The sequence below is a fragment of the Hypanus sabinus genome, chromosome 6, assembly GCF_030144855.1.
Source record: "Hypanus sabinus isolate sHypSab1 chromosome 6, sHypSab1.hap1, whole genome shotgun sequence".
In the NCBI taxonomy this organism is placed as follows: Eukaryota; Metazoa; Chordata; class Chondrichthyes; order Myliobatiformes; family Dasyatidae; genus Hypanus; species Hypanus sabinus.
This window is the reverse complement of record NC_082711.1, coordinates 159,719,242-159,863,420: the sequence shown is the minus strand read 5'-3', so window position 1 is coordinate 159,863,420 and position 144,179 is coordinate 159,719,242. Positions and strand designations below refer to the sequence as shown.

Here is a 144,179-nt window from a genome sequence, read left to right as displayed (position 1 = left end):
AAGTATGGCTTGAAGACTGGAGACAGCTTATAGTAGTCGAGACTTAGAAACAAGCATCAGAATAAAAGAATGGATGTTGTTGTTCAGTTCTAACCAACATCTGGCAATGACTACACGCAGGGCTGTTTAATGGACTGTGAAATTCTTAGTGCAGGTTAAGACAGTGTAAGTAAGGAAATTAGTTTAATCAAAGGAATAAATCTCCAGGAATGATTGATCAAGGGATTCTAAATGAGGAACTGTTTTAAGAAATCATCAGTGGGAATTCAGACTTTGTGAAATAAACATGATTATAGACTGGAACCAGGCTGGCATACCCTAAAGGTCAATACACCACTGTAACAGTCTGCCAACTTCGCTGAGCAGTAGCGATAAACTGGGAGATCAGCTCACTTCACTAAGACCCAAGGTCTTGGAGGCCTAATGACTTGGAAAGTGACCCGCTGGTTGTAGTGAGGAAAGAAACAGTGGGTCCTCTCTAAGACATCTCCAATGGCATCTCGAACCTTAAGGACAGGCAGATGAGCAGGATTACAAGCTCAAGAAAATCTGCAAATGCTGGAAATCCAAGCAACACACACAAAATGCTGGAGGAACTGAGCAGGCCAGGCAAAGAGTAAACAGTCAAAGTTTCAGGCCGAGGCCCTTCATCAAGAGCAGGGTGTTGCCGAGGTAACAAGAGGCCTGAATTAAGTCAGAGAATTAAATGATAAATAACACATAGAGTGAGGTTCTTGTACAAACTGTGAGGAGCAATGAATTCTAACTTCCTCTATAGCTGATTGACTCATTCCCAATAAAGGCGATGCCCCACAACTAGTGAAGTGGGAAATGGAGGTGATATTGTGGCAAATAGTAGCGCATTTGAGAGGAGATGAAGAAGTTCTATAGTGGACAATCAGTGTGGTATCTTCCCATTGAAGGAAAACAAAATGAGTCGGAGGGAGGCGAGTCTTGGAAATTAAATATTAGGTGTAGATAGGTTAAATGCAAGCAGGCTTTTTCTACTGAGGTTTGGAGAATCTACAACTGGAGGTCATAGGTTAAGGGTGAAAGGTGGGAAGTTTAAGGGGAATGTGAGGGGAAACTTCTTCACTCAGAGGATTATGAGAGTACGGAACAAGCTGCCAGTGCAAGTGGTGCATGTGAGCTCAATTTCAACATTTAAGAGAAGTTTGGATAGAGACATGGATGGCAGTGGTATGGAGGGCTGTGGTCCCAGTGCAGGCCAATGTGAGTAGACAGTTTAAATGGCTCAGCATGGACTAGATGGGCCAAAGGGCCTGTTTCTGTTCTGTACTTTTCTATGACTCTGTTTACTGAACCTGGGAACAGCTCATGAACCTAACGTTGCAGAGAGACCTCAGGACCAACCTTCACAATGAACGATTCTGAGTCTGGAACTCAGAGAACAAAGGAAAAGCCACAAGCCTTACCTCTTGGTGATATTCTGCAGAAGGTGTGAGTGCCTATACTTTGTCTATGTCATTAAGTGTTTGATTCAAGTTGAGTAAATCTTTTACCATTTGTTGGTATGATTTTAAGGTAACTGTGAATTTAGCAGATCAGCCTCCGTTGGACAGCTTGATGACTCTCCTAATCACAATCTGCTAGTTGATTTTTGATCAGATTTCTACTATTGCCAGTTCCAGTTACAGAATGCCAAGTTTTATTTAGGAAAAGGAAAGGAGAGGGAAGTGTTTACAAAGATGATAAGTAAGCTTATATTGACAGAAATATTATTTGTACTGGTACAAATGAGGTGAAGAAGAAAACCAATAAGTATGTTTAGATTTATAACCTTTCCCAAAATATTCTGTAGTGGTCAATGAAGGGCAAAGTTTTATCGCCGAGAAATGAGAACAAGAGATTGGGAGACTGGTTTCTATCTAATCGTTAGGATTTGTGATACCTACTCCGAGCATTACTGTCCATAACCTTAATCCATAATAACTCATAACATGGGATACAGTTAAATGAAAGCCAAAAAGGAGATCAAATGGAATGATCATTTTAAAAAATGGGAGTGAACTAAGTGGTGAGTTTTTCCAAATGACCTCTTTCTGCACTGTAAATTTTTAATTTAACGGAACCAAGATCCAACTGAAGCAGAAGACTTATTAGCAAATATCCAGTTTTAAACTCAGTTATAAATTCTTCACTTGGTTGGATTTTAAAAAACAGGGAGAACCTCAATCTCTCTGTAAATGTCACAATGTGACAGTGGTGTATGTGACCATTAAGAGACGCTTATTTCTTCACGGGGTCAACACAGCTATTTCTCTTTCAGTGTCCAAGGCAGCGGCATCTGTGAACCAGATGGAAGCGAGTAATATTGCCATTGCTGTGTTTATCCCCATGATAGTTGTGGCTCTGATCACTTGTGGGATCTACTTCTACTTCACAAAGTAAGTAGTTATAGGAAAGGCAGACGGTAGACAATGGGGTTTGATGCTACCATTGCTGTTCTTCTTTGCGAGGGAGGGGGTTGTGGGTTTGATGTTATTGTCGCTGGGTTTTTCTTGCAAGGGAGGGAGTTGGGGGTTTGGGTTTGTTGTTCCAGCTGCCATTTTCCGCGTGGGCGACTGTTCGCTTTTTGTGTGAGGAAGGGGGTGTTTGGGGTCTGTGAGTTTTGATTCTTTTTCTTTATCATGTGGGAAGGGGAGGGGTCGATGTCTGTATTTCATGGCTATCTGGACAAGGTGAATATCAGAGTTGTAGTGCACATGCATACTTTGACAATAAAATGAGCCTTTGAACCTTTGAAGACTTCCCAGGCTGCTTGGAAGCTTAAATGAAAGCTAGAAAAAATAAAGGTTATAGATAGTATGTAAATAATAGATAACTAATGTGAATAGTAAAAAGATTTTAAATAGTGTGGGTGGGTGGGAGCAAGGAAAATGACTTGTTTAGCTGTTCTTGTTTGTGTTCACTGGTGCACTGCCAGCCCTCGTGGGCATGCTATGTTGCCATCTGAATGTGTGGCAATGCCTGTGGTATTGCCCCCAGCCCATCTCTAGATCGTTTGCTATAAATGCAAATGACACACTTCACTGATTATTTTGATGTTCGTGATAAATAAATCTGAACTTGAATCTGTAATTCTGTTGAAAGATTGTTTGAAGACAACTTCCAGATTTTCCTGATTGGATGCAATTTGCTTAATGCTAAGCCCATTCATTATTTTTATATTCATACGGCAAAATATTTTCTGGATGGATAGAGTTCATACTCATCAGTCTAACATGCTTCTCTTAACTTCATGAAAGGTTTGATGAGGAGTATTCTTTAAATTCATTAACAATGAGATATCTTCACCTGGAGAAGATGCTTCTAACTGAGCAAGCCACATGGAATTCACTCATCCATGTTGAATGAACTTCAGCTTCATTTTGGTAGTAACATCTGAGCTTTAATTAAGAACAATGGGCCAAATGGCCTGGACCCAGCCTACCATTCACATTCAGCACTCATGGGATGGCACTGTCTATACTCAGTGACTAGGACTCAGGCGACAGAAACTTAGGATCTGTCCCTGATTTGCCCCAATGTCCATTTGACAACTTGTGCTGATCACAAGCATTTAGGAACAGTTGAAATATACCTAACTATATTATAAAGTAATGATGAAAATCTTAAAAGTTTGTTTAAAACTACAGTACTTATGTAAATTTTTAAAATTACTGATATTAATTAAAGTAACAAAATAAAGCAAGTTACTTTCACTGGGTGACCCATTCCAATGAATGAGCTGACACTAGATGCACCTGCAACTATAAAGATGGGGCCAGATACAAAGTGAATCCATCTCTTCAGGTCAATAGATTAAATATTAGCTTTATTTGTCACATGTATATTGAAACATTGGAATATGCAGTGAAATGCATCAATTTTTCTGCATCTAAAAACCAACACAACCCGAGGATTGTGCTGGGGGGGGGGGGGCAGCCAGCAAGTGTCAGCATAACTTGCCCACAGCTCACCAGCCCTAACCCGTATATTTCTGGAACGTGGGAGGAAACCAGAGCACCCGGAGAAAACCCACACGGTCATGGGGAGAAATCAGAGACAACAACGGGAAGCAATTGCGCTAACTGCTATGCATTCGACAGGCAAGTCGAGTTGAGTTTATTGCCATGTGCACAAGTACATTGAGGTATAGGTACTGGTAAATGCAGCAACATTATAGACATGTAAGTACAGACAATACACAGAATGTAAATCATACAAGACTGTAATAAGTTCTGCAGGCCTGTGTGGGGCGCCAGAGAGCATTAGGCGCCAAGGTTTTTAGAACACCTGAGTTGGTTAATTGTTGTTTCATAAGAGACATGAATCATTTAGAATTCCTTCTGTCTTTCTCAACTGACTCACTCTTTGTACTGCACTCTCCTGGTACTTTCTGTTTAAGCTTGCGGAGTTTATTTTGATAGTCTCAGGGATTCTGTGTTACTTGCATTATTTAAGCAGGACGCAACATATTGATGCAGCTAAAAAAGAAGGCAAGACAACTGCAATATTTCATTTGGAGTTTGAGAAGATTTGGTCTGTCAACTAAAACACTCAAACCTCTACAGCTGTACTGTGGAGAGCATTCTGACTGGCTGCATCTCTGTCTGGAATGGGGTGGGGGGGTCGCTACTGCATAAGGTCGAAGTAAGATGAGGAAACTTGTAAAATTAGTCAGCTCCATCATGGGTACTAGCCTCCTCATTACCCAAGACATCTTCAAGGAGCGGTGCCTTAGGACGGCATTAAGGACCCCCACCACCCAGGACATTCCGTCTTCTCATTGTTACCGTCAGGAAGGAGGTACAGAAGCCTGAAGGCTCACACTCAGCCATTGAAGAACAGCTTCTTCCCCTCTGCCATCTAATTCCTAAATGGACATTGAACCCATGAACACTACCTCACTACTTTTTTTTATTTCTGTTTTTTGCACTACTTATTTTAACTTAACTTTAAAATAAATGTATTTATCATGTATTTCATTGCTGCTGCTGTAAATTTAACAAATTTCACGATTATATGCTGACGATATTACACCTGATCCAGACTCTAAAGATGAGCCAACATTTGCTCTGTATGACGGCTGACTCTTCAGCCTGACTTGTCTTAGTTTTTTCTATGAAAAGATTTGACCGAACCCGAGGCAACTTGATCTAAAATTCATTTTTCTTCCCAGGTTCCAGGGAAAGTCCACCTTCAGGCTGCCGCTGGCTGGCCCTCATCCCTACAACCACATCACTGTGGAATCAGCCTTTGACAATCCTATCTATGAGACTGGAGTAAGTAACGAGCCCCTCCAGCTGAGGGACCTGGACCGTGAAAGTGCGCCTGCCCTAACCTGATCTGCTTTCATCACGTCACTGCCGTCTTCTCACTGACTGCATGCCTTTGGGATGCAACCATACTGACACCACTCCCCGTCATCTCCCAAGTGTGTTGCATTATGTATTTAAGGATCATCTCCATTCTAATTTATTTTCACTCCCAAGTTTTGTTCTGGTTTTCTATGATATATTTGATGTCCATCTTCCTTTTAAATTTGTTTGAAAGTATGAAATTTTATTAGAATACTGCAAAAAAAGAAAGAATTCTGTATAAGTTAGCATGTTTGTATTTATATTCTTGTCAGCATCTCTGGGCATTTATTGTTTCAGGACTGATGAAAGTGTTAATATGGAGCTGAGTCTCTGACTGTTGGGATTGTGAAGGGGTGGGTAAGAGTTCACATTGAAAGCACAATGGGTGATTCAAACACCCATCACTCTCAGTCTTTGAAAGATCTGAAATGGAAATCCAATGTTTATTGGGCCATACGACAGAGTCGACAGGACTCTTGGCTTTCTCCGAATCCAGTTTTAAAAAAATCGCAGCTTCAGAGGCAGATGAGTCATTGGCAATCTTGTCAGTTCAGCAGTTGACATCAGTAAGTAATAAAAAACTTGTGTCCAAAACTACTCAAATCAATTCGGACTATTTCCAAGAAGAGGGCAGACATAGTTTCCAAAATTTTTATATTTCCGGAGTATCTACTGATTACTGAATGTCCAATTATCATGTTTAGCCTTGTAGTAAACATCCTAAAAACCAATTGAACTTGGTGCTTTATAACAGATGTCAGGGAATTGTCACCAAACAAGAACAGGCTTTGAAAGCACCAGGCTGCGATCGCCTATTCAATACTGTATGATTTAGCTCATACTGTTCTCTGCTGCTTGGGCCTGAGGGCTTTGCCCTGTTCACTTCAGTTGAAGAAGTGTTTGATGCTCAATCTCAGTATTTTTCCCTGTTAAAATACTCATACAATACATCCTGTTGTCCAGGACTTCAGAGTGCTGTGGAATATTTAACAGTGAAAAAGGCCAATACTTGCTTGTGGGCCTGGCTTTCATCTGTTCACTAATCTGGGCAGGGAGGCTGAAGTAAAAAGCACCTTGAATTCATACCAATTCTTTTGCCACACCTGGTGAATGGAGGGGGAAACCTATTTTAAATTTATAGAGCGTGTAAAATGCCTAACATAGTGTAACCATTACACAAAGATTGGATGTTTTACACACTCTTTAATGTGCAAATTGTTTTTGCATTAGTAGACATTTCCATTGAGAAAGCTTTCTCGGAGTGTCCCAGTGTCTTCATCTTCCATACTTTCGTATTTCCATACAATACAGAAAGAGATAGTTTGGCTCATCAAGTATTTGTTTGTTCTTAGAACATCCCTACTAATCTCAGTCCTGCATTTATTTCCCTTCATGCACCCGTTAATTCCTCAACCATCCAGCTGCTTAGGGAAAAGTTACAGTGACTAATCGATCTAGCAACCACCACGTCTCTGGATATAGAACCAATAGTAAGGCATTTTAGGAGGTCTGGCCTCTTTATTCACACAAAGGAGAAGACAAGTTTCTCATCTTGCAGATTGCCGAACAAATTTATAGTCTGGGGATGACCATTTCCAGCCCTTGTCATGTACAAACCAACCCCTCCTCTCCTCACTGCCAAAATCACGTTAGTATAACTGTGCTGGGCATTATAGTTTAAAGTAACCACACTTCCACAGGAGACTTTTAACCACTTTTCACCATAAATGAGGCACAGCACAACAAAAGGCAATCACTGCTGCTTTGCCACTCAAGTCTGAGATGGAGTTCCACCTGCCAACTGGAATTCTCTCCACAACAAGACAGAGTCTTATTACTCTGTTTAAGTGCAGGCCCAGTAACCAAGGTAAGTGCCCACAGCCATTAGAGCCTTTCACAGGGTCAAAGGGCATTCAACCAGCAGCTCTAAGGGCGTTGGCAGAAGTTACTTGAAGCACACTTAGAACCAGATCATTGCCCCTGGTTTGATCAGATGTTCCTGCCCTAACATGATTACAGAGGGCTTGGCTCCACAGTAGAGGAAATAGGCCTTGGTAGCCAGCAAGTACTTCCAAGTTAGAGTGCACTAAAGGCAATGGATCTAGCTTCCAGAAGCGAGTACATTACACAGTCTCTGCTACATTACACAGTACTCCCCTTTGTTATTACTATGACTGTTATTACTGCCAGTCATAATGTACTGGCATTACAAACTGAACCTACATTCTATCAATGTTAGGCAGGCAGTATAATCCAACCAATCTGATTCATTTATTTATTTATTATTAGTTCTTTTTATGTATTTGCACAGTTTGTCTTTTTTTCACATTCCTTGTTTGTGTGTAGTTTCTCATTGATTCTATTGCATTTCTTTGTTCTACTGTGAATGCCCACAAGAAAATGCATCTCAGGGTAGTATATGGTGACATATACATACTTTGATAATAAATTTACTTTGAACTGCATCCAAAACAAAATCAACCCCATCTTTCAGATGTCACGTAGGAGCAACCGCATTTAGTATGTTTATTTCAAATCCCTCTTCTATGGACTCTTCAACATGTTGAAAGTAATCAGTCCCTGCCTCAGTTAATAATTAAACAAATTACATTTCATTCAAGCACATTAATCATTTAATTGTTGGCATTGTCCAGAATCATTTATCCTATTCATCTCTGTGTACTCTAAAGCTCCAGTGAATCGGATGAGTAATCATCAGGCTTCTTAAGCCTGCCCTATTATTCAACAGTGGATCTATGCTGGCTTCAACTCTATTAGGCCATTCATTACCTATAGCTCAATTCCCTGATCTTTCAAAGATTCATCTGCCTCCTCTTTACCTTCAGTGATCTGGCATTCACAAGAGAATTTCAGCAAGCAACCACTGTCTGCGAGAGGTTCACACAAACCTCAATTTACAATGACCACCCAATTCATTTGTACCTATTAGATACCTGCTGTATTTCTGTAAGTTCGTGGTTTTCTGCTGCTGTAGCCCACCCACTTCAAGGTTTGATGTGTTGTCCTTTCAGTTACGCTCTTCTGCACACCACCATTGTAACACATCACCTTCCTGCCAGTTTGAACCGGTCTGGCCATTCTCCTCTGACCTCTCGCATTAACAAGGTGCTTTCACCTACAGAACTGCCACTCACTGGATTTTTTTTTGTTTGTTTTTCACACCATTCTCTGTAAACTCTAGAGACTGCTGTGTGTGAAAATCCCAGGAAATCAGCAGTTTCTGAGATTCTGAAGCCAACCCATCTTGGACCAACAATCATTCCACAGTAAAAGCCACTTAGGATCTTATTCCTTCCCCATTCTGATGTTTGGGCTGAACAACATCTGAGCCTCTTGACCTTGTCTGCATGATTTTATGCATTGAATTTCTGCAACATGATTGGCTGATTGGTTATTAGCATTAACGAGCATGTGTACAGATGTACCTAATAAAGTGACATTGAGTGTATATACCCTCGTTGAGACTCTTCCACCAGTGGAACGATATTGACAACTAATCTATCATACTTTCTTCAGATAGTATAAGTTTCATTAAGCTCACCCAACATCTTCTAAACTCCATATGCATATAGAGGGCTGGTCCAGGACAGAATACATCAAATGGACTGGGGCTACAGCTCATTAATACCTTCCAAAAGGAAAGAGGGAACCACATGGTGAGCAAACAGCCTTGCCATCTGGTTATAGGGAGTAAGCAATATTATTCCTCAGTGCCACTGGCACCCTTAAAACTGGGCAGAAAATCATATCTTATGGAAGAAAAGTTTCCAAGAGACCATTGGTATTGGTTTATTATTGCCACATGAAACAAGATACAGTGAAAAGCTTGTCTTGCATTACTCCAATAGATTTAATAGACTAACACTCGTGTCCCCAGCAATTTTGAATAAGCCCGTCACTGTGTTCAAAGTCCCAGTGGAGGTCTTGAAAAGGATTGACCTGATAGCCAGTGCAGGGTCAAGGAATAAAAAGAGCGTCACTATCTTAATTAGTCCGGAATCAAAATATTAAATCAGTGACTCCTGCACATGTCTGAACCCCAGTTAAAGATAAAATATTTTATAGTTTTAGACCTCCACTTATTTGCAAATAGAATTGATATTGAATCTTTATTTATAGTACCATGCACAATCAGATTCTGTGGAAGCGAACACTATATTTTGAATCCATTCCCCACTTATTCAAAATGTCAGTTATTTCTCAAACCAGAATGGCCAATGAAGCTCTCAGATATAAATAATATTGACCAGAAGACGTCGATGATATTACTGCTTAATCCATATATTCTATTTACATATTTGACATTATTTATGAGGCACAGTTAACAGCAGATGGAGTATCTTTATATTCAGTCCAAAAACTTTAATTGCAATGATGATGCCAGTTTGAATATTAAATGCATCAATATTATAAACATTTAATGGCATTGGTATTCAAGGATTATGCAGCATTAACAGTATAAAGAAAATTACAATCAAGTTAGATCGTGTGGTTGCTGATCAATATTATCTCTCATAACTGTCACTGAATACTAATTTATCATTAAAGTGTGTAGCATCAGTTCATTTTGTTTACTGTTTCTTACTTCTTCGTCATCTTCAATTTTTTGTGATGGAGTAGCAGGAGACAGGTTGTGAAATACCCTTGGCATTGTTTTCTGGTGCAGCAGCCAAGCAGAAGTTAAAAAGCCACTGATGCCCAGAATTAATACACATTTCCTTTTGGGTTTCTGTCAGCTTCCCTCGTGCAGGCAGCAATTGCCATTCAAACTATGAGAGATCACAAGACAAGTATAATTTTTTGTTATCATCTTATTTTGTTGTGAAGTCTGATTCGATAGGACAACAATAAGAGTTAAATAGATTGACACGGGCTATACTGGGCTCAGACTCCTGACTGGACAGGAATTTGGCTCAAACTGCAGCAAAATTCTTGATCGAATGTCAATTTCACTTACATCAGTCAAAAAGCAACAAATTGGTGTTTCTGGCCTTAGCCAACTCAGATTTCTTTTCGTTTCAGTCACACATTTCAGCTATTAGTTGTGGTTGTCATCTGTAAACAGCTTAATGCTGCTACTGCTCCGTTGCCTTGTCAGAGTTTGATGTTCATGTTTCTGAAGTTGTCACAACTGTCCCTTAGCGGAGGTTGCGAAAATGTCTCCACTTTGACTGATCTGAATGAAAACATTGCCAAGCTGTCAATAACATAAGCGGCACCACTTCAGGAGGAAGTCACAGGGTCTCTGTCATTCAGTGCAATCACTTCTGTTCCATGGTCATTGCCTCTGTGATGGTCACTGGAAAACACCTTCAGATATTGACATTATATGAAAAAATAAACTGACAAAACACATTTGAGTGATTCCACGAGTGCTCCTTCACTCTTAACAATTGTGGTCCCACTCTGCAATGGAATTAGCTTCTACTGGCTTTAGCAAAGAGCTGGCATAAAAATAACGGGCCAAATGGCCTCCTTCCACATTGTTAGGTTTCCGTGGTCCTAATCAATTTTTATACACAAGAATGTCCCAAGGACAATGTTGCTTTATGTTAAACTCCTGTCAAGTTGATTTTCCATTGACAATTTTATCTGCCTCTTACAATATTGGCAACCAGCTCACGTTTTTATGCTCATCAAAACAGGTAAGTCCTAGATGGATTTACAATGAAACAGCAATATCAGGCCATGTCGTCTCCGTTGTCCCTCAGTTCACCGACACAATTCTTCAGTGCGTTTTTTTTTCAGGAGTCATGTTGCTGTTCAGGGCATTTAATCATCACTTCTTCTCCACTTTGAAACAGATAGTGAAGAAGCAAGCAGTCACTTTTAGATCCAAGTGCCAGAAACCAGCTTCAAGATCATGATACTAACAGCCCAAACCACACTCCAAGGTTAAGGTTAAAAGCAAAAGATCACAGTACCATTATGTTTTAGACTTGCAGCGAACGATGACACCTACCGGCATCCGGTATCAGGTGATGGGTTGTCCTGATAACCTACTTACCATCAGATTCCATCCATTGCAAAAAGGATTTTAACACATGAACCCCAAACATCGTGGTGCTGTGGTACTGCACGTGCAAGTTTCAACATTACTCTCAGAACATTGGAAACATTCCCCACACTCTATGCACCAACAAATGTGCTATTCAACTATTATCTTATGGATCTCTTCTTTGGATTTGCTTTACATTGTCCCTTTGTAATGGCTCAAAAACATTATTTGTGCCCTTGGCTTCCATCTCAATTTCTCACTAGGTGGCCCCCACCTCAACATTCGTTAATTTTTCCCCCTCAGCATAAGATGTTTTCATCTGCACATCAGTAAAGGTGTGTGAGAGTGGCAAAATCTGTGGTCCTAGAGCTCGAAGTACACGTTTAGACAGTTGGGCTTGGCAGCAGATAAATAAATATATAACAATGTGATGCGCTTTCGCAGATGGCAAGCTTTGACACAGACGACCGACGAGCAGTTCTGCATTTCCACAAGTGAGAAAATAAATCGACCTTCAGACTAGCCAAAAAGGCCTCAGTTGAATTTCCAATACATGCTAGAATCACAAAAGTTAAAAGTAAATATATTACCAAAGTATGTACACGTCACTGTATGCTACCCTGAAATTCATTTCCATGCAGGCAAAAAACCCTTGAGTTAAAAGCTTTGTGATGGTCCTTCCAATGTAAGGCACATGTAGCCACTTCTCATACCGGTAATGCAACACACAGGTGTGTGATTATTCTTAGTCTTAGGCTTAAACAATAGTGTGAGTGTTCTTGGGTAATGGGAAAAATATGGAGGATTTCAGGGAAGCATTTTGCTTTCGACTGAAAGTCAACATGATGATTAAGCTGATTAAAATCAGGAAGCTCTGTCATAACCCACTTGTGCCTTTCCTTTCTCCCTGCTCATTTTTCATGCTATCATTTTGGTAAGACGATGGAAGAAAAGCAGTGAAATTTTAAGCTGCGTTTGTGAATTTCAGTGAGTAGTGTCAGGGAATGGTGTTTTTAAATTCCCTTTATTGTCCAGCAAAGAAAAGCTATTTTAGCAGTGAAGTCCACAATTAGCAACTATCCCCTCCTCACTTGCTTAAATAGCATGACCACAGGCCCAGAACTCAGATAGCATGGTTCTTTGTACCAGTGTGCTGAGCTGCTTTCTCACAGCTGCAGTGACCCAGTCTCAATTCTGACCTCTGTTGCTCACTGTGTGGAGTTTGCATGCTCTCACTGTAACTGCGCTTGTCTCCTCCCACAACACTGAGGTGTGAAGGTTGATAAGATTGCTGCGAATTGCCCCAAGTGAGTAAATGAGTGGCAGAATCTGGAGGAAGTCGATGGAAACGAGAGAAGAATAAAATGGGGTTAGTGTAGGACGCAAAGGACCAAGAGGCCTGGCTGTATCACTCTATGATTCTAATGCCCTACAGGCTGAAGTTCTAAGAAGCAGGTCAGCATACAGGCGGGCTTTGGTTCTCATGTGAAGAAAGTACTTTAGTGAGGTAAAACTGAAAGGAGGCATTACTTGTGTCATCTGGACAACCCTGATTCCCATCCTCTCACAATCATTCCCTCTGTTCTCTTCAATTTCTCTCTCTCTCTCTCCTCTCTCTCCCCCCCCCCCCCCTCTATCTATCTATTATGAAGCACAATGGTTTTCTCAAGGTTCCAGTCCTGCTGAAAGGTCATTGATCTGAACGCTGTTCATCCGATGCTACCAGGCCTTAACAACTGTTTCTAGCTTTCTGTTTTTATTACAGTATAACTAAAAGCAGCTTGAGTTTGAAAATCAAAACTCTGTAGGTTTTAAGCTAGCATTTGGTTGTTTATTTATAAAGATGTGAAGTGCGGGGATGGAGAATTCATTGAGGTCTTCCTGACCACTGCCTTTCAGCTGTTGTGTCCTGGTACTGCTCATATCAATCTCTATTTTGACTGCAGTGTCACTTCCCATGAGGTAGTGACATGAAATGCATGCTGTACTCGATTACTGGCCTCACTAGTATGGTATAGATTCTAGCATGATCTCCCTACTCCTGATCTCCAAGCCTCATACAATAAAGAAAAGTATCCCATGTGCTTTCGTACATATCTATTGACCTGAATTCTTTAACAATCTGGGGATAGATACTCCAAGGTCCCTTTGATTTTTCACACCACTAAAAGGGGCTGGTTCCTTAAGGTTGTCAAAGCCAGGGGAGGTAATGGGGATAAGCTCCCAGCAGCATGCATCTCAAATTATCTCTGACAACCAAGTCCAGCTCCTGGCCTTCGTATGTAGCTTAGCTACTAAGCCCAGTGGAACCATTTCTACTGACATCAGAAGAGGTAATGGCGGGTTACTGGAGCACTAAAACCAGTCGCTTTGGCAGACGGGTCTCGTCAGCCATGGCTGGCAGCTCATAGAAGGGAAGAAAAGCTCTGATCTCAAACCTCCGCTGCCTTATGGCTATGCCCACTCATGGGGAAGGCTTCAGGAGTAAAGCCCGAGGAAAAATCAGAAGCTGGAGTCCCTTAGGCAGTTCTGTGTTGAGTTCTACACTGACTGGCGATTCCTGCGACGCCGCTGGTGCCAAACTGGATCAGTCTCTGCTGTTCCTTTGGGTTCGTCAGCTGTGTGGTGAGGGGGAGCCTGCTACATGGGCAACAGCTCGCTCCCCATATCGTACTGCCCTGTCCAGCATATCAACTTAGACAGCTAGGGCGCGATACCTACAGTCAACCACGACCAATGGAGGGCCCCAGAAGGGGCCCCCAAAGCAAAGTGATGACAGTACGTGTGGAAAAGTGACTCTATGCGTGTGAACTTTGCACAGATAGCCGTGTGACTGAGGGACTGATAACTGGGAGGCCATGGATAAATCCGGGATGTCCCTGAGAACCTCTTAGCCTCAGAGCGCATGCTGGAGTTCGCTGAAGTATTTGCTTCTTCATCTCAGCACTGCGCTGGAGAGCCAGCCAAGTTTTTAAAACTTACATCCTTTGGACTCAGGCTAACTAGGCTACAGCTGCCACCTAATAAATAAAGAAGTGTCTCCCAGCTTCCTAATCATGTTCCCTGATACCCCTTTAGGCCATGATTATGTGATCCAACAGTCCCAGTAAACATCAGTACTACAATACTTCAGATATGGTCCACTTAGCATGAGTCCAGAATCACCTTTGGATGAGACTTTCTTTAACAAATTTGTACTGCCACTTCTTACTCCGTATACCAAATTCCCATTGTAAATAGATAACTATAAATACCACTCACGCCTGATCAAGTTGTCATTTGGTGCAAAATACAACTTAAACACATAATGATCAAATTGACATTTTTTTCTTAATCGTGCAACAGGAGTTAAATCCTTTGCAATGTAAATAAGGAATTTGTTTCAAACCACCTATGGGAAGGAGGACTATTCTGAACGTAGATGTCATTGGGCCAATACACTCTGGAAATCCAGGTATATTGGCCATACGTCTATTGAGCATGATTGACAGCTGTCATAAAGATAATAACTTCATACAATCGCACCTTCCCTGTTGTCAGATTTTAGCTCATCATATTATGTGGCATGGTAATAGAATGGCTAAGCCACTGGTGAGGGAGTGATAGGTCAGACCCATTTATCCAGAGACGTGAATATGAATGTCACCATAATAGGAAGGATTTGAAGTTGAAGAACTAACTAAGTGTGGATGTACAAAGGAAAACCTCTTATCTCAGTAACAGTAACTGTGAAGCAACCAAATAATTGTAAAACTCACCAATTTTCCTGATATCCTTGATGGAAGGAGATCTGGTCTGGCCTCCAAACCCATCAACGTGGATGGCTTAATTACTTCCTGAGCTCAGGGGACATAAAGGATGGACATGGTGCTTGCATTGCCAGCCAAGTCATAATCCATTACCAAATAAATCATTAATCCCTTGATGGCTTGCCAATGACTGCTGGCAACACAGCCTCAAATTCCAAGCTTCCACTGGCAGGTTGCCCGGGGGAAATTTTCTGACAAGTATTTGCAGAGTACTAGTAGGCCTTAAGCTCAATATCGGGCCTACACTTTCAGCTATGGGGTCAGCAAAGAAATTCTCCATGTCACTGTATTTAATGTTCACTGTTTCCAGCAACCAAATTGACAAAAGCAAGTAGTCACACTGCGTTGTCAAGACAGTATCAATTGTACACGTGCCTTTATGTACCAGAGTTGATGTCAAATGGGGACAACAACCCTAGATGACTCTAGTAGAAATATAAGATTCTCAATAATTGGATAAGCACTACATAAGCAGTGACTTACAATTTTCGAAGCTTTTGTTGTCCAGACAAGCCAAATTCAAGACATTTTGGAGAAGAGGTATGTCATTCTTCTTTGTGAGCGTTCTGCATGTGAACACCACATAATTTTACATTTCCATTAGTTCCTTCATGCATGTTGGTCTTTTGCAATATTTCTTCTGGATTGTTTGTTCTACCTATGTCGGTGTTGCATGAGGTGAATATGCATTAAATCGAGTGTCTGTTCGCAGGTGCATAACTGTGTCGTACAATGGATCACTGATTGTCGCCATGGAGATCTCAGCAGACAATCAGGGATGATGGGGAGTGGGGATGGCACATTTGTGCTAATCAATACTGTATTCAATGATTTCATTAATACTGCCTATCATTAGTGCTTTTGTCATGGAAACACCACTATACCCTGCTGTATGTTATTTGATTTTTCAGGAGGCACGGGAATATGAGGTTTCAATTTAAAGATGGACGTTTCTCGCTACAGAAAAGCCCCTTGCCTTCTAGACACTTTCTCATCACTTCTTGTTCTTCTGTCCCTCACCACTGTTTGAAATCAGCTTTGCTTTCTGAAACCTATTATTGAACACAACCTTTCTGAAGCCTAGTTCTGAGAACAATTTTTCTCTCCAACAAAGAACAAAGACTAAGCGCACTTGCGTCTGTCAATCTGCTTGTCCAGTGAGTTCAAGTTAAGTAATAGGTGTATTTGTACATTTTTGTGTGCATTGTAGACACAGCACATAATTGTTCTTCAGTGTTAAAGAATGCCATTCTAGTAGATAAGATCAACCTAAATTATGAAGCTTTTACTATGTATTTATTCACTTGTTTTAAAATGTAAAATGTTTTAAGAATGTAAAATGGTGGTATTGATGCATTTTTATCTTTCTTCCCATGGTGCATTGCAAGACATGTACCTGAGGGACGAAAATAGGAACAGCCAGGGGAAATAAAACTTTTTCTCTTTTCTCAGTAGAATCTGTGTTGGTGAAAAATAGAACATTATAATGGATAAAAGTTTTGGAACAACATTCAAAAACTCAGCATCATTTGGTGGCCCACTAATTCTCATTGTTAAAATGCTCCAATTTCCCTATTACCACGAGCTGTCATATCCAGAAACATTCAAATAATATTGAAAGGCATTGAAATACATTATTGTCTTCTATTGAACCTGCATTAAGGAAGGGGATAATGCTTTGTTCAGATATATTGCATGAATATGTTTTAAAATAATGTTAGTTATCACAAACCTAATATGTCATGCAATTACAATGTACTTAGTTATGCAACTATTGTTTACAGATTATGACATGCATCTTATCCCAACAATATACTCTACTCACATACTCTTTTATCACATATATCACTTTTGCTGATTAGTCTGTGAGTTTGTCTGTATATTTTCTTTTTTTTCCCATCTCCTCTCTTGCCAATTACCCTTGTATCTCTTTGGGTCTTGTAGCTTATCTGTAGAAACACAAACAAAACTATGCCATCTTGGTACAGAGTGTAATGGGATCCCTCTAGCCAGTTACCTTTTCTTCCTTTCGCTTCACTGAAACTGAACCATCACTAGCCTGCAACATTGCCTACCCTCAATCCACCCAAGAGCCAAATAAGTGTGAGCTAATTTGTAGTCAACCATGATGTCAATCATCTGTCCATTAAGATTCCTTCCCAAGTAGAAATAGGAGTCATAGAACAAAACAGCACAGAGTAGGCCCTTCAACCCATCTAGACCATGCTGAATTATTAATACGCCTAGTCCCATCAACCAGCTCCAGGACCACAACTCTACATATTCCTTGCTTCCATGTACCTACCCAAATTTCTTTTAAGTGTTAAAATCAAACCCATATCCACCATTTCTGCTGGAAGCTTGTTCTACCCTTCGAACACCCTCCAAGTGAAGAAATTGCCCCTCTTGTTCCCCTTAAACATTTCATCTTTCGCCCTTTACCCTTGACCTCTAAATCTAGTCTCAACCAACATCAGTGAATAAAACCCTACTTGCATTTCCCCTACCTATACCCATATAAAATGTTTGCAATCCCGCCACACTTATCACCATCTCACATCCCACACCCAAAGAATACTGAAAACAAAAAAAACCAGATCAATGGTTTTATCCAACCATTCCCGTGAGCAAAATACTTCAACATAAATAGGATTAAAACGTAATGAGCCAGCTCTCTGTCATGCAAATAAATTGTATGAGCTAAGCCACCAAAACACACACAAACACTGCAGACATGTCTTCTTTTTATAAAAGAGTATCATTGGTGCAATAAACAATTTTTGCTGAAACTATATGATGTGCCTCTTGTACAACTGTGGTCATGATTTGATGAACTGTATTGCACTCACAACAGGCATGTGCTCATTTTACAAAACAACGATGTTTCTTATTTCCTAGTTCCTCTTTGACTACAAGCTTGAGAAAATGAATATAGTAATTACAAGCTTTAATAGGCTGAGTGACTTCTTTGGAATAATAAAATGTAAATCAGTAACAATTTGCAATTTATAAGAAAGAAGACTAACATTTAAATGGCATGAACTAGTTATTCTGCTGTAAGTAATTGAAAGCTTCTCCTTCATAAATATTATGGGACTGTTCAAAAAAAAATCTCAGCTGTCGTCAACTTGTATCACCTTCAACGAATGAAAGTTGATACATAAGGTGGTTAACAGAGTTGAAGGTGGAAATTCCTGATCAGGGAACAGAAGGAGATAGGCTCAAAGTTTAAAATAAATTTATTATCAGAGTACATATAAGTCAGCATAAACACATATACTACCCTGAGATTCATTTTCTTGTTAGTATTCACAGTAGATACAAAGAAACTTTAAGTTGGCCGGAGATGGGAACTGGGACTGTAGGGCTTAGGATATAGTAGATGGTATACAGATCGATGCAGTGTGTGGCAAGACTGATGATAGGGCAGAGTTGCAGTCGAAGTGTAAACTGGGGGAAAAGTTGAAAAGGGGGATGAATACAGGACTGAAGATGTTATATTTGAATGCACAGAGTACATGGAATAAGGTAGATGACCATGTAGCACACTTAGAGATTGGCAGGTATGACGTTGTGAGCATCACTGAGTGGTGGTTGAAAGGTGATCATAATTGGGAGCTTAACATTTAAGGATACGCATTGTATCAGAAGGACAGGCAGGTAGACAGAGGGGGTGGGTTGGCTAAGTTGGTAAAAAAATGAAATCAACTTTTTCAACAGAGGCTACTTATGATCAGAAGATGTAGAATCCTTGTGGGTAAAGTTAAAGAAAGTGCAAAGATAAGAAGACCCTGATGGAGGTTATATATAGGCCTCCAAACAGTAGCTGTGATGTGGTGTACAGGTTACAATGGAACATAGAAAATGCGTGTAAGGAAGACAATGTTACAATAGTCATAGGAGATTTCAATATGGAGGTAGATTGAGAAAATCAGGTTGTGTACTGGATCCCAAGAGAGGGAATTTGTAGAACGCCTACAAGATTGCTGTTTACAGCAGCTTGTGGTTGAGCCCACAAGGGGAAAGGCAATTCTAGATTGGGTGTTATGTAATGACCTAGGTAAAAGCATATGGTATTACAAGATTGTTGCATGGATAGATGAGCAGCTGACTAGCAGGAGGCAAAGAGTTGTAATAAAGGAGGCCTATTCTAGTTGACTGCCATGCCCAGCGGTGTTTCACTGGGGTCAGTATTGGGACACTCCTTTTCATGGTATATGCCAACAATTTGGATATCAGAATTTATGGCTATGTGACCAAGTTTGCAGATGATACAAAGAAAGGTGGAGAGGCAGGTAGTGCTGAGGAAGCAGGGAATCTGCAATAGGGCTTGGACATATTGGGAGCATGGGCCAAGAAGTGGCAAATGGAATATAGTGTAGGGAAGTATGTGATAACTATAAAATTTAAAAAGAGTTTGAGTGGTTCTCAGTTAGTTATGTGTCAAAGGTTACAGGACGAAGGCAAGAGAATGTGGTTGAGAGGGATAATAAATCAGCAAAGATGGAATGGCGGAGCAGACTAGATGGGCTGAATGGCCTAATTCTGCTCCTATATCATATGGTTTTATGATCTAACACAATAGAATTAATGAAAAACTATACACAAAGACAGACAAATAACCAATGTGCAAAAGACAACAAACTGCAAGTACGAAAAGAAAATCTAAAATATGAATAAATAATATTGAGGACAAAATTTGTAGATTCCTTGAAAACGAGACTACAGTTGTGGAATCAGTTCAGTCGTAGGGTGAGTGGAGTGGTAAATTGCTATGTGTGTGTTGGTGAATGTAGAATCTTTGGAAAAGGGTTTGGATATAGGGAGAATAAAAAGGAATTAATGTAGGGTTAGTGTAAATCAGGGGTCTCCAACCTGGAATCCTGCTATTGGTTAATAGAACATAGAAAACCTACAGCACAATACAGGCCCTTCGGCCCACAAAGCTGTGCCGAATATGTACTTACTTTAGAAATTACCTTGGGTTACCCATAGCCCTCCATTTTTCTAAGCTCCATGTACCTATACAGGAGTCTCTTAAAAGACCCTATCTTTGGGTGCATCCTGCAGCTCGTATTCCTGCAGCCTAGAACATGTCAGTTGGAACAATTCAGATTCAGATTTATTTATGACACACACATGAGCTCATACAGTGAAAAGTATTCTTCGTGTCAGCGACCTACATGCCTAAGTATGTGTTCGGGGCAGTCTGTAAGTGTCACGTACATTCTGGTGCCAGTAGAGCTGCCCACAATACTTGGCAGAACAACACAGAGCATGATAAACCCTGTTCAACCCTCCCACCCATCCACACACACAGAATGTCCACCCACTCCTAGAGGCTTTTCCATTCCTGGGGATTGGTGTTTCCATACCACACTGTAACACAACCAGTCAGGATACTCTCCACTGTGCATCTACGGAAGTTTGTCGAAGTTTTAGATGATCACAAGATCACAAGACAAAGGAGCAGAAGCAGGCCGTTCAGCCCATCGAGTCCGCTCCGCCACTCCACCATGAGCTAAACTATTCTCCCGTCTAGTTCCAATTTCCGGCTTTTTTCCCATATCCCTTGATACCCTGACTAATTAGATACCTGTTAATCACTTCCTTAGAAACCCTCAATGATTGGGCCTCCACAGCTGCATGTGGCAACAAATTCCATAAATCCATGACCCTCTGGCTAAAAAATTTCTCCTAATCTCTGTGTTAAATGGGTACCCTCTAATTCTAAGACTGTGACCTCTTGTCCTGGACTCACCCACCAAGGGAAACAGCCTTTCCACCTCTACTCTGTCCAACCCTTTCAACATTCAAAATGTTTCTATGGGATCCCCTCTCATTCTTCTATACTCTAATGAATACAATCCACGAGCCGACAAACGCTCCTCATATGTTAGTCCCTGCATTCCAGGAATCATCCTCGTGAATCTTCTCTGAATTCCAACATCAGCACATCCTTTCTAAGATAGGGGGCCCAAAACTGCACACAGTATTCCAAATGGGGTCTCGCCAGTGCCCCATAGAGCCTCATCAACACCTCCTTACTCTTATACACTATTCCTCTTGAAATGAATGCCAACATAGCATTCGCTTTCCTTACTGCCGATCCAACCTGGTGGTTAACCTTTAGGGTATCTGCACTAGGACCCCCAAGTCCCTTTACACTTCTGATTTTTGAATTTTCTACCCATCTAAATAATAATCTGCCCGATTGTTTCTTCTTCCAAAATGTACAACTGTACATTTCTCAACATTGTATCTCATCTGCCATTTTTTTGCCCACTCTCCTAAACTGACCAAGTCTCTCTGCAACCTTTCCGTTTCTTCAACACTTCCTGCTCTTCCACCTATCTTGATGTCATCCACAAATTTAGCCATTTAATCCATAATTTAAATCATCGATATACAGTGTAAAAAGAAGAGGCCCCAACACCAACCCCTGCCGAACACCACTAGTAACCGGCAACCAACCAGAATAGGATCCCTGTATTCCCTCTCTTTGCTTTCTGCCTATCAGCCAATGCTCCACCCATTCCAATATCCTTCCTGGAATTCCATGGGCCCTCATCTTATTAAGCAGCCTCTTATGCGGCACCTTATCAAAGGCCTTTTGAAAATCTAAATGCACAACATCCACAGCCTCTCCCTTGTCAATCTTATTCGAGGTTACCTCAAAAAATTCCAATAGGTTGGTGAGGCAGGATCTTCCCTTCATGAAACCATGCTGGCTTGGGCCTATCTTGTCATGCACCTCAGGTTAATTCATAATCTCATCCTGATATGCCAAATGCGATTACAGTGTTGGGGCAATTGAAAAGACATGATCAATAAACCCAGCAGGAGTGGGTTTTGAATAGTTCTGGATACAAGATATAGAGAAAAGATAGATAAGAGATGAGAGAAGAGGGAGTGACAGTCTCAATCAGGAGGACATGATCTGTCTTGCAGAATCATAGAATCATAGAAATCTACATCTATTTTTCTAAAGCTCTATCTGCCTCCACTACCATTGCAGGCAGCCCATCCCACGCACTCACCACTTTCTGCTTAAAAACTTACCCCTGACATTTCCTCTGTACTTTCTTCCAGGTACCTTAAAACTGTGCCCTCTCATGTTAGCCTTTTCAGCCCTGGGAAAAAGCCTCTGACTATCTACACGATCAATGCTACTCATCATCTTATACACCTCTACCAGGTCACCTCTCATCCTCCATCGCTCCAAGGAGAAAAGACCAAGTTCACTCAACCTATTCTCATAAGACATGCTCCCCAATCCAGGCAACATCCTTGTAAGTCTCCTCTGCACCCTTTCTATAGTTTCCACATCCTTCCTGTAGTGAGGTGACTAGATTGAGCACAGTACTCCAAGTGGGGTCCGACCAGGGTCCTATATCACTGCAACATTAACTCTAGGCTCTTATATTCAATTCCACAATTGATGAAGGCCAATGCACCATTTGCCTTCTTAACCACAGAGTCAACCTGCGCAGTAACTTTGAGTGTCCTATGGACTCAGACCCCAAGATCCCTCTGATTCTCCACACTGTCAAGAGTCTTACCATTAATACTATATTCTGCCATCATATTTGACCTTCCAAAATGAACCACCTAACACTTACCTGGGTTGAACTCCGTCTGCCACTTCTCAGCCCAGTTTTGCATCCTATCAATGTCCCACTGTAACCTCTGACAGCCCTCCATACTATCCATAATACCCCACTTTTTTGTGTTGGCATAAAAAAGTTTGGGAACTCCTGATGCCAATGGTGCTTGATGGTCAGGCAAAGGGGCAGATTCCTTGTTGTGTGACGCTCCGAATCTCAGATGTTCATGCAAAATCCTAATCTTGCTGCACAGTTCCTGTAGAATGCCAATATTGCAGAAGCAAAGAGGCACCTCGGACAACACACATTAGATGTCAACACGAGGAAATCTGCAGATGCTGGAAATTCAAGCTGCAAACACAAAATGCTGGTGGAACGCAGCAGGCCAGGCAGCATCTACAGGAAGCAAAGCGGTCGACGTTTCTGGCCGAGACCCTTCATCAGGACTCACAAAGGGTCTCGGCCCGAAACGTCGAGTGTACTTCTTCCTATAGATGCTGCCTGGCCTGCTGCGTTCCACCAGCATTTTGTGTGTGTTGCACACATTAGATGTCATTCAGTTAAAATTTATCTGCAAATGACACAAGCTACTCATTCAGAAGTTACCCATCATGAGATATCTGAACTCTGCTTCTGCGCTAGTTGTTGGGTTGTTAGAATATCTGGTCTATCTCTGTGGAATTAAACACCTTGATCCTGCCACAGGTAAGTCCTTTTAGCATTGAGCTAATCCACACATTCCACTCCAATCATTCTGCACCTCCTTCAGAAGCCAATGGCATCACAACCTGGTCCAATAATGTTCCAGTGTCTCACCCAACCTCCAGAGCAGCCAATCACAAATCTGTTCACCATGCCCTATTTTCCAAAAGTTCCATAAATTGTAGTATGCACTTTAGAGCTGCTAAACCTGACTCTTAACGACACAGTCATAGAGCCATACAGCAAAGAAACAGGACTTTCAGCGTAACTGTTCATGTTGACCAAGACGACCATCTAATCTAGTCACTTGCTTGTGTTTGGACTGTATCCCACTCCTGGCTAGCTCCTCTCTTCTCTTCACATTGTAAACTTCAGATCATCGTATACTTTGTAGTTATGGTACAATGCATCTATTACCCATCTATTACCCACAAGCTCAATGATCAATATTTGGTCCTGCTTGGGCAAAGCCTTAATTTTAATTTTTATATTCTGCATTGTCATAGTTTTTTCATGAGCATGTCAGTCCTCGCCAGCAGAATTTTGGTTAAATAAATATTCTCAATTTTATTTACCTTACTGAACTCTGCCAAATCCTCTACCTTATCCTCTCCACCTCTCTCCCCATTCCTTTTTAAGATACTCTGTGCAAATATTATTGTTGTGGTTCAGTGTCAAACTTCAATTGATACTGCTCTTATGAAGCATCTTGGAATGCTAAACATAATCAGGTTTCTGTTGCCGTTGCATTTATTAAACGTTTGAACTTTCCGAAATATCCTAAAAAACCTGATGTGAACTGCCTTGAAGTGCCATTTGTCATACAGAAAGGTCAGTGTTGTAATGAGCAATCCTTCAACCTCATAATGATACTGCTCATTTTCACCAGAACACTGGAAGAACCTGTTGCTGTTCTCTGAATGAATAATTTTAACTGAAACTGTTATAAGATCTACAGATGAGAATAATTTCTCCAATATCACATCATTCTCTCTATAGTGGAAGAGCACCATTAATTACATGCTTAAACCCTGAGGTGAGGCTTAAGAGCATAAACTGACTCAAGTAAAAATAGTGCCAAAAACACCAAGTGCTCTAAATCGAATTAATGACAGAATCACGGAGTAATATGGCCTGCAAAACAGGCCCTTTGGTCTAAGCCAACTATGGTATGCAACAATCTATTCTAATTTGCCTACACTAGACCATAAAACATAGGAACACAAATTAGGCCATTTGGCCCATCAAGTCTGTTCCACCATTCGATCTTGGCTAATCCTTTTTTCTCCTCCTCAGCCCCACGCCCCAGCCTTCCATGTCAAATCAAGAACCAATCAAGCTCTGCATTAAATACACCCAACAACTTGGCCTTCACAGCGCACTGTGGTAATAAATTTCAGAAATTCACTATCCTCTCGATAAATAAATTTCTCCACATCTCTGTTTAAAATGGACGCCCCTCTATCCTGAGGCTGTGCCCTCTCATCCTAGACTCCCCCACCATGGGAAACATCCTTTCCACTTCTACTCTGCCTGGGCCTTTCAACATTCGAAAGATTTCAATGAGATTCCCCCCCCCCTTCTAAATTCCAGGGAGTATTAGGGTCATGTCCTTCTAATCCTCTCCTAATCACGTGCATATCCAAATATCTTTTGAATGTTGTTGCTGTTCCTGCCTTGACAACTTTCTATGGCAGCTCATTCCATTTCTGCACCACCCACTGAGTGAAGAAGTTGCCCTTGGGATCCCTTTTAAATCTTTCACCTCTCAACTTACACCTCAGCCCTCTCATTTTCAGTTCCCTGTCACTGGGTAAAAGACAATGCTATCCTTGCCCCTCATGATGTTATAAGCCTCTGTGAGGTCACCCCTTAATCTCCTATCTCCAAGGAACAAAGTCCCAGCCCGCCCAACCACTTTGTATAATAATGTCCCCGATTCCTGACAGCATCCTTGTAAATCTTCTTTGCACTCTCTCCGGTTTAACATCTGACGTCATTCCCATCAACATCATCGATCACCCACCATACCTTGATCCATTTAACACCTGCTAGCTCCTGCTCTATCCCTGCCTTCCTTCTTTTTATGCTGTCTGAACCACCTTTCCCCCCGGCCCAGATGAAGGGTTTCGACCAGAAACGTAAACTGTGCAGTTCCCAGCACAGATGCTGCCCTACCTGCTGAGTTCCTCCAGAGCCTTTTGTGTTGCTCCAGATTCCATCATCTGCAGTCTCTTGAGCCTCCAATTTAATGGTGCCTTTCCTCTAACAGGGTGACTAAAACTGCATTTTTTCATGCAACACTGAAATGAATATTTTCATTTCTAGCTACATGCTTGAATAATATGTCAATATTCTATATTTGGTTTATAAAGAGAAAAACCTATGCAGGTCCAGATATCACAATCATTTAAAACATATTGTCCCAGTAAAGAATTTGGCTTTGAAGAGAACACCAACAGGCAGATTATTTCTTATTACTGCTGTATTCCCATTGGGAAGATATTCAGTGCTATCTCATCCAGTCAGTTAAATCATCTTTTTGGCTCTATGAGGTAGGTAGGTATTCACAGTCAACTGGCTGCTGTTAGACGTGGAGATATCTTTTTTGGCCAGCAGGGGAAGCTGTTCTGAAGTTAATGTTGGCTGGGCAGTGTAGATGAAAACAGCTGCTTCTGACATTAAAGTGTTTGATGCTGGAAGGTAAATTTAGATGGAAACAATGCTCCATTCCCCATCAGATATTTGCAGAAATCAAATTAAGGTACAGCAGAAGGGACATACTCGAACCTTCCATTTACTTCTGATAGAATTATTTTAAGCAGATTACTTATACTTACGCCGTAGGAAAAGAGCATCCATCATGAAAGATCCTCACCACCCAGGCCATCCTCTTTTCTCGCTGCTGCCATCAGGTCGAAGATACAAGAGCCTCAGGACCCACACCTCCAGGTTCAAGAACACTTACAACCCCTCAGCCATCAGGCTCCTGAACAAAAGAGGCTAACTATGCTCATTCTGTTTCTGGTGTTCCCACAACTGATAGTCTCACTTTAAGGAATCTTTATCTCGTTATTTCATGCTCTCGTTGTTGATTGCTATTTATTTATATTCACATTTGCACAATTTGTTGTTCACTGATCCTGATTATAGTTACTATTCTACAGATTTGCTAAGTATGCCCGCAGGAAAAAAAGAATCTCAGGGTTGTGTGTGGTGACATGTGTGTACTCTGATAATAAATTTTACTTTGAACTTTGAACCTTGAACTTTGATTCAGACTGTGGCAAAGCTGTGCTAACTAAGTTATTGTCCTTTCAGGCTGATATTCTTCATCAATTCTGATGAAGAGTCTCAGCCCAAAACACCAACTATTTGTTCCTTTCCATTGATGCTGCCTGACCTGCTGAGTTCCTCCAGCATTTTGTGTGCATGTTGCTCAAGATTTCCAGTATCTGCAGAACCTCCTGCGCTTTGATAAGACATTGTCCTGCAGCAAATGCCTTGCTTACATGCATGCAACATCGCATTATTAAACCAAAATTTATTTCAATAGAAGTAAAAATGGGTGCAATGTGAAGTGAGATGCCAAAGACAGCCCTCCCCCAGGGTCAATACCTACACCACAAAGCTAAGATTTCTTCTTTGTTAATTAAAAACCTTTCAAATATACCAGTGGTAAACAGTGCTCTGTCTTCCTGCAGCTTTGCTGCAGTTTTAACTTACCAGCTATGTCATAAATTAAAACCAGGCAAATGATGCATAACTTTCCAATCTAGGGAGGTACATTATGGCTTCATTCTCAAGCTCATTGTTCAATTTATTTGAGATTGTAAGATTTCCTATTGACTATTAACTCAACCATATCTACCCTTAGCCAATAGTTCTGTAGGGAAACATTAGGTATCTGCCACAACCTGTTCACCACACTCGCATCTGATCACCAGGCACACCTGAATTCATCACTGATCCCAGCAACAGAGCACAGAAGTGCTTGACATCCATCCCCCTCCCCAGCTTTGCTTAGCTGAATCCACTTGAATGGTGTCAGTGACTTGAGTGAAAAGGTAAGATTAAGGAATTAATTTAATTGTTTCCTTAATTTTGCATTAGATTAAAGTTTTTAATTAGTTTGTAGGACTTTATGTTGGTAATTAAATTTAGATTTTGCACTTCTTAAAATGATTTAAAAGCGTATTTTTTTTTCATACCTGAATAACAAAGACGTTAAAGGCAGTTCCAAAGCCGTCGCTGCAGGTGAGCTGATAACAGAGCATCCTGAGGTGGGACCTCAGGATCCACTGCCTGGGGTCAACTCACCACACGGAGTTTACTCCACCCCTCGAATGATGAAGAATCATGTTCGCCTGCTTTCTGCATCCTAATCAGTTTGATCGGACAGGCATTACGAGTGATGAGTTAGGCAGCAGCCAGAAGCATTACAATCCAGGCTGTTGACAAGATCCCACATGGCAGGCTACCAATACAGTAAAGTCCCTTTGGATCCAAAGGAGAGTAGTAACTTGGATCCAAAATGGCCTCAACGGCAGGAAACAAAGTCTATTGGTCGGTGGTGATCATATGACTGGACACTCTTTACCAGCGGAAATCCATAGGGATTAGTGCTTGGAAAATGGAAAACAATCCATAGAAATGCAAGGCAATGCAACAGGGGAGTACCAGAGAACATACGGTAAGTAGCTGAGTATTTAATAGCATGCAGGGATATTGGAGTAAGTGTCCATAGGTCCTAAAAAGACAAGAAGATCATTAAAATCACATAGAGATGAATCAGAACCAGGTGTATGGTCACAGATACATCTATCGTATAAATGTTTTGGTCATGATAGACATATCAGTACAGTGCAAGACATTAAAATTCAAATAAGTTACAAAATAAATAGTGCAAAACGTGAATAACAATCATTTATTTTATTTAACATGGCATAGAAGCAGGGAGTTATACTAGAAATGTATACAACTCTATTTGTGCCATGACTTTTCTAGTAGATAGAGTTCTCATCACTACACTACAGGAAAAATGTAATCGCTTTAGAGATGTGCTGAGATTTACAAGGTTGGTGCTAGGGCTGGAAAATGAAGAAGATTACAGAAGGTGGGGTCCCTTCCTTTAGAACAATAGAGGCTGACCTGAGACTTGATGTTTTCAAAAGCGAGAGAACTTACCTAAAGTTAATAGGAAGGTCAGAGTCCCGTCAGCAGATGCTTCAAAGCCCAAAGAGCATAAAGTTAAGTAAACTGGTAGAAAGATGAAAGGGAGATTAGAAAAAGCTGTTTTCCACCCAGGGTGCAGTAGAAGATCTGGAACTCTCTGCCCAAATGGGTAATGTGGGCAGAAACTTTCTTGACATGAACAGTATGTGAACAGGGTTATGGGCATGGGGTTGGAAGGTAGGATTAATCTAATGCTCTGCTTTATCTGTGGCACAGACCAGATGGGGGACAGGCCAAATTTCGTGTCCATTTGATTCCATTCAAATTGTTCTCAGAGAAGGGAGGAGAAAAAACAGATTTTCAGTTAAGTTACCTTGCCATGGGATATAGCCCCTTTAAAGTAGAAACATGAATTTACTGTAACAGTATAATCATTGCACTTGTATTCAAGTCAGAGTAAGTCCATGTAATGCTCGACGTGGCTACACAACAGCTTAGTACTTTATTCTTAAAAAGCTTTGATATCCAGAGGTTATTCTTAAATATCTTACCAGCTCCACTGCTACCTAATGAATTCAAGCATTCTCATTTGGTGCTATGTAGAAAAAATATAATTCTTTTTACTCTGCCCAGGTGATATGCATGAAAATCTATTGGTATTGTGGAATGTCTAACATACATTATGTTATACAAAGGCTTCTCTCTCCATTCTCTGCTTGACTTCTCTGCCACATTTCTATTCACTTTCTTCTGAAATCTCCTGCCTCCATGTTGCACCCATAAAATAATTGACTCCAAACATTGTCAGCCTAATACCTGAGTGTGATAACAGCACAGTAGGGTTACTGACTCCATTAATACAGCTTGATTTAGGAGAGGATCAGATAGTTTCTTCACCGGTTCTCCCAGTTTCACCCTCATAGCAACCCTGGGTGTACAATACATAGAACATTACAGCACAGAAACAGGCCTTTTGGCCCTTCTTGGCTGTGCCGAACCATTTTTCTACCTAGTCCCACCGACCTGCACCTGGCTCATATCCCTCCATACACCTCTCATCCATGTACCTGTCCAAGTTTTTCTAAAATGTTAAAAGTGGGCCCGCATTTACCACTTCATCTGGCAGCTCATTCCACACTCCCACCACTCTCTGTGTGAAGAAGCCCCAGCTGGGGGGGGGGGGGGGGGGCTAAGGCTTTTGAACAGTACTGCAGTGATCTTATGTATTGCACTGTACTACTGCTGAAAAAAACTAACTTCATGACATGCAGTATACAAGTGATGATAAACCTGATTCTAATATGGGTCTCGATTGTGGACTGGGAGTGGGAAAGAGACCGGGGGCGGAGAGAAGAAGAGGGGGAATGGGGAGCAGGAGGCACCAGAGAGACACTCTATATGATCAATAAACTAATTGGAATCAAATGTCTTTTCCTGGTGACTCAGGGTCAGCTGTGCCTGCACCTACACCGCCCCCCACCCTGGCACTCCTTCTCTGCCACCTCTAGCACACTCTCACTATTCCCTGCATCCTTTACTCCAGCCCGACTTACTCGCTTTTTGCTCCACATTGACAGTACAGTACTGTGCAAAAGACTTGGGCACCTTTTCTATACGTAGGTGCTTAAGATTCAGTCCTGTAGCTGGCATCCAACTTGTCGGCTGGAAGAGAGGCAGAAGTCCAGTAAATGCATCCTTCTCTAATTTAAGCACCATGTGTCAAATAAACTAAATTTGAACTTCCACCCATCTATCAGAAACTTTTCCCTGAGCAACTTCCTTGGGTGACAATGAACTCCAAATTAATTACATGATCAGTGTTCCTCTGCAGGACCATTCTACTTCAGGTATTTGATCTCTGATTTCAGTCTGCAGCTTAACCGGCTCAAGGGACAAGTAAAGATAGGGCAATGGTTAATTTTACAAGCCCAAATCCAATCTGCTAGAGCACTGGCTCCTGTTCTTAATCATGGCAATACCATTATGTACAGGCTCCCCCTCCCATCCACCCCCCAAGTCACATAAGTCAGATTCCTACTCAGGACAGTTTGTCATGAGAGACCAATGGGTACAGCCTACAAACGTTCTTGTAGAGAACATCAAAAAGTGGCTGCTTTGGTTTGGACTGAGGAACAGCCAATATCTACTACAGCGAGAACATACTGCAGAAGAGATGCAGAGAGAATTGAATTTGCAAGTAACATTAACGTGTTGATAAGGTTTATTGATATCAGTTACCTCAGAAGGGCAATTAGAATATAGAACATAGAACAGAGAATGGTAAGCAGAGAAGCAGGTCGTTTGGTCCACAATGTCTGTTCCAACCACGATGCCAATCCAAGCTAACCCCATTTACCTGAACATGAGCTATATAACTATAGATAAGTTCATGTGCTTGTCTACATGCTTCTTAAGCATTGTTATCATTTCTGCTTCCACTCTGCCCCTGGCAGCATAATCCAGGCACCTCCACTCTCTGTGAATCTCCTTTAAATCTCCTTGAAGCTTGACCTTCCCTCTCCCCACCGTTCCCTTCTTAAAGTTTTGCCTTCTAACATTTGACTTTTACACCCCAGAGAAAAATACCTGACCATCTAACTTATCTATGCCCCTCATAATCTTATATTCTTCTGTCAGATTGCACCTCAGCCCCCAATGCTCTAACAATCCAAGTTTGTCCTATTTCTCCTTACAGCCAATACTCTCTAATCCAAGCAACGTCCTGGTGGACCACATCTGCATTATCTCCAAAGCCTTCACGTCCTTCCTTTAAAACAGCAACCAGAAGTGCAATCAATACTGAAAATGCAGCCTAAATAAAGTTTTATAGAGCTGTGACCTGAGCTCTACACTTTTATATGCAGCAGTGACAAGCACTGAAGGTACATATGCCTTACAACTTCTTTCAAAGGTTAAGGTTATTACAGTAGGACGGTGGAGATGTGTGCAACTTTCCAAATGAGGACCTGCTGAAACTGATAGGCATACTTTGCCAACTTTACCAATCTTCTCTCTTGAACGTTAGCTCTGATTTTATGATTACACCCAGTTGTCCTTGAGTCTCTGTGCATTCACTCAACTGAACCCTTTCAAAATCTTAAGTGATAATCAAATCACCCACAGTTTTATTGCTCTAAAAATTACAAATCAAATGTCTGTAATCACTCCTTGTAATCTACGGCTGAGAGCCTTGGTAGCATTCTAATAAAAATTAGCTATGTTCTTTCAAGGTCAATCTTTCCTTTCTCGTGTACTGCTAGTACTCCAGATACCATCTTAGCCAGAGGAAAAATTCTCCTTTCTATTGCTCTCATTATAAAGGCTAATGTTCCATCAGCCTATTTAAATATTTTTAATACCTGACAAGTGATCTCATTATATCTCTGGATTTCGAAAGTTCTTTGGTGTTTGAGAAATATCTTAACTTCGTTTGGTTCAGTATGGATTAAACCATAAAACATAGGAAAAAAATTAAGCCATTTGTCCCAACAACTCTGCCCCACCATTAGATCATTACTGACTTATTTTTTTTTCTCAACACCCTTCCCCTGCCTTTGATGCCCTCACTAATCAAGAGCATATCGACATTCATTTTAAATGTACCAAATGACTTGGCCTGCACAGCCATCTGTGGCAATAAATTCCACAGATTCGCCACCCTCTGGCTATAGAAATTCCTCCTCATCTCAGTTATAAAAGGATTTCCTTTTATTCTGAAGCTGTGCCCTCTGGTCCCACTACCAGAAACCTCCACTCAATTTTCACTCCATCCAGGCCTTTCAATAGTCAGTAGGTTTCAATGACATCTCTCCTCATCTGTCCAAACTCCAGAGAGTACAAACCCAGCACCATCAAACACTCCCCATATGTTGACTCTTTCATCCTTGGCATCATTCTCCTAATCCCCCTGTAGATCCCCTCAAATAGCAGCATATCCTCTTGCTAAGAAATGGGGCTCACAATACTCCATCTATGCTCTGACAAATGCTTTATAAAGCCTCCTTACTTTTACATCCCAGTCCTCCTGAAATGAATGTACACATTGCATTTTCCATCCTTACTACCGACTCAACCTGTAAATTGGTCTTTAGAGAATGGCTCAGTTTGCACCACCAATATTGGAATTCTCTCCCTGTTTAGAAAATAGTCTACACCTCCATTCCTTCTGCCAAAGTATATGACCATCAATTTCCCTACACTAGATTCTTTCTGCCACTTCTTTGGCCATTCTCTGAGCCTGTCCAAGTCCTCCCGCAGATTCCCTGCTTCCTCCGGTCCTTCAATCTATCTTTGTTTCATTCACAGATTTGGCTACAAAGCCATCAATTCCATCATCCAGATCATTAGCATATAACATGAAAAGTCATGGACCTAACACCAACCCTTAGGAAGCACTTCCAATCACCATCAGCAAACCAGAAAAGGCCCTCTTTATCGCCACTCTTTGCATCCTGTTAGTCAGCCAGTCTTCTGCCCATATCAGTACCTTTCCTAAAACACCATGAAATCCTATCTTGTTTAGCAGCCTTGTGCAGAACCTTCTCAAAGGCCTTCTGAAACCCAAGTAAAGAGCATCCACTGACTCTCTGCCATCTATCCTACTTGTAACTTCCTCAAAGAATTCCACCAGATTTGGCAGTCATGATCTCCCCTTAAGGAAACCATGCTGACTTCAGCCTGCATTATCATATGCTTCCTGATGCCCAAAACCTCATCTTGAATAATGGACTCTAAAATCTTACCAACCTCTGAAGTTAGGCTAACCAACTAATAATTTCCTGCCTTTTGCCTCCCTCCCTTCTTAAATATGGAGTGATATTTCTGATTTTCAAGTCCTCTGGAATCATTGCTGACTCTAGTGATTCTTGAAAGATCATGAATGTACCCTCCACAACCTCTTCAGCTACCTCTTTCAGAACCCTGGGGCCTATTCCATCTGGTCAGTTTCCCAAGTACCTTTTCCTCATTAATTGCAACTACACTCACTTCTGTCCACTCTCTCAAATTTCTGGTATGTTTAGTTCAGGCTTACTTATCATTCACCAGATGTGAATACCTATGAATACAGCCAAACGAAACAGCATTCCCCAGGGGCCAAGGTGTGAAACACATTACCAATAGTCACACACAGCACAGGGTTTGTGTCGCACATATAAGATAACAAGTAGACATACTGTCACAAAAATATATATTTTGTCCAAGCTCCTGAGTGACATGCCCCGTAAGTTAATGGTGTATGGGTTTTATTGGCAAGAAAAAGAACTGTTCTCAGCAGTCTGCAGAAGATCGGAAGCATCCAGCTTGTCATTAAATGGATCGTGCACTAGAGGGCAGCACCGACAATATTGCTGGTGTCTTCCACAGTGAAAACTGTGCAAAATATTTATTCAATATGTCCATTAGTTCCTGTTCCCTATTACTATTTCTTCAGCATTATTGCCTAGCGATCTGTTGTTCACCATTGCCTCTGTTTTACTCTTTATGTATCTGAAAAATCTTTTGGTACCTTCTTTTATATTATTAGCTACCTTTCTTTCACGTTTCATCCTTTCTCCTCCGGTTGCATTTTTAGTTGTTTTCTGTTGGTCTTTAAAATTTTCTCAATTTTATTGTTTCCCACTTATTCTTTCAATCTCCTCTTTTGCTTTTATATTGTCTTTGACCACCCTTGATAGCAACAGTTGCCTCATCCTTCCTTTAGAATGCAGCTTCTTCTTTGGGGTAAAAATGATCCTACATGTTAAAAGTTACTCCCAGAATCTCCTGCCCTTGCTGCTCTACTGTATTCCCTGCTAGATTCCTTTTCCAATGAACTTTGGCCAGCTCTTCTCTTATGCCTCTGTAGTTACATTTACCCACCAAGATATCCACATCCAATTTTACTTCCTCCCTCTCAAAATGCAGGGTGAATCCTATAACATTATGAACACTTTCTCCCAAGGATTCCTTTTCCTTAAGCTCCCGAATCAAATCTGGTTCGTTAGACAACACCCAATTCAGAATTGTCTTTTCCCCTGCGGAATCCACCACAAGCTGTTCTAAAAAGCCACCTCACTGGCATTCTACAAATTCCATCACTTGGGATATTTCACCAACCTGGTTTTCCAAGTCTGCATGAATATTGAAGTTTCCCATGATCACTAAAACATCGGCGTTCTTACATGCCTTTTTATCTCCAGTTTTTTTACCTTTCCTTAACTCTGCCCACAAGGGTTTTCCATCTTTTAATACTGTGTCACTTCTTGCTATAGATTTGATTTCATTTTTTACCAACAGAGTCACCCCACCCTCTCTGCCCACCTGCCTGTCTTTCTGATAGGATGTGTATCCCACAGTGTCTTAACTGACAATTTCTAACTGTGTTATAGCCTCTTCTATCTTGTTCAGTACACCGTGTGCATTCAAACATAACACCTTCAGCTGTGTTTTCACCAATCCCCCTTCTCAAATATGTCCCATGTTGTCTGAAATTAAATTATTATCCCTTTCTAATCTTTCCATCTTATTTTTTTTATTTTGGAAACTTCAGTAACCTCTCCTGTGCACTCCTTCCCTTTTACTTATTCCATATTTTTCCAAAATGTTGTATTTGCCCCCTACTATTCAATTCGAAGGTTTATGCATAGCCCAAGTTTAGGATTCGCCAGGATTCTGGTTCAGATTCGGCATGGTTCAACTGGAGCTCCATAGGAACAGCTCTTTCCTTCCGTAGTTCCAGTGGCAGTATCCCATGATTTCAACTCTACTTCTCCCACATCAATCTTTGAGTCACACATTTAACTCTGTTTTTATAGACCCTGTACCAATTTGCATGTGGCTCAGAGTCTGTTACCTTTTTTGGCTCTCACTTTCAATCACTCACGTAATCTATCAATGTCTCTCTATAATTTTATGCTGACATTTACACTAATTACTATATCATTTATCTCTGAGTCATTGGCAAGCTTGAATGTTTGGCTCTCCATTGTACTCCCTTGTGCATTAATAACTTCAGTGAATAGTTAAGATCCTCATAGGACAGCACATTGTCACTTCTTTCCCGATCAATAACTTCATCTGTAACTTCAACTCACACCTGCTTCAGTCGGTTCTGACCCCCAAACATCGAAACAAGTATCTGAGGAGCAGGAGGAACTGGCCGCTCAACACCCATCATCGGATAAGGATTCCAGTAGAGAAGCAGGACGAAAACGAAGATGGCATTCTGATTTGTATTGTGCGGAGTTCTAGTGGCCCAATAGGGGAAGGATGTGGAGGTTTTAAAAAGTGTACAGAAGAGGTTTACCAGGATGTTGCCTGGATTAGAGAGTATGAACTATATGAAGCCATTTTCTCTGTGAGTAGCAGAGGTTGAGGAGAGACCTGATGGAAGGTTAGAAAATTATTAGTGGACAAAGAGCATCTTTTTCGCAGGATAGAAATGTCAGGTGTTGATGGACATGCATTTAAAGTGAGAGGGGAAGTTTAGAGGAGACGTTTAGGGCAGGTTTTTTTTACACAGAGTGGTAGGTGCATGCAGCAGACTACCAGGGGAAGAGTGGAAGCAAGGAAGGTAGTGATTTTCAGATAGACAAGTGATTATTCTGGGAGGGATATGACTCATTTACTGATCATAAACAGGCAGGAGAGATTGGGTCAGCATCATGTACAGCCCAACATTGTGGGCTGAATTTCCTGTGCTGTATTGTCTGGTACTCTGTGTATTCCCATCACTGATCTCTCTGTTTCTTGGCTTCTCAAGGATATCCCAACAGCTCAGTAACTGGCCAAAGTTAACCTATGAGGAGAGATTGAGTCGCCTGGGACTATACTCTCTGGAGTTCAGAAGAATGAGCGTGGATCTTATAGAAACATACAAGGTTTTGAAAAGGATAGATAATGTAGAAGTAGGAAAGTTGTTTCCATTGGTAGGTGAGACTAGAACTAGGGGACATTGCCTCAAGATTCAGGAGAGAAGATTTAGGACGGAGATGAGGAGAAATGGTTTTTCCCAGAGAGTGGTGAATCTGTGGAATTCTCTGCCCAGGGAAGCAGTTGAGGCTTCCTCACTAAATATACTTAAGGAACAGTTAGATAGAATTTTACATAGTAAGGAAATTAAGGATCATAGGGAAAAGGCAGATAGATGGAGCTGAGTTTACGGACAGATCAGCAATGATCTTATTGAATGGCGGGGCAGGCTCGATGGGCCAGATGGCCTACTCCTGCTCCTATTTCTGATGTTCTTATGTAAAGTAATGATCAGATCTTCACTCCCCTTCCTCATAACACAAAGAAATAATCTAATCAACCAATCAATCATTATAGAAGTTTCAGTGGGACTTAGTCAATCATCACAGACAAAGCCCTCCTCTCCATTGCCACAAGAAAGGCAGCATCCTGGTAAACCTCTTCTGTACCCTTTCTAAAACCTCCACATCCTTCCCCTACTGGGCCACCAGAATCTCACACAAGACAAATCAGAACGCCATCAAGGACCCTCAGCATCCAGGCTTCTCACTGCTGTTATCAGGCAGGAGGTACAGGAGCCTTGGGTCCCTCACCACCAGGTTCAGCAACAGTTGTTACCCTATAGCCATCGGCTCCCGAACCTCGTTCTCCTCAACTCTGAACTGCTTCCATAACTTACAGACTCAGCTTAAAGGGCTCTGCAGCTCCTGTTCTCAATATTGTCTGTCTTTGTTCACGTATCGTTTTCATAAATTCTATTGTATCTCTTAAAGTTTCCTGTAAATGCCTGCAAGAAAATGAGTCTCTGGGTTGTATGAGGTGACTTTGTTAATACATTGACTTTGACTAATCACCAGGCAGCTGGAGGTCATGATCCCACTCCCACAAGAAGAGGAACAAATAAATAACAAGCACCCACAGACAGAACCCTATCATACAAGAAAGATGTTACTCTGCCAATGGCTTCAGTATCCCTGCTTTGAGCTCTCGGTGCTCATGGCAGAATATTAGAGTCTGCGAGGGCCTGAGCAAGCATCCTAAGAGGAGAGACGACACAGATTGGTAAATTAGTAGATTGGTTCATTGTTGTCACATGCTGAAGTACAGTGAAAAACGTTTCTCGCATACAGATCAGTTCAATAGAAGGATGCATTGAAGTAGCACAATGGAAAACAATACCGGAATGAAGAATGAAGTGTTACATTAAAGAAAAAGTGCAGTGCGGTTAGATAATAAAGTGCAAGGTCATAATGAGTAAATTGTGAGGTCTGGAGTTCATCTAATGGTATTAGGGGACCATTCAATAGTCTTGTGACAGCAGGATTGTGCAGCACTAAAATTAAAATGCTGTCACTGGACAGGCTGGCTTGTGACTTGCATGTTTTCTGTTCATCTTTCTGCCATTATCTCCACGGAGCAGAATCAATGACTTCTTAATTTCATATTTTCATCACGTCTGGTGCCCAGTGGCACTTTCTACTGATGGACGGGATAACTTGGGGGAACGTTCACAGAATTCAAAGAATGTTTCAGCATGACGGCCTATGTTGATAGCTGACTCTTGCGCCTACTGTCTGAGCTCATCCAGAATCCATCAGGTGGGATAAAACTTGCCCGGTCTCCTAAGGCAACCCAAACCAGGATGAGTTAAAATAAAGGGAATGCTATAAATAAAATACATGTGAGCACAACAAATATAACAAGGAATTGTGAAAAAACTATTATGACACAACACAGTGCGAAACGCCATTCACTCAACAACCCTCTATTCTTGACCTTAGACCGCTTTAACTTTTAACTGTGACTTCAACTCACACCTGCTTCTCTCTAGTTCTGACCCTGCAACAGAGAAATGCATCAGTAACAATCAACAACGTCTGAAGATCGTGCTGGAGACAACCAACAAGGGTTGCCAGAATTCTGGCACCAACATATCATGTCAATAATTCAGCAACCCTAACCATATGGAACCTATTCCCAACCAAGAAGGCAAACCTCCTTGTCTGAATTTCATTACAATTGTTCTACGCTTGCCCCTCTCTACATAATATAGAACTTACTCCCGTTACAACTGATAGATGCAAACCTTCTACTTTTGACCAGTACCTGATCCATTCCATGAAAGTCCATTGCCCAGTTAAATTAATCATAGAAAAAGTATTTTGATGGGGAAGAACTCTGGACTTCTGACTCCAGTGAGCATTTACCTATACGATGAAAACTCTATGAATGGTCATGCCCAAGAAGGTCTGAACAGAAGAAAAACAGGTAAGTGAATAATGTTCCTGGCTTAATCTTGTTTGTGTCTCTATATGAACAGCTCCCTTCACAAATAATTCATCTGCTGATCTACTTTAAAAGGAGGGCAAGACGTGGACACGAGCAGGTATTGAGTTGTACTGAGTTCAAAAACATATCGGTCAAAATATTGGTATGAATCATGGTAACACGTGGTTATAAAGGGTGGAAGAAAAGACTCTCTTTAGTTTCCCCTGGAATAGAATTGGGAGATGTTTATGCAAACCTTTGTCCTTTGATTGTAAGCACGCATAAGTCAAGAAGTTTCAGGGACCTAATGAGAGTTAAGGAGTCACAGGAGAATCATAAGTGTACCCATGTTTACTCTATACAATGGGAGCTCATAGGTATCAGTTTTAATAAGTAACCCTGCTCCAAAAACAAAGATAAATTCAGTTGACTTTATGCAAGAAATGATGGGATAAGAACAAGAACTGGCTCCTTGCTTTTCTGGTGCTTGATTGGATATTGTGGCAGCAGAGGTGAACAGGGATTAAAATGGGTAACAAGATATTGTGGGCCTCAACTGCAGTTTATAGTCCTTGGGTGCATTGGAGATGAACCCATTGCTATTGTTCATGGTGGATTTCCTGTAGCAGATTAGATAGGGACACTCTTTTAAGTGATATCCATGCAGACCTTCACAAAATGAAAACAAAAATTAGGAGAAAAATTTTATTTAGCGGGCACAGCAACATCTGTGGAAAGAAACAGTTTACAATGCTACAATGACATCAAGCCTACACGAAACACTAATTGAGGTCATTCTAGCAGGTACAACACCTCCATTTTACACTGTTAACTTGCTCAATTGGAAATGTTGACTGCATTTAACAATCCATATCACACGCTCCCATGCAATCACATAACATTAAAATATGCTGCTCAATTGACCTTCTAAGCCATTGTTTTCGGCAGGGGAAATGAAACACTTGAATACTTGAACTCATTAAGATTCCAAAACTTATTTTTACTAAGGTCTGTTAGTCTAATAAGAGGTATGATTAACAACTGTTATCAAGAGTTTTAAATAAAACTATAAATAAGCAGAAGATTAAAATTGTAACCATACCTGAAGTTAAAAAAGTCACTAGAACTTGGGGTCTCAGCGGTAGTTTTTCTTTAGTTTGCAAGTGCAGTTCTATGTAATTCAAGTTATTGCTTGTTAAAACAATTAAAATAACTCATTTGAGTGTATCCTATAAACAATTAACCAATATAGATGAAACCACCCTGGATTCCTTGGTAGTGTAAGTCTAGGGAATACACACTCTGGTCCCACCAAACCTGTGAGATTGAGACAGCTCTCCCACCCCAAAACCAGTCTGTGTGGATGCCGTGTAATTGGCTACCCTGTTACAACTCAGTACCAAGAAACGACAGACAGCACACTGCATACAATTAAAGGAATTGTATTTCTGAACCTTAATTTAACTAAAGAGCTAGTAAAGAAAAGAAAGAAGGAAAACAAAAAGGGCCCATTATAATTAAACAGTCAAACATGAACAAGTTGGAGCTCAGCTCATCCCAGGATTCATATTCACCGATCCTCAGTCGGCCTGGGCACCTTGCTCCATCGAATCACGGTTCCTCACTGGGTCAAATCCTATGACCAGTTTTCTCCAGCATCTTCTCTCTTCATCTCCCACCAAACAAAGAGCCCCAGCTCACACCGGTGTCAGGCACACAACACGAAAACCCACTCCCATGATTGGACAGTTCACATTCCAAAGCACCCGTTCTCTAACCGTAACCCAAACACTGCTTCTACAAAAAGACCATTATATTAGCAGTGAAGTCTTTCCCAGGGTGTTACATATAGAGAAAGTCAAATTTTAAGAAGTCCCTCTATTGGTCAGAGTTGACCATGAATATTGTGTCGCAGTTGTCTACATGGCACACAAACCAGGGCGGTGTGGATGAGCAAATTGTTGTCCACGTAGCAGGCTCACCTGTCCCACATAGCTGATGAATCCAAAGGAACGCAAGAGACTGATAGAGCTTGGCACCGGTGGCAACGTAGGAACTGCCAGTTAGCATTGAACTCAACGTAGGACTACCTCAGGGACCCCAGTTCTAGATAGTTCCTCAAGGTTTACTCCTGCAGCCTTCCCAATGAGTGGGCATAGCTACAAGGCAGCGGAGGTTTCAGATCAGAGCTGTCCTTCTCCTAGACCAGTTGCCAAACGCAGCTGATGAGCTCCATCTGTCTGAAGCGACTGATTTTAAGGCACCAGTAACCCACCTTTGACCCTTCTCCTGTCAGTAGAAATGGTTCTGCAGAGCTTAGTAACTAAACCACCTGTGAAGGTCAGGAGCTGGACTTGGTTATCAGAGGCTATTTGAGATGCATGCCATTGGGAGCATTTAGTGGGTATTGGGAGCTTATCCCAGCTTCTACCTCCAGCTATTACAACCTTAAGGAACCAAGGTCGAATAAAATATACAGTGTATTTCACATAAAGCCTGGGCTGCATCTATAGTTTGATAAAGCATTCTTTGTGGTTTACATAATGCACTGCAGATTACATGTGTTACACTTTGTACTTCAAAACATTAAATTAATTCAAAGAAACTCACGAGTGTCCAGGAATAATACGGATGTAACTTCACCTTTTCCTTTAAGTGAGGTGCGCATGTATCATATGGCAGCATGATGGGATATGCATTAAATGTGTTTATTCATACAACCCATAATGAATTACTTAAATGAACAGGAAAGCTGAATCAAGCGATATATAGATAAAAGATTATTCAAGTATAACCAAAATATTAAATACACAACGATTTGTATAAGTACGTGAGTGGCATAACTCATCACGCCATCACATCACATACCTGTGCACGCAAAAGTAAAAATGAAACTACGACATCTTCTCCTGGGCTTCCGTCTTTTTTTAGCAATTTTTTAAAAATATTTTGGAGTTACAGAACATAACACTTCGGTTTTAATTTGTACTATCTAGAATCAAAATATTTTCTAACTAATTTTTGTGTTTTGTTTATAGGGTTATTACAGTCAAACCAATTTTTTAAATATATTAATCATGTTATTTATTTATTTGTTTATTTATTCATTGAGGTACAGCATGGAATAGGCCCCTTGGGCCCTTCGAGACACATTGCACAGCAATCCCCCAATTTAATCCTAGCCTAATCATGTGACAATACAATTATCAATTAACCTACCACCTGATACGTCTTTGGACTGTGGGAGGAAACCGGAGCACCCGGGAGAAATTCACGCCAAGAAATAACAGACAGCGCACTGCATACGATTAAAGGAATTGTATTTATGAACCTTAACTTAACTGAAGAGCTGGTAAAGAAAAGAACAGGCAAACTCCTGACAGGCAGCAGTGGGAATTGAACCCGGTTCACTGGTACTGTAAAGCATTGTGCTAACCAATACCCTACTGTGCTGCCTAGAATTGACTAAGTTCATATCATCTAAAGGCCATCTATAAAAATATGTGACAGTCATTCCCCTAAGCTACTCTTCTAAATTCATGATCTCTAACACGAAGAACTGAAGACAGCTAGAACAACATATTCGCAGGGCATCTTTTAAGTCAAACTACACCCTGACTTGGAAATACTTGTAATTTTATTTTGTCATTGGGTTTAAAATACTGAATTCCCTACTGAACATGGGGATACCTTGTTATTTGAAGGGAGAACCAGAAAGATGGTAATACTTCCAAAAGGCAGTTCTCTATTATCTTCTCAGAGATATTAGAGAGGGACAATAAATATTTATTTGCCAGCATTACCCACATCCCGAAAAATTGTTTTTAAACCTTCTGTCTAGCAATTATCCGTCAAAGTACTTTGGTTAAATAATATAAAGAGCAATTGATTTTCTTATTATGTAAGTACAATATACATTTTAAATTATCCTGATAAATATTCATCGAGGTGTGATCTTAGAACATTGTATTCATTTAGAGTGAATCATTATTTCATAAGGGGAGCACCTGTAATTATGTTATTTCAAATTAATTTGTTATAAAATTTAATGAGCAATTAGTATATTTTATCTTGAGTATTAACAGCAGTCTTGTCCTAGTACTTGATAGAGTTTGTGATTTATTAAAATTGCATGAAATTATTTTATACAGGACATTTCTTGTCACTTTCAATTATTGAAAGGAAGTTCCCGCATGGTAATGGGATTTGTAAATGATGATATTGAAATTGGGAACTCTTCCCTTTATGGGTTCTCCACATTCAGGCATTAATTTTCTGTTAATGCTAACATGGACTTTCAGAAAAATTGAAGAGAAAGAGGTGTTTTCTTTCTGTAATTGTTATTTTTCAAATGCAAGATATATGCAATAGTACAGAAAAATACTAATTTACTCTTCATGTAGTGGTAGATTACTGGACATTAAATGTACAAGGCCAGACAAACTAGTGAGCTGACTTCATCCTGAGATCTGCACTGGTCTTAAATCAGAATCAGAATCGGGTACATTATCACCGGCATATGTCGTGAAATTTGTTAACAACAAATTATTTTCTTAAGTACAATCAGAAAATTGTTCTAGTCGTATGACCCAGTTTATACACAAACCCTTACTGCATCTAGAAAGTGTTGAATCATTTTGCAGATGTAGGTACTCAAGAGAACCATTTTGAAATATTTGTTCCAAAGAACTTTCCTGGCTGAGGTATTTTGAGATACTTGAGTCAGTAAGTTAAAAGATGTAGCAGGACATGACAAGACAGGCTATAATCAAAGGATGATCAACAGCAGATTTGTTGACAGGTGTATGGTGGAATAATTGTTATATTACTAGCTTATTAGTACAGGGAAATTGTTTCATTTATCTAGAGGTGTGTTCAAGTCCCAGGGCATTGGAACAGCTGAAGAATTTAAATTCAATTACATAGTTTATTTTTAAATTTTAAAAATTAGCTTCAATAACAATGACAATAAACTGAAAGTAAATCATCTGGTTAATTAATGCACTTCCAAGCAAAGAAAACTGCTCTCTTTATCTACATATGATTCCAAATTCAAGCAATGTAATCAGAAGAAAATCTGCAGATGCTGGAAATCCAGAGTAAACCACACAAAATCCTGATCCTGATGAATGATCTTGGTCCCGAAACATTGGCTCTTTATTCCTGTCTATTCATGCTGCCTGACCTGTTGAATTCCTCTAGTATTTTGTGTACATTACCTCAAACAATGTTGTTCGCAACAAAACGCCCTTGAAAATGCACAGAAACCACCCAGATGCATAAAGAAGCTGAAAGAAAAATACATCATCACTACCTGCTCAGACTGACGAAGCATGGGTGACAAATGTTAACACAATGTGAAAAACCAATAGATAAATACTTCACCATCTTGCATTTAATCCAACCTAATTAAAAACTGTGAATAGAATGACAAATAATTGCTTTTCCATTGTATCAGGAACTCCCAACCTTTTCTATGCCACAGACCAATATCACAGGCAGTACAATAGGGTAGAGGTTAGCACAACACTTTACAGTAAGAGTGACCTGGGTTCAATTCCCACCGCTGCCTGTAAAGAGTTTGGACATTCTCCCCGTGACCACCTGGGGTTTCCTTCAGACACTCCAGTTTCCTCCCTCAGACCAAAGACATACCGATTGTTAGGTTACTTTGTCATTGTAAATTGTCCTGTGATTAGGGTCAGATTAAATCGGGGGATTGCTGGATGACACAGCTTGAAGGGCTGGAAGGACCTAATCCGTACTGTATCTCAATGAGTAAATAGATAGATAGATAGATACCATAGAAAGATGAATAGACTGATAGATCAATGAATAAATAAATAACTCACAGACGTTCTGCTCATTCTAAAAGGGAGAAAAATTCTCTGGAAGTAACATAAACATTCCTTAACTATTTATACTCCAAAATATTCAAGAGACTTATTGGTTTGTACCCACTAAGGACTGGTGCAACAACACTTCAGCAATGACAAAACACCTCCAGGAGTAGGGGAGAAAATGTGTGGAGAAAAACGATTATGGTTACAATGTGCTTGTGAAAAATAGATTAGTTTTAACAATGCATTAGAAATGTTTTGTGGTGGAGTGCAATGTGACCCAAAGTTGAGAACTGAAGGTCTGAATAAAAATGAAGCACAGAACAAATTTCTGTTCTTTATAGAAAATACTCCATTGTAACACATCAACTGTTACTTTCTTCCTGTTCCAAGCACATAGTTTTTAACATTGCATGGAAATAATAATATCATGCTTAACTTTTTACGATTACATAATACTTTGTAGATTTATTTTGTCTCACTACTTACAGAGCAATTTATTCCTCAATCAATAAATATTACTGCCTATTTTAATGTTCACCAAACTCCATTATGTTGTTCCTACCATGATGGAAACACAGAGTACATTTATTTTTTTCTGGATGGAAGCTATCACTGTTAGCACTGAGCAATACTTTCTATGGTTTAATATCATAAATATACTGTATGCCATGAATTTTGTGTTACATAACAATTTACTTGTCACATGGAAGCACTTATTTACAATAGGCATCTCAAAAATATTCCTGCAGTAAAATATTGATAAATATTCCCAGTTGATTGTGTTACAATTGCTGTAGTTTGTTTAGTTCATAGTCACATTGTGCATTCAGACCCCATTCCAGTGATCTAGGCTGATAATTTTACATAGTACCAATCATATTTTTGGATAATTCCACCACCACCCTCTCTACTTATAACCAAGTCAATTTTGGATTCAACTAACCGACTCATATCCCATGTGTCCTAACCTTCTGAATCAGCCTGTTATGCTGGATTTCTTCAAATGCTTTGCTAAGGTCTTTTCTGGTTGGCTGCTGGTGACTAGCGGGGTTCCGCAGGGTTCTGCGTTGGTAGAACTAATTTTCATGTTGTATGTCAATGATTTGATTGACAGAATTGATGGCTTTGTGGCCAAGTTTGTGGATGATCGTGTTGAGGAAAGGGGAGTGTGCAGAAGTACTTATGGTGTTATGGTCTTATATAACCAACATCCATCACGCTGCTTTCATCAATTATAATGACCTCCTCAGAAATTCAATCTAATTAATGAGTCAGGAGTTCTCCTGCACAAAGCCAAGAACGTCCCTGATAAACCTCATGCCTTTCCAAATGTCCATTAACACTGTGTAGTCACCAATCTCTGATAGTCTATGTTAAAAATTACCCAAGGTAATGTGTGTGATGGAAGGTGACCACAATCCTTCGCCTCCCACAGCATGTGGAGAGCAGGCATCTTGGAAGAACTGAATATGAGAGCAGATTTGGGGTAAGCAGAGGGGAGATGATTAGAAGTGGATTGAAGGGGAAATGTCAGGGAAAGAATTACGGGCAAGGGGATCAGCGGCAGTGGTTGAAATAGACCTGAAAATCAGATGTGGGTTGGTCAAGGAGATCATCAAAGAATCAGGAGAAGTTGTGGAGGGAGTTTTGTCAGGTGATGACAGCATGGATGCCAGAGAAACATAGTGATAGTCAGGAATAGATCTATGGATGGGTGGAAGGCAATGGTGAACAAGATTGGAGAAAAGAAGAGAGGAGGCAGGAAAGGTAAAGATACTTGATGCAACACCAGCTCTAGTGGGGAAAATGTAAAAGCCTCAGGCTCCCAGATTATGGTCTGTCTCTTTAAAATTAATGGAGTAACAAACTTCAACCCTATGGTTAAGACCTGTTTCAGGGATTGATGCCTAGTTCAATCATTTATTTCATTACACAAGAGAATTTTACATATCGGTATTGTATGCCATTCAATGTCACTAGACACACTGTTGTGCTTCTGCATATTGCCTGCACTGGTGCCCCAAGCCCAGCTTTCCCAACCTGCAAAGCAAAAAAAAAAATGTGTTGTACTGTAGAGCCTCTCGGTCATTAACTGATTGTTTACATCCTGGATTGTGTGGAACGTTACCTCTTGCGAAGTTATTGACCTATTGGCCAATGTTACCATAAATATCATATGTTGAAATACTTCATTGATGGTGAGAACACTTGGGTCATCCTGAGCCATCAAATATGTCATATAGATTTATGAATTTCCTTTAAGCCTTCCTGTAGTCCAGACACAGGAGTATAGGAGTAAAGAGGTCCTTCTGCAGCTGTACAGGGCCCTGGTGAGACCCCACCTGGAGTATTGTGTGCAGTTTTGGTCTCCAAATTTGAGGAAGGACATTCTTGCTATTGAGGGAGTGCAGCGTAGGTTCACAAGGTTAATTCCCGGAATGGCAGGACTGTCATATGTTGTAAGATTGGAGCGACTGGGCTTGTATACACTGGAATTTAGAAGGATGAGTGGGGGATCTGATTGAAACATATAAGATTATTAAGGGATTGGACACACTGGAGGCAGGAAGCATGTTCCCGCTGATGGGTGAGTCCAGAACTAGAGGCCACAGTTTAAGAATAAGGGGTAGGTCATTTAGAACAGAGATGCGGAAAAACTTTTTCACCCTGAGAGTGGTGGATATGTGGAATGCTCTGCCCCAGAAGGCAGTGGAGGCCAAGTCTCTGGATGCATTCAAGAGAGAGTTAGATAGAGCTCTTATAGATAGCGGGGTCAAGGGATATGGGGAGGGGGCAGGAATGGGGTACTGATTGTGTATGATCAGCCATGATCACAGTGAATGGTGGTGCTGGCTAGAAGGGCCGAATGGCCTACTCCTGCACCTACTGTCTATTGTCTATTGTCTATTATTGATTAAAGGATATTAATATGCACATTTAACTATAGACGTAGGAATGGTGGATCTGGATGTGGTGCTGGTAGAAACTAGCAAAATTCCTTCTAAACTACTTGAGGTGGTTCATATTGTTTGTTCTGGATCATGATGACAACTATTGGTCTATCTCATTACTGTTTATCACTTGGCATTTCACAACCCGATGCTGAGATATGTATAGCTTAATGGATTTCTGTTTCAATAGGTTATTATGCATTATTGTGTTGGCACTTCTACTTCTGGAAATTTTTTTTAAAAATCTAGCTGCTTCCTTCTATTCTGCTCATCAACTATCGATCTCAGTTCACACCAACTGCTGACCCACTGGTCCTCAGGACAGCTAAAACTCAAAAGTCCTCTCTCTCTCTTTCTCTCTCTCTCACCTATCACTGGTTTAGTTACCTTTACTGACAACTCAACATCTCAATTCCTAGCACAATTGTGATCAATGGCCACTGTTCCCTGATTTAGGTCAGTGCTATTTTTTTTTAAATGTTACCACGTAATTTTATTCCTTCTTTTGCTTTTATATTTCCTGGATGATTTATTTCAAGATGAACTAAGCAATCTTCTTCACCAAAGTACTTTCAAGCTCTGAAGTACTTATGAGGAATTGGTTCGGTAGGTTAATATTTGGAGTTAAATGCACTGGCCTGGAAATTCTTTTGCGTAATACCAAAGGGAAGGTGACGTGCATTTGGAAATTAACTTAACCCAGAATTGAATTATAGTCCACTCCTAATCTTCAGTGACATTTTCATTCAACAATGTAAAACCCTCCTAAAGCATGTTAAAATTAGACAAAATTCACAAATTCTCTTCAGAGTAATTTCCTTTCTCACTAGTCTGGAAAATGTTAATTCATATTTATTCACAGAATACCCAAGTTTTATTTACTACTTTTCCCTTTAAGCAGGGGTTCTCAACTTCTTTCTGCCATGAAGCCCTACCATTAACCAAGGGGTCAAAGTGCGTTCCTTCTTCTCATATTAATGTATGGCCTATGATCTCAAGTACAGCCTTGGAAGTGTTCCTTACCTATAGAAGTTAAGGCCATTATCACTCTCAACTTATGAAGCATTCCAAAGTCAAAGTAAATTTATTACCAAAATACAAAATATAAGGCGAGGTGAGGGCCTCCACTAGTCAGAGTTGGCCGTGGATTTTGTGTCCTTGCTGTCTAGATACGCAAGCCTGAGCGGTACGATATGGAGATCAAGCTGTTGCCCATGTAGGGAGCTCCCCCCCCCCCCCCCGCCACGCATCTGATGAACCCAAAGGAACGGCAGAGGCTGATACAGTTTGGTACCAGCAGCATCGCAGGAGTTGCCAGTCAGCGTTGAACTCAATGGAGGACTGCCTGAGAGACTCCAGCTCTGGATTTTTCCCTCAGGTTTTACTCCTGAAGCCCTCCCCATGAGTGGGTATAGCCACACAACAGTGGAGGTTGGGGATCAGAATTTTTCTTCTCCTAGGTGAGCTGCCAGCCACCCCCATCTGCCCAAAATGATTGGTTTTGAGGTGCCAGTAACCCATCTTTGCCCCTTCTCCTGTCAGTAGAAACAGTTCCACTGAACTTAGTAGCTAAGCCACACATGAAGGCCAGGAACTGGACTTGGTTGTCGGAGGCTATTTGAGGTGTACATGATTGGGAGCATTTAATAGGTAGTGAGAGCTTGCCCCATTACTACCCCTGGCTTATTGCAACCTGTATAATAAACTGCAGGTATATATGTTACTATGTACTACGTTGAGATTCATTTTTTTGCAGGCATTTACAAGAAGATAAAGAAATACAATATAAACTTATTAAAAAAACACATAAACAAAGACCGACAAATAACCAATGTGCAAAAGAAGTCCAATTGTTGCGAAAAGTAAAAAAGTAAATAAGTAATACTTGAACTGTAAACCTGTTCTCTCCCACACCACAGGATTTGCTGCTTATTACCTGTATTTGAAGTCACACACAAGAAGCCATCTTCATCTACTTTTCCTCCAACCCTCCATAGTGAGCAGTCTTGCTCCACATGCAGATATTCAGAGATTGTAGTTCTGTCGCTTATGCCACACAGACTGCAGCAACCTCCTGCCCAGAATACCCACCCGAACCATGCCTCCCTTGCACAAACACTATACCTCCTGCTGACATCTTCACCAACCTGTTCAGGTGCCTCAGATAGGAGTACTCCCACTTGACCCTGTCCAATTTTCACATCATCCTTTCACTAATTAACAACATGCTCTGACAACGGGAAAAGACCTGCTTGTGTTTTGATACATCCCTTTAAATGTTGGATTAATACTAGCAACTTTGAGAACTTGGATCACTGTAATTGACGCAGCTCGGTGTTACATGAGAAAACCCAACGGAGAAGCTCACAATTGAAGAGCTCTCTTTTTATGGAACTTCCCCTATATTTCAACACCTTTTAATGATAACAAAGGATCTTCTCTCTAATTAGATCTACTATTTTCAGTTTAGAGATTGCCTGTTTTATTATCATTAGCACTATCATTAAACACTATTAACACACATTTTTCTTAGGTGTTATTCAGGAGAGGGAATGTTGTTAATTCAGGACTTTTTTCTGATTTGGATTTCAACATTAATGAAACAGCACAGAAGCAGTTTTGCAGGTATAAAGATCAGCAAAAAAAAATTTGAAATCAGTAATCTTAAAATTAAGGTGTGTAGAGGTGGAACTCTGTCTTGGGGAGTAGCAGTAAATGGACATGATTGTATCTTCAGCTATAAGCTGCTTTTGATATTCAGCCTTCTGATGCCAGTGCATGGACAGTAAATGACAATTTCCAAAAAAATAAAAAAAACAAAATGCTGGCAGAACTCAGCAGGCCAGACAGCATCTATGGGAGGAGGTAGTGATGACGTTTCGGGCCGAAACCCTTCATCAGGAGTGAAATAACATGGGATGGTCAAGGGGGGATAAGAAGTGGGAGGAGGGGAAAAAGTAGAGAGCTAGGAAGTGATAGGTTGGAGGGAAATGGGCTAGGGGAAGGTGGAGAATTATGGGAAATAAAAGAGAAAGAAAGGTAGGACTGGGGGGAGATTATAGTGAGGGGGGAAAGAGAAGCAGACTGAAATAATAGATAGGGATGGGGGTAAGGGGGGGCAGGGGTATCAATGGAGGTCTGTGAGTTGGATGTTCATGCCGGCAGGTAGGAGGCTAACCAATGGAAATGACAATTTCCATTCAGCGATACAAGCCAAGACAAATGGCTTGGTATTGAAGAGTGTTGTCTGAACAGAGACTGAAAAATTCCACCCGGTAGTTTGCAACTTTGGTGAACATCTTTCCCACTAAGAAATGAACCTGATCTCTCACTGGTCCAGCTGATTTGCTTCATAAAGAGCTGAATTAACAATGCAATGTATCTTGGGAAAACCAACCCCAATGGCACAGAGGTTCCCAGTGTACAGAGTCTTTGTTTCGCTGCTGATAGGAATCACAGCCTTACAAAGGCTGATTGCACTGTAATGGCTCAGAACTTACTGGTATGTCCTTACCGCCCGAAGGTCACCTTTCTTGCAATTAAAAAAAATCATCAGCTGGCAAACGAATGTCGTAATATTATTAATGTTATGGAGTCGTAAGGAAATGCAGCACAGAAAGCAGGTCTTTTGGCCCATCTAAATAATTCATAATAGTCCATAAAGAATTTCATATCAACGGTTGCCCACTCCACTGGTGGCTTCGGGCTGAGAGTGGTGCTATTACTACTAGTATTGAAAATGATCAAGGATCAGCGAGCAAGGATGAAATTCCCAGATGGCATGTTGCCTCTCAAGTGCCAGGGTCAGTGACGTCTCGGGGTTGAGTCCATAGCATTCTTAAGTGGGAGGGTGAGCAGCCAGAGGTCATGGTCCACATCGCTGCCAATGACATGAGTAGGAGGGTGGGGGAGGCAAAGTGAATTCAGGGAGTTAGGTGCTAAGTTAAAGGATAGGGCTGCCAGGGTTGTGATCTCAGGGCTGCTACCCATTCCACATGCTAGTGAGACCAGAAATAGGAAGATCATACAGGTTAACACGTGGCAAAGGAGATGGTGCTGGAGGGAGGACTTCAGATTTTTAGGTGATTGGGCTCTCTTCCAGGGAAGGTGGGACTGGTACAGAAGAGATGGTTTGCACCTGAATTGGATTGGGACTAATATCTTAGCGGGATGGTTTATTAATGCTGCACAGGTGGGGGGGGGGGGGGGGGTTGCATTGATAGTGTTAAGCCTACAGTACATATAAAGTCAGGAATCAAAAAGTTGAGCATGGTGGGACTGAAGTTCTGAGCTGAATATATTTCAATACAAGCAGTATTGTAGGAAAGGCCAATGAGTTTAGGACATAGATCAGCACATGGGATTATGACATTGTAGCCATTACTCAGAGGCACAGAATAGCAGCTCAATGCTCCAGGGTTCCATTGTGTTAGACTTGATAGGGTGAGGGTTTAAAGGGAGTGCATTACTAATCAAGGAAAATGTCATGGCAGTGTTCAGACAGGACAGACCAGAGAGCTTGGCTAGTAATGCTTTATGAGTAGAATTGAGGAATAGGAAAGGTATGACCATGTTAATGGGATTATATTATAGATCAGCCAACAGTCCACAGGATTTAAGGTTGCGATAGTAGGTGATTTTAACTTTCCACGTATTGACTGGGATTCCCATACTGTGAAAGGGATGGATGGGAAAAAATTTGTCAAATGTGTTCAAGAAAGTTTTCTTAATCAGTCTATAGAAGTTCCAACTAGAGAGGGTATGATAGTATATCTCCTACTAAGGAATGAGACAGGGAAGTTGACAGGCCCTGCACAGAAACACTTTGCATCTAGTGATCATAATGCTACTAGTTTCAGGTAACTGTGGAAAAAGATAGGTCTGGTCCTCGGTTTCAGATACAAAATTGGAGAAAGGCCAATTTTGATGGTATCAGGAAGGATCTGGCAAGTGTGGGCAGGGACAGGTTGTTTTTTGGCAAAAGTGTAATTGGTAAGTAGGAGGCCTTCAGAAGTGAGAGTAGAGTTTGAATCTTCCTTTCAGAATAAAAGGCAAGTATAACAGGTTTAGGGAACATTGGTTTTCGAGCGATATTGAGGCCCTTGTTAAGAAAATTAAGGAGGTGCATAGCAGGTATAGGTAGTAGGAACAAATGAGGTACTTGAGTACAAAAAATGCAAGGGAACACTTAAGAAGGAAATCAGGAGGGCTAGAAGAAGACATGAGTTTGCTCTTTCAGACAAGGTGAAGGAGAATCCCAAGGGCTTCTATAGATACTTTAAGAGCAAAAGAATAGCAAGGGACAAAGTTAGCCGTCTGGAAGGTCAGAGTGGGAATCAATGCGTGGAGCCAAAAGAGATGGGAGAGATCTTAAGTGAAATTTTTTTACATCTGTATTTACTTGGGAGACAAATATAGATGTGAGGCAATGCAGCATCAAAGTCATGGTCCACATACAAATCACAGAGGTGGAAGTGTTTGCTGTCTTGAGGCAAATCCCCAGGACCTGAGAAGGTGTTCTCTTGGACCCCTTAGGAGGCTAATGCTGAAATTGCAGAGATTTTTAAAACACCTTTAGGCACATGTGAGGTGCCAGTGGATTTGGAGGATAACTAATGTTCCATTGTTTAAGAAAGGCTCTTAGAATAAGACAGGAAATTATTGGCTTGTGAGCCTGATGTAAGTAGTGGGAAAAGTTATTGTAAGTTATTCTAATGAACTGGATGTATAAGTACTTGGATAGACAGGGATGGATTAGGGATAGTCAATATGGCTTTGTGTATGGTGGGTCGTATCTAACCAAATATAGAGTTTTTCAAGGAGGTTACCAGGAAAGTTGATGAAGGCAAGACGGTGTATATTGTCCACATGGATGTTAGCAAGGCTTTTGACAAGGTCCAGCGTGGCAGGTAGGTTTAGAAGGTTCAGTTACTTGGCATTCAAGTTCAGTAAATTGGGTTAGAGATTACCTTTGCAGAAGAAGCCAGAGAGTGGCAGTAGGTGGTTGCCTCTCTGACTGGAGGCCTGTGGCTACTGTGTGCTGCAGGGATCGGTTCTGGGTCATTGTTGTTTGTTCTCTACATCAATGATATAAATGATAATGCGATAAAGTGGATCAACAAGTTTATGGATGACACTGAGATTGGGGGGTGTAGTGGACAGCGAGGAAGGCTATTAAAACTTGCAGCGGAATCTGGACCAGCTGGAAAAATGGGCTGAAAAAATGGCAAATGGAATTTAATGTAGACTAGTATGAGGTGTTGCACTTTGGGAAGAACAACTAGGGTAGATCTTACACAGTGAGCCATAAGGCATTGAGGAGGGCAATAGAACAGAGGGATAATCCATAGTTCATTGAAATTGGGTCACAGGTAGATCAGGTTATAAAGAAAGCTTTTGGCACATTGGACTTCATAAATCAAACATGGAGTCCAGGAGCTGGGATGTCATGTTGAAATTCAATAAAACATTGATGAGGCCTGATTTGGAGTATAGTGTGCAGTTTTTGTCACCCAACAGGAAAGATGTAAATAACACTGGAAGAGTGCAGAGTAAACTTACAAGGATGTTGCCAGAACTTGAGGATATGAGTTACAGGGAAAATTTGAAAATGGTTAGGACATTATTCTCTAGGAAGTAGAAGATAGAGGCAACACTTATTAGAGCTGTATAAAATCATGAGGGGTATAGGCACGATAAATGGAAACAGGCTTTTTTCACTGAGGTTGGGTGAGACTACAACTAGAGCTCATTGGTTCAGGGAGAAATGTGAAATATTTTAAGAGAGGGAACTTGAGAGGAAACTTCTTCACTCAGAGGGGCTTGGGAGTGTGGAACAAGCTGACAGCACAAGCAGTGGATATGGGTTCTATATCAATGTTTAAGAGAAATGTAGAAAGGTGCATGGATGTGAGGGGTGTGGAGGGCTATAGTCCTGGTGCAGGTCCATGTGTCCAGCCAAGTTAATTGTTCATCATGGACTAAACAGGCTGAAGGGCCTGTTTCTGTGGCTGTAGTATTCGAAGTCTCTATGCTTTGTTGGTCAAAAGCCCAATCAAAAGAAGAGCTCTGTAAGTTAGATCTTTTCATTTTAAATCTAATTATGTTTTTATTTCTAAAATACAGTTATTACCTCTCTGAATATACTCTTGCTGCCATTCTAAATAATGCATTTTAGAAATTTAATACAAATCTGCTTTTCTTAATTAGCTTAAATTCTTCAGTTAATTAAGTCTTTGGTTTCTATCATCTCCTCTCTCCCATCAGGCATTAAATAGAAAAACCCAAAAACTCAGTTTCAATAACAACCTTAAATTCACTGTTACAAGACTATTGAATGGTCCCCTACTACAATTAAATGACTCTTAACCTCACAATTTACTTCATTATGGCCTTGGACTTCATTGTCTGCCTAAACTGCACTTTGTGTGTAACTATAACACTTTATTTTACATTCTTTTATTGTTTCTCCTTATGCTACCTCAATGCATTGTTGTAATGAAATGTTCTGTAAGGATAGCAAAAAACAGTTTTTCACTATACCTCGGTACATGTGACAATATACCAAGTTGCCACTTTCATCTTTAACATTGTACTTCTGTCAACTAGATATATTTCTAATATACTATTAACATGCTCACACTTATACTTAATAAAGTGATCATTGAGTATACGTTCATAGTCTTCTGCTGCTGCAGCCCATCCACTTCAAGGTTTGATGCGCTCTTCTGCACGCCACCATTGTAACGTGTGGTTATTTGAGTCACTGTCGCCTTCCTGTCAGCTTGAAGCAGTTTGGCCTTTCTCCTCTAAGCTCTCTCTAATCAGCCAATCACGTGGCAACAACTCAATGCAAAAAAAAAGCATGCAGATATTTTCAAGAGATTTAGTTGTTGTTCAGACATGGGGAAGAAGTATTATCCAAGTGACTTTGACTGTGGAATGATTTGGTGCCAGAAGGGCTGGTTTGAGTATTTCAGAAAATGCTGATCTCCTATCATTTTCATGCACAACAGACTCTAGAATTGACAGAGAATGGTGTGAAAAACACAAAAAAATCCAGTGAGCAGCAGTTCTGTGGGCAAAAACATCTTGTTAATGAGCGATGTCAAAGGAGAATGGCCAGACTGGTTAATGCTGACGGGAAAGTGACAGTAATCCAAATATATACGCATTACAACAGTGGTGTGCAGAAGAGCATCTCTGAATGCACAACATGTTGAACCTTGACATAGATGGACTAAAGCAGCAGAAAACCACACTGGGTTCCACTCCTGTATCTAATAAAACGGCCACTGAGTGTATGTTACAACCAACAATGTTGCTAGAATCAATCCCTGTGGTACATCAATTGTTACAGACACCTAGACAGAAAGGCATTCATCCACCACTGTCCTCTGCTTTCTAACACCAAGCCTATTTGGATTCAGTTTGCCAAAGTACCTCTGATCATTCGTGCCTTAACTTTGAGGACCAGCCTCCAGCTAGGGCCTTGTCAAACACTTGGTTATCACACAACGTTAACCAAAAATACCCCATTCATGCTTCAAATTTCAAAGTTCAAAATAACACTATTATCAAAATTCATTTATGTCACTTTATACAACCATGAGATTCATTTTCTTGTGAGTGTAACCCCCTGGGTCACCTCAGGCTCGCTCAGCTCGTTTCCATCTAGGGGGAGCAGCCTTCGGCCCCGCCAAACTGGGTAATCAGCTGGTGTGGATGCTGTGTGATGTCCCCGCCTCGCCCAAAAACAGACAGTACACCATATGCGATTAAATGAGTACAATTTATAAAGGTTACTATAACTAAGAGATTAATAATGATACAGTATATTTGAAGAAAAAAATAAAGAAAAGGCGCCAAACTTATCAAAGTCCAAACCACTTCGTGCACAACCGTTGGAGCTCAATTACTGAAGTCTTCGGGCCACCATTCGATCCCCTCCGAACTCCTTGACTCGCAGCTTAGGACCATCCGAAGTGGTCAACCAAGCACATCTAGCTTCATCTCCTCTCCTCGGAGTACCTCCTGGCCTCAGACCCCCGCTTGGGGTCCGTTCCTCGCCCAGCTTACAGCATCGCGTCCTCTCTCTCTCACCCCCTCGCGCCGATCTCCCCAAAAGCCCGCCAACAATAGCTTACAGACTCAGAAGAAAGAACAACATTAATCCCAATTGGTTTACAAAGGAATACAATTCTCATTATCAGTAAATTTTAACCCAAACAAGCTTCCAGCACTCTCTCACAACAAAGAAGCATTCCTGCTTTTAACAAAACAAAGAAGCCATTTTGATTATATACACAGTAACAAAGAAAAAAAGAAGAAACCCCCTTTACATGAGCATACTCAGTAAGTGCAAGAACCATAATGAAAGACTGCACCCAACAGGGCGGAAAAACAACCAATGGGCAAAAGACAACAAAGGTGCAAATACAAAAGAGAAAAATACAATAATGGTAATAATAATTCAATCCATATAACTGTCCAGATATAATCATACAGGATAAAGAAGCAAAAACAACTTATTTAGTAGATATAGGCACTCCAAATGCACATCACTTACCAGAAATCAAATGAATAGGACCGGAAATATGATGAATTAAAAGAGGAAATTGAAAGACTTTGGAACTTGAGCAAGGTATACATTGTCCCAATGTACAAGTCACTGCAGAACATAATATTAATAGTAAGACTCTTGGTCGTGTGGAGGATCAGAGGGATCTTGGGGTCTGAGTCCATAGGACGCTCAAAACAGCTGTGCAGGTTGACTCTGTGGTTAAGAAGGCATATGGTGTATTGGCCTTCATCAACATTACCCCTCGGCTCCTAAAATCAATTCCACAAAGAGAAAAAGCTTTGCTTATGGATTTATCCAGTCTAGCATGGACGTAGCCTAAGTGTTCTAGAACCCCAGTCATGCGAAGAGGCTTCTCCACACATCGACAATGTGAGGCTGCAGTGGAGGCTATTGGAGAGATTGAGCCAACACTTACATTTAGATGCTGGCTAGATGGCTGGTGAATAGCAGCTCCAACACTTTAGCTTTCAGCTTGGATGGTGCATCAACTCTCAATCCCCACATAAGGCAACCTCCGTCAAAGGAAAGTTCATCTTAGCACTGGTAAAAATGGGGGATCTGGGATTTACACTGCACATTCCAACCATTTTGGGTAACCATGTAGTCCTGAGACAGTGTGGGGTCTTTTCTGGGTTTCCTTTGGAACATCTCTGCGTACAACTTTCAATTGCGTTAGGGAGAATAGGTCAAGAGGAGTATCTTTTTTTTATATACACTTTTCAGGTATCTCCTTTTCCGAAAGTAAACAGGACAATCCATCAGCATTTCCATGATTAGATATCTCTTGAATTTGAATTTTTAATTGTATCCGGCAAGAAACGGAGCCCATCTCTGCATTTGTTCTGCTGCTGTTAGTGTGACACCATTCTGTGGATTAAAAACGATCTCTAATGGTTGACTATCAGTAATAAGGGTAAAGTCCCTCCCATAAAAGTACTGTTTGACATGTTTTACACCCCAAACCAGACTCAAGGCCTCTCTGTCAATCTGTGCACGATTTTTCACTACAGAGGTAAGGGAATGTGATGCAAAGGTTATGGGGCATTCCATTTCATCACTCATAACATGTGGCATGTGGCATAGCCATAGCATACGGCAAAGGGTCAAAGGCAAGCTCCACTGGACAATGTGAATCATAATATGTGAGTACAGTGTTTGACATTACCATTTCATTTACCATTTTGAAAGCTACCTCGCATTGCTTTGTCCATTGCCATTTCCTTCCGTTCTGCAGTAATGAGTTCAAGGTGTGGAGCACAGTAACCAGGTTTGTTAGGAACCTGTTACAGTAGTTGACAAATCCTAAAAAGGACTGCAACTGTAACATGCTCTTTGGCCCTGGGGCATCCAGCTCTGCTTGAATTTTCTCAGCACACGTGTAATTCTTATGCATCAATGGTGTGACCACAGTAAGTGATGCTTGGTTTACAGAATTCAGGCTTGTCGCACCATGCTCTGAGCCCATAATCTTCCAATCTTTTAACACTGCTTTGAGGTTTTGGAGATGTTCCTCATCATCCTTACCATTAAGAATGATGTCATTCAGGGAACAGTGATTGCCTGGGCAGCCTTGCATTACCTGGGCCATAGTTTGCAGCCAGGATACAAGTGCAAATGCTACTATAAAAATAGACCTATTTTAGCAATAAAATCCGTTGTGAGTGTTTATGGTGAGAAACACTTAGGACACTTCTTCCAACTCCATCTACGAGTAGGCCTCAGCTAAGTCTACTTTGCTGAAGTGTTTTTCTCCAGAAAGATTTGAAAAGATATCCACCCCCACCCCCCCATTCTGGACAGAGGGTATTGATCTACTTGCAATAGTAAGTTGATGGTAGGTTTAAGATCACAACAAATCCTGACAGACCCATTCTACTGAGACCACAAGTGTTGCCCATGGGCTCCAATCAACCTTGGAAAGAATCCCTTCAGCCTCCATAGGATGTAGCTCACTGGCTACTTTACCACAGATGGTATAAAGAACTGGGTGGGCTTTGCAAAACTTAGATGTGGCATTTTCATTCAATACCATTTTATCCTTTATATATTTTTCAGTTTTCCAATGCCATCCTTGAACATTGTTGCGGCATCAACCAATTCTCTTTTTCTTAATTCTCTTTCAATTGGCTTCATTGCAGGGAATGTGGCTTGCAAATGGTGGATGGATCACCAATCAAGTTGTAGTTGTCTCAGCCAATCACAGCTCTACAATGGTGGTCCTCCCATTGTTACTACATACAAGCTCAATGTGGCTTCTATTTCTCTGTTATGAATGTCATTCCCACAGGGGTCATCTTCTCTCCATGATAAGTTCTTAGCTGGATATCTGCTAACTCCATTTTGGTATCCTTAAAATGCCAGTCAACTACATTTTGTGGATGACTGCAATAGCTGTGCCAGTATCAAATTCCATTTTAATTAATTTGCTGTTCTCTTCCGATATTACTTGTCTGTTGTTAGTTTTCATATTGTAAGTAAAAGGCTACACGGTCCTGGGACACTCTCATCATTATCAGATTTTTCAACAACAGCATGCAGATTAGTGCTCTTTTGGAAACTACAACTTGACATTTTATCATTTTCTCTTCTCTGTGCAGTCCATTCATTTTTACCTGCCCAACATGCTCTTTGTACGTGTTCTACTTTGTTGCATTTTCTGCAAGTTTCACCCTTAAATCTGCATTGATCTGGTGTATGAGTACCCTTGCCACAACAGTAACATAATGTGCTTGGTTTCTGATGAGACATTGCAATTCTGTTCATGCTCACTTACATTCCTGACTGCAACTCAATTCTCTGCTGTTTCCATTGATACAGCAATTTTTACTGTTATTTTAAATGTAAGTTGTGCTTCCATTAGGAACCATTTTTGAATGCTTTTAAACCCAATGCACTCAGCAAAATTGGTACTCATTTCTCATTGACTAATTCATTTGCTGCAAAATACTGTTCAATTAGCTCAATACACATGAGCCAGTTATCTCCTGTGGTCAAACATACCAATGTTTCTGATGTAGCCAGCCATTCCTGCTCTTTTTTTTATGATTATTATCACCCATTACTCATTCTTTATGAACCCCTGAATTCTTCCATTTACTGACTTAAAAAAAAACTCGACTGTGTCTTCACTTCCGAAGAAATGTTACATTGCTTTTTTTTAATAACACGCCGTCTCTACATGTGCTGGGCTGTGTTTGTTACTCACTGCTCCTTGCTACATTTTATTTTAGTTTGATCATCTCACTGTGTTTCAACAGGTTAGTTTCAACATCTTCAGTCCATTTAAAAAATATCCCATCGCCACTGTCATCTTTTGTAGCTTCAAAGGATTAGCTAATTGAAAGGAAGGCACAGGAGACTGATATGTGATTCTAAGTTTATGTTTACTTTACGTGAGACATATCATGTGGTAGATAGATGATGTATACAATTCATGCATTTATACATATAACCCATAATGAATTATTTAAATGAAGAAAAATGCTTAATCAACCAATATAGATACAAGATTGCTCTAATATAACTGAAACATTAAATGCACAACAACAATAACATTAAACAATTAAGTCTACACAGTAATATTTAGGTAAATCTTCAGAAAGCCACAATACTAAACAACACTAGAATAGTCTGAAAGTTCCTAGCAATTGTGGAATGAGTGTGCTTGGCAATGCCCATACCTCGGGTTTTGCCAGTTTGAGCTGTGAAAAAAATAAAAATATAATAATAATAACAAATAAGCAATAAATAAACATGAGATGAAGAGTCCTTTAAAGTGAGTCCATTGCTTGTGGGAACAGATCAGTGAAGAGGCAAGTGAAGTTATCCTCTTTGGTTCAAGAGCCTGATTTTTGAAGGAGTAATATCTGTTCATGAAACTAATGGTGTGAATCCTGAGGCATCTTGGCTGATTTATTACTCTCCTGCCTTTCCCCACAACTTTTCATCACTGACTAATCAAGAGCCTATCAACCTTCACTTTAAATATGCACAATGACTTGACCACTCCAGCCATCTGTGGCAATGAATTCCATAGATGCACCACCCGCTAGCTAAGGAAATTCCTCCTCAATTCTATTCTGTGGGCATCCCTCTATTGTGAAACTGTGCCGTCTGACATTTGCAGTTTTCCAGTCTTCCAGAACCATTCCAGAATCTAGTGATTCTTGAAAGATCATTACTAATGCCTGCACAATCTCTCCAGATACCTCTTTCAGAGCACTGTGGTTGGATCATCCTCCCTTTAGAATACTTCTTCATCTTTGGGATGTATCTTTCCTCTGCCTTCTGAGTTGCCCCCAGAAACTCCTGCCATTGCTATTCTGCCATCATCTCTGCTGGTGTCCCCTTCCAATCAACTTTGATCAGCTCCTCTCTCAATCCTCTGTAATTCCCTTTACTCCGCTGTAATACTGATATCTCTGACTTTATCTTCTCCCTCTCAAACTGCAGGGTGATTTCTATTATGTTATGATCACTACTTCCTAAGGGCTCATTTCCTTAAACTTCCTCGTCAATATTGATTCGTTACACTACACACAATCCAGAATTGCCTTTCCCATTGTAGGCTCTAAAAAGCCATCTTGTGGGCATTCTACATATTCTCTCTCTTGGGATCCAGCACTAACCTGATATTCCCAATTTACCTGCACATTGAAGTCCTTCAACATGATCATAACTTTGCACTTTTGACATGTCTTTTCTTACTCCCATTGTAACTTTTATCCCACATCCTGGCTACTGTTCAGAAGCCTGTATATAACTCCCATCAGGGTCTTTTTACCCTTTAATTTTCTTAACTTTGCCCTCAAGGATTCAACATCTTCCTGTCCCAAGTCACCTCTTTCTAAGTATTTGACTTCACTTTCTACCAATAGAGCAACCTCAGCCCCTATGTCTATATGCCTGTCCTTCCTATGCAAGATATATCCCTGGATGTTAAGCTCCCAGCTATGATCTTCCTTCAGCCACAACTCACAACCTCAGACCAGTTGACTTCCATCTGCACTGCAAGTTCATCTTCCTTATTCCATATACTGCGTGCATTCAAATATACCACCCTCATTCCTGTATTCATCACCCTTTTCAATTCTGCCCTATCATCTGCCTGGTATTCCTCACAGTCTCACTACACAATGCACAATGAAATCCACCATATGTTTCTGACAAGCTGCCTTTATTTATTTCTTTATGCTCACTCTGCATGGTTACTATTAGGGTGTCTGTCTAGACACCACTATCACAAATAATTTCCTTCTCTCACCTCTACCCAAAATGTTTCCACATGCTGGTCCTTCCTCTCTATTACACTAAGACCTACATTAATTAATAGATACGCTACCCTCTCCTTCCTAAATGTCACGTGCCCATCTGCATTCAAGCCCCATTCTAGGTCATTCTGCTGCTGTAACGACCATCAAACTAGATTTATTTATTTCTCCTTACTGTCCTTAATTCATCCATTTTGTTTTGTGTCAAAGCTCAAGAGTCCAACCGAAGTCATTTATTCGGTAATGGGACTGCTTTAAACCAGTCAGTGTGCAGAAATGAACTGGCTATAAACCAACTATGTTCTTGTTTTGTTTAGAAGTGGCCAGATTAATTGTTCACTTACTGATTCAAAGCAATCCTTTTTCCTTTTAGGAAGTTGAAAGCATTCATTTAGTACCTGACCCTCATGGCAAGCAAGATTTGGAAATAATAGGCATGCCCAATTGCTCAGTGGCTCAAAGCTTTGAAGCACCAATTTAGGTTAATTTTCACATAAATAAGAAACTGGCTTCCACTGAAACAACAAACATATCTAGATGCTATGCAAATTATTTTAGTGTTGCTGGGAAGTTACCGCTCCAGTAATTAGTTATTTTCTCCTGCTCAATCTTTGAACTGATATGACAACAAAGCTTGTGTAAATATTTTAAGAGCTAGAGTAATATTATAAATGATAGGGTCACTTAAGTTTACAGAAAAATGATTATCATGGAGAAATGATATTCATAGAGAGATACAACTTGGAAACTGATGTTTTGTCCTGCTATGATCCCACTAACCATCACGGACCCATTTACAGGCTAATTCTACCCTGACTCATTTTATTCTCTCCACATTCAGAGTCAGAGTTAGAATCAGGTTCGTTATCACTGATGTTAATAAATGTATTGTTTTGGCAGCAGCACAGTGCAAAACATTAATAATGATTATAAATTACAATAATAAATAGACAGACAGAAAGATAAATAGTTTGATAGATGGTGAAATAGTGTTCATAGATTCATGGACTATTCAGAAATCTGACGACAGAGGGGAAAGAAGCTGTTCCTAAGACATTGAGTGTGGGTCTTCAGGCACTTGTACATCCTCCCTGATGGTAGTAATGAGAAGAGGTCATGTTCTGGGTAGTGAGGATCCTTAATGATGGATGCCACCTTCTTAAGGCATCACCTTTCGAAGAGGCTCTGATTGCAATTTCTCTGCGGTACATCTGTAGAAATTTGTTAGAACCTTTGGTGAGATATTCCAAGTCTCCTCAAACTCCAAATGAAGTTTTGAAACTGGCGTGTCTTCTTCATGATTGCATCAATATGTTGGGCCCAGGATAGATCCCCTTAGATGTTGATGCCCAGAAACTTGAAGCTGATCAACCTTTCCACTGCCGAGGACCAGGTGTGCGTTCTCCTGACTTCTTGATTCTCAAGTTGGTTTACTGAGTGCAAAGTTTTCACAACGTCATCCAATCAGCCGATCAATCTTGCCCTCCCAACTCCCCTCAGATTCTACCACTCACCCATATACTCAAATTTACAGAGGCCGGTTTATGATCAAGAATATTTCTGGGATGTGGAGCAAAAAAGAGGGGAAAAGCCACACAGCCATTGGGAGAATATGCAAACTCTACACAAATAGAACCAGAGGTCAGGATGTATGAGCTCGACTAGCTGTGCCAATGTGACATTAAGTGGATTTGTTTTCACAGTGGATATGATACCCTTTTTTTCCACAGATGCTGCCTGGCCTGCTGAGTTCCTCCAGCATTTCGTTGCTTGGATTTACAGCACCTTATATACGGGCTGGGTAGCCTCCAACCTGATGGCATGAACATTGACTTCTCTAACTTCCGTTAATGCCCCTCCTCCACTTCTTACCCCATCCCTGACATTTTTAGTTGTTTGCCTGTTCTCCATCTCCCTCTGGTGCTCCCTCCCCTTTCTTTCTCCTGAGGCCTCCAGTCCCATGATCCTTTCCCTTCTCCAGCTCTGTATCACTTTCGCCAATCACCTTTCCAGCTCTTAGCTTCATCCCACCCCCTCTGGTCTTCTCCTATCATTTCGCATTTCCTCCTGCCCCCACTACTTTCAAATCTCTTACTATCTTTCCTTTTGGTTAGGCCTGACGAAGAGTCTCGGCCCGAAACGTCGACAGCACTTCTCCCTATAGATACTGCCTGGCCTGCTATGTTCTACCAGCATTTTGTGTGTGTTGTGATCTGCAGATTTTCTCTTGTTTGTGATGAGATAAACACAATGCCCTATTTCAAGCATCAGAATCAGACAATATCACTGGCATATGTCATGAAATGTGTTGTTGTGTGGCAGCAGTACATTGTAGTAAGAATGAAAAAAAAGAACAAGTAGTGTGGTAGGGTTCAAAGGTTCAATGTCCATTCAGAAATCTGATGGCAGAAGGGAAGAAGGTGTGTGCCTTTAGGCTCCTGTACCTCCTCCCTGATGGTAGCAACCAGAAGAGGGAATCAAATAAATATAACTTGAAACAAATGGTAATGAAAATCTTCATTTTGATGAATCAAGGTGTAAGAGTATGTCTTAAGTTAGTGAGCTACTCGGGATCGAAATGATAATTTGGCTGAGGGAACCCAATGTCATATTGTATTTATAAGTTTGTGGACGAAAACTTGATGGGATTGTGAATGGGTAAGAAGATGCAGAGAGGCTTCAAGGGAAGGTAGACAGCACATAGCAGATGCAATATAATGTGGAAAAATGTTAAGTTATCCACTTTGGTGCACAAAACAGAAAAGCAGATTATTTTTAAATGGTGACAGATCCTTGTAAAAGGCACAAGTATATCTAAGCACAAGTACAATGAAAAAATTACTTGCACACACATAGCTTCAGATAAGCAGCATTCACAAGAAAAACATAAATTATGCATATTTTTACAATAAAGGATGCAAGTAGAATAGGAAAAGTCATGCAAAATGATAAAAGTGTTGATATTGTTGCAATACTGAGGTAGTGATTGGGTTTGCGTAGGCTGGGTCAAAAACTGAAATGGTTGAAGGGAAGTAGCTGTTCTTGAATCTAGTGGTGTGTAATTTCAGGGTCCTGTACCTCCTGCTAATGTTAAACTGCAAGAAGACGACGTGGACTAGATGGTGGGATCTTTGATGATAGGTGTTGCCCTCCCCGAGGCAGTGCTTCCTATAAATACTACCAGTGGAGGGGTGGGATGTGCTTGTGATGTACCTAATCTCTTACATGCCTACACAGTGTTGTTGCTATGCAACCAGTCAAAATCCTTACAACAGTACATTGGTACTTGTAGGTTCTTTGGTGACATGCCGTACCTCCTTAGACGTCTAAGAAAATAAAGGCATTGTCACACTTTCCGTGTTATTCTGCTGGGCCCAAGACAGGCCATGTGACATGTTAATGCCCAGAAATTTAAAGCTGCTGAGTCATTCCACTGCCGATATCCCCCATGGTAGACTGGAGCACATTTGCCCTATTTAGGCTTGCTGAGGTTATCAAATTGCTACTTAGCTTTGCTGATGTTGAGGGAGAGGTTGTTGTTGTGGCACCATTGAACCAAGGGTCCTAATTCACTCAAGATTGGGTAATATTGATTTTCAAGGGGATATACTATAGATATCCATGTATCCATGTTGCTAAAATCCAGCACACAGGTGCAACAAGGGATGATGAAGACAGTTGAATGTTGTTCCATATTATGAGAGGATTAGACTGCAAGGGTAAGGGCATCTCACTGCAACCATATAACATGATTAGCCTTAGCAAGATCACCCCTTGTGTACTTTTGATCTTAGTTAAAAAGAACACTTTCCGCTTAGGGAATGTAGCAAAAATTCACACGATTTGTTACAGGGACAAGTTGGCAGGTGGGAGTGGGGAAGGGGAGTTATGAGGTGATGGTTACCCTCTGAAAAAAAGATTGAGTGGACTAGGTCTTCATTCCCTAGAGTTCCAAAGAGTGCAGTGAGAACTTGTTGAAGCTGCTAAAATTCATGCAGAAAATGCAAGATTCCTGCAGAGAGAGATGTTCTCCCCATAAAGGAGTCTATGACCAGGATTCACCATCCCAAATCAATGTTTGATCAGTTATGACAGAAATTTAGAAGAAATTTATCTCATAAAGGCTAGCAAATCTTTGGAATTGTTTATCCTGATAATGTCTGTGGAGACTCACTAATCCAATTCATTCAAAATAGAAATTCTAGATGTTCAAAAAAGATCGACCTGTTATGTGTTCTGTTTTTGGTTTTTTGTATGGGGAGGGGGAATTTTTGGGGGTTTAGCTTTCTTTTCCTTCTTGGTTTCCTGGCTACCCAGAGAAGAATAATTTCAAGTTGCATGCTTAGATAATAAACGAACCTTTGAATAGTCAAGGGAAATGGCAATGAAATCAGCAACGGGAATAAATGGAGCAGCAGGCTCAAAGGGCCAACAGGCTGACTCCTGCTCTCTGATGTTTTCTTATGCAGAAAGCTTGAGCCTCCACTCATTTAAAGTTAGAAGAATGAGAGATGATTCGATGGAACACATAAAATTCTGAGGGGGCATTACATGGTAGATACGGAAAGAATGTTTTCCCTCCCAGGGATTATAAAGCTAAGGAACGTGGTTTACAATTAGGGCTTGCCATTTAAAACAGAGTCAAACAGAGATTACTTCCCTCAACATAGAGCTGTAAATATTGAGTCACTAATCATATTCAAGGCTGGAAATGCTCAACAGCATTGTTCAGTCGTTTGGGGGAGCACTTGTGAAGAGAGAAAGAGAATTAACATTCAAGTCAATAAGCATTCATCAATTCTGCCTCAAGCCAAAATCAAATTCGAGTTTATTGTCATTTGTATAAGTGCATATATGCACAGGTACAATGAAACATTTACTTGCAACAGCATCACAGGCACATAGCGTGAAATTGGCAGCATTCACGAGAAAAAAAACATAAATTATTTTAAAAATTTACGCAACTTTTACGAGGAAGAACATAATTAGAACAAAAATTGCTGAGAATTTATGAATTTTATAACATAAGTAAACAGATACTAAGTGACGCTAGTGGCAATATTTACATAACATCTTCCGCCAATTCTGCAAAAGCTGCAGCTTGCGCGCTCTGAGCGGCGGCTTTCGTCACGAAAACTACAACTCCCAAAATTCCTCGACTCCCAGGAACCAATTACATCATATCTTGTCCAGCTTCTGAGACGAAAGACATGCGCAGTGAACAAGTCTCATTTCCGGCGGATTGCGCCTGCGGAGTTGAGGGTGCGCTCCCTTTTCCCGAGCAGCGGCGTCAGCAGGGAGGCGGGGGCGGGCTGTGGATCAGGCAACCAATTGTCCGCGAGATTCGGCTCTGACGTCAAATCGCGCACGCTTCGCTGAGACGCATGCGCGTTTGGAGTCCGTTGGGAAAGGTGAGGGGGGGGGAAATTTGCGGTGGAGTGGAACTGCGCAGCTGCAGGGTCCGATTGGAGTGTGCGGTCCTCGGTCATGCGCGGTCGGTGGCAGTCGCGAACGCCACTGCGCCTGCGCGGTCGGTGTCTGGTTTCCACCCCCCCCCCTCACCGCCACCGCACCCCTCCCCCTCGGTGCGACGCCTGCGCGTTTTGTGTGATGTGTGTGGAAAGTTTGCGCCAAGTTGGAGGCAGAAAAAAATGTAAAGCGAGCAGCCTCGGCTCCGAGTGTTTGTGTCTGCGCTGGCGGGCTTCAGGCAGCTCCAACACCCGAGGAAGCGACCTCCTTGCATCTGACGGCCCGTGCTTGCCGAGCGTCCGTCCAGTGGCGGGATTACCTACTTCATGGTTGTGTCTCTGGGGCTTTCTGGCACGGATGGAAACCGAGCGGGTCGACGCGAATATTATTGTCGCCCAGGGAAGGCTTCATGTCGGTTAGGCCCCGGCTGCGGCCTGGCTCTGCTGTCCTCCTCTGAATGCGATCGGCTGGGATTACCCTGGATTTACTCGTTTAGACCTCCCTTTCTGTGTGTGTGTGTTGTTATTGCTGCTGCTGCTGCCGCCTCGGATCGGCTGGTCGGCGAGCGGATCGCGGGCCTTCGCCGTGACGGCTTCTGTGGGTATTTGTGACGGCTCGGGGGGCTGCCTCCATCACGGGGCCCTCTGCTTCTGCACAGTGAAGAAAAGCCACCGTGTGTTGAATGTGGGATAAAATGGAGACCAAGACCATCGTCTACGATTTGGATACCTCCGGAGGGTTGATGGAGGTGAGATACGCTCTTTCTTCCCACCCCCCGCACCCCCTTCTTGATCGCGCCGAAACAAGCCGTGCACCCCCGGGTTAAATGAAAATAATTACAATCTGCAAAATCCACCTTTGCACAAATGGCATCGATCTTCTTATTTGCCCTTTTGTTACAGATACTGGAAATATCCAGCTCTTTATAAGGTGGGGAGGAAAGGATGTGAAATGAACCTTTATGTGTAATCTTAGGCCGTCTTGCTGATTTTTTTTTAAATTTTTCCTTTCCCTCCTTTCTCTCCCGTTCAACCACTCCACCCCGACCTGCTGCTCGTCGCCACGGGCGCAGAAAATTCAAGCCTTGCTGGCCCCTCCGAAGAGCGAGGAGAGCGAGAAGAAGGCGAAGAAGCTGGAGAAGGAGCCGCGGCGGAGCGGCCGGGCCACCAACCACGACACCTGCGATAGCTGCAAGGAGGGAGGCGACCTGCTCTGCTGCGATCACTGCCCGGCCGCCTTCCACCTTCAGTGCTGGTCAGTGACGATACAGAACCTTGGCGATGCAGTTTGTTATCTTGTGCAGCCCTGCCTTTCAGTAGAGGGTTGATCCTGTTGCAATGGCCTGTCTGCTCCCCCACCCCCGATGTTTTAGGTACTGGTTGTGTGTTTTAATTTGGTTTTTTTTCTCCCCTTACTCGTCCTACCTAAGGCTTGGACTCGAAATCTACTTGTGTCATTGGGTGGCTGGTTTCTGCACAGTTTCCTGCGTTTCCCTGGCTCGTTTTCTAACCTCTTGTCACTGGGGGTCGGAATGAAACCTGGAGCCCCCATTTGATCTTTAAGTGTAAGAGTCTGGCAATACTTAAATGTAGAGCCAAGTCCATTATTCAGGAAGGAGCTGCTTATGGGGATATCTTTATCTATAGGCCTTCCTTTTGACTTTGCAAACAAGGGTTGCAAGGAACGGGTTGTGTCTGTGTGTGCTTTGGTGTGTGTGTGTGGGGGGGGGGGGGGGGGTGTTACTAACCTCTCGTGTCTGTTTTTCTTCTTCCCGGCCTTGTTTGTAGTCGCAGATTGCTTCCTGTTGTGCTCACGGGCCTGGTCCCTGAGCACTGTTCTCTGCACCGAGGCGGATGCCTTCCTTTCCTTCACTTTGTGTGTTTGCAAATACGCAACATGGCGACCTCCGTTTAAATTATATTTTCGATTCACAGCGCCATTTTAGTTGACTTCTCGTTTCGGGTAGTTACTGTCAGATTTGGACCGAGTTGGCAGCATTCTTAATGATTTTAGTAGGAAGTGCTGGACTTTTGAGGAAGGTCGGAGACTCTAGTTTTCCATTATTGAGATAGCCATCTCAGCAAAGCTATTTTAGTTCAAAATAATCTTTCTATGGAAGTACTCGTGTTCCATCTTTTAGTGCAGTGTGCATCATTTTAGTTGGGAGTTTAATGTCAGACATTTCTTTCTGCTTGTTGATGTAAACTCATCGGTTAATTTTTGATCCTGATGCAGATTCTTAAAAACTTTGAGAGTACAGTTGATGTAACTGACATCAAAATTCATTATCTTCAAAATATTTTGTATCTAGGAGGGCAAGTGATAATTGCTGGGTACTGTAATGCAGGTTAAACCAGGGGAAGAGACTTTTGTTTTCAGTTAGGATAATTTGATGCCTGAATAATCTACTAGATGACAGAACTAGTCCCCACCACACACACTCTCTGTTTGTAAATTGATTTGGTAGATTTTTAAGAACCCCCTACATATCAGCTTTATCCTATATTCTGATCAGCTGGAATTTATGTCTGATTTACACATTCATCTTTCCAGTAATCTGCAGGTTTAATCAATTTTTTTAATGAAATATATTTTCCTTTGGAGTATTTGTGCTGCTCCTGAAAATATCAATGACTTGAGGTTTATCCATTCTTGTATCTGGTATATAGGTTGGTTTGTTTTCCCAATTCCTCAGCATGTTCTCTATTCCTTTCATATGTTCAACAATCTCATTTTGATGAGATACTAAAGACTGAGCCAAAGTAAAATTTTGTGAAATTTCTCTTTTTTGCAACTTTGGGCATGTCGATTCAATTTGTACAGCATTGTGCCATTTCATCATTTGTAAATGTTAGATTTACATTTACAAAATGTAAATGCAGGGTTAGATTTTATGGTTTCATTTAGACCAGAGGAACATAGGGTAGTGGAATAGTGTTGGTCCATTTGGCCCATCGGTTATGTTCTGTCATTCTGTCTTGGCTGATATTTTTCAGTCTCATTCTTCTGCCTTCTCATAACAGTTAACGTTTTTACCAATCAGAACCTATCAGTCTGTCTTAAATACATCCAGTGACTTAGACTTCTCTGCACTCTGTGGCAGCAAATTCCACATTTCAGTTTAAAGCTTCTTAGGCTGTTCCCTTGGATTCTGGATTCTCTTACTAATTGAAACATCATCTCCATGTCCCCTCTCTCTCCAGCCTTTCAGTATTTGATAGATTTCAATGAAATTCTCCCCTTATCCTTCTGAACTCAAGAGTATAGACTGAGAGTCATCAAATACTCGTACACTGAACCTTTCATTCCCGATTATCATTCTTGTCAACTTTCTCTGGGTGCTCTCCATGTTTTCCTTGGGTATGGAGTCCAAAATTGCTCACAATATTCCAAATGCAGTCTGGCTGACAACTTCTAAAACCTCAACAGTACATACTTGTTTTTATATTGTAGTATTCTCCAAATAAGTACAAGCATTTGCGTTTCTTACTGTTCACTCAACAGCAAGTTAACCTTGAGGAAATCCTGAATTATGATTCCCAAACCCTTTTGTACTTCTGATTTCTGAAGGCTCTCCCCATTCATTCTTTTTATCAAAGTGCATGATGCCAGACTTCCCTATATTCCATCCAGAATACCTTTGCCCATTCTCCCAATCTGCAGTCCTTCTGCACACTCTCAGCCTTTGAAGCAGTCTTTGTCCCTCTGTGTATCATGGCATCATCTGCAGTCGGCCAAAATACCATCAATTTCATTCATCCAGATCATAAATATTAAGTGAAAAGTTGCTAGTCCCAACACTGACTTGCAGAACTCCACTAGTCTCCAGCTGTTGTCTTGAAAAGTTTCCCTTTACCCAACTCTCCAACGTCAGCCTAACTAATCTACATCTGCTAGTACTTTGCCTTACATCATCAACTCTTGCCCTTCTGAGTAGCTTCCTGAAGATCCAAGTAAGTTACATACTTCCACAGACTCCTTTGTCTAACCTGCTTGTTGCCTCAGAATTCTATCAGATTTGTCAAGCTAGATCTCTCCTGAATGAAACCATCCTGACTTTGTCCTATTTTGTCATGTACTTCCAGGTATGCTGACATTTCATTATTAATGGACTCTAATATCATACAAACTACTGAGTTTGGGCTAACTGCCCCATAATTCTGTCTTTTACTTCCTTCCCTCCTTAAATGGGAGTCACCTTCGATGTTTTCATATTTAGTATTATGCAAGGGAATTTGCTAGATGTTGGAAGTATCATTTATGCACCATGTGTATGATTTCTGACCAAAACACGAAGAGTCTCGGCCCGAAACGTCGACAGCGCTTCTCCCTATAGATGCTGCCTAGCCTGCTGTGTTCTACCAGCATTTTGTGTGTGACCTGTTTTAAAGATTCCGTTTATACAGTTTTATTCTATGATTCAAATTTTTCCCCTCCCATTGGCTTTAACTCAGTTACTTTACAGCCAAGCTGTTAGTTTAAGTTTTTGCAGTACACTGTATGCTCTTAAACAATGTCAGTTTTACCATTTCAAAGACTCACGATTCTTTATGAAGCTTGGTTGGCCATACACATAATACAACAGACTACCTGGTAAATGCAATAAAATATCATTAACATCTATTTTGTTTTCATCACCTTTTAATCATGGATTTTCAATCAATATAGCAATTTCAAAGTTGCGTGCTGTTCCATCATCACGTCCTTCAACTAGTTGGGCTGCTTGTTTTACTGTTTAGTAGATGTTTGTAGGCAAGAGGCGATGCAGTACCTTGGTATTTTTCACGTCTCTCTGCACTAGCTGTGCACCCTCGCATTACTCCTGACTCTTTGTCGAGCTTTGGTACTCCCTAGTTACTCCATATACAATCCAAATTAATTTTTGTTTGGTAACAGTCCTTGGGAGTGTCTACATTACAAAGCTGTAGTGTAGTTAGAAGTCGCTGTGGTTAAATTGCTGATTCTTTTGAGACATTTGGGGGTGAAAAGGCATTTGGATTGGCAAACTTTCCTCGACTACCTTTTTGCTTTTTATCAGTTGCATTGAGAAGATGGTGGCAAAATGCATTGAACTTGTGTATTAGTGGTGCGCAGAATTATTCATTATCAGCAAAGTATCATAGTATTCGTGTACTCATTGGTGGCAACTTCATTAGTTGGATTCCTTCCTAATTTTAACATATATCGGATTATATTCAGCATGACATTACAGAATGTCAACATGGTTTTATTCTTGATGAAATTAGATCCAAAGTTCATTTATATCTGATGGTTTATAGTACTGTTTTGCATTTGTCAGTATTCTTAGAGGATGTGGTTTGTCAGCTGTGTCATTGGCTTTTAAGATGCTGTTTTAAAACCAGTGCACCTTGTGCAAATGCTAAATCGGAACTATGGAAAATTCTGGAAATAAGAGGATCAGCCAGCGGTAAGAGAGGGAAGAGATGTTATTTCAGGCAGCTGCTAATTCATTGTTATGTTGATTGGATTTTAAAGTTTTGATAAACCAACACACTCTTGTGTTACTAAAACTTTTTACTATTGTTTAAGCTGATGTATTTTGTACTGAAAGGAGGTGATAAGTCATGCATTGGTATATAAGCTCTGAGTTAATGCATGACATACTTGAGATAGGCAAGAGTTTTAATAAGTTTGCTTTACTGAGTTCTATTGTTTGTATATTTTGTTGTGATTCCAAGGCGTGCAGGTTCATGCAGGAAGGCATGATTTCTTTGCCAAATCTTGAATTAAATATACAAAACAAATGTTTTAAGACTGGCCTGCAGATTTACACAGACAACTTGTACAAGTATTGTTCTGTTGATGAATAAGTTTGCATCAGGGAGTGCATCTCACAAATGAGGCTTGCCACCAAATCTTCACAATCAGTGGCCTACCGTCAACATCCTGGGGATCCTATTGACCATCAACTCTTCTGAACCAGCCATATTCATACTGTACCTTCAAACTTAAGTCAGAGGCTAGATGACCTGAAGTTTGTGTTATTAACAGTCCCTGCCCTAATACTTACCACCATCTGTAAGGCTGTAATGTGATGTGCTACTCTTTGTATCCCATTATGTATGCAGTTCCAATAGTATTCAATGGTTCAGCACCATCCAGGAGAAAGTAGTCCCTATCCACCATCCTTTGTGTCTGAAAACAGTGGTACCATTGTGTTCTATGTATGAAGTGCATAGTACTTGGGACATATACGGAAATACTTTGTACAAGATCAGCTTGGTGTGGCAATGACTGCAACGAAATGCAGAGAGTTGTGGCACAGCTCAGCACATCACAGGAACCAGCCTCTCCTCCGTGGACTCTATCTATACTTCTCACTTCATCAGTAAAGCAGCCAGTATAATCTAAAGTCCCCATTCGCCCCAGACATTCTCCCTTCTCCCCCATTCCATTGGGCAAAAGATAGAAAAGCCTGAAAAATACCACCAGGCTCACCTATTGGATGTACCTTTTGTACAATTAGATAGACTCTTGGCCAAGCAAATCACCCTGTGTTTGTGCACATTGTCATTTACTTGCAGTGCGTTCTTTTGGTAGCTTTTACACGCTATTCTGTGTTGTTATTATTTTACCTTATTCAAGCTGTGTAGTAATCTATATAAACAATATGCAAGACAAGTTCTTCACTGCATCTTGGTACATATGACAATAATAAACCACAACACTTTGTAATAATGGCAGCAACTCCCAAGCCCATGAGCTCTACTATTAAGAGCAGTGAGATACTGCACCTGTGCTGAACCATGACCACTTCACAATTGCATTCACTGATTTGAAAATGAAATACGGATATATTTCAGTTGTTCAGTTTAAGTCCTAGAGTTCCCATTCAATGTAGACTTTAGAGAACTGCAGTAATTGGTGGTGAGCCAGTACCTTGGGTGTCTGCCTTCCAGCATGTATGTGATTTGGACTTGGAAATGTACCTTCATCACTAGGTCTGAATCCTTCAACTCCCCAACAGCATAGTGAGGGTATCTTAACGAGAAAGATTCCAGCGATTCAAATTCGTTTGCCATCGTCTCCTCGGGCAATAAATGGGTACTAAATGCTAGCCTTGATAATGTCCAGCTTCTGAAAAGGTGTGTGTTTTTATACATACATATGTGATTTCTAAGTACAGTTTATCAAGCTGTTGGCCAATAAAGTTTGAATGTTCAAACTTTACCTGTTGAAGTGGGAAAGAACTTCAAGGCTGCAAGCAATAGAGCTTTGAGGCAGTGATATAATGTCTGGAAAACTTGACTTTCTGTAGTCTTGGCAGATGCATTTCTCTTTTGCAGTCTGTCATTGCTGCTGTTTCAATTTATTGGAAGCTTGAAGTTAATTTTGACTACTGAAGTTCCTTAACATGTATCTTCTGACTAGAAACTAATCACTGGTGTGAAATATGTAAAGTAAATTTAGTTTTTGATATTTTTGGTGATTTTCATGGAGAAATATTTTAACCACTTGAAGTATTTGGGAATAGTCTTAAAACTATCAGTTTAGTAACAGCATCTAAACTTTTTGATAGCTGGTATGGTAGCATCTAGTATAAATCTTTACAGTGCCAGCAATTGGGGTTCAATTTCTGTCACTGTCTGTAAGGAATTTGTATGTTTTCTCCGGAGACTCTGGTTTTCTCCGACATTCCAAAGACGTATGGGTTAGTAAGTTGTGGATATGCTGTGTTGGCACCCGAAGCTTGGTGACATTTCCAATCTGCTCTTCCAACACAGCCTCAGGCTGTGGTCATTGACGCAAGTGACACACTTCACAGTATGTTTCTATGTACATGTGGCAAATAAAGCTAATCTTTTAAAGTAGAGTTTGTATCTCGGTACATATTACAGTAATTCCAGTTCACTTTTTTGTATTCACTGTGATTAGATGAACTGCAATTGTAACAAAATTATGCAGCCAGATGCTCAAGTCTTAAACACTTGAGGGGAAAAAAATTTGGTCTGACTCTGTAACTGTTATTATTTCCATTTTAAATATATGCTTTTGAAAATGAGTCTGCTGTGCAGATTGTTGACAGAAGTGATGAGAAAGATTGGAATGTGAGGGAAAGCAAATTTTATTTTTGTGTGTGGCTTCTACCATAGAGCTTCCATAGTACTCCGTATTTGTCAAATCCATTTCATTTCTCTTGCTTTTTGAACTTCCACCAGCGTTACCAATTTGGGTTGAGAATCTATTCTAGTGGAACAACTTTGATGTTTAAAAATTCCAGATGGACTAACAAGAGAAAATGTTTGGGATTTCATCATTCAACCTGCCTGAAAGCTCTTTGTTGTTCTTGTGCTGTTATTTAACAACATTTTCTGTTATGTTTGTGACCTGTTGTGGTTTAGCTTTTGAAGGGTTAATTTTGTACTTTGTAGTCGTTTGGTTACTGTTAAGATTTATTCCCCAATTAAGTTTATTATTTCATTTTGAACAGTGCCACAAAGATGGCTATCTAATATAGGTCATTGAGACAGAAATGGTTAACTGTGTTGTTAAGTTGCTTTGTGTGCTGTCACTCTTTATATCTTTTCATCTCCAAGTGGGATAAGTATCATTTTTCAAAACTGAAGTTTTTAGTCTTTAAAAATTGTAATCATTGGTAAGTGTTACAATTGAAACTTTTTTTTAAGAGTTGAGATAAACTTTGTGATTTTTTTGTAGAGACCGAAGGAAAAGTTTGCTTTTGGCCACCATTTTTTTAAATGAAATAGAATGCACTGAAGTAGTAGAAGTGAAGAGAGGAAAAAGTATGGTTGTCATTGTATCATTGCTTTTAAAGTTTATATGTCCAATTTCGGTTGAATTTTGAGAAAGCTATCTTTGTTTTGACTTTGTAGTTTAAGGGGGGGGGGGAAGCAATGCATGTTTTTGTCTTTTTTTTAAACCTTGTCCATAAACATTATCCATAAATTGAGCTAAATTGAACTTAATCATGATTCTTAATATTCAAGTTAAAAGTAAATTGATTGGAAGCAATTGTGTAACAAATAGGACTAATCTATCCCCTTTTCATTCGAATATTTTCATTGACTTTATTTGGCAAGTGCTACTTTTTGAAGTTTAGCCATAATGATTGATGCGATTAAGTTGCTACGTAATGGAAAAATAGATTTCCATTTATACAGTGTCCTTTGTATTGCTTTCAGAATATCCTATTCATTTTTACAGTTGATTAAATACATTTTGAAGTGCAATCCCAGCAGCCAATTTGCCCACAGCAGACTTCACAAATAACAGTGTGATAACGACTTGATAAGCTATTTTGTGATGTTGGTTGAAGTTAACAGGGATAACTTCTCCACTCTTTCTATGACCCGATAGAACATAAGTGGTGCAGTTTAATATCAAGAGTGAAAATCAGCTTCGTCACTACAAAATTTGGAGCTTAAAATCCTGGAGTTGAATTTGGATTTCTAATGTTCTGATGCAGGCAGGTGTTGCTGATTGAGCTATGAGTGACTAAAATAATGCGATTGAAAACATGAACTTAAACGTCTAATGGTTTTAGCTAATCTTGTGACTTAAAACATCGCTTCCAGGGAGAGTATATGTCATTTTCAATATCAAATTGATAAATGCTTTTCTTTAAAGGAAGTTTACTAAATCATTTTGTGTCCAATTAATAATCCTGCCTGATTAGGGAAAGTTTATTTATCAGGTCAGGTTTTCAATTTATGGTTTTGGCCACTTATTTTCAACTCAATGATTTCTCATTGTTAAGTAGCTACTGGCATTTTTGGTGGAAGACAATGCTTATTTGTAGTTAACTAACCCTTTAATGAGATTTTATAGCAAGTGATCAAAGTTAAATAACTTCTAACACTGTATTAGATTCAATCTCAAAGAGCAGAAGTAAAAATCTAGTTTTCTTTAGATATAAAATAAGACTTAGGTGCTTTAGACTTTTCCTGCATTATCGGATCTGGATTGGCATATTGTTTTCTCCTTCAGTGCATGATATTTGAGACAGAGCTGCGCTACTGTGGCTTCAGTTTTTTTTTAGTTTAAACTGAAAAGTGCTGCATTTGCCTTCATTTTTCACATTCTTATTCTTGATTTTGTTTGAGTTAACTCCGGTTTGTTCTTTCCCTTTATAGTACAGCTTTAAAAGTAGTCTTTAAACTGAGCAACACACACAAAATGCTGGTGGAACGCAGCGGACCAGGCAGCATCTATAGGGAGAGGCGCTATTGATGTTTCGGGCCAAGACCCTTCGTCAAACTGAGCATCTGGTTCCAACTCAAGATTAAGTGTGTTAGAATTGTTAAAGAAGTGGTTGTTTCTGAGTCTATAAAAGCAAGATTGCCTCAGTTTTGAGCGCTGGATTCGGAGAATAATTGGCCAATAAACAGCTTTTGCAGTGTGGAGATATATAAAGGTAGTGATGCTTTGTATCCAGTGATTCATTTGTGTGATCTGTCATTAATATATTAATTTGGAAAAGGTCATCATTTGCAGTTGTCTTGTTTCTTTAATTTACTACTTTTGGGATATACAATGAAATTCTGAGGGCATTTTCTGCTGTCAGCTCTTAGGTTTTTAATTTTTTGTTGAACATTGTATTAATATTAATAGATTTGTTTTCATTATTGATGGTGTTAACATCAACTCTATATAAAAGTTGTGTTGAATTTCCATTGAAGACTTGTACTGTCTTGTCTAACTGTTTAATTTTAGTCTTGTTACCCAACTGTCCTTTATGCATAATGATGCTCCAGTTAGTGTTACTGCCTCACAAATACAGAAACTGGGGTTCAATTCTGCTCTTGCATACTGTTTGTCTAGTTTGCAAGTTCTCGGTGTATTCCATTTCCCCCTTGTTCAAGGAACTCCAGTTTCTTCTACATCCCATGTGCTGGCTGGTAGGCTAATGGGTTGGTGGAGATTAGAATAATGTTAATGAGTGCAATATTTCTGTACTGTGTGACCTTATAAATTAACATATCCTTTGATTTAATATTGTAACTTTGGGTATTGTGTAGCATATGTTACAACATGGCATTTGAGAGCAATAAAAATCAGTAAAAGCAGTGTATTATTATGTATCTGCATAACCTCTGTCAAATCAAATAAGATATTGTATTTAAGAATGTTGGTCAGGTTGGTAACTATTACTTGTGTTACTGCCTTGCCATTATTTACTAAGGTGATCCTACCTACAAGAGCAAAAAGACTATGTTGTGCTGAAGTTCTGATTAATTTTGTTGTGTTGAAGTTTTGATTAATTTTTCCAAATAATGCTACTATCATCCTTTAGGCCAGTTTATCATCAAAGTAAAGCATAACGCTAGTTTCTCGGCTTTTCAAGAAGTGTTCATTGTCTGACTCCATATTGATATGACAGCTTCCTATCCATTTCCCATGAACAAATTTTGATCACTGTCAAAATTTCCTGTTCACCTTTGCAATGTTGGACTCTTGTGCAACTAATGTCTGAGTTGCTAGAGTAACATACAAAATGCTGGAGGAACTCAAAATGTCAGGCTGCATCTTTGAAGAGGAATAATGAGTCAACATTTTGGGCCAAGACGGGGCTTTGAATTTCTATATGTACGAAGGCTGTATCTTTGGATAGTGCAATAGGCAGTTTTGGTGTCTTCAATTTCTGAAGTAGGGTTTGAGAATTTGAACACAATTGAACAAAGAAAAATTTCCACAGATAAATGGAAGGCTAATGTAATCAAGACATCACTCCCCAAGATTTGCTGCTGTCTGTGTCATAGGCCTTATGGCCAAAGAATAGACTAATTGTTTGGAAATCCTTTCTTATGAATTTGGTATGGGGGTGAATTCCTGATGGTTTTGTGCAAGTGCCTTTTCATTTTTCTACTGTGAACTAGTTACGATGTGGATTTCCATCCAGATTTACTAAAATATTTTAATTGTATGGGACCAGAATTTAATATCTTTAACATCTCTCATGGAACAAGGCTGAAAAAAATCTTAATTGCTTATAGTGGCAGTAAATATGTTGAGGAAATTTGTACAAGATTATGATCACGGACAAATGTGTGGACTAAGTTTTTTTTCTAAATGGTGTTCTTTGACTAATACGAAGTAAAGATATTTTATTAGAGCCTTTATTTAATTAATTTGCTGAACTCAAATTGAGACTTTTCTACTATACTGTTCAAGCTCTGCTGCAAATATCCTAACAGCTCAGATGGATTTGCATTGCTGGTTTCTGGTTTTACTTACCAGTAAAATCTGAATAATCAAGTTCCGGCAATTACATGTTTTCTATCACATTGATTCAGATCAGTATGTTCCTACTTTCCCTGCTTTTTACTTTTCTGTGTCACAGCAAAAGGACTATGAGCTGAAGTTTAATTTTTCAAATGAGTTGTAATTTAACTCATTTACAACAATTGTGAGTTTATACTAAGCTTTTACATGAACAGTGCTTTGTGCAAGATATTTCATAGGAACTATATGAAGCGAAAGGTGACACCAAGTCGGATACCAGGACAGGTGGTCATAATGTTTGGCAAAGCAATGTTTTAAGTAGTTTCTTTTGATTACTGAGTGAAGAGATTTAAGGTAAATGTTACAGATCTTGCAATCCAGAGAGCTGAAGGCAGTGATGGGGCAATCTGTTTTAAATCAGCATCTGGAAGAAGGCAACATTGATTATGTGCAGAGACCTGAGCATTGAAAGTGAAGAAAAGTTTGCCACAATTTGTTTAGTCATCATCCTCAAACTTTCATTATCTTTTAATGATATTCTGCCCCTTATCAAAAGATGGTGGAACATTTTTAAGGCTTTATAAAGCTCTGGCAGGGCCTCACTTGGAGTATTGTGAGCAGTTTTGGGCCCCTTATCTGAGAAAGGATGTGCTGACATTGGATAGGGTTCAGAGGAGGTTCACAAAAATGATTCTGGGATAGAAAGGCTTGTCATATGAGGAGTGTTTGGCTGTGGTCCTGTACTCAATGGAATTCAAAAGAATGACCTAATTGAAAGCTATCGAATGTTGAAAGGCCTCGATAGAGTGGATGTGGAAGGATATTTCCTATGGTGAGAGTCTAAGACCAGAGGACACAACCTCAGAATAGAGGGGTGCCCCTTTAGAACAGGGATGAGAAGGAATTTCCTTAGCCAGAGGGACGAATCTGTGGAGATTGGCTGTGGAGGCAAAATCATTGGGTATATTTAAGGCAGTGGTTGTTAGATTCTTGATTAGTCAGGGCATGGATATAGGGAGAATGCAGGAAATTGGGGCTGAGAGGGAAATGGATCAGCCATGATGAAATAGAGCAGACTAGATGGGACAGTCCTGATCTTGTATCTTATGGTCTTGTGTGATTTGGTGAACTGTTCTGTGTATTAATTCCTGCAAAGCTTATCATAGAAACAAATTCCATTGTAACTTCATTAGCTATACTTTAATTTTAAAGTTATCTATTGTTGCATGATATCATAGTGTTGTTTGGTCCAGCCTGTTTTTATTTTATTTTACTAAGTCTCCACAAAAAGCAGAATTGCTAAGTTTGAATATATGTTAATGCTTATATTTCTGATGTTTAACTGGAGTGCAAATAAATAGACACATTATGCAGGGTCCCTACACATCTGGAAAATGAAGAGTAAAACAAGAAGGTTCCTAAAACTGCAGAAGCATTTAAAGCTGAAGTGGGTGGGTGAAGGACAGTCAATTGAATATGATTTTATGCTTTCTAAATTATCAACTTTGGTAGGAAGATTGGAAAAGTATAATTCTTAAAAATTAAGAGGTGAGTAAATGATATGAAGGGAATTGTGCGCCCTTAATGCATAAATTACAAAAGATTAACGTCCAGATATAAAATACAGTTAGCAGCAAATTGGCCATTAGCTGTCATTGAGTAGGATATGAATAAGTGTTTCTGCAGATGCACAAAGACTGCACACCTGCAATACTGAGTGGTTTTGATCTCTTTATCCAAGGAAAGGGTGTGCAATGAAGGCTCAACAACTTCCTGAGGAGAGTGGAGCTGTCCTAGAAAGAGAAATTGAACAGAAATGGGCCTTTTGTCTCTGGAATTTAGAAGAATGAAAAGTGATCTGATTGAAACCTGTCTTTGGGGAGTTTGCTGAGTAACACTTACAGACTTTCCAGCCATGGAAACAAGGGTCTCCTTTAGGGATAAGTGGATAGCCATTCTGAAGAATTGCCATTGAAGTTTAGCATTGACCATACTGAATAGCAGGTAGGTTTGAGTTGCTGAATATCCTAACTGTGCTTTTTTATAGTACCTCACAAATTACCATGTTTTGAGACCCCGTGTACAGATTTTTTTTTAAACCCAGTGTCAAAAATTATATTGAATTGCTTTGTCAGGAGACAACTGAGCACACATAAGCCTATTATTGTTATTGGTGTCCTGTCATTTTTGAAGTTCCTTGCTAATGGCTCCACAGGTTACAGCAGATGTTTATTCTGCTTGTGCAACATCCTTATTGGAATTGACAAACATTTCAATTGCAAACATTTAGTTTGCTGTTCTTGGTTGTTATATCATTATAATCTGTTATACATTGTAGGCCCAATTGCCTGATTATCTTTAACAGGTAAATGCAGTTTGCATTGAAGTATCGCCTACTTAATTTTGAATGTCCTCAAGTTCATTATTACAGGCATTCTTATATTTCTGTTATCTCTTGTCTAGTATTGTTGGAAACTAGACTTCAGACGCATGTGTAACTAAATTGTTTTATATAACCTGTTGGGTTTAATTCTACTGTGTTATGATTTACCATTTCCAAACATTAAATGCAATTCCCATATACATTTAGATTACTTGTTGTTTGCTGTTGAAAGCCAACATTACTTTTAATTAAAGGATATATGAAAATCTCATTGAAAAGTAAATTTCAGAGGTAATTTCCGTGCTCAGGTTATTTACAATATTGTCTGTTCATGTTATAATGACCAGACTGATTGTAAAATTTGTTGTGAATGCTTCCCTGCTGTCTCTCAGTACATATGGCTACATGGATATCCGTCACCCAAATTCCACACCCTTCCAAGCTCTGCCATAACAAAAAGTCGATTGCATCTCTATTTGGTGTACTTCATGTAAATATGTTTTAAAAATCAGAGGATGTGTTACATTTGTTCGGTGCTAACTTCCATGTTCCTGAAGTTTACCACTGTATGCAGTTAGGATCAGAATCAGTTTTATTATCACCTGCTTGTGTTGTGAAATTTGTTAACTGAGCAGCAGCAGTTCAATACAATATGTAATAGAAACATAGAAAACCTACAGCACAATACAGGCCCTTCAGTCCACAATGCTGTGCCGAACATGTACTTAATTTAGAAATTACCTAGGGTTACCCATAGCCCACTATTTTTTCTAAGTTCCAGGTACTTATGCGTCTCTTAAAAGACGCAATCGTATCTGCCTCCACCACCATCACTGGCTGCCTATTCCACGCACTCATCATTCTCTGCATTATATTTAAAAAACTTGCCTTTGACTTCTCCTCTGTACCTACTTCCAGGCACCTTAAAACTGTGCCCTCTTGTGCTCGCCACTTCAGCCCTGGGGAAAAAGCCTCTGACCATTCACACGATCAATGTAAATCTCCTCTGCACCCTTTGCATAGTTTCCGCATCCTTCCTGTAGTGAGGTGACCAGATGCGATTTCAGTACTCCAAGTGGGGGTCTGACCAGAGTCCTATAAAGCTGTCCAATATCGCTGCAATATTACCTCTTGGCTCTTAAACTCAAGCCAATGGTTGATGAAGGCCAATGCACCATATGCCTTCTTAACCACAGAGTCAACCTGCACAGCAACTTTGAGTGTCCTATGAACTTGGACCCCAAGGTCCTTCTGATCTCCACACTGCCAAGAGTCTTACGATAATACTATATTCTGCCATCATATTTGACCTACCAAAATGAACCACCTCACACTTAGCTGGGTTGAACTCCATCTGCCACTTCTAACATTGAAAAGAAATAAATAAATTTCAGTATAAGTGTATTGAATAGATTAAAAATTGTGCAAAAACAGATGTATATTGAAAAGTGAGCTAGTGTTCATGGGTTCAACGTCTGTTTTGGAATCGAATGGCAGAGGGGAAAAAGCTGTTCCTGAATCACTGAGTGTGTGCCTTCAGGCTTCTGTACCTCTTACCTGATGGTAGCAAAGAGAAATGGGCATGTCCTGGGTGCTAGGGGTTCTTAATAATGGGCACTGCCTTTCTGACAGACCTCTCTTTGAGGATGGCCTGAGTACTTTGTAGGCTAGTAACCAAGATGGAGCTGACTTCTTTCAGTGTTGTGCAGTAGCCCTCCTCCCACTCCCCCCCCCCCCCACATACCAGACAGTTATGCAGCCTGTCAGAATGCTCTCCACAGTACATCTATAGAAGTTTTTGAGTGTTTTCGTTGACATATCAAATCTCTTCAAACTCCTCTCCTAATGAAGTACAGTTTAATAGATTTTGTAAGTTGCAGGTTTTAAAAAATAGTGTATAACACTTAGGTGAACAGCATTTAGTTTGGGAATTTGATTTTAATGTTAAATTTTAAAAATGACTCCTGTTAACACTATTTGATTTTTAAGCATTTAGTTTTTATGTTGTTACTGTGAATTCAGCTGAAACCTTTTTAACAACTGAAGCATGGTATTAAAATTTAGACAAATCTACTATGAATATTTATTCAAATTTGCCAATTTCTGGAATGAATGGTAACAGCCATCAGTTTTCTCATGTGGTATGGAGATCCATTAAGTTGCATAAGCAGAATTTTTTTCCTCAGTGATCATTGCTAAGGTTTCCACCACAAACCATAAGCTCTTGAAATTGAACTAGCATATTAGGAACTTTTGTATTAGAATTGCATAGCACACCATGATTAAAATTCTATTTCTACTTGTTTGACTTGGCCTTTTTCAACTATCGTCTAGCTCATTTGCTGTTACAACTTATTGATATTAATCAATTCTGTACTTGATTATCGCAGTATACAACTGACCAACCTCCCTTGTTCTGTGTAACCTCAATGTGGAAATCTCTGGCTCTCTGTGTGAAATTGAGCTGAGTTTTTATTCCAGTTAAAGTTAATCCGAAAAGTACGCAGGCCTTTGATTCACTTTCTCATCCAAAGGATAACACCTCTGCAGCAGTCCTTTGTTACTGAACCAAAATACTGATCTAAATTTTGTATTTAGATCTTTGAAGGAGAGACTGACCTCCCAAATTGATGTTCCTGTTAAATTAAGACCAACCTCTAGGTCTTCTAATGACGGTTTTGCCTTGTTTGGTAAAAGCTTCATTAAGCCTCATATAGGAGGATTGAATCTGCTTGAGTTTAGCACACATCTGCCTTTACAAGTTATTGGTATGCTTTCTTTCACAGATTGAAGAATGAAGAAAAAAGAAATGTACTTTTTCCAAAAACAAAAATCTAGTTTGATAATGACCATGTAGTTAATGACCCCTGTTTATTTTTAAAGGATACTTTTTACATCACTGCCTAGGCTAGATGGATCATTGGAGCAGTTCTTATACAACTCCTTTCTCCACTCGTTTTGGTCAGATTGGTTTAAATCGTCATTTCTTTGTCATTGCTGCTGCACCTTGATTTGAGTACTCTTTTTCTACTCTCCGTAAAGCAGCCTGCAGAATAAAGGGAAAAGTCTGCAAGTCCAGGCCACGGACTGGAGGTGACCTGTCTTTGTGCGTGGTGGGGAGAGGGATGTGGGTAAGCAGTTGTTGCTACCCTTGTGTTGCTCTGAATATGGTAGGCATGCTATGTTGGCGCCAGAATGTGTGGTGACACTTGCGTGCTGCCCCAGTTTAATCAATGTTCTGTGCCACTTGCGCGTTATTACTTAAACTTGCACCACTTTGGTTTAAAGTATTGTTGCTAAAAATTGCAATCAATTCAATTGAATTCTACATAAATGGATGTAAACAGTCCTATGCCCATATGATTATAGCACAGCATATGGATTAGCAGTAGAATTGGATACACAGTACTTGTGTATACCATACAATTGATTTAAATATGTACACAATAGCTCTTTAATTTAGCCAGTAGCACAGATATTCCCTCCAAAACTAATTCTATTTTTGCTTTGCAGAATTTAGACAATCATTTTGGAAGTTCAAGAATTATTCCATGTCTGTACTTTAACCTCCTACCTTTATTTTTAATGTAATTCTTATACTTTATAATTGTTGCATGTTGTATCATGTCGCCTACACAAGCAGCGATCACTTCCTTCGCGAATCCTTTGTTCGTTCATCCCTTCCGGCACTGTCCCTGCAAGTGGCACAATTCACCACCTCTCTCGCTCCCAAGCAGACCACATCACCTGCAAACCTGCTGGGGTTGGCTATTGGTACTCCCGAAGCAGCCTCCTCAACATTGGTGAGACCTGTCAAAATTGGGGGACCACTTTATCGAGTACCTCTGCTCCATCTGACAAAAGCAGAACACTCCAGTGGCCAAACATTGTAATTCTGATTCCCATTTCTGTTCTGACACGTCAGCCCATGGTCAGCTCTTGTGCCAAGATGAGGCCACCCTCAGGGCGGAGGAGCAAAACTTGTATTCTATTTGGTTAGTCTCTAACTTGATGTCATACATACCGATTTCTCCTGCTGGTAGGTTTTTTCCCCTCTCCCTTCTCTCTCCTCTTTCCTACTCTGGCCTTGTATCTCTACTCACCTGCCTATCACTTCCTTTGGGTCTTCTCCTCCTTTCTCCTGTGGTCCACTTGCCTCTCCCTATCAGATTCCTCCTTCTCCAGCTCTTTACCTTTCCTGCCCAGTTGGCTTCACCTATCACCATCTAGTCTCTCTCCTCCTCACCCCATCTTTTTATTCTGGCATCTTCCCCCTTCCATTTCAGTCCTGAAGAATGGTCTTGGCCCGGGATGTCAACTGCTCATCTCCATTGATGCCACCTGCCTCCTGTGTTCCTCCAGTATTTTATGTGTGTTGCTTTGGCTTTCTAGCATTTACAGTCTTTCTTGCATTTATGATTTTGGTTAGTTGTCCATTTTTGGGATGGGTTTTGACCAAAAATCTTCAGCTGGCTCAAAGTAATTTCTTTCCTTTTCTCTTTCTGTTTATAGCAGCAGCTTTTGGTTTTATTGTTTTGGGGAACAAATGAGGTATCTGCCACAGCTGCTAGTAGTTTATATATGTTAAACTGCTTCCTCAATGATTCTTCCCAATGCAAGTTCATTGACCTGTTTATTAAGTGCAGACTGCTGATAATCCCAGTTCTGCTGAAAATCCGTTCCAAACTGGAGCTACAATATTTGAGTGAAATGTTTGCATCAAATGACTTCCGACATGATCCTAAATACGGCTGCTTGCATCTGATTATTTTAAAGTTTTTTTTATGTACCTTGTTAATTTTATGTAAGCAAGAGATCAGTACTATGGGCAGAAAGCAGTGGACCAGATTGTTAGCAATTTGCCCCATGTAGTTCCAGGCAGAACTTCTGACTTCAGTCATGCACTAAGCCAGCACTTGCACAGATTACATTGGGAATTGCAGACCAAGGTTTAGGAAGTAAAGGCAAGCCAAGTTACTAATCAGTTCTTACAGTTTCCAGGTGCTTTGTTTGGTTAACTTTAGTTAACCTTTGTTTCTATATATTAATATTTTTGTTTTATTATTTTTTCACTGAATTGAACATCCTCTTCTGTTTAAGTAGTCATTTGCAGATTGTTCAAACCATGACATGCCTTTCATTCGAAGCACACTAAAGCTGTTAAAATCCCTGGTAACTTTTACAGTTATCTAAGCTTTGCCTGAAACTTTGCCAGCTGTTTCGGCGTGGGATCTCTCAAGTCTTTGTTGTCATTGAGCCTGTACTTAATGTCAAGGAACCAGTGCATTAGGACTGTCTCATCCTGCCAAAGTAAGTGCAGATCAAGGGCTAAACTTTCAAGCGGGCAAATACAAACTCTGTCTGGCTAAATATCACTTCTCTCCATATGTTTTGCCCTTCCAGAAGGTGAGAGGGATTGCATGCTGTCACAGTCACCAATACTCTTGTGTGGCAGACCACTAAATGCGTACAGCAAGACATCTTGCTCTTTTCAGTAAGCGGAAATACATATAGCAGGAAATTGAGGCATGTTGAACCCCACCATAAACTTTCAGCTTGACCAACAGATTTTGTTATGTCAGAGGCTTGTCAAGTACAGTTGGATAATTCAGCTGACTGGGAAATTTAAATGCATAAGTATGACTGTCGGAGACAGGAGATTCTGCGGATGCAGGAAATTTTAATTATTACATACAGAATACTAGAAGGACTCAGCAGGTTGAGTAGCACCTATGGAGGGAAATATACAGTGGATGCTTCAGACGCTCCATTGGGACTCGTGAAGGGTGAAATGTTGACTATTTCTTTCCTTCCATGAATGCTGCCTGAGCTACTGGGCCTCTCCAGAATTTCAAGTGAGAGGATAAGAAATAGAACACAATGGATGTGTGTTGCAAATTAAGTTGTTTTGAAGATATCGATATGTGAATGTGAAGGCTGGAATACTCAAAAGTAAATTTGTTATCAAAATATATAAACGTCACCATTCACAACTGTGAGTTTCATTTTCTGCATTCACTGTAGAACAAAGAAATACAGTAAAATCAATGTAAAATTGACAACCAATATGCAAAAAAGGCAAACCGGTAAACACAAAAATAAATAAATAATGCTGAGGACATGAATTGCAGAGCCCTTGAAAGCGAGTTCAGAGGTTGTGGAATCAGTTCAGTATTGAGGTGAGTAAAATTATCCACACTTGTTCAAGACCCTGATGGTTGAAGGATAATAGCTGTTCTTCAGCTTGGTGGTAGGGGGCCCCTAATGGATGTTGCCTTCTTGTGGCAGCACTCCTTGTAGATGTGCTCTATGGGGGGGGGGGGGGGGGGGAGTGGAATTTTCCTGTAATGGTTTGGGCTGTTACCACTACTTTTTGTAGGTTTTTTCATTCTTGGGTGCAGGTGTTTTCGTAATGCAGCCAGTCAGGATATTCTCCATTGTGCAGCTATAGAGGTTTGTCAGTTTTAGATGACATGAAAATCGGGACAAATCTAAGGAAGTAGAGGCACATTCTTTGTAATGGAGTTATGTGGTGACCCTCTCCACCTCTGATTTCCTAATGTGGACTGGCTCATGGACCTATAGTTTCTTCCTCTTGAAGTCAATAATCAACTGTTTGGTTTCGCTGTGCTGATGTTAAATGACAGGTGGTTGTTGTGATGCTATTCAACCAGATTTTCAATCTCCCTCCGATATTCTGATTTGTCACCACCTTTGATTAGTCCAGAAACAGCAACATCAGCAAACTTAAGTATGGTGTTGGAACTGTACTTAGCCCCTGTGCTTAGGACTGTGAGGCTGAGCACACAGCCTAGTGGTGCACCTGTGTTGATGGTGATTGTGGATAAGTTACCATTCAGAACTGTGTAGAGTCTGCAAGTGAGGAATTTGAGGATCCAATTGCACACTGGGCATCGAGGCCTAGGTCTTGGAATTTATTGATTAATTTTGAGGGGATGATAGTGTAGTCAGTGCAGAGCATTCATTTGTATGCGTCTTCACTGTTCCAGAAACGAGTGAAAAACCAATGAAATGGCATCTGCTATTGACCTGTTGTGATAGTGGGCAAATTGGAGCTGATCCAAATAATCCTCAGGCAAGAGTTGATGTGCTTCATGGCCAGCCTCTCAAAGCACTTCATCACAGTGCTGACTGGAGTAGTGAAGGAACTCAGCTATTAATCTCATCTGTTATCCTGTAAAAGTCTGAACAGTTATGCATTTAACAATGATCATAGAATTGTTTGCATAATATTGTAATGTAATATGAAGAATACTACATAGTTAAATTTACATTGAAGGCAAAGTTTATTCAATGAATTAGTGTTAATGTGATGATCTATAAATTTGTGCCTTTTACTCGCTTACACTGATGTTGAAAAAGCCTTTCCTGTATGAAAGGAAGTTCAAAGAATACTTTGAAGTATATAAAATTGAGTTCAGGAGGACCCAAGAAATGTGTATCTCTGTATTCTCACTCAAGACCTTGATTTATCTTCGAAAGTTTATGAAGATCAACTTCGTAATTTTCATTTTTACTTTGAAAAAGCTACAATTTATGATACAAAATTTAAGCAAGATTGCCATTATTGCAGTTGCATTAGAATAGTCACTAATGGATGAACAAATATGTCCATCACTTAGAGGTGGGTTAGTTTGACTATCTAGAAATGACTACGTAAATAGAAAAGGATTTTGATTGCATAATATTTAAGTTATATTTGACAACTAAAGGTTAACATTTAACAGGCTATGTATATAACTGTCATAGCACTATCCTAACCCATTCGTCTGGTGTTGAAATTCTTAATGTCTCTTTTATCAGAGCCATGGTCTTTGAATTCCTTTCTCCTTTAACTTAGGCTAAGCATTTTGAAGTATTTTTCCTGTGAAAGATGTTATATAAATTCAAAGTGGCTGTTGATACCTACATTTATGTATGGAAGCATTAAGGTTGAAGCTCTGTGCAGTCATTAACTCCAATTGCAAGTTATCTAACATTTTTGGTGATTACAGTTCTTCAATATTTGTTTAATTAAACAATTACATTTCATGGTATAGTAATGCTTTCGGGTTTAGTTGTACATGTATCGGTGTACATGGGGAAAATTCTTTGTGTATTTGAACATAATAGGCAACTAGATTTTTTGAGAAGGTAATGGAAGTATGGTGTCAGATCTTTGTTTTGAGAACTGCTTATTGGGTTGCTATTTCTGCTGCATTTCAAAGGCTCTTAATAAAAATGTATAATTATAGCAGTTGGCTTGTGCTAATCATCCACCCTACCTGTAGCTGATATTAAAATGTAGTTTGGCAGCAGACTATTTTGTTTCTAAGCTTCAAGTATCAGACTCCAGGCTAATTTTAAGTAATTTTTTTCCAGGCTCCTGTTTTTGTCAAATGTCTGAGTGTAGATAACTTATTTAATTGCGCAGAGTGTGAAAAACAGCTCTTGCTAATGCAAAACCCTGCTGAGAGTACATCCTAAAGATGTCTTCCTGGATAGTTTGCTACTCTGAGTGACTTGTTTTCCTGTGCTGTTTGATTATTCAGGGAGTCATTGTGATTTAAAGAAAATAGCCGATCCATTACTAATTAGAAAAATTTGCTGAAATACATCGTTAACAGCAGGGCAGCTGTTTAATTTTGGAGAAAAATAGAAGTTGCATTGTAGGGAGAATTTGAAGGTGGCTCAGGTAGATTTTTTTTGTCTCCTAAGATGGCATGGTTCAGTATAAAATATACTATTATACTCTTGCACTCTGGTTTAGGTTAACCAGCAGGAGGAGTTGTTTGTACAGAAATGGACCTCCTATCAATGTGCTGATCCATCAGTGCCTGGGGATAGTTGACGATAATTCTAATGTTTTATTTCCTTGCACTTGCTCTTTATGGATACCTCAGCATACAGAAATGAAAATGTTTGCCACTAGGCAAATAATATTTAGCCTTTGTCATTAAGTTAAGTACATGTAAATTTTGATTTTAGTGTAATAAATTGTATTTGAATTAGTAAGGGAATCTTATCTTTAAGACTTTGCAGTCAAATTTTCCTTTTTATTTACTCTAGAGTGAGATTTATACACGTTTATCCAGCAAGGCCCTGACTAGACAGGCTAATGGAAAAAATAATTGTATCAGTTATACCTTTTTGGCTTTGATAATTTGTGGACTGATTTGTGCTCCCTGAAGACTTGAGTAAGCAAATTGAGAATTGCAGATTAGTGCTGGGCAGAGGTTGGTTGTGGTGGTCAGAATGTAGTCTTGCATGCTCCTTAGATCAAGCACAGAAAGCCCTTGCCAGGTCATTCTTTGTGTGCTTGTGCACAATGCTAGTGTTGGATTCGAGCCTGGAATTTTAAAATGCTGTAAGTGTCAAAATGGCTACTTCCTGATTGCAATTGGACAAGTCAGAAAGCATTCATTTTACTTGAGATTAGTATCTATATTTACTACTACTCAGAACCAGGAAAGCTTTCACCTTTTCAATCTCTATGGATTTTTTTTTCTGAGTATGAATTTTTGTTCAGATGGGAATCCCATTTCCTTAATGTAATGGGATGGTGTCTCGTTACATTCTTGGCTTTGAGGTGTTTATTTTATTTTTGGTTTTGTTGCCCTGTGCAGGTTGCTTAATTCAGTAATCTTTTCTACCCACAAATGCTGCTTTATTTTCATCTGAGATTTTTAATATATATAGGCAGTTGATAGTTCAGCTTTAGCAGCATGTTCTTCTGGCTTGATTTGCCTGATTTGAATCATTTTGACCTTATAATGTTTATTGCAATTGTAGTTTTAGTCTTATTTCTTTCCATCCTTCACTAACGTACTTTAAAATAAGTGAGGTACTGATTCTTGTGCACACTGTGCTAGGCACCCATCCTTTTTCACTTTTTATTAGCTTGCCTTATCTTCCCTTATGGATTCTTGATAAATGTAAAACTTGTTACAAATGCTTGTTGTATAGTTAATTACTCAGGAAATGAACTGGCAGAGTGGATTGCTATACAGTTATTTGTTTTGTTTGCCTTATGAATGCATTGAAATATGCAGAATTTCGGGTCAAGTTATTTAATTAAGTAGGTTTCACTTCAAAACAAAATGAATGCTTAACAGTTACAGATTGCATAAATGAAACAAAGGCAAGGGATAGCAGTTGCTTAGTTTCACAGTTCAGAAAAAAACTTGGATCTACATAGCTACCCTGAGTTTAGTGGTGCACATTAAGCTCCAGTATTGGTGACGTCTGCCATGTTTTGCTTACAGAGTGAAACCATCTGCGCGATTGGTATATATGCTTGTCATTGCAGAACTTTTATAACCCAACCCCATGTAATAAAGTTTCAAAATTTAAAGTGGGGAAAGCTTCATCATATTAATGACTTGTTATGGGATCAGTAAACATTGCCAGGTGGTTCTTGCTCCTCACAATAATAGCCAGCTCTTCATGATTAAATTCTTTGGTCCCATCCAATTCTGAGAAAAGTAACCAAAGACAACGGAAGTAATACTTTGGACCCTTCAGGCAATTGGAGCCAGGTTTTTTTTTAAGCCCTATAGATCAAAAGATGTCTACTAAAACTACCCATCATATAGAGTGATTTCTGTCCCAGACAAGAGCCAGTTAAACTTACTCTAGAAAATGTCTGGGGGCACGTCACATCATTGTGTTGAAGTTTGCTAATCTTTATAGTCTAAATTAATTTGAAAATATACAATGTTCTAAACCTTGTCTGATCAAAGTTGAAACAAGGTTATCCTTGTAGCTCCTCTCTGAACTTGTTCCAAGACCATTGTGGATCCATAAGCATTGTAGCTGCAATGTGATCATCAAGCCGAGTCATGTCAGAATGTATTTTTCAATTTCAAATATTGGAGTCCAATTCTCTAACGATCCTGACTTTAGCACAGGTTTCCCCCCTATTTGGAGGTAGAGCGTTCTTATGAAACTGTTCGTAAGCTGGTATGTCGTAAAGTGAAGAAGCAATTACCATTTATTTATATGGGAAAAATTTGTGAGCGTTCGCAGGCCCAAAAAATAACCTACCAAATCATGTCAAATAACACAAAACCTAAAATAACAGTAACATATAGTAAAAGCAGGAATGATCTGATAAATACACAGTCTGTATAATGTAGGAATACTCTTCTGCAATTATTGCAGCAGTGTCCACCACAGTGAAAATCTCACGCAAGCGCTCTCGGCAGCACTTGCAAAAACACACGGCGCAGGCGCTCCCGGCAGAAACGCACAGCGTAAGCACTCCTAGCAGAAGCACTCTTCCCAGTAACCTTTAAGCTATGAAGCTACCAAATAACACATAAAAATACACGGCCTATATAAAGTAGAAATAATGTCTGCCCAGTGTAGTTTCACTTACCGGAATCGGAAAGACAATGAGGACACTGATGATGGTGTGTTAGGCTGAGTTGTCGGAGGTTGGGGTGGTGGGAGACTGAGGTGTCATCTCATCGTTGTCTGTTTCCATCAGGGCATGCAGGTTACCTTCTATGTCTGCCTGCCTCGATGTCGAAGGTTGAGTTTCGTCATCTGCTGTGGCTGATGTGGAAGGCTTGAAAAACGACAGTATGCTTGACTGCTTAGCCTCGCGCATTTTTCTATCATACAGTTCTTTGTAAGCATTCAAACCATCCTGCAAATATGCCCTAAGCCTACGTCATACTTTTCTGCAATCATTGCAGCATTGTCAATCGCAGCGAAAATCTCATGCAATTGCTTCTCGTTCAGTTCCTGGATGACTTCGCTACTGCGTTTGGCTTCAGTTGTTATCCTTTCCTCTTCATCAGCTCTTCATCTCTCAGTTCTTGGTCATGGGATGCCAAAACCTCCTCAACATCCTCTTCATCAACTTCCACAAGCCCTTAGCCAAACTATGTCTTTACTTTGTTCACCACGATCGAAATGCTTAATTATGTCTAGTTTTACGCTAAATGTAACACCCTGACACGCTTTTTTAGGCTTTTCCAATACCTTAGAACTCGTCTTGCTAACGGATGCACGAAATAAATCGATATAAAGCACAGATGCTCACAGACATGTGTTTAAGCAATGCCGACTAGAATGCAGTTCCGGGGGAGGAACTTGGCTTCTCGGTGCGCGCTGCCTTTTTTCGTAACAGTGAAAACACTTTTTGTTAGTGAAAACAGGTAACTAATGTAAGTTTCATAACAGCAAGTTAACATAAAGCAAACGTTTGAAAAATGGGGGACACCTTTATTTCTACATTGTGCATAGGAGGTTCGTGAAGCAATAAAGGTTAGCTGGCATTATCTCAAGTAATTTTCTGTATTATTTCTCACAAATAATTATTCTTCATTTGTCCTACCCGTTTGCACAACATATTGTATACCTTGCATACAGGTATGTGTCTCCAAGAGTTCAAACCATTTCCAACAGAAATTGTGTATTTTGACACTTGGAAGCTGCTTGGCTAAGGGCTTTTAGAATTCCAGTTAGGAAATAATTGATTCTCTTCAGTGGTTGAACCATAGAATAGCAAGTTCTAGACTTCACTGTTAATCTCTGCTGAGTTCAGAAATTTCATTGGTTGGAGTGCACAAATTTTCTTCAGTATTTTTTTGAGTTGGAAAGAACAAGATATTGAATGTAATTGTGCTTATTGGTAATCATTAAAAATGTAGATCTTTTGGTATTGGCGCGTGGCCAAGTGGTTAAGTTGTTCGTCTAGTATCTGAAGGTTGCTAGTTCGAGCCTTGGCTGAGGCTGCATGTGTGTCCATGAGCAAGGCACTTAACCACACATTACTCCGCAATGACACCTGTGCCAAGCTGTATGGGTCCTAATGCCCTTCCCTTGGACAACATTTGAGGCGTGGAGAGAGGAGACTTGCAGCTTGGGCAACTGCCGGTCTTCCATTTTTAAAAAAAACCTTGCCCAGGCTTGCGCCCTGGAAACTTTCCAAGGTGCAAATCCATGGTCTATCGAGACTAACAGAGTCCTACTACTACTAGATCTTTTGGAGAATTGGCCTGATACTTGCTATCACAGTTCTCAAATGATGGCCTTGAGAGATTCAAAGATAGCAGTTTTGCAGACAGTCTACAGTCATTCAATAAAATTTATTCAAATTTTAACAGGGTATGTTTGTGATGGATTGCTTCATCCTGAAAATTAAGTTTATGGGGCATTTTATCATGTCACAGAACCTTGCCAGTTGTGAGAAATATCGCATTAGGCAAGGTTTTATCCCATCATTATTGTGAAGAAATCCAAAATTAATTATGCATGTTCTAGTTATGATGGAACTTTAAGCTGTGCCCACCCCCACCCACGTAACATTAGATTTGCAGCTGCTCTTCATAATCCAAAGTGTCAACTTGAGATTGGAAAAGATGTCTTCTGTAATGCTTTCCTAAAGCTTTACTCTATTGAGTATTACATTGATTGGAATGTGCTGTAACACATTGCATGGCATCAACAGTAGTCTAATGGACATAACAGAAAATTTCATATTCTAATCTACAAAGAATGCCAAAATGTATTTAAAATCAATAATTAGATTTTGTTAAATTCAAGGCACTATGAGCTCAGTGTCTTTTTTTGTATCTCTGCAGTAACCCACCCCTCAGTGAGGAGATGCTTCCACCTGGGGACTGGATGTGTCACAGGTGCACAGTTCGTAGAAAAGTAAGTAAATCTTTTTTTCTATATCATAATTAGTTTAAAACAGAATACATAGTACCTTCCCAATTTTCTTGAAAGGCCAATTTAATAGAAATTTGTAGGTCTGCTAATTCAAACCAATAATTGTTCTTGCATGGAGCTCTTTAAGAATTTCTTAATTTTTGCATGTCGCTGGATCCTAGCACGTGCATTAATTCCGGTAATTGTCTTTCAGATGGCCAGGTTCCCTTTAGCTATGTGGCATTTTGCAATATTTTTACGTGAAGTTTTTGACTCATTTAGCCGTAAAGACATTGGATCAGGAATTTGGCCCATAAACCTCCAAAGGAAAGTCATTTACACCCTCACCATTCCCAATTCAAGATGATTTTTTAAAAACTTCATATATAAGCTATTTTAAATGTTATTGTTTGGCTTAACAGTATTTGCTTTTACTTGTACTGTGAATTATGTTATATTTTGTAGTGTTTAGTGAATAATATTCTTTTTACTAGAAGCAAGAGAAAAAGGAAAGACTAGGCCAAGTAAATGGAGTTATGGACAAACAGACAGTTAAAAGGACAGCCTCTCCTACTGTGGACATGGAATACCCAGACAAGTCCCATAATAAAGCATTGGATTCCAGGGTGGACAGTAACTGCAGAGCATTTGCACAAGCAAAAAATTTGGAAAGGCGTATTAGCCGGCCCGGCACACCAACATCTAATGCAAGCACTGATACGCCCACCTCTGAGCAGAATGATGTGGACGATGACATGATTGATGTGGACGATGAAAATGCTGCCATGGAGATAGACTGCTCGCAATTGCAAATAAGGAATCCATTTGAAATACTTATAGCAGCAGCAATGGAGCGAAATCCAACTCAATTTCAACTTCCAAATGAACTGACGTGTACCACAGCACTTCCAGGTGAGGGAATCAGTGTAACTACACAAAGAATACTTATTTTTCTTAATGAGAAACATCAATGCTTCATCTTCTGAGTTCCAAAAACACTTGCAATCTGTAACAAATACAGTGCAAGCGTTATTACGTTTGTACAAACCACTTGGTTATTAATCTGATAAATAATTTAATTGCCACATTGAGGTTTAGAGTTGTATGAATAATTTTGAGTTAATGTGCTGTTTCCATGTATTTTCCTTGTGTGTTTTATTTGGTCATTTGGTTCTTAACAAGGATACATTTGAGTTGATGAGATTCTTCGTTTGTCAGATTTGCACTTTTTAATTTAATTTAGAGACACATCGCGATAACAGGCCTTCTGGCCCAGCAAACACACACTGCCCAATTACACCCATGTGGCCAATTAACCTACTAACCTGAACGACTTTGCAGTGTGAGAGGAAACCCACATAGTCACAGGGAAAACGTACAGAATCCTTTTAGGTAGTGGTGGAATTGAACATAGGTCGCTGGCAATGTAATAATGTTACACTAATTCCTATGCTGTAATGCCCAGCCTTCTATATGCAATATTTAAAATTTCTAAATTTGTCCAACTTTAGAATTGAAGTTCAAGATTAGACTACTTGCATTTTAAAATAAGGAGCCATCTGTTAGACAACATGTTATTGAATCTTGAGCAAAAATATAAACTGCTGAAATAACATGTCTTAATGAGTATAGAGTCTTTGATTCCCACATTCTTGCTGAATATTCAGAAGGATGCCATCCTCATTGAACGCAGTTGTCTTTAGGAAAAGTTGAACAGCTGTCATATAGCACTCATTAACAATTTTCATGTGCAAACAGTGAAGACACAAAAGGGAAGCTGGAGAAGGGTGTCTGAATTAATGGTCTTCCATTCCATGATTTTGGCTGATCTGCCCCCCTCCTTATCACCTTTTCTGTGCCACTACCTCCCTTTTAAATATCTCTGGTTATCTAGCTTTCACCTCTTTTGGGTAGAGTTTCTCCATCTGAGAAGAAATTTTTACCTTTAATTTTAAGTGACCATCCCCTTGAAACTGTGCTCCCTCATTCAATAAGATTACCTCTTGCACTATGTGGTTTGGGTTATTTTAATCAGTGGTGCTTTTAAGGACATTTTTGTATATGCATTGCCTTGTTTATTATTTATTTATTTATTGCTTTATCTGAACAGTAGGATTGATCAAATTCTGCATTACGCAACAGTGGATTAGTGGGAATTAAGCTTGTTGTCAAAGGAACTATATAACAAAATGGTTGATCCAGAATTAGTGGCATACTTTTCATGTAATGTAAGGATCTAGCATCTTGGTTGGTGTGATATTGCAACAATGCCAGTTTAGGTAGTATTCATGAGTATCTTAAGCAACTGAATGTGAAAGTACCGTTACGTGTAGTTAGAAAAGTGAGTGATATTCTGGATTTCAGTACATTAGAAAGTACGGAAAGCTTTCAGGCATATTTTCTGATGCAGAGGGCAGGGTTTTGGATTTGACCTGTACCAAAAAGGGCAGGTTACACCTGAAACCAAGGGAGACCAATATCCTTGCTGGCAGGTTTGCTAGAACTGTTTGTAAGGTTTAAACTAATTTGGCGGAGTGGGTGGAGGGAACTGAATGATAAGGAGTGATGGGGCTTCTGGTATACAAACAGGCAGAAAAGGCAAATGATGGGGCAAGATTGTAGTCAGTGGAATGAGTTGCAGAGAAAAATCAAATGGAGACAAATACAGGGGCTGTTATATTTGAATGCATGCAATTTATGGAATAAGGTGGATGATTTTGTAGTGCAGTTAGAGATTGGCAGGTATCATGTTCTGGGCATCACTGAGTCATGGCTGAAAGAATATAGTTGGGAGCTTATCAAAGAATATATGTTGTATCAAAAGGACAGGCAGTTAAGCAGAGGGGGTGGGGTGGCTCTGATTTTTTTAAAAATCCTTAGAGGTAACATGGAATCAGAAGATGTCGAATCTTTGTGGGTAGAGTTAAGGAATTACAAGGATAAAAAAAATCCTGATGGGAGTTACATACAGGTCTACAAACAGAAGTCAATATGTGGGCTACAAATTACAATGGAAGATTGCTTTTTTGATATGCATTTTCAATGTTACCATAGTCATTGGAGATTTCAATATGCCAGTAGATTGGGAAAATCAGGTTGATGCTGATTGTGGATTCCAGGAGAGAATTTGTAGAATGCCTGCGAGATGGCTTTTTAGAGTAGCTTGTGGTTGAAACCAATAAGTGATCAGCAAATCTGGATTGGGTGTTGTAATGAACTGGATTTGAATAGGGAGCTTAAGGTGAAGGAACTCTTGATATGATAGAATTCACTTTGCAATTTGAGAGGGAGAAGCTAAAATCAGATGTTTTAGGATTACAGTGGAGTAAAGGAAATTAGAGGCATGAGAGAGGAGCTGGCCAAAATTGATTGGAAAGGGACACCTACAGGGATGACGCCAGAGCAGCAGTAGCTGGAGCTTCTAAGAGCATTTCAGAAGGCACAGGATGGATGCATCCCTAAGACAAAGTAGTATTAAAGGCAGGATGACACAACGGTGGCTGACAAGGGAAATCAAAGCCAAAAAGGAGAGAGGAAATGTAATAGAGCTAAAAATGGTGGGAAGTTGGAGAGGATTGGGAAGCCTTTCAGAAATCAACAGAAAGCAACTAAAAAGCCCAGAGGAACAAAAAGATGAAATATGAAGGTAAGTTAGCCAATAATATCAAAAGGAGGATACCAAATACTTCAGATGTGTAAAGAGTAAAAGAGAGGCGAGAGCAAATGAGTAAATATCAGACTGCTGAACAGGTATTTGGAGGAGGGGGGGAGCAATATACTGGAAGTCCAAGAATGTCTGGGCACAGAAATGAGTGCTGTTACTATTGCTAGGGAAAAGGAAAAGGTACTTGGGAAACTGAAAGGTCTGAAGGTAGATAAGTCACTTGGAGCAGATGGACTATATACCCAAGGGTTCTGAAAGAGATAGCTGAAGAGATTGTGGAGGCATTAGTAATGATCTTTCAAAAATCACTAGATTCTGGCATGGTTTTGGAGTTTTGCAATTGCCACTGCACTCTTCAAGAAGGGAGGGAGGCAGAACAAAAGAACTTATAGGCCAATTACTAACGAGAGAAAATCTGCAGATGCTGAAAGTCCAAGTAACGCACAAAATGCTGGAGGAAGCCAGCAAGCCAGGCAGCATCTATGGAATAGAGAACAGATGACATTTTGGGCTGAAACCTTTCAACAGAACTGAAGAGAAAAAGATCAGTAGATTTAAAAGGTAGGAGGAGGGGAAGGAGAAGCATGAGGTGATAGGTAAACCAGGAGGGGTGAAGTAAAGCTCTGGGAAGTTGATTGGTGAAGGAGATGCAGGGCTGTAGAAGGGGAAATCTAATACAGGGCAGAAGGCCATGAAAGAAAGAAAGTGGGGAGGAGTACCAGAAGGAGGTGATAGGCAGGCATGGAGATAAAGTGAGAGGGGGAAAAGGGGATGGGGAATGGTGAAGTGGGGGGCATTACCTGATGTTTGAGAAAACAATGTTCATACCATCAGAATAGACATGGGAATGGGAAGTGGAATTGAAATGGGTGGCCACTGGGAGATCTCACTTTATCTGGTAGGTGCTTGGCGAAAAGGTCTCCCAATCCACATCGGGTCTCACTGATATACAGGAGGTCACACAGGGAATGGCGGACATAGTATATGACCCCAATAGTCTCACAGGTGAAGTGTCACCTCACCTGGAAGGACTGTTTTGGATGCTGAATTGTAGTGAGGGACTAGGTGTAGGGGCAGGTGTAGCTTGTTCTGCTTGCAAGGATATGTGCCAGGAGGGAGATCAGTGGCGACGGATGAATGGACAAGGGAGTCGTGTAGGGAGTGATCCTTGTGGAAAGCAGAAAGTGGGGAGGTTGGAGAGAGGTGCTTGGTGGTGGGATCCCGTTGGAGATGGCAGAAGTTGTGGAGAATAGTTAGCCTGACTTCAGTGGTTGGGAAGATGTTGGAGTCAATTATTAAGGATGTGGTTTTTGGGGTACTTAGAGACAGATGATAAAATGTGCCAGAGACAGCATGGTTTCCTTAATGGAAAATCTTTCCAGATAAATCTGTTAATTCTTTGAGGAAATAACAAGCAGTGTAGACAAAGAATAATTGATGGATATTTTGTACTTGGATTTTCAGAAAGCCTTTGACAGGGTGCCTCACATGAGGCTGCTTAGCAAGATAAGCCCCCATGGCATTACAGGAAAGATACCAGCATGGCTAGAGTATTGGTTGAATTGGGAATAAAGGGAACCTTTTCTGATTGGCTGCTGGTGAATAGTGGTGTTTACAGGGATCGATGTTGGTACTGCTTTGTATATATTGATGGCTTTGTGGGCAAGTTTGCAGACAGTACAAAGACTGGTCAATGAGCAGGTAGTGTTAAGTAAGCAGGGAGACTGCAAATTGGGAGAATGGGCAAAGGGGTGACAGATGGAATACAGTGTCTGGAGAAGGTTAACTTGCAGGTTGAGTTGGTGGTAGTGAAGGCAAATGCAGTGTTGGCATTCATTTCAAGAGAACTAGAATATAAGAGAAAGGATTTAATGGTGAGTCTGCATAAGGCACTGGTGAGGTCACACTTAGAAGTATTGCGAGCGGTTTTTGGGCCCCTTGTATAAGAAAGGATGTACTGAAGTTAGAGAGGATTCAAAGGAGGTTCACGAAAATTATTCTGAGATAAAAAGACTTGTATGAGGAGCATTTGATGGCTCTGGGCCTGTACTTGCTGGAATTTAGAGAAATGATGGGTGGTTTAATTGAGACCAATCAAATGTTGAAAGGCTTAGATAGAGTGAATGTGGTGAGGTTTCCTTGTAGTTGGGGTGTCTTGGACCAGAGGGCACAATAAAGGGGCATCCATTTAGAACAGAAATGAGGAATTTCTTTAACCAGAAGGTGGTAAATCTGTGGAGACCAGATCATGGAGTATATTTAAGCTGGAGGTATATAAATTCTTGATAAATCAGGGTGTGAAATGTTACAGGAGGAGACAAGAGAATGGGATTGAGAGGCAATGGATCAGCCTTAATCAAATGACGGTGCAGACTCAGTGGGCTGAATGGCCTAATTCTGTACCAATGTCTTATGGTTTTGCAGATTTGGATTTGAGTTGAAGTGTGCAAGGCCACAACTATTAAACCTTGGGTGCATCCTTAAGTATTGTGATTAGGTTATGGGCACCTTGTTTCCTTCAGTTTATATAATTTGAAACTAATTAGCTTGAATTTTTGCAGCTGGGCAGTAGACAATAGTAAACATGGAAAGCTTGTTTAGATTCATTGGTTTCTGCGTATATTCAATAGGTCAGTATCATCCATATTTTGTAAAGAGATGATATGTATTAATGAGGTTAATTGAATCAGACCTCTAGATTTCTATTTGTTATTCAACTTGCCACTTGTTATTCAACTTCGACCGTCCATTTTCTTCATTGTCTCACCCTCCATCTGTACTTCCAAATTATCTTCCCATGTGCCTTCCCAGTCTCCCAGCCATAGCTTCTGCTGAAATGCCGTTAAATGAAAGGCTCCTGCTTTTTATCAGTGTTGTGGACCAGGTTAAAACATTTCAACACCTTGAAAATTTATTAAAATCTGACACCTGTCATGAGAACTCCATTGTGATTTTATTGTATTTTCCATCTTGTTTCTCAATATTTCCTGTCAAGAAAGGACTGCTTACTCCACAGCTGCAAGGCAGTGGAAGTGGTGAATCTTTCTGTATTCAGCATTGGTTCTGTATTTGGATTAGAATAGCAAGTCAGCCAGTTGCTCAACATTTTAAATTTGCTTAGCAAATTTTCTTCATTAGAATAAAAAGGTGTTCTAAATAACAGAAAATAGCAACATCCAAAATTATAATTTAGCAGAAGCCCCTAAATCCCTGATTGACAGGCTGACATAAAGTGCAAGGTGCATGTTTATGTAAGACAAATAATGTTACTGGCACTATTATAATAAAACAGACAGTAGTATAAGTATTTGAAACAGCAGCAATAAAAGAGGAGAAGTGACCAGTTCAGGATGAGAGTGGCCAAGAGCTGGGGAGTGTTGCAGGTGGCAGTGTGCTCCGATAGGATATACATGTGTGCTGGGTGTTTTAAGTCCAACAACTTGAGGGTAGAAGCTTTTAAACAGCCTGACAGTTTTGGTTCTTATGCTGCAGTGCCTTCTGTTTGACAGCAGGATATCAAAGAGATGGGGGAAGGATTGGGAGCAGTTTTCGACAATGGTAGGAGGCACTGTGTATGCAGCATTTCTGATGTATAGCCTGAATTTGAAGGTGGGTGGGAAAGACACTGATGTTTTCAGCTCTCTGCAAGGAAAGGCCATTGATGTTCAGTGGGGAGTGGTCAGCCTGTACCTTCCTGAAGTCCACAAGCTACAAGCACTGTTGATATGTTGTGTTTTTTTAAAAGCCTTGTTGGTTTCAGCATTCTTTCACATGATTCCCATTATAGAATGATACTCTATTGATCCCAAAATAAATTACACTGTCACAGTGGCATTACACAAGTGTACAGGTATACAAATATTAAAAGAGAAGTAAGAAAGAATAGAAAAGTTACCTCAAAAATAAGATGTTCAAGATTTCCAAATTCACTCTGATAAGATGGTAGTGCAAGAATTACTGTAATATTATATAGCACATTCACACTCTTCAGATAAGAAGTGATAGTAGTGTTGCACAGGTTGTCCGCAGTAGCAGAGTGTGGTAAACAGATTAATGACAGTCTAGCAGGAGGTGGTGATCAATTCCATGGCTGTAGGTTTTTTCATTATAGGGCAAATGACCTCGTATTACTCTTTGGAGCAGTGCAGTTGTCTTGGTCTACTACTAAAAGTGCTCCTCTGTTCAGCCAAGGTGGCCTGCAGAGGGTGAGCAACATTTTCCAGAGTTTCCTTTGTTCTACCACAGCCTCCAGTGTGTCCAGTTTGACTCCTATAACCAGAGCCAACCTTTCTAATCAGTTTATTGAGCCTGCTGGCATCACCTTTGTAGATGCCATTGCCCCAACATGCCACTATATAGAAGATTGTACTGGTTGTACAGCAGACTGATAGAACATGTGAAGGAGAGGCCTGTATACTCCAAAGGACTTCAATCTCCTCAGGAAGTAGAGGTGACTCCGGCCCTTCTTGTACACAGCCTCCATATTGGTGCTCCACTCAATTCTGTTGTCCAAGTGCACCCTCAAGTACTTGTAGGTCCTCACCATTAATAATAACAGAGCAGTGCAGGCTTGGACTTCCTGAAGTCCATCATCAAATCCTTTATGTTACGATTGAGCTGCAGATGATTCAGCTTGCACCATTTAACAAAGTCCTCCACCAGGGCCCTGTATTCATCCTCTTGACGCCCCTTCTCAGTCATCAGAGAATTTCTGCAGATGACATGACTCTATGTTGTACCTGAAGTCTAAGGTATACGTGGTAAACAGGAAGGGCACCAGCACTGTTCCCTGTGGGACCCCAGTGTTGCTTATAGCCATATCTGACACACAGCTCTGAAGCAGCACAAACTTTAAAATGCTGAATTGACTATTGTTCCACTGATTATAATTCCTTGTAAAGAGGAAATGTAAATTTTCCATGTAATCAACTGCGTGGTGAGCTATAATTGTCTGTTTGCCACATCTTTGCATTGATGGTCAGGAAGGAACCCAAGTGTGGGCTTGCTTTGCATCAAGTTAAAGCTATCGACTAGTTTGTTATTAAATAGTAACTGAAAAAAGGGAGGAAATAGACTCTTAGCCTATTTGATGTCTTTGGGGTTTAGCAGCAGTTGTCTGTCATTGATGAATGAGATTAAATACTTTGCTGGTTAATGAGATGTTGGAATGCATTCTACCTGATATCAGAGTACTATTTGTCATCCATCAGTGCAAGTGCAGCACACAAAATAAGATTCAGATTGATTTATTTATCACCAGTACAGTGAAGTTCATTGTTTGCAATAGCAACCAGCACAACGAAAGGATGTCATGATGGCAGCTCACAAGTGTTGCCATGCATTCTGGTGCCAATACAGCATGCTCATAGTGTTTAACTGAATAAGCCTCTTTCCTCTTCCATCTTCAAACCCACACAGACACAAGTGCACTTCCAAACCCAGGACAGGCCATCTCTGTCACCAGACATCTTTCTCAATAGTCTTCAGTTGTTAAGCCCTAATCACTAGTTTAAAATCATGGGAGGTAATCTTGTCCTACATTCTCAATCAGAAATGTTAGACTGTATTATATCTTGTGGAGTTCTACCTTTAATTACTCTCCCTTCCTTTAATTCAGTTTTCAGGCATGCTTAGTTGTCAGTACATTTTTACTCAACTTTTTTGCCTACCTCTTTGATTTTGAAACCTTGGGTGGTTGATTGTTTAATTTCATGAATTATATGATTATGATTGATGTGCAAAATTATCCTATTGGCCCCCTCAATTTGAAAAGACAGAAGGATGTCCTGATATGCTAAATTGGCGCTGCTTAGTTGTGCTGGTGCCAAATTTTATGTTGGATGGGATGATGGAGGAAACTCGTGTGTTCCAGATTGCTTACGAATGCCAAAGGTACACGTGCATTTGACTACCCATTGATGATAGGAATTCTTGCATGACTCTGCACTTAGCAACCAACCAGTACTTGACATGTCTCTTGTATGGCAATTTGTGTGAGTTACCAGATGGAAGCATAAAACCCAACAATGTGCTGCTATGTGTTTTTGCCTGAGGTGATAACTTTGCTGCCTTGGTAATTTCTAAATACTAGACACAGACCATGCATAACATCCAGTGGACTTTTGTGTTGAAAGGCATATAATAACATGTGACTATTGTAGACCTTGTGTTTTGAGAAATAGCTTATTAATACATGATAATAGAACATTGGGTGTAGAGTTGAATTAAAACCTAGTGTAAGTTTGAAAAGGGGCAGATTGGAAAGACTACTTTTGAGCATTCCTAAACATTTAATTTTCTTTGAATTTGTATGTCACACTGCATTATTTCTGCTTTCTCTTTTGAAAATCAAAATACTAAAAGTAATTACATAACAAATCTTACACCTGTAGGAAAAAAAATTGCTTTGGCAATAATTGTAACAACACAGTGGACTTGTTCTTTTTCAGCCCATTTAGCACATTTGATTTTCTTGAGTAACACATACAAAATTGTGGAGGAACTCAGCAGGTCAGGCAGCATCTATGGAAAGGAATAAACGGTTGACGTTTCATGCCAAGACCCTTCATCAGAACTGGAAAGGAAGGAGGACGAAGCCAGAATAAGAAGATGGGGGTAAGGGAAGGAGTATAAGTTGGTAGATGAATCCAGGTGGGTTGGGGGTGAAGTAAGAAGCTGGGAGGGGTTAAGTGGAAAAGGCTAAGGACTGGAGAAGGAGGAATCTGATAGAGGAGAGTGGACCATGGAAGAAGCACTTGGGGAGGTGATAGGCAGGTGAGGACAAAAGAAGAAATATGAGGGTGGCCAGGGTGGATAATGGAGGAAGAGGGAAGGGATCGAGGGGAGAATTACTTCAAGTTAGAGATCGGTGTTTTGATTATATTGCTTTGCTTTCCACTTGCAAAAGTACATATTTGTACTTCACCTGATTGTCCATTCTCTGTCAAAGAGTATGAAAAGTTTATTTCTAAAAGGCAAACTGCACCAATGTCAACTCTGCATGTGCTGCCTTCACCATAAGTGCCGAAACAAATTGTGGTTATTCCTGAGGTCTGAACTGTAGGTGGGAGAAAAACTATTAAAGATGCGACTGAAATTGAAGACAGTTCTTAAGGGCATTTAGAACCCATGACAATATGTAGAACGCATTATGCTCTTGTTCATTCTCACAGAGCTGTACAGAACAGAACTGGTCCCTTTTGACCATTTACACTAATCCCATTTATCTACATAAGAAGAAAATCCTTCTGTGCTTTACTTAAATGTATATCTAATGATTGTAATTTTATTCCATCATCTCTTCTAGCAGTCTGTTCCGGATATCAACCACTATGTGTGTTGGAGGGATGGGGGGACTTGACCTTAAAATCCATTTAAGGCTCGCAGCTTTCAATTTAAAACTCTGCCCTCTTGTTTTTGAAACCTCTACATGGAGGAGAAAAAGATTTTGACTATCTACCCCATATGTTCCTTTCAATAGTATGTATACCAAATCACTTAAATTCAATATAAATGAATTTTAAGTTTGATTCATTTTGTACAATTACATTTTAAAAGTAGGGGAGCTTTTTTGATATAAGTTGAAGTATTGCAATATAATCATTGAAGTGAACTGAAATATCTGGCCACAACATAATTATTTTATGTTGTTATTCTCAAAAAGTAGCTGCAACACAGCAGCCAGCAGTTGCTTAACATTTTTCATTGGGGATTGCGTTTGAATCATTTTGATAACAATTTTGTTTATATTTGACAGTTGTCAGCAGACAAGTTTCCTTTGACTCTATGCATCATTAGTTATTAATGGAGCAAGTCCTTATCTGAAGATCTAGAGTAAAAACTTTCCTGCTTTTAGTGATGCACGTCTGTGTCAGGAAGCAGTGACCCATGATCTGTTTTAATTTGTTAGTGCTGGTTATGGGAACTCATTGGGAAAAAAAATGCATGTTTTGAATTATTTTTTCGTTCCAATTCATTAAATGCAATGTTAACAATATCAACATTAACAATGAATTTAAATGTAGATATTTTCCTTTTGGAATCTGTCAGTGATTCTGAAATGGAGATGTCTAAATTGAACCTTTAAGTTTAACTTGCATTGAAAGTTTGGAGTAGTGTGTGTTCAATAATGAAATAGACAGGATGCTGGTTTATTTCTGTAGTTTCATGTTAAGGTAGCAGTGAAGACAAGTATCCTATTTTGATAGTAAATGTGCATTCCAGGGGTACTGACTACTAAATCATCAGCTGTATGTCAATGGAAGATTTCTGCTACCTTTTTAAGGAACAGTACAATCTATAGAAATGAGTACATGTTTCTATTTGCTTGTCTCAACTCATTTTGTAATGTTAGAGTAAGAGATAAAGGAAATTCAACCATAGGATTAGAAGTGGACGTGTTAATAAAGCCAATTTTTGCTGCAGATAATGACACAAACTATATCATGCAGGTACCAGTAAAAGGAGAAGAAAGGAAGAAACAACGGGGAAGAATGTGAAGAGGGCACAGCATGAACTAGATCACAATGGCCTAGTCCCATTGCCTGTCAAAGTTTGCTTCACTTGTAACAGGTGGGGATTTCATTTCTACATCTTTGCTTGCATATTAGCAGATGACTCTCCAGATACAAAATTGACCACATAAGTAAAATAGGTGTCAAATCATTTTGTTTTGAGCCCTTAAACCAGACATCTAACCATGATGCTTTGGATATTTTGAAGTTGTGTGCAAAATTTCAATGATCCCTTGTCAACTGTAACTGAATTAAATTCAGTTGCATGATAATAGCTCACCAGTTCAAGATTGTGTCCATGAAGTAATGTTCAGAGAATCAATCTGATTGATTGCTCTTTTATAATGTGAGACAAAAACCAGGTTTTACTCTTGCCCCATCCCATTATAACCTCAAAGTAGACTTTTCACTGTACTAATAGGATGAGAAATAAACTTGGCTTTACAAACTGCTAGAAGATGATTAAACTAAATGCTTTCATATATATTTTTTTTAAAAAAGAACACGCACCCATTCTTGTGAACCTCCACATCGTCCTTGAAACCTTGCTTTCTTCAGGATTGCTGGTGTGAGATTACAGCAGGCATCTTGTGCCAAATCTAAACTGTTCGTATTCTCTAACTAACCACTGTTGCTAATTTTACTTAGTGAAATCTGTTTGATCTCTAGGTGCAGATAAATTAGTAACTTTGTATTGAACATGAGCTTCTGCTGCTTTAGTCTTAAGTTGATTTATTGATAAATAATTTGCATGAAAGGAATGATTATTTCCTTTCACTGGATAATTCACCTTCTAAGCTGCCTTAATTGTTTAAATTATGGGTGATTTTAGGTATTGTATTCCTTCTAAAGTGCAAATGCCTGGATATACAATTTACTCAATATTAAGTAATTAGCTCATGAACTTTCAAAGGATATTTAAAGAATGACTTAATGTGGATAAGGTTGACTTTGAGTTACTTCTTTGTTCTCACTTAAGCAATGGCATTCAAAGGTTAATTGGCTGTACCGAGTCTATGTCTCGAATGTTCCATTTTTACATGGATTTTCTCCATTAGGTTAAGTAAATTAACAGGCTAGTTTCATCCATTAGGACTAGTTTCAACAAGAACTATTTTCAGCCATCTAAAGAGAAGTTAGTAATGAGAAAGTTTGGGAGATGAGAGAATGCCAAATTTAAATTGGAAATTTTGTTTACTGAAGTACAAAAATGAAAGAATAGTAATAAACTCAATTGGAGTCAATTATAAAAGATGAAATATCGTCACATTTGGATAGTAGTATCAGGATCAGTCCGAGTCAGCATGGATTTATGAAGGGAAAATCATGCTTACCTAATCTTCTGGAATTTTTTGAGGATGTAACTTTGAAAATGGACAAGGGAGAGCCAGTGGATGTAGTGTACCTGGACTTTCAGAAAGCCTTTGATATGGTCCCACATAGGAGATTAGTGGGCAAAATTAGAGCACATGGTATTGGGGGTAGGGTACTGACATGGATAAAAAATTGGTTGGCAGACAGGAGACAAAGAGTAGGAATTAATGGGTCCTTTTCAGAATAGCAACCAGTGACTAGTGGGGTACAGCAAGGCTCGGTGCTGGGACTGCAGCTATTAACAATGTACATTAATGATTTAGATGAAGGGATTAAAAGTAACAGCAGATTTGCAGATGACACAAAGCTGGGTGGTAGTATGAAATATGAGGATGATGTTAGGAGAATGCAGGGTGACTTGGACGGGTTGGGTGAGTGGGCAAGTGCATGGCAGATGCAGTTTAATGTGGGTAAATGTGAGGTTATTCACTTTGGTGGCAAGAGCAGGAAGGCAGATTACTATCTGAATGGTGTCAAGTTGGGAAAAGTGGAAGTACAACAAGATCTAGGTGTCCTTGTTCATCAGTCACTGAAAGTAAGCATGTAGGTACAGCTGGCAGTGAAGAAAGCTAATGGCATGTTGGCCTTCATAACAAGGGGAGTTGAGTATAGGAGCAGAGAGGTCCTTCTGCAGTTATACAGGGCCCTGGTGAGACCTCAGCTGGAGTATTGTGTTCAGTTTTGGTCTCCAAATTTGAGAAAGGACATTCTTGTTATTGAGGGTGTGCAGTGTAGGTTCACAAGGTTGATTCCCGGGGATGGCGGGACTGTCATATGTTAAAAGATTGGAGCGACTGGGCTTGCGTACACTGGAATTTAGAAGGATGAGAGGGGATCTGATTGAAACATACAAGATTATTAAGGGATTGGACACGCTAGAGGCAGGAAACATGTTCCCGATGTTGGGGAGTCCAGAACCAGAGGCCACAGTTTAAGAATACGAGGTAGACCATTTAGAATAGAGTTGAGGAAAAACTTTTTCACCCAGAGACTTGTGGATCTATGGAATGCTCTGCCTCAGAAGGCAGTGGAGGCCAATTCTCTGGATGCTTTAAAGAAAGAGTTAGATAGAGCTCTTAAAGATAGCGAAGTCAAGGGATATGGAGAGAAGGCAGGAACTTGTGGATGATCAGCCATGATCACATTGAATGGCGGTGCTGGCTCGAAGGGCCAAACAGCCTACTCCTACACCTATTGTCTATAAACCGTGCTTTAATTATATTTTTGGTGTCGTAGCTACAGGTATATCAGTTCAACACGAGGAAATCTGCAGATGCTGGAAATTCAAGCAACACACACAAAATGCTGGTGGAACGCAGCAGGCCAGGCAGCATCTATAGGGAGAAGCAATGTCGATGTTTTGGGCCAGATATATCAGTTGACTGGATACAGTTAGTTGGCCTAGTCAAGAATACACTACTCTAAGTCCCACTGTAGCTGCTTGAACTATCAAAATTTCACTCCTTGAATTTCTTCCTGAATCCACTCCACCAACTTCTCCACCTAGGACCTACCTTTAATAAAGACCAACATTAAGTTTCCCTTAGATTTGGTGCCCATTCTTGTATCTTTGAACTCTGGATTTTTTTTTTCTTGTATCAAAAGTAATAAAGATAAATGACACTACCAAATTGTACAATCTAGTCCATTGTCAGGACATTCAACATTTGAAAATTCTTTATTTGAAGAAGTAGACTATATACTGTAACATAAGACTGGCTGAAAATCTGGAACATAATTGAACATAAAAGGATTGAACTGTGTATCATTTTGGGTTGACTTTTATCTTTATCTGGAACATCCTTTCAGTTGCAGTATTATATCAACTTATTTATAAGTTAGATATCTTAAAACATTGTTGTTAATTTGCTTTATTTTGAGTTCTACTACAGCACGTGCTTCCCTTTAACTCTCCAGTATGGACCTTCGTTTTATATATTCTATCTAGGCAAACCCTTTAAACTACACATTCTCATAGTTCTGGTGTTTCAACACTAGTCAATACATTTTTTTCATTGATAAAGTTGGTCTAAATTGAACAGCAAGGTAAATTGGATGATAGTGGTGTCTGAAAAATAGAGAGAATTATACGATTTTCCTTGTGCACTGACTAAATGAGCCTGATTCTGCAAGATTCTTGTGGTATATATTTATAATTTCACAATATCTCTTGCTCCTGGGATCCTTTATATAGTTTGAAGATCCTCTTCATCATTGCTATGAATATGCATTATTTCACCTGCATTCCTTTGTTCCTCTGCATCCCCTCCAAGGCCGTGACAAGTATCATTTAGTTTTAAATTTGAAAGACTTTTTATGTCATACTGGAAGTAAAGCATCTTTGCTGGTGGCAACTTTGGGTAATGAAAGATGGAGAAAACTTGGTTGCCACTTTCTAAATAGATAAATAAAAATCACAAACGAGAAAATCTGCAGATGCTGGAAATCCGAGCAACACACACACACACAATGCTGGAGGAATTCAGCAGGCCAAGCAGCATCTATGGAAAAAAGTACAGTTGATGTTTTGGGCTGAAATGCTTTGGCAGATAAATGAAAATAATGTGAAGCATACAAAACAGAATGATTAATTTGCTTTCTCCTTCATGCTTAAAGTCAGACTGGCTTTGGATAAAGTTTCATGGCTGTCTTAAATTACAAGGATTGCACACGTGTGCATGTTAGTCTAACTATTTCATTGGGTAGATTTTCAAAACGCATTGCCTTTATAAGTTACAGGCCAGTGAAAGCAGGTTGCATGGCTAGTAGAGTCACCACCTCTCAGTGCTAGAAGCAAGGTACCTTCCTGACTTTGGGCACTGTCTGTATGGGGTGTCCACATTCGTTCTGTAACTGCATACATTTCCTTTGGTACTCCAGTTTCTTCCCACATCCCAAAGATGTGTTGGTTGGTTGTAACAGGTTTGTCATGGTGGCTGACTTCCCCAGAATTGGCTAGAACTTCCTTAGTGTGAGGGACTTGGATGGGGCAGATTTTTTTCAGTGCATTGGGGATGGTTCCGTGAAACAGTATATGTATGGAAACAATTAGAGGAGGAGTCATACTGAGCCATTTGTTCTGAAGTGGGCATATGTCATATGTACATCGTTTGTGTCAACAACCAACACGGTATGTGGCTGTGCTGGGGGGAGCCCACAAGCACTGCCATACTTCTGGGCGTCAATATATCATTCTCACAACTAACTAACCCTGGCCTGTATGTCTTTTTAGAATGTGGGAGGAAACCAAAGCACTTAGAGGAAACCCACATGGTCACCAGGAGAATGTATGAACACCTTACAGACAGCGGTGGGCATTGAATACCAATCTTACAGCTGTCGCTGTAAAGTGTTAAGCTAGCCGCCTTGCTACTGTGCCACTTTGAAATCAGATGCAGTTGTGCTGTTTGTGCAGCGAACAGAGGGATACAGATCATGTGCAGGCAGAAGGGACTTGGTTTAATTTGGCATTGTATTCAGCACAGGCATCTTGGACCAGAAGGCCCATTCTTGTGCAATACTGTTCAGTATTCTTTGAGAGCTTAATTGGCCATTTTAAGTTCTCCCTAATGTGTGGGGAACTGGTAAAATCTGTGGAGAATAAAAAAAGCACCCAATAGAATTAATGTGGGATTAGTGCAAATGGGTGTTTAGCTCACACTCGATGGGCTAAATGAATTGTTTCCATGCTCACTGTGTGACTTTGAGATTGCATTGTAAAAAGTAAAATGGTACCAATGTGTTGCCAGTAGATTGGCAAAAAATTTCAAATGGTTCCATTATTATCAGAGAACGTATGCAGTGTACAACCTGCAGTTTCATCCACGAAAAACAGAAGAACCCCAAAACAAAGAACGACAGAAAAATGTTAGAACCTCAAAGCCCCCCTTTCCCCCCTCCCTGCACAATCAGCAGCAAGCATCAACCTTCTTCCCCCCCACACCTGTTTCAGTAAAAAGTGTCAGTGCCCTCCACCCAACAAACAGTAGCCAAGCACCACAGTCAACAAAAACTATTGTTTACATATCACAGGGACTCACTCTCTCTAACAAGGGACAGAGGGATATCACTCATTTTCACAGCAAAAGGAGAGTCTGACAGTTGCTGTTATAATATTACAGTCTGCAGTGTCGCTTTTTATTCTGAAATTCTCAGACTTGAGAATTAGTAGCAAACTCTCCCACCATCGAGAGAGTGCGACTGCTCAGTGACAGAGACCATCCATGTGTCCACACACAGCAAAATCCTGATGTTCCATCTCCTGCCGTACTCTGAAGGTGCCATATTCCAAGCCACGCTGGAGTATGTTGGAAAACGGTCGGCTGGAGAACTCCTGAAACAGGAACTCATCTGCTGTTTTATACTTTAAAAAATTGTAGTTGGAGTGCCATTTGCAGATCAGGACTTCAATAGAAGCCCACCCACCTTGAAAGGGGAAAAAAAAGAGACATTAAAGAGAGGAATTTATGCTGTTTCTGCCAATGAGCTCGAAGAGGCAGCCACTTGGTGCCATCTTAACTCTGCAAATTTATAAATGCACGTTAAAGGAAAATGCTTAAACTTCAAATTTGAAAGCTGAGAAGTAGTAAAGTAAGAATAATTATAATGTTTAGTTGCTGAAAATTGTTCTTGTTCCTTACCAGGTGGAAGATGGATTTTTCACCCTTTGAGTCTATGCCAGCTCACAAAATAATCCCAGAATCAGGTTTATTATCATTGACATACATATTGAAATTTGTTGTTTTGTGACAGCAGTACAGGGAATACATAAAATAGGTAATAAATTACAAAAAGAAATATGTAGTGCAAAGAAGAGAGCAAAAAATATTGAGGTATCATTCATGCATTTGCAGTCCATTCAGAAATCTGATGGCAGTTCCATTTCTCCTTGTATTCCTGTACTCTGTTCTCTAAATTGCCCTGGTTCTTATGCGACCCACATACACTTGGCTATTTAGTGGAATGTTGACCTACCAACCAATATACAGTATCTTTGGATTGGGGAGGAAACCAGGGTACCCAGGGAAAACCTAAAGTAGCCAAAGGAAGGGCATGCAAACTCCATGACACCATTTGTTTTGCTGCGCTGTTTAGGCAGAATTACATCACACATTCCCTTAGTAAAGTTAAAAGATATATGTCAACATTATACGGAATGTTAGTTTTAGCTTCTCAGAACTGTTGATTGGTATCAGCAAAAATTTGAAAATGCCTTGGTAAGAGGTCTCAAGTAATTTTTGCAATGAACAAAGCTTGCAATTTTAAAAGTAAACTTTGTGATCCTTATTCACCTAGCTTGCTCTTTTTTCTGAGGAATTGTAATGCTCTTTTCCTCAGTTGAATCAGTGAAGTTGGAGCAGTGAGAGGAAAAAACCGAGTGTCCACATCAATATTCAAACATGAAAATAGTAATATCTACATTTTGGCTTTCTAATATATTGTAAATATTGTCAATCTTTATGATGCTTTTATATTTTTCTCACAACCATCAATAAATTTCATTGCATTCATTTAAAATTTAGATATTCTTACATGAATAAAGGGCATTGAACAATTGGTCTGGTCCTTGATATTTTTGAGAATACAGTGTAATTTCAATTTGGGCTATGAAGTAACTTCAGGGATTATTTGTACAGTACAGATCAACTTTTATGCAGTTATTCCAATTTGTCCATTTGCCCAATTCAGTTCCATGCAGGTACTTGATCTGGTGCTTTGTAGAGATATAAGCTTACAAACTTGTACCCCAGATATTCAGTCACATCGCTTATGTTCTTTTTCAGTATTGTGCCTTTGAAAGTAGATTTAACACAGATAAAAGTCAATGTGCAAATTAAATCACACACTTAGAAAATTCAACTATGGATATCCAGTTCTTGAGTTACACTGGCATTCCTATAGAATTCCCACATATTTTCCACTCATTCTCCACACAAACCCCAGGGGAATTTGAGTTCTTGATCTTTGGAAACTTTGCGGAGAAGTGTATTTCAATCATAGGCCACCAATATAGGACACCTGCAAGTAAATGAGAAACTCACCTAAAAAAGAAGGTCCTAGAAATTCTGGGGAACAAAGACACTAATAAAAAGTAATAAATTTTTTAAAAATATGATGGGGAAATTACAATGGTGCAAAAGTTGATAAAGGCGCAGACCCTGTTTAAACTACATCCTGGAGAACTAAGATGTAGCCTCGAAAATGGTTATATCCTCTTCCAAATTCTGTAGATAATGGAATATATCGTGCAGGTTGGAGTGTGGCAACATAAGTTTGTAAGCTTATGGATTGACCAGTCCAACAACAGTATTAAAATCTGATCAGACTCTTGGAAATTATCTGTGTGGATTTGTGGAAAAGAAAACTGATAAACCTCTGGAAATTATTTGAGAATGTTACAAAATATTAAAGGAAGGAGCTAGTGGATCAAATACATTCTGATTGTCAGGACTTTTTTTAAATAAAGTCCATTGCAAGAGGTTAGTTTACAAAATAAAAGCAGATGGGGATTGGAGACTGGCAGGAGTTGAAAATCAGTTGACTAGTGGGAAGCTTGGAAAAATGAAATGGAATTTTCTCGGGAGGCATTGGTGTTTGATGAGGAGCTGCAGGGATTGATGCTTGGCCCCAGCTATTCCCAACAAATATTGGTGATTTTGACAAGGACAGCAAATGAAGCAAACCTTTCTGAATGTTGTGAAAAAAACGTGCAGGCTTCAAAGTGAGATATGTTGACTGGACAAATGTAGTATGTGTTAGATTCAGTGAACAAAGATAAGTGTAAAGTTATTCACATTAATAGGAAGAACAAAGAATAATATTTAAATTGTGATAGAATGAGGAATTCTAATGTACAAATGGACCTTGATGTCATTGTACACCAATCAATGAAAGCAAGCAGCTAAGGTGACAAATACTTTGAGTACTTGTCTGCATTTTTGTACTTCGTGTTAAGCCTATAAAATGCTTATATTTCAGTGGAGGTCAAGGTGAAGGAGATGGATGCATTTCTAGGTACAAAGAGCATCAGGAAGTATCTGAAGTACAATATTGAGATAGAGAATCGTCTGTGACTGTAGTAAATGGTGCTGAAGATTTGAAGTGCTTCGTGGCCTACCACAGTATTTTCTTTTCTGCCCAGTAGGTAAATATGTGGGTTTCAAAATTCAACGTAAAATTTATTATCAGAGTATAGGTCACCACATACAACCCTGAGATTCTTTCCTGCAGCCATACTAAGCGAATCTATAGAACAGTAATGGTAAACTGTAAACATCAGGAACTATAAACTGCAAATGCAGATATAAGTAAATAGCAATAAATAATGAGCATGAAATAACAATACAACATCCATCTGTAACAATATGATAGTCCTTAAATGTGTAGCTCTCCCCTTCTGTTCAAGATCCTGATAATTGAGGGATAGTAACTGTTCTTGAATCTGGTGGTTCAAGTCCTGAGGCACCTGTACCTTCTACCTGATGGCAGCAGCGATAAAAGTGTATGGCCTGGGTGGTGAGGATCTTTAATGATAGATGCTGCTTTTCTACAGCAACATTTCATGTAGATGTGCTCAGTGATTGGGGAGGGGAGAATGCTTTACCTGTGAGGTACTGGACCGAATCTACTACCTTTTGTAGGATTTTCTGCTAAATGGCATTCTCTTCCCAAAAAATGAATTAATTTTAAAAGGAGAACTGGGTTGTCTGTTATTTCAACTCAGAAATAATTAAATTCTGATCAGATGAATTTGGAGATCAAGTAATATTATTGCTCTGAGCAATTTTTCTTTCAATCAGTATTATCTAAAAGCAATTTTAGCAGTATTTACACAAAACATTTATATTAATTTCAAAATCCACCCACATGGGATTTCTGCATTATTTCCCAGAAACTCTTCTTTGTATTCTGGCCAATATTTATCACTGCCACCATCACTAAAAACACTCATCATAATTGCATCCCTGTATTTGGGTCCCTTGCCGTTTAAGTTATCTGTTCTGCCCCTTTATTCCAATAGTAGCTACTCTTTGAGGATGTTTGATTAGTGGTTAATTACTTGGGTAACAATGGTGCAATTTATCAAATAAATCGATGGAGCTGAAACTACTAACTGTAAGGAGCACTGATGTGCCTTTATTTTTATTTGCTGTCTTGTGGCTGAGTACAGGCTAAAAGTTGTAGATGATGGAAATTATTTAATTTCTAGGTTTGATGCATAGCTACAGGCTCCACCAGTTCTTGAGCGGTAACATGTTCATGAATCCTTTACTATTAATCTAACTTGCTTAAAAATACATGAAGACAAAATCTATAGCTGCTGGAAATCCAAAACAACACACACGCAAAATGCTAGAGGAACTCAGCAAGCCAGGCACCATCTATGGAAAAGAGTAAACAGTCGGTGTTTTGAGCCGAGACCCTATACAACCCAGGTTTGAAAATAATATCCCAGGCAGTTGCATCTCTAAGCCATTTTCTTCAAGTGGGGTGAATGTTGCTACTTTTAATTTGCCTCCATTATGCTTATCCGTCACTTTTTGGAATAATTGATCTGAGTGCTTGACTTTTGGGAAATATCTTTTGTTGCACTGTGATCTGGAATTCTGCATCTGAAAGTGCTCAACATTGTGCAGTACCTTGTTGTGCAAAAGTTCATATTTTAAAAATTGAAACAGGTGGCAGTGTCTGTGTTACAAAGAGCAGTTTTAAACCGGTGTAGGAGATTTTTCTCATGGTGAAATATGGCCAGTGGATGAAATACTAGAGATGACAGGTTATTTGAGATATTCAACTTCTTTTAAAAATGGCTGCGTGCTAAATCATAAGACAAAATCAGTATCTTGTTAAAAGTGACTTTTCATAAACCAAAGTGTCATCCTCATTTATGCCTGCTTTGCAATCTATACCAACTATTTAAAACAGCTTTAAGAAATGTCAGTAGCTTGGTAAATGCGTGTTAGGGGAGCAAAACCAAAAATTATATTTGAAATGTTTTCTAACAGATCCATACTGAAGCAGAAAAACTGAGTCTAGTGTTTAATATTCAATAACTGATGAATACATGATTTATGAATTTTTTCTTCTTAGATTCTTATGCAATGGTTAAACTTTGAGAGGTGCGCTGTATTTATAAATTGGGTTACAATCAGACTACTTAAGCCACTTGTTGCAAAAGATTTCATTTTATTTATTTGTTTCTAGATGCAGTCTTGGTCATGCAACAAAATAAGTATGTGACTTGAATTAATTTCGAAGTATCTAGATAATTTCCGGACAATAACTTCACGAAATATTTGCCATATAATTGGGAGCAGATGTCCTTCTTTGTCATTTGATTGAAGCATGCAAAAAAAACTTCACTCTTCAAGATCAGGAACAATTTTCAAAGTTCAAATAGTTTGAAGTAAATTTATTATCTAAGTACATATGTTACCTAATACTACCCTGAATTTCATTTTCTTGCAGGCATTTACAGGAAAAATAAAGAAATACCTTAGAATTTATGAAAACTATGCATAAAGGCTGATAAACAACCATAACTATTGTGCAAGTGAATGCAAACTGTGCAAAAAAATACTGAAAACATGTAAAAAGTCTTTGCAAGTGAGTCTGCAGATAGTAGAATCAGTTCAGACTTGAGTGAAGTTATCCATGCCAATTCAGGAACCTGATGGTTGTAGGGGAATATCTGTTCCTGAACCTGTTGCTGTGGGATCTAATTCTTTTGTACCTCCTGCCCCGATGGTAGTAGCAAGAAGAGAGCATGATCTTGCGTGGCGGGGGTCTTTGTTGATAGATGCTGTTTTCTTGTGGCAGTGCTCCATGTAAATTTACTGAATGGTGGGGACAGCTTTCCCTGTGATGGACTGTGCTATGCCCACCATTTTCTGTAGCCTTTTTCGCTTCTGGGCATTGGTGCTTCTTTACCCTGACTAGATGCAACCAGTTAGCGTACTCACCTCTGTGCATCTCTAGAAGTTTTATCAGTTTTTGGTGACGTGCAGAAATTACACAAACTTCTAAGAAAATAGATTTCAATGTTGTAGACAAAAAAAGTTGCAGTACCACTTTTTTCTGACTTTGATTTGGTTGTATATATGCTTCAGCCTTGACCAATAATCTCTCACTGCAAGTACAAGAGGAGGAGAACATATACCTTTTCATTTGTTTGTTTCTGTTTACAATGAAGAAATGACAATAGCAATGTAATACTGCTTTCTAGGAGTTGCAGAGTGGCGCCTCTCGTCCAGTGTGATTACTGCCCATTATTGTTTCACATGGACTGCCTGGACCCACCTCTTACTGCAATGCCAATGGGAAGGTGGATGTGTCCAAATCACATTGAACATGTAGTGGTAAGTAATTTTGTATTCAAGAAACTGTTCTCACCAGAATTGTCTTTATGTTAATCTAATATTCCACCATGTTGTATAGAGTGCAATGATTATTTGTTATTTGCAGTGTGAATTGTCTGTATTCTACAATGGAATAAAGGAAGTAATAGATTTTTTTAAAAAGATGAGTAGTTACATTATATTTAAGACAAAGCTTAAACCTTGTCGGTTATTAAAATTCAGCCTAATGTTTTAGCTTTGTTACATTATTTTTGCAGTCCCATTATATTTGCATTCCAACACCCAACTTTAGGTGCACTTCTGATAAATTACTTGAGACAAATTAGTCTCACCGAAAAATCTACAAATTGGAGAGCTTATAACGCTGGTACAATTGATTTTCTCTGAGCTAATAATTCTCCCAGTCCTCCTCTTTTGTTGGCCATTATCGCACTCTGATTCAGTTCAGGACAATGTGATTAGAGAAAGTTCTTTTTTTTCAACATCCTTCACTTTGCTTTGTAGTACTATGATGTGTTGATTTTATTTAATGATACGATTCAAAATATATTCCCAGTGGACGATGCTATGCATTGTGCCAAATTTATCGTTCATGATTTAATTCTTAAACAGAAAACATTTCAGTCCATTAGTTTATTTGCCTGGCATTTTAGGAGTAGGAAACTTTGAAGTACTGTTCAATAATAGCTGATGCTATGACACTGTCCTTCCTAATATATACAGGGACTAACCAAGAGAAGCATTGTTCTACTTGTGTTATCAAAGTATTCTTGTCAATTTGTGTATGCACTTCATGTACTTTAATAGTGGATGACAAATGCATTGGAAAAATGTAGATGTTTGATAAATTATGTACAGGATCTGCTTCAATTTTGTTTTCTTAATCATTCAGCTTAATCAAAAGAACATGACGTTGAGCAACAGGTGCAGGATATTTGACAAGTTTCAAGACCGAATATCACAGCATGCAATTAAGATTGACTTTCTAAACAAGATCCACAGAAAGCATCCACCCAATCGCAGACTTTCAAAAGCAGTAAAGAGGAAAAACATGAAGGTATGTGATATTGTGATAGGAATCTTTTATAGTGTACTTTGTAATGAATTTTATAAAATTAAACAATCCATATTTTGCCCATCTAGGTTGAATTGCTTTGTTCAATAGAGATGTTAAAGTTCTGTTTTGAGTTATTTTACATTCATTTTGGCATGATTGGTGCCATTTGAAAACTGATTGATTTCTTCTAAGAGTATGTGAAAAAGTTTAATTCATACCCTTAAAGTGCAGTAAATGTAGAGGAATAATTTATGCAATGAACACTGAAATTTTTTTTTAATACATATAAGCTCAGACTCTGCACTGACCAGCAGTTTAGTCTGGGACTGTCTAGTCAGCATGGCTCTTCTACCCATTGGCTTCAACAGCTGGAAACATCTGGAAGCTAATATTTTATTTGCTCAATGTTACTTGACTGCATTTCCTTTAGATCTGCTTTATTTTTGAAGTGTTTTATGCAAAAGAAAAATTGAAGTTCCTCGTATGGATTCCCTAGTTGAAGCAAGAATCTGTGGACCATTCTTGTTTGTGGCTTCTTGTCCCATACTGTTCAATATCGATTGGCCAGTACACTTAAAAGGGGGAAGCTAGGTTTCTTTCAGATTTAGCATTACACTTCTCAGATTTTTTTTTAAGATTCAGTTGCACTATTTCCAATTGATAATTCTGTGCCTGCTGAATGTTTATAAAATGTGTATTTTAGCATTAATAATGTAGGATCAGCCATTTTTTGTGAGAAATCACCTATAATTTTCAAGTAGAATAGAGTCAGCTAGAAACTTCTGTTGATGTTAAGCAAATACTGGATTCTTCAGTGTTATTTATCATTTTAAGGATCCTAACATTTGCAGAGGAACTAAATGCCTGAGTGGAATTCCTTTTGTTGCAGTTAATATTTTCTCCATTCAGTTACTGTGAATGTTTAATTATTGTTCCTCTGATCTAAGCACTCTATGATCATTTATTTAGGCTACCAGGTTGCCATGACATTTTTCCTGCTAAGAATTATGGGTAAGTGATCAAGGACAAAAAGTCCTGTGTAAGTCCCCTTCTCTTCCTCCCCCTCAAATAATTAGATTAGGATGTCAGTCACAAGAGGAAGAATTTACATATTAATTCTGAGCTGTGTGTAATTGGTCTAGCAATGATTCTTAGCAAGGGTAGATACTCCAAGTTAGGTTGCCTAACCAAGTGAGTGCTTTTACCAGAGGAACGAAAAGGAGTGAGTAAGTTTCTCTGACATGTAGTTTATCTCCAAATATCATTTTCATTTGAAAGTTTTAACTCTAATTTTCCAATTAACTTATTGGCATATAGTGAATTTACATGAGGCTATTAAGATTTTTCTGAAATTGGAATATTAATCTCTTCTGCTAGTTGGTCTTTTTGCCAGATATTGGTTAGATGTGTGGGAAATAATTGAATTTGTATTGCTTAAAGATGGAGCAAAATTGCAATATTTTAATTAATAAGACTTAATTCCCTCTGAAGAGTACTCCTCCCTCATTCATGATCAATTAATCATAACTTTTGAAGTGTGATTGTTAATCCACAGTGAAAATTAGCTGTGAAACTTGTGCCATGTGTGTTATGCATGAAGTGCTTATGATAGAAACTTACATTTGAAGATTCACTAGACCAAATCTAATATTGATTAGCTTGAAAAATCAATGTTGCCCAAAATTGTGCATTTGATCATGCACATTGGTAATAGAAGCTGCCTTTCTGCCTCCTTATTTTTAGAGAAGAGCTTCATGCTATCTTTGGGGTATGTTTAGATTGAAGATCAGTGAACGTGTTATTCCTAAAGTGGTAGATAACTAAGAATTCTGGTGTAAATTAAGTACTCTTTAAATGGTTGTATAAATGTAAATATCTTGGCACGGTGTTTGACTTGAATTGCCTGATGTGGATTTTGTGTTTCTACAAAGTTGAATTAATTATTTCAGAGATACTCGAATGGTTTGCCTATATAGTTTCCAGTGCCAACATGCTCATGGCTAACTTAAAAACAGCTGATGTTATAAATCTGAATTTTATAGTTCTAATTTGGTTAATCTTCCAATAGATAACTGTTTTTATTTACGTTTTCTGAAGGTTCCTGAAGCAATTAAGGCCCAGTACCAGTATCCACCACCTCTCCTTCCACCGGCAGGCATCCGTGATGGAGAGCTGATATGTAATGAGACTCCTTCTGAGTCACAAAAGCACCTTTCCAACTATGAGCACTTTGCTACTGAAGAAGAACAACAGGAGGTAATAAGGGAAATTAGAGTGTGAATGGGTCATGAAAGTACTTTTGGAAATATTTTAGCAAGTTAATGGTTAAAATGGCTCATGCTGAAAAAATCAAAATAAATCTCTTTGGTCAGTTATCAGATTTTCTTGTTGGTAACTGAGTGTAGGAGGCTAAAAGGTGACTTTACAGAAATATATAAAGTTATGAAGGCATAGGTAAAGCAAATGATCAGTCTTTTCCCCGGGGTAGAGGAGTCTAAAACTAAAAGACATAAGTTCAAGTTGAGGAGAAGATTTAAGAACTCTTAAATATTAAATCTTAAAGATACTCACATGGTGCTGTGAGTATCTGGAATAAGCTACCAAAAAAGTGATAGAGGCAGATACTATTAAAAGACATTTAGACAGTTAGATAGATAGATAGAAAATGTTTAGAAGGATATGGTCCAAACACAGGGAAATGGGAATTTGCTCAACGTGAATGAGTTGGGATGAAAACCTATCTCTACGTCATATAGCTGACTCTGAGTTTGAAGAGTTTTCACTTGAATTGCTTGACAAATGACACATAATAACCTATGGGTTCTACAACTCATGTTCTCAGTGTTATTTACTTTCTTTTATTTGCACAGTTTGTCTTTGGCACATTGGTTGCTAGTCAGTCTGTTTCATTGACTATTGTATTTCTTTGTTCTGTTGTGAATGCCTGTAAGAAAATGAATCTCAAGTTAGAATATGGTGACATATATGTACTTTGATAATAAATATACTTTGAACCCTGTATTAGAATAGGTTTATTTTTGCTGTTCAGAAAAGATGATATGCTTACTTTTAAAATACCTTTCTTAAACTAATTACCCTTCCTTTTAATAAGATCTTTTTCTCCCATTTCCTGCAGTGGCTTCGTAGTGTTGTTGCACTTCAATGCAGCATTTTCAGACATTTATCTGCTAAGCAGATGCCATTATTTTGGGACACTGAACACACTGAGAAAGCGGATATTAAACCATGCATCACAGCCCAGTGTTCAGCAGACAGCTCTTTAAGCAGTGCGCATCAGACAGCTGGAAAGAAACCATCATCCCCTTCTCTGACATCGTGCAATGTTACATGCACCTCATGGACCAATAGCCAGAATTCTTCAGGTTCCTCTGTATCACAGCAGCCTGGTGCTGCAATTGCACAGGAAGAAAATGCCCGTACTTTATATCCTGAGACCTCGTGCAAGTCTTCTAGCAGTGGAACTTCAAATGGACCTTTGTCAGCAGAGGTGAAAGTAAACAGACCTTTCCCATGCACACTTTCATCAGAACCGTCCAGGCAGCTGGCAGATACACAGAGACCAAAGGGACACTTAACACAGGTGCCAAGCCAGGTATCTGGACAAGCATGGCTGCATTCTCAGCTGAGACCAGCTACGCCACCAGCAGCCAGCAACCTTCAAAACCATTTTGTGGGCACAGTAGTCAAGACAGAGAATCCAGGAGGACCTGTTTCATGCTTGCAGCGAATTCCTGTCAGTGTGACAAGTGTTCCCGCTTCTCTATCTACTTTGTGTGCCAGTTCTGAGATCACCAGCAGCTCGCAGCTTAAAAACATCGCCTCTGTGCAGATAGCTGGACGACCCACCACATTCATGGCAAAGGTTGTTACGACATCCTCTGCTATAGCCAGGGCTATTACACCACCGAGAGCAGTGGTAGATAGTGTATCAACACTGTTGGGACCTTCGAGGAACTTAATTTCACCAGCAACTACAGGTGGATATCATGTTCTTTATCCAGTTTGTTTGTAAATTATATGTTTAGTAGCTGTTTACAAGCTAACAATTACAATGAAATTATTTTTGTGGTGATCAGTTAATTTCATGACATTTGACCAGTCATTAGAGACTTTATTTGCTAAAAAGCTGAAAATCTGCAATGATTACTCTTCTTTAACGATACCCACACAAGTATTTTGTGTCATGCGGGTTATTGGGTTCATCCCACCTTTCAACAGGGTAAACCTATGCCTGTGTTCTCCCTCAAATATTCATGCATTTCCCCTTTTGTTTTTGCCACATACCTTCACTGAGTAGTACATCAATCAGCTGTTATAAATTGCCAGCACATATTTCAAATGTGGGATGAAACGGGAGCACCCAACAGAATACACAGTCGCAATGGGATTGTGCAAATGTGATACTACCATGTGCAAAGTCAGATCAAGCCTCAGTACCTGAAGTAATGAGACAGCAGCATTAACTGCTGTTCTAACTTGATGAATTGTTAATTTTTCTGTGTTAGGAGCTTCTGTGCACTCAGGGAAGCTTCAGCTTTTTGCCTCAGATTAGTACCATTCTCTTTCCATTGGAAGGTAGTGAAACTAATTGGAGGCTATCCTATCAGAGCAAAACATATTGCTAGCAATGTGTGTTACAGAATTGTGGTGTTCAGGTTTAATGTTGCTTCAAATTAGATTTGGTGGTTTCCCAAATCATTTGTGAGTTTGGCTTTGTAATACAATACAGTTTTACATTTTACAGTGTACAGATTTTAGAACATTAAAAAGTGGACATTCGTCAGTATCCCAATTCCTTAATTTGGTTTCCCAAATGTGATAAAAATGGTGAAGTAGACTGAAGTTGCTTTTTTTTAGTTAAATCCCTGTGCAGGTATTCATAGTATTGAAATTCAATCATTTACTCAGCCTGCTGGTATTATTTTCAGAGCTGTGAAGTAGGTATTGGGTGAATGATAGAACAAACATGATCTTTTTTTTCTGAGTCTTGCACTGGGCATTCATCCTTTATTGAAAGTTGTTCACTGAATTTGACTTTAAGAGTCGACGATTTGATACATGGTCAATGTGAGAGCTATTGCTCTCAATTGTCATCTGTAGAAGCAAGAAAAGTTGAAAATGGATTTGGACACCAAATATGGAAGGTTGAACTTTGATTTATTTTTCTTATCTGGGTACAACTATAGTTAATAATTTTACTCAATAATAGAGATGTGCAGTGCCAGCTGTGTTGATTGTGACTGAACTTGAACAGTTTGTGTTCCAAAACTGGTTATAACCAATATATATCTCTTTTTCATAAGGTAAAGTGAGTCCAACTGTGCTGTCTACAGGTGTGTCAATGGGAAACAAACCAGTTACCTTAACTTCTCCATTAAATACTTCAGTTATGTTTGACCTTGCCAACTCTCTGCAGGCAGCTATGGAAGGAAGTGGAGGTAAATGTTTTGAAAATTCCTCTGTCTGAACACATAATTCTCCAGTTGTTTTGCCTTCTGTTTGATGAAAAGTTTTGAGGGTTTTTTTGTGCAGATCATTCCTACCAATTGATCTTTAAGTTTGTTGCAGAGTTTCAATGCTTGCTGACACCGTGGAAGTATGGAGGAGCCATACTAGAAACTCCCACAGCCGTTGATCCTATGATTTCAGTCTCCGAGGCCAGCGTGCCTTCAGAAGGGTGAACCTACAAAAAGCATCCGGCCCAGACGGGGTACCTGGCCATGTACTAAAAACCTGTGCTGGTCAACTGGCTGGAGTCTTCACTGAGATCTTTAACATCTCGCTTTGGCAGTCTGAGGTACCCACGTGCTTCAAGCAGGCTTCAATATACTGGTGCCCAAGAAGAACATAGTAACCTGCATCAATGACTGTCGTCCAGTAGCACTTGCATTCCCAGTGATGAAGTGTTTTGAGAGGCTGATGATAAAACATATCACCTCCTGCCTGCAAAAGGACCTGGATCCACTCCATTTTGCCCACGGGAGCAACAGGTCCACAGCAGGTGCCATTTCACTGGCTCTTACTCAACCCTGGAACAACTGGGCAGCAAAGGTACACACGCCTGAATGAACATGAAGAAATCTGCAGATGCTGGAAATTCAAACAACACACACAAAATGCTGGCGGAACACAGGAGGCCAGGCAGCATCTATGAGGAGAAGCACTGTTGACGTTTTGGACCAAGACCCTTCGTCAGGACGCCAGGATGCTCTTTATCAAATACAGCTCAACATTCAGTACCATCATCCACTCAAAACTAATCAAGAAGCTTAAGACCTTTTGGGCTCTATACTCCGGTCAGTTCAGATTGGCTGTGTACTTAACCCACCCCTGCCCCCCCACTGTGAGGCTAAATACAGCTCCAATACCATATTTAAGTTTGCTGATGATCCTGCTGGCCAAATCAAAGGTGGTGATGATTCAGAGTATAGGAGGAAGTTTGAAAATCTAGCTGAATGGTACAACAACAATCTCTTACTCAGTGTCAGCACAACCAAGAAGCTAATTATTGCTTTCGGGAAGAGGAAACGGAGGTCCATAAGCCAGTCCTCATCAGGGAATCAGAGGTGGAGAGGGTCAGCAACTTTAAATTCCTCAGTGTTACTATTTCAGAGAATGCATCCTGGGCCCAGCATGTATGTGCAAATATGAAAATAGCCTGGCAGCACCTCTACTTTCTTCGGAGTTTGCAAAGATTTGCATGACATTTAAAACTTTGACAATTTTTTTATGTGTAGCGGAGAGTATATTGATTGGCTGCATCACAAGCCTGGTATGGAAACTCATGCCTATAAATTGAAAATCCTAGAAAAGAGTAGTGGATACGGCTCAGTCCATCATAGGTAAGCCGTCCTCACCATTGAGTACATCGTTGTCACAGGAAAGCAGCATCCATCATTGAGAACCACCTACAATATGCTCTCTGCTGCCATCAGGAAGAAGGTACAGGACCCTCAGGACTGTCACTACCAGGTTCAGGAATAGTTAATACCTCTCAACCATCAGGCTCTTGAACCAAAGGGGATAACTTCAGTTTTTTGTTGAAATGTTTCCGTAAACTTTGGACTCACTTCCAAGGACTTCATCTCATGTTCTCAATATTTATTGATTTATTATTATTATTTATTTTTGTGTTTGCACAATTTGTGACTTTTGCACACTGTTTGAATGCCCAAGATGGTGCAGTCTTTCATTGATTCCATTATGGTTATTATGACATATATGCACATGGATAATAAATTTACTTTGAACTTTGAGATTGCATTGCATGCATTCTATTTTTGTTTCATGGTTGTCTGAAGATTGTACTTTAGTGATGTATCTCACCAGAAACTTAAAATCTGTTGGGTTTGTTTTCTTCAGCCTGCCTTTAGGATTCAGAGTACCTATGCAAGTTACCTGTTCCACCATTGAGTTATCAAGGAATTGTTCTTTGCCAGGTGCTTCATGCCTCTGATCTCAATGAAGACCTAAAATATGTGTATGTTAAATTGAATGAAGCCGGAAGTAAGAGAAGTTCCTTAGAAGAAATAAGAGAGTAGAAATGCTAAAATTTGGAAGGAAAAACCAGGTGCTGGGGGATCTCACCAAGTCAGGCATTGCCTCTAAAGGAAAATTGGCAGTCAACATTTCATGTCAAAACTCTTCATCTGTGTCTTCAGCTCCTTGGTTCTTAAGTGCTTGCATTATTCAACAGAAGGGACTAGCAGTCCTTAGAAATTGTTGGCACAAGTAACTGGGACTAATAAATAGACTTCTGAGGCCATTCATCAATGTATTAATTTCTGAGGGTTGAATTTTGAGCTTTGCCCTTGCACTTCATTTGGCCTGGTATGAATGTCAGGTCTCATTCTATTCAAAAATTGCGACATGCATAGATTCTGTGTTGGCAATTATTTACACTTGGTCTATGGAATACCCAGCTGAACATAGCTGATAATTTTGTTCAACTTATTATTTTATTCTGATGGTGCTTATTGTTAAGCTGCTATTATGTTAAAATAATATCAATTATTGCTGTAAAACTTGAGATCCAGGCCAATTCCATTTGATCTGAAGTTCTACTTCCGGGAAGTCATTGTTCTACTGATCTCAATTGACTTGTTTTAGTTTCCTATTTTAATTTGAAAACACAATTAATTTAATTGTACACGTAACAAAAGTGAGGTATTCATCAGCTCCACCAACAATCTTCATTGTATTTAAAATTATGAGATGCATACACAAATATTTATGCGCAACAGGGTACTGAAACTAAATTTCACATTGCATTTGATGGCAGCTCAATGATAGTGAAAAATTGTAATGAAAACTTATTTTTTGTTTTGTATTGATAATTGTCAGTGAAGGTGACGGGACACCATGTTGGGTGGGAAGGGGAAAGTTCTATCAAATATGTTTGCAGAGTTATTTACTTTGAATGACTTAAGGATATCAGTAGTGATAATCAGTTTGAGTTTAAAGTTGGAATGCAAACAAAATTGCTGGAAGTGCTCAGCAGGTCAGCTATAAAGTGAGAAACATTTAATATCTCCAATTAATTACCTTTTGTCTTCGCACTACTATTTTTCTCCATGTCGTTTGTATTTTTAAATGTAAAATATGTTAGAAAGTTTTTTGGCAAAACGTCGATTTTTTTTTTTCTCTTTTTTGTCTTTTCTAGAGATTGAACTTAGTAAGCTTGATGAAAAGTTGATCCAGCTACTAGCTTGGCAGAGAATTCAACAGCTGTTTCCTCCCAAAGCATCTTCTTTACCATCAGTACTTAGCAACTCAAAAACCCAGACAAGTGCTGCAACAACACAGACTGAAGGTATGTATTTATTTTGCCGCGCTTTCTTTTCTGTCACTGTTTCAGCGCATCTCGCCCTGGTCGTACCTTTTATCATTTCAGGTTCAGGTGCTCTTTTGGTCACCTTATAATCCTCAGATCTTCATAAACATCAGCTTTCCCAAAGTTCAGTGCTTGTAACTTATTCTGCACCAATTCCCATTCTACCGCATTCCCTCTGCTCATTGAACTAAAGTAGTTCCTGGGCTCAAAATTCGTATCTTTGTATCTTATTGCTCCCTCTCTTCATTTTCTCCAACCCCATGCCCTAATTTCTCCTTGGAAATTGGTCACATGTCTACCCTTATTCTGTGTGCCCCTTGGTTTGTTATCATGTGTACTGTTTCTTGTACACCGTGTTCTGGAATTTCCAGCGGAATGACTCTTATCCAACTTTAAGATACTCCACAGCATCTCCTTGATGGTGTGTTTCACTTCTTTCAAAGCTAAACTTACCAGAAGTCTTAGGCACCCTAGATTTTTTTAATATAAATATTTTAGATTTTTATTTCATCTTCTGTTTTAGTGTATCAGTAGAAAAGAGCAAATTTTAGATTTTCAAACTTTTGTTTTCCAAAAAATTAAATGTGACAGGGAAATTTTTGTATTTTGTTAAAGAAAGTAGTATATTAAGTAATAGACCACTTTTTAAATAAGAGCTTGTTTACTTTGTAGGTTTATAACCTAGTGCATGATTAAGCAAATATCAAACAGCTTCCAATAATCAATGACAAAATGAGTTGAGTAAACTAAACTGATTAACTGAAACAGAAATGGGTGTACAGTAGAAGGAATGGGCAAAAGGCAACCAAACTAGAAGGTGAGGGTGTGGCAGATGTGACCGTTTAACCTTCAAATCATCAATTCTTACACCATGGCAAGAGTAAGCATAGCCACAATACACAACGTGGTCATCCTGCATCAGCAAGGTCTCTGACAAGCAGAAATTTTGCAGCAGACAGGAGTTTCAATATCTACTGTCCAATCTTCTGAAGAAGCGGTCAAGGTTGATGACCGGAAACACAGTGGTTGGCTATGGAAACTGAGCATAACAGGCGAGAGATTCATCTAACTGACGTCCCTTCTAAATCGGAAGAAGTCCTGCACTGTAATCAGCTCTAAACTCTCAGAAACCACTGAAACCCAAGTATATCCCTCAGCAGTCCAGAAGAATTGTCAGAAGTGATCTTTATGGAAGAGTTGCTGCCAAAAAGCCAGTCCTTTGCAGTGGAAACAAAGCCGAGAGACTCAACTGTGCATAGAAACATGAAGACTGGGGTGCTGAACAGTGGTAGCAAGTACTCTGGACTGGCAAATCAACATTAGAAGATTTTGGCTCAAACAGGAAGCAGTTCGTCCGTAGAAGAGCTGGAGAGCGCTGCATGCATGAGTATCTGCAGCCAATAGTGAAGCACGGTGAAGGGTCCCTGCAAGTTTGGGGCTGCATTTCTACAAATGAAGTTGGTGACCTGGTCAGAATTAATGGAATCCTCAATACTAAGACGTACAAGACCTACTCTCGTCCATCACGCAATACCATTAGGGGGGTATCTGATCAGTCCCAACTTCATTCTGCAGCAGGACAATGACCCCAAGCACATGGCCAAGGTCACAAAGAACTCTCTTCAAAGAACAATAAGTTCTCCAGCAGATGGCATGACCTCCACAAAGCCCCGATTTCAATGTCATCAAGGCTGTCTGGGATTACCGGGCGAGACAGATGCAAGCAAGACAGCTATATTCTGCAGAAGAACTGTGGCAAGTTTTCCAAGATGCTTGGAACAACCTGCCTGCCAATTTCATTATAAAACTTCATAACAATGTACCTAGAGAGCTGAAGAAGTTTTAAAGGCAAAAGGTAGTCACCTGGTGTATACGAGGAAATCTGCAGATGCTGGAAATTCAAGCAACACAGACAAAATGCTGGTGGAACGCAACAAGCCAGGCAGCATCTATAGGGAGAAGCACAGTCGACGTTTTGGGCCGAGACCCTTCGTCAGGACTCCTCAGGTCTCGGCCCGAAACGTCGACTGTGCTTCTCCCTATAGATGCTGCCTGGCCTGTTGCATTCCACCAGCGTTTTGTGTGTGTTTCATCTGGTGTATATAGATCTTATTTAGTTTTTTACTGTTTATTACGCTTTATAGTAATTTTTTTTTGATATTTAGAAACCTTTCATTATTTTTGAAGCCATCTTTGCTTTACAGAATTTACATTTGTCTGAGACTTTTGTACATTATTTGGCAATTCTTACATTCAAGTATGTAACCCTCAGGTTCGGCCAGCATGCGCTTGTCTACGGGAAGACATCCTCTTGCCCAGCAAAACTGAGCAATCTCATTTGTGTGGATGTTGCCTGATGTGTTGCCTGGTTACAAATTTGAACCGCAAAATATCACAGTACACCATATGCAGTTTGAACAATTGAACTTTATAAATCTATATATATCTATTATAAATATATAATACTATAGGGTTAGTAAAGAAACTTAAAAGAAAAAGTGCCCATTTTATTGAAACAGTCTAATGTGAATGTTGGAGCTCACGGATTTGTCCATTCGTTCCCCATCGACCTCCAAGCGTCGCTGACCGTCGGACCCTCGCTCCAAGTCCACTCTGTCCGGCAGTCTACCAACTCGTTCCATTCACTTCTTTTCTCTAAATCTCTCGCCGACAAAAGGCCACAAAACCCCTACTCCCAGACCCACAAGAAAGAACAACAGTTGGATAGCACACGTTCCAAAGCCCCCGTTAGCCCAAATATTGCTGCTACAGAGAAACCATTGCCTTAGCATTACATAGAGGCCATTACATTAGCAGTGAAACCTTACAGCATGTTACAAGTAATTGGTGCAAGTTCTTGCTGTCCCGTCAGGATTAGAACGTGATAGAAAATCAAAAATCTGCAAATGCTGGAAGTGTGAGATTTAAAAATTGCTGGAAACACTCAGCAAGTCAAGCAACATCTGTGGAAAGAGAAATGATTGATTGGAACGGCAGTGATGAAGAGATAAAATCTCTAGAGAATTCTTCGGTGGTTGCCTTTTAGGTGCATTCTGATTCCATGACACACCTTAGAAAGGTACTATAGGCCAGAGCTTTGTATTCAAATTCTGTTTCAGCAAGTTATGAACCTAGTTGCCAATGAATGTCGTAATTTTTGGGATGACTACAAAGTAAGTCCACCGTATATCCTTTTGGGAATTTTCACTCCAACCTGATCTGGCTTATGTTAGCCCCTAGTTGAAATGTGTAATTGATTCTTAATGCTAATATAAAAGGTTCTGTTGGTCTTTGATTTGACAGCACATGTCAGTGAAGATGAGGTTGAGTTATAAGTGGTACCTGTCCAGGATGCACACAGCAATTACAGCTTGTCATATACTTGGTGAACATAGTATCGTCACCTTTTTTAGTTACTTTTCAATCATTAAATAATAAAATTGTTAGCTTTCAAGTAACCTTGAATTTAAGGTGTATTTCCTGTTTGATACAAAGAACAAGCGTTGCAGGTTCTAACATTAAAATATTTTATTTTCCAGTTCCAGTGAAAGAAGTTCAGGCACGAGCTGTGTTTTATCCTCTAACGGGTAAAGGTCAAGCTGTTAATATGTGCTACAGAACACTTTATATAGGAACAGGTGAGCGAAAACCACCTGTTAATGGTTCACTAATAATAATCTTTGCAAATAGAACACGGCTGTGCAACATTGTGCTGACTTCTCCCATTTACAAGTGTTATTTGAAATCCATTGCTAAATCTCTTTGAAATGTTTAATTGTTGCTATCCCACACCCTCCCTCAAATTGTTTACCTGGTTTAATTTGGAGAGGTGAATGTTTTAACAGATGAATATGTTTTGAGGTAATATTTGCATTCAACTGAAAACTTTTGCTGATTTATTGGGCATTCAAAGCAGTTCCTCCACTTGCTAAAGCCAAAAACAGTGAGCTGCATACAATTCCTCTGGAGCTTGGAGGCACATCTTTCTTTGATGTTATTTGACTGATATGAAGCAAAGAGATCACTGGAGAAACTGATAACCTATCATATCGGTCACTTTTTACACTGATTTAGTTTAAGCCTGATTTACCCAATTCAGCTAAATACAGCACATCCAGCATGTATTTCATTGTTGACTAAATGATCACCCGTGGCATGCAAAAGAAAAGTAAAATATCTATCTTTCTGCTTGTGCCTCCCTTTATATCTTCCTTTCTGAATTCTGATCTTTTCAGTTTGACTGAGACATCAACTGTTTTTAGCTGCTGCCATCCCACTGTCTGCAGTGCTTTCACATTTTCAGTCTCCCTATCTCTGCTCGTAGCTGCCTCAAGCTTTCTTACTGTCTCCCCAACCCCTTTCACACCATAATTGGCTGACATACTGATTCCCTAATGCCAGCAGCTGTTTCTCAGTTTTCCTTTCCTGGTCTACAGCTGTCCACTTGTAGTCTCTCTGTCATTATTCCTCCCTTTTTTCTTCTTTGTGCTCTCCTTTTATATTTTCTGTTCCATTTATTTGGTATGTATGCAACTTGCCACAATTTTGTAGTAATCTAGCTCTTTTTTATTCTGTTTTCCAATCTTCAGGTAAATGTTCTCTAAATGATGTAGCCTTTTCCTGGGAACTTTTAACCTTTAGTGCTCCAAATAATTTGAGGGCAGATGGTAAAATACAAACTGGTTATTGCAACTGAAAATTTGCTTTTCTGTTTCATTTCAGGTGCTGACATGGATGTGTGCCTTACAAATTATGGTTATTGTAATTATGTTTCAGGCAAACATGCCTGCATATTCTATGATGAGGTAAGGTTCGTACCCTATCCCAAAAAAGAAATACTTAATTTTGCAATTCTCTCTCTGAAAAAATACCTCAAATTACCTAGAAGTTTCATACCGCTGAAGTGCTTACTTGGTTGTTCAAAAGCTTGAAGCTTGCTCCACTCAGCTTGTAAATCTTGCAAAGCGTAAGTATAATGCTGATGTGTCTAGCCATAACTGATGGTTTTCAACTGGAGGTTCTCCAAGCTGCCTGATAGCAGTCATCTTAAGGAAAATGAGAATTAATGGCAAAATATTGGTAAACAAGGTAAATGATTGTGTAGTGATAAAGAAAAAACAGAAATATTTGTGGTTTGACTCATCAGTGGAATGAAGCTACATAACTGTTAAGCCCTGCACTAAATAGTCACCACATGCAGCTGACTACTAGAATAATGAAGTGTAGTTTATCATGAGAAGAAACACTAAATAGTGCAGAAAGTAAATGTTAAGTTTTGCATATTTCTCGGCACAAAAACTAAGTGCTGTTGGTGAATGTAATCATATCCATTCAACATTTGAAACTTCTTTTGGAGGTGATTAACATTAGTATTTCTGATTCTTGTAAATTGTTATTGCAGGCAATGTTCTTTACATCCAAATGTAGCTTATTTTGTCGTTTCTCATCCTTGGCAAGAGATTAGATGGTAGACCATGATTTTAAAAGTATACAGTGGCATGCAAAAGTTTGGGCACCCCAAGAGATTTGAGCTCTGATAAAACTTTTACCAAGGTCTCAGATATTAATTAGCTTGTTAGGGCTTTGGCTTATTCACAGTCGTTATTAGGAAAGGCCAGGTGATGCAAATTTCAAAGCTTTATAAATACCCTGACTCCTCAAACCTTGTCCCAATAGTCAGCAGCCATGGGCTCCTCTAAGCAGCTGCCTAGCACTCTGAAATTTAAAATAAATGATACCCACAAAGCAGGAGAAGGCTATAGGAAGATAGCTAAGTGTTTTCAGGTAGCCGTTTCCTCAGTTCATAATGTAATTAAGAAATGGCAGTTAACAGGAACGGTGGAGGTCAAGTTGAGGTCTGGAAGACCAAGAAAACTTACCGAGAGAACTGCTGGTAGGATTCCTAGAAAGGCAAATCAAAATCCCTGTTTGACTGCAAAAGACTTTCAGGAAGATTTAGTGGTGGTGCCCTGTTCTACTTTTTAGCAACACCTGCACAAATATGACCTTCATGGAAGAGCCATCTGAAGAAAAGCTTTCCTGTGTCTCATCACAAAATTCAGCAACAGAAGTTTGCAAAGGAACATCTAAATAAGCCTGATGCATTTTGGAAACAAGTCCCGTGCACTGATGAAGTTAAAATAGAACTTTTTGGCTGCAATGAGCAGAAGTATATTTGGAGAAAAAAGGGTGCAGAATTTCATGGAAAAAAATACCTCTCCAACTGTTAAGCACGGGGGTGGATCGATCATGCTTTGGGCTTGTGTTGCAGCTAGTGGCACGGGAAACATTTCACTAGTAGAGGGAAGAGTGAATTCAATTAAATGCCAGCAAATTCTGGAAGCAAATGTCACAGCATCTGTAAAAAAAAGCTGAAGATGAGAAGAAGATGGCTTCTACAACAGGATAATGATCCTAAACGCACCTGAAAATCCACAATGGACTACCTCAAGAGGTGCAAGCTGAAGGTTTTGCTATGGCCCTCACTGTCCCCTGACCTAAACATCATTGAAAATCTGTGGATAGACCTCAAAAAATCAGTGCATGCAAGACAGCCCAAGAATCTCGCGTAAATAGAAGACTTTTGCAAGGAAGAATGGGTGAAAATCCCCCAAACAAGAATTGAAAGACTCTTAGCTGGCTACAGAAAGCTGTTACAAGCTCTAATACTTGCCAAAGGGGGTGTTACTAAGTACTGACCATGCAGGGTGCCCAAACTTTTGCTTTAGGCTCTTTTCCTTTTTTCTTATTTTGAAACTGTAAAAGATGGACATAAAAAAGTAATCTTGCTTAAAATATTAAAGAAATGTGTCATCTTTAACTATATGCCTTTCGGAAATCAGGTCATCTTTTACTCGCTTAGCTATTCACAGTAACAGAAATTTTGACCAGGGTGCCCAAACTTTTGCATGCCACTGTATATCATTGTGGTAGATTTGATAAAGAAGGGTTACCTTGAGGCCAGTGAAGATTAAATAGTAAAGGACAGAAGTAGAGTTTTAATGTAATATATTAGAATAGAATATGAAATATATTTTGCTCTATTGCCTGTTGAAGTGAAGAAAACTATGCAGTAACTGTAGAAGAAATGTAAAAGAAAATTACTCCATTGAAAATAACATAAAATGCTGATGGAACTCAGCAGTTCAGGCAGCATCTATGAAGGGAATTGAACAGTTGACATTTTGGGCTGAGAGCCTTCAGTCTGTCTTTTATCTCACTGAGAAACTGACTCTTGCACAGGTATGCCGAATAGAATGGCCTCTTATGCTGAATTAGTTTTATATCCTAGTAAATAGATTGTTAACTACTTCTCAGATTGAGGGAGCCTACATGTTATTTAAACTAATGAGTAACCCTCCCTTCTGTCTAGTGAAGATTGATTGATGAAAAAAATAAATTATTTATTATGTTATATTTGCAGAGCCTCTGCTTAATTCGATTATCATTGGCTGAGTGAAGAATATGGTTAATTTTGATTTACAGTAATCTTTCAAAGTTCAAGTAAATGTGAGCAGCTGAACTGATGCAGCTTCAAAGATCTAATTCTAGTAATAAGTTGACCTACTTTAAGAAGGAAAAAGGCTTAAAGCTATTAGGTTCTGTGGAGTCAAGTGAAGTTCATTTTTTAAGAAGTGACCACAATTTTCCTGGGTTAATCAGGAACCTTAGTCTTGAATTTTTTAAATAAAAATTTCTACTAAGACTTCCCAGTATCTATTTGTTTTCATGGCAGTGTGAAACAAATGGTGTGATTGCATGAGAATGCTCTGATTTTGTTTGGATTTATTTATAAAGACTAAAAATGGGATTGGTTTAGATGGATGCTTGATGATCAACACAGACTAACTTTGCCAAAGGACCTGTTTTAAGCTGTATGACTCCGAATTTAGTCAGGAAGTAAGTTTTAAGGGGCAGAAAATATAAGCATTTACCTTTTTCCTGGTGTTGCACTTCAACTGATAAGTGAAATTGCTGTTGAAGCAGTAAAGAGGTTGAGAAATATGTGACAAAGTTCCACTCAGTAACTTATTGTGTATAAATATCACTTCTGTTTGGTCAGAGCAAGTTAAAGCTCTCAATACACCATTTATAAGTTATAGATAAGTAAAACAATTCTTGTTTGCATTAGTTTATTTGAAGTTTCTCCTTTTTGCTTTTTATGAGCAATGCCTGATAAACAGCTCACACTGGAGTTAAATATGGACTAATCCATAAAAGTCGAAGGGAGACTTTGGGTACAAAACTCCAAAAACCATTGAACCTTTTAATTAAATGGTGGTGCTATGGTCACATACGTGTACTTAGATAATAAATTTATTTTGAATTACTAATATCAGAGTTACAATATGTAATGTTTAAAACAAAGAATTACTGACATTTTAAACTTTTGTTATATTATCTGATTTTAGAACACAAAACACTATGAATTGTTGAACTACAGTGAACATGGGACAACTGTTGACAATGTACTCTATTCATGCGACTTCTCTGAGAAAACTACTCCCACTCCACCAAGCAGTATTGTTGCCAAAGTACAAAGTGTAATAAGTAAGCATTTTCTTTTTGTATTTCCCAAAGGTAATTTAAATTAATATACAATAATTACTGCTACTTATTTAAACTTGAATCAATGAAAGATGCTTGATATTTGTGACAGGCCTTAAATACTGTCTCCTCATACGAAGTGAAATCAAATGGCATTGGTGACAACAGGGTTTCGCTTCTAAGTGAACTCAGTGCTGTAAAAGCATGGTGGAATCGTCACACAAGTTCCCATAGCCCTTGAATGAAACAATGATTTCGATCTTTGAAGCCAATGTAAGTGCATTCTTCGGGAAAATGAAAACATGAAAAGCATCCAGCTCAGACCTGAGCTGTTCAAGTGGTTGGAGTGTTCACCGATGTCTTTAACCTCTGGCTTTGGCAGTCTGAGGTACCCCCAAACACGAGTCTCCAGCCCAAAACATTGACTGTTAACTCTTTTCCATAGATGCTGCCTGGCCTACTGAGTTACTCCAGTCTTTTGTGTGTGTGGCTTTGAGTCTGAGGTACCCACCTGCTTCAAACAGGTTTCGGTTATACTGGTGCCTACAAAGAACATGGTAACTTGCCTCAATGACTATCATCCAGTAGCACAGTGAAGAAGTGTTTTGAGAAGTTGGTGATGAAACACATCAACTCCTGCCTGAGAAGTGACTTGGATCTGCTCCAATTTGCCTACTGGCACAACAGGTCCATAACAGATGCCATTTCATTGGGTCTTCACTCAGCCCTGGAATATCTGAAGAGCAAAGGTGCATACTTCAGGATGCTCTTTATTGTCTACAGCTCAGCGTTCAATACTGTTATCCCATCAAAACTAACCAAAAGTCTTGCAAGACCTTGGCCTCAATACTTCCTTGTGGAATTAGATCCTCAATTTTCTCAGTTGCAGACCCCAGTCTGTTTGGATTGGCAACAACATTACCACCATGAACTCCATCAGCACAGGTGCACCACAGGGCTGTGTCCTTAGCCCCCTGTGCTTTTTGCTTTACACTTATGACTGGCTAAGCACAACTCTAATGCCATATTTAAATTTGCTGATGACACGACTCACATAGGCTGAATCAATAGTAGTGACAAATCAGCACGTAGACACAAGGTTGAAGGTCTTGGCTGAGTGGTGCCACAGCAACAACCTCTAAATAAATATCAGCAAGACCAAGGTGTTGATTATTGGCTTCAGGAGGAGGAAATTGGAGGTCCATGGGCCAGTCCTCAGCAGGGAATCAGAAGTAGGGAGGTTTAGCAACCTTAAGTTCTGTTACAATTTCAGTGGACCTGTCCTGAGCAATTAAGAAGAAACCATGGCAGCACCTTACTTCCTTAGGAGTTTGCGAAGATTCAGCATGACATCTAAAACTATATATGTGTGGTGGAGAGTTTGACTGGCTGAATCACAGTCTATTATGGAAACACAATCCCATTGAACAGGAATCCTACAAAATGTAGTGGATGTGGCCCAGTCCATTTTGGGTAAAGCCCTCCCCACCATTAGGCAATCTACACGGAGTGTTGTTACAGGAAAGCAACATCCATCATCAAGGACCTCGTCATGCTCTCTTCTCACTGCTGCCATCAAGAAGAAGGTACAGGATTTGAACCACCAGGTTCAAGAATGGTTATTATGCTTCATCAGGCACATGAACCAGAGAGTTCACTTTACCTAATTTCATTTGCCCCATCTCTGACCTGTTCCCACAACCTATGGACTCTTTTTCACACTGCTTGTCTGCCCTGTTGGTGCAGTCTTTTAATGATTCAACTATGGTTATTGGATTTGTTGAGTATGCCCTCAAGAAAATTAATCACAGGGTTGTATATGGTGACATATAGTATGTACTTTGATAAATTTACTTTGAGCTTTGATTTTGTTAAGTTATAAAGGAGGCCATTCAGTCTTATCAATTCAAATTTTCCCTGTGACCTATTCTTCCTATTTCCCCATAATCCCATCAACTTCTCTTCCCCTGTTCACCCAACATCCATTCCAAGATTCTATCACCCACCTATTGGGAGAAATTTAGGGGCCAGTTAATCTACCAATCCACATGTTTGGGATGTGGGAGAAAATGAGAGAAACCGAAGGAAAACCATCCAGTCACAGGGAAAATGTGTAAACTCCACACTACACCACCAGATGTCAGGATTGAGCAGCCCAGCTCTCTGGAAATATGGGACAGACGAGCTGCAAAACTGTTCCTGTAAACAAAATATCCATATTTATTGTTGAGCAGTTTTGCAATATAATCAGGTAGGGCTGTGGAAATATTAATGTGGTCACAAATTTTTTAAATGTTTTAATAGTGAATGAAGCAAGATTAAATGGGTGTTTACAGAAATATGACTGCAGGAACACATGTTGTAGACCAAAGGCTGCCCCTTCTTTACCAAGTACTAGCGTGCTCTTAAATCTTGGATAGGTCCACCCCCATGTCAACATGGCAATGGCACACCAAAAGAAACACATTCTCTACCCCAGTCTCCACACTCACTGAATTGAGCAGCATTGTTGGTCTCCTCCCAGCAGCCTCCTCACCAGTGCCTGTCAACCAGTGAATCACCCATCTCCTTTTCCCCATTCTGCCTTGAAGCACAGGTGAAGGCAGTCCTGTTTGTGCCAACATGACTAGAGAAGGATACAGGACTTGGGATAGGTTCACTGTTTTGAGCGCAGTGAGAATTTTAACTTGTGTTCTTTGGAGGTTATTAAGGCAGTTCATTTCCCTTTGGACCAATAAGTGAGAATTGAAACTATGAACAACATTTTTGATTGCCAGACAGCCCTTTAATTAAGCCTTTTAAACCATGAAAGTGATAAAGAAATGGAAGTATGAAGTATACTGCTGTGCTCTAGGCAACAGAAGATTAATTATGTTGGCGAACAGTTGCAGAAGTATTGAGTTCAAACTGTTAAGATGGAATGTAGCCCATTTCAGCTTAGTTGAAGCCCCTGTTGAAGCAAAGACAAAGGAACCTCCTATAGAGTGATTGCCATCTCCTCCTGTTCTGTTCTACTCCAAAATGTTACTGCAGCAGAGAATAAACTACAGGATTGCTCACTATAGATATTGCCAGCAAAGCCTTACTTGGATGATGTGCAGATTTTTTCATGCACATGGAATTGACTCAAACAGACTTGTACCATAATGATTTATGGATTAAAGGTGATTTTCAAATGGAATTTTCTTGCATACTTGTATATTCCTACATTGTGAACACGCTGAGCAACTTTATTTACTGTAACTATTTTCTGATTTCTCTGCAGAATATTGTAAGAGCAGAAAGGAAGAGGAGGAACAAGAAGAGATGGTCATGAGTTCACAAGGCCAGGGACTGCATGGCAAAACCTGTAACTGTAAGGCCAGCAGCTCGAGTCTAATAGGTGGCAGTGGAGCAGGCTGGGAAGGGACAGCGTTGTTGCATCATGGGAGTTATATCAAGCTTGGTTGCCTGCAGTTTGTTTTCAGTATCACGGAATTTGCGTTGAAGCAGCCAAAAGAGGAGGAAACCCTGGTACACGAAGCTGACTTAGAACAGAAGCATTTGATGAAACTTCATCAAGTTCCAGTGTTACGATCCAACTCTGTTCCATGAGGGTTTCTGAAGTGTACATAGGACTAAACAGGGAACCATGAACCGAAGAAGCTGTCTTTATATTGCATGGAATGAAATATCTTCAGCATTTTTTTCCTTTTTTTTGCTCAGATTTTGTGGGCAGTTGCACATAGAATTTGTATAATGACTTCTCTTTTAAATATGTAACTTGTCATAGTTGTAAATGTTGACTGAATGGGAAGAGGCAGAAGAGTTCTGTTTGAAGGTCATGGCAAAGCCCTAAGTAGAACAAACTGGAAAAGCCTAGGATACGTTCAGACTGCATCCCTAAACATGTACAAATAATCAAAGACTTGTTATATTTTGTGCCAGTGACAATAGTTTTTATAAATATGTGCAAAGTTTTCATAAAAGGATATGTTTATCTACTCTGATCATTGTTTTATTTAATGTATCTGGAATCCTATGACCCAGATGTTTTCTGCTACTTTTGCACTACAAGTAGCTGCTGTGTACTGATTAAAGAGGAAAAAAATCTTTCAAATATCAATGGTATTTTATTTGACTGAGAAAGGAGAAGTATTAAAGTAGAGTCTGTGTCAATGCACCTTTTAATGGTGCCAGTGGTTTTTAAATGTGTAACACGCTAAAAACTTGTGGTATGGCACCTGCTGCCGTTGTGTTGTATTGTAGTGTAAAAGTTTGTCGTAAGCTTGTTAAGGTCCTTTTTCACACAGTAGTTTAAATGTAAATAGTTAATGTATTGTTTCAGATTTTACAACAGACACTTTCATGTATTCTGTATATAAAAATTTGACTCCAAGTTCCTGTCTCTGCCTGTCTATTATGACTGTAAATACATCAGATTTTTTTAAAGAAACTTTTGTTGTAGTTGAATATTTTAACATCATTTTACTATTGTGAGTCATTATCACCCATTTTCTTCCATAAAATGAAAGGCACAGCTTTTCAGTATTTATCTTCCTAACATGTGTGATCCATATGTCTTTGTGATGTCTTTGGTTTTTCTGATCAATGTTATTGTTTGATTTCCCTGATACTACCTCAATTAACTTGCAAAATTACTTTGGGTATTATCTTTAACTTTTAGTTATCTTATACTTTTTAATACAGAGGATGGTCGTGTCATCAGATTTTAATGGCCGTGGATGTTGCTGCCCGGAAGGCCATTGTGATTATGTCTTGCAGTTATTCTTCCGATTTCAATGAAGTTAAAAGGCATTATAAAGAAAACGATCCGAAAATCTGAGCTGCACTGATGATGTCTTTTGTTTCTTTTGGCTATAAAAGTACTTGGTTACTGTAGAGCTGGTTCAAGTTGTGTAAAAATATTCCAGAGCAAGAAGAAAAGTAGATTGAAGCATTTTAATGAGATTTCCATTCTTCGTGTAGTTAGGCAGTACAATACCAGTTGCTGGGACAAATTCTAAGATGGGGATCTTTGAAAAATATTGATTACACAGAAATCTGTCCTCATTTCAATAATAACTTTCAGATATAGAAATCTTATGATTGCCAGCAAGAGCAGATATGGCGATCAAATTAAAAGCTGCACACTTTAATATTTTACAACTTCCAACTGCCACACTACTGCTTTGGGTTCTACAGTCCTGCCTGTCTAATTTAAATCCACCCAAGCAGCATGAGCAAATCTCATCAGATTTCCTCTAGTTTAGATGCTATCCATCCCTCTGGTACAGGTCCTACTTGTTCTGCAAGAGAGCCCATTGATCCATATACTGGAAGCCTTCCCTCCTGCACCAGCTCCGTTGCCACTCGTTTAACTATACCATCTTTCCACTGTTTGTGGCATGGTGAGTAATCCTGAGATTACAATCCTAGAGGGTACTGTGCTTTAATTTACTAACTCCCTAAATTTCCTTTGCACAACTTCCACACTCTCTTCATGGTTACGTTGTGCACCCATATGGCCTGTGACCTCAATGTACAAAGACTCCCTTGACCTTGACAC

General features: G+C 39.7%; 2 protein-coding genes across 3 annotated transcripts in view; both read left to right on the top strand.

Moving 5' to 3' along the window:
- The window catches only part of LOC132395205 (seizure protein 6 homolog), a 522,954-nt gene extending 517,603 nt beyond the window's left edge, over window positions 1-5,351 (top strand). Inside the window, exons 15-16 of the mRNA XM_059971493.1 lie at window positions 2,291-2,408; window positions 5,186-5,351. Of these exons, the coding sequence (XP_059827476.1) occupies window positions 2,291-2,408; window positions 5,186-5,351 (284 nt within the window). The remainder of the gene's footprint in view (window positions 1-2,290; window positions 2,409-5,185) is intronic.
- Window positions 5,352-68,134: 62,783 nt separating this feature from the next.
- Window positions 68,135-143,366, top strand: phf12b (PHD finger protein 12b). Of its 2 annotated transcripts, none has more exons than XM_059973300.1 (15): window positions 68,135-68,760; window positions 69,085-69,266; window positions 96,195-96,267; window positions 96,762-97,176; window positions 108,379-108,499; window positions 120,041-120,173; window positions 121,066-121,230; window positions 123,328-123,486; window positions 124,367-125,228; window positions 126,555-126,689; window positions 129,914-130,063; window positions 133,624-133,722; window positions 134,807-134,889; window positions 138,496-138,634; window positions 141,897-143,366. In XM_059973300.1, exons 1-15 carry the CDS (start codon window positions 68,695-68,697, stop codon window positions 142,223-142,225), a joined length of 3,111 nt encoding a protein of 1,036 aa, XP_059829283.1. In that variant the 5' UTR covers window positions 68,135-68,694; the 3' UTR covers window positions 142,226-143,366. The 2 variants fall into 2 exon arrangements, with proteins under 2 accessions (XP_059829283.1, XP_059829282.1); XM_059973299.1 differs by having other exon boundaries at window positions 96,759-97,176.
- The last annotated feature ends 813 nt before the right edge of the window (window positions 143,367-144,179 follow it).

What these genes read in the sequence shown, in the direction of transcription:
- phf12b (XM_059973299.1), top strand. Translation starts at nt 68,695, where the DNA reads ATGTGGGATAAAATGGAGACCAAGACCATCGTCTACGATTTGGATACC. An exon ending in GCCTTCCACCTTCAGTGCTG is followed by an intron (nt 69,267 to 96,194) that starts GTCAGTGACGAT and finishes GTATCTCTGCAG; the next exon opens with TAACCCACCCCTCAGTGAGG. An exon ending in GTGTACCACAGCACTTCCAG is followed by an intron (nt 97,177 to 108,378) that starts GTGAGGGAATCA and finishes TATATCATGCAG; the next exon opens with GTACCAGTAAAAGGAGAAGA.